The 144,179-nt window shown below is 44.1% G+C and overlaps 1 protein-coding gene across 3 annotated transcripts; it reads left to right on the top strand.

The window, feature by feature from the left end:
• The first annotated feature begins 34,256 nt into the window (after positions 1-34,256).
• Positions 34,257-112,865, top strand: LOC309519491 (claudin-34-like). 3 transcript variants are annotated; one of them, XM_082200553.1, is made up of 8 exons: positions 34,257-34,975; positions 36,766-36,879; positions 77,784-77,837; positions 81,302-81,427; positions 109,718-109,773; positions 110,785-110,873; positions 111,520-112,774; positions 112,811-112,865. In XM_082200553.1, the coding sequence occupies exons 1-7, from the start codon at positions 34,919-34,921 to the stop codon at positions 111,660-111,662; spliced, it is 639 nt and encodes a 212-aa protein (XP_082056679.1). In that variant the 5' UTR covers positions 34,257-34,918; the 3' UTR covers positions 111,663-112,774; positions 112,811-112,865. The 3 variants fall into 3 exon arrangements, with proteins under 3 accessions (XP_082056679.1, XP_082056678.1, XP_082056677.1); XM_082200552.1 differs by lacking the exons at positions 34,257-34,975; positions 36,766-36,879; positions 77,784-77,837; positions 81,302-81,427 and having other exon boundaries at positions 109,495-109,773; positions 112,811-112,855; XM_082200551.1 differs by lacking the exons at positions 34,257-34,975; positions 36,766-36,879; positions 77,784-77,837; positions 81,302-81,427; positions 109,718-109,773 and having other exon boundaries at positions 110,003-110,873; positions 112,811-112,855.
• The last annotated feature ends 31,314 nt before the right edge of the window (positions 112,866-144,179 follow it).

Genomic DNA, 144,179 nt, shown 5'->3' with positions numbered 1-144,179 from the left:
GCAAAAGACAGTTGTTCCTGCAAAGTACATGAGAAATTGCGATAACGGGATTGTGTGTGTTCAAATAAAATCCTCTAGAGACAGTTATGAAGTTTTGCAATATTTCTGGATCCATTTGCTTGTATATTCCTAGTATTTAAATGCTGGCAAAAAACCCTGCCAAAGCAGCTCACATAAGCATTTATAATCATAAAATACAACTAAAACAATCTCATAACTACAAGACTAAAAACAGCAGTGTGCTCTTGTTTGTGTGTTTGTATAACCTTGTATAGGAATTCTGATCAAACAGATTAAAACACCCACTTCAAACAATTAAATATCCAGCTCAGCAACTTCTTGAAATGGAAAAATCTTTACAGTCCTGTTTTAAAAGCTAATAAAGATGTGTATGCCTTGGGAGAGAATTCCACAAATGTGGGGCCACCACTGAACTGGTTATGTCTTTACTGTCCATCAGTCTAAAATATCTTAATGGTGGACACATGAGCAAGGCATCTGCAGCCAGGTGGGTTTGTATGGGTGCAAGTAGTAACTATGATATAATAAAGCAGTAACATGGGGAATTAGAGCAGTGATGGTTTTCTTCCTCCTATGTTGAGGGAATGATGATGCCATGTGCTGGAGTGGCATTTACTATTTGCTAGTGTTCTCGAAGCTACCAATATGAGTTTGAGCAAACTGCGGGAGGCAGTGGAAGACAGGAGTGCCTGGCGTGCTCTGGTCCATGGGGTCACGAAGAGTCGGACACGACTAAACAACTAAACAACAACAAAAGTGATGTAAACCTGGGTGGAGGAGGGCTGGCCATATTCTTCCTCATTTTGGTGATATGTATAGCATTTCTGTTAAAAGTATAGCTGTAATTCCTAAATTTGCATCTATCTTTATAAATACAAACCTTTATAAAGCTGGCATTCACAAATTTTATGCACATTTCTTTTTTTCATGTGGTTAAGAGCGGTGGACTCGTAATCTGGAGAACTGGGTTCGCTTCCCCGCTCCTCCACATGCAGCTGCTGGGTGACCTTGGGCCAGTCATACTTCTTTGAAGTCTCTCAGCCCCACTCACCTCACAGAGTATTTGTTGTGGGGGAGGAAGGGAAAGGAGAATGTTAGCCGCTTTGAGGCTCCTTAGGGTAGTGATAAAGCGGGATATCAAATCCAAACTCTTCTCTTCTTCTTATCAAAATTTTAAAATTATAAGAGAAGAAAAAAAATTAATTAAAAAAAATTAATCCATTAATTTAAATGGATCTACTCTAAGTAGAAACCCATTCTGCTCTTTTTTGTGATGCAGTTTCTCTACTTTAGTGATGCAGTTCATTCATTTGCAGTTGTCAGAACATAGACCTGTGCTCTACAAACCGCTCATTCCCTTTGCATGATGTTCACGCTCCTGTATAAAAATTAAAGGTGGCTTTCAAAATGTACCATGCAGAAAACAGCTTTGCAAAGCATAAGAAATACATGCTGAGCAGGCAATTATAAGCTTTCTCCCAGAAATGAGAATTTTAACTGCAAGTAAATGGCTTGAAAGATAACAGGCTCAGTGAGCATAATGGCTTTTAGGCAGATGGGGGATAATGCTTCCCTTAAAAAAGAAGCTTGTACAATAACTATAATATTTTACTCTTCTATGACACTTTCATCTTTATTTCGCAAACAACGTTTATTGGTAAGCCAGTATTTCTTTCTAATCAGATCTTTTGGCAACTGCGTATGCTCTGTGTTTTGTGAAAAGCAGCTGCATTTTGGAGCAAATGAATTTTGATAGCTTAGAATATGATGGTGCATCCTCGAACAGTTATATGAATGCAATTAATTTGCGTTTTTCTCTTTTGTGGTCCCCCCCCACCCCCACCCCTTCAGCATCTCCTATAAGCAGCAACGGAATGCTGGTCATGCTCAGCCTTACAGTGGCTGGTCCATTACAATTTGCTGACCTGTTTCCACTAGTCTTTTGTTAGTGTTAGAACTGTTTGTCTCCTGAGTGGAAGATCCTGAGACAAAGGGGTAGAAACAGAGGGTGATACCTGGCGCATTGCCAGGACAGGTTCAGCTGCAGGTCAGCACAGAGACTCAGAGACAAGTAATACATTTAATTCTTTATTCAAGAAAACAGCATGCAAGCAGAGACTGCCCCACCCCCAGGTGTCAGGACTGACAATCTGCGTCTGCTACTTCCTCCTAAGTCTCCTCCCTAGCTGGGTGTCTCCCAGGCATAGCTTAAGGCCATAAGGGGCCACCTGTGCCTTTTGTTCTGCTACACACAAGGCTCTCCATGACCTTGAAGACAAAGGGGGAGGGGAACTTACTACAGTAGGAAAGGCAAGCTCCGTGGATGCTTCTGACACCCTGGCCCCTCCTTCACGGCTTCATATGCAGAGTCTGAATTGCTTCCTGAATCTGGCTCTTCTCTCTCACTCAAGCCTGTTGCTTCTTCAGCATCCAATCATTCTGTCCCCCATCTTCATCCTCAGATCTGTTCTCAGTGTTCCACCACCACTCCCCTAGCTCTAAGCCTTCCTCTTCTGGGGAACCTCCCACCACTCCTTGTCATCCAGCCAGTCCCTGACACACATCAGGGAACAGAGCCTGGTAGGATAGGAAAAGAACATATAAGGCTGGTTAGCCAACATGGTGCCCACCAAATGTTGATGGACCACAATTCCCATCCTCCCTGAGTCTTAGCCATGCCAGCTGGGGCTGATGGGAGTTGGAGTCCAGCAACAGCTGGAGGGTACCATGTTGGCTATCCCTGTTATAAGGTGTCCACTTACACCTTGCCAAAAGAGAGGAATCATTACCAAAACAGAGGATACAGATTTGCATAAAGCTTATGTATGCTTTTTATGCAAATATTTGTGATGCTCAGTCTGCTATATAGTTGCAAAGTCTATATGAATTTCTCCTAACATACACATTTTTGTATGCTATGCCAGTACACTCTTAACCCTCGTGTATGCACTTTTGTAAATGTTGCTTAACTGGAGAGATGCACAATGAGGTATAGATTTGAAAGGATGCCCGTGTTTTGGTTTGTGTATTGTTTCAGAAAGTGTGAGTTAGGTAGGTTTGCTTTTAAATGCAAATTGAAACGAGTTTCTCTTCATTCCTAATCTTGGCTGCTGATTTGTTATATTTTGTAGCTAAAATTAATGTTTTCGATGAGTTTGTAGTCTGAAAAGAGCAACAACAAGTTGGACTTCCTGTGGGCAGTGATAAGGCTACGTTGGCCTGTATAGCCAGCATGGTACAATGGTTACAACCACAGATTTGGGCTGCAGATATAGACACACTTAACTGAGATTGTCATTTAATTCAGTGGTGTTTACTGCTGAGTAGACCTTTTTAGGATTGAAGTCTTAGAGCAGTAGCGCTTGCATTAAGCTGACAATAGAGGGGGTGTTAGGACCTCTGCCTTGAACACCCTGAGCTACCAATGCTGCCGTTCTGTTCACACAACAGCACTTCTCCTCCTTCTCTGCATTCCCCTCTACACCCTCAAAATCTGCACCAGAGAATTGGAGAACCTCCAGAGCAGTTTTCTGGGGACATAGAAAGGCACCATTTTACGTTCCAGCCTGTATTTGTCACATACAGCACCGTTTCTGTTCACCTGCAGTTCATCATCTTCCAAAAACTACATCATTCATTGTTCACCACGGCAAAATAACTTTCACAATTTATGTGATTAATTGCATATATTATGTACGTTATATTGTCATTATATTATCCCACCCCATTCATTTCAATGCAAAGGAAACATAATGCTAAAGGGGGGGGGCAATCAATTGTGTGTCATTTGCAGACTAAAAACAACAACTGTATTTGCAGGATTGGTTTCCTTTCCAAACACGGGACAAATACGTGAACATTGGCAATTTCTGTGCATGTTTATTTTCATCAGGATTCTCCAACATCCCTATTTTGTTTACTTTATCTACTATAGAAGAATGTGGGGAGAGGACAATTTGTTTCAATGATGAGATCTGTGGCATTTTTAAATGGTAATTTCTATTTTGGTACATATTGCTTAATACATTATCTTGAAAAATAAAATATACAAACCCCCACTAGCCCACTTAGCAAATTAAAAACAGGACTCATCATCCTAATTAGATCTGTTTTGATGTTTTAGCATTTTTTCCCATGGAACATTTCCCTCTTCCTCTCCTTCCCAAGTCACATTGCTCCCATGGATTCTCATTATTCACAATTAGATATTGGAATATGTGTGTTTCATAAAGAGGAGCAAGCAAAGCCCTTGCAAAACACGAAGCACATTTGGAAAAATGGGGACTTGATTGGTTATTTAGTTCCTATACTGCCTAATACATTAAAAAGTATCTCTGCTCAATGTATAGAAAACTGAAGCAACAACAGACAACTTAAAATACCACGAAACACAGCTATAGATAAAAAAATGCTACATTAGTATAGATTTACTAATATATATAAATCAATATCAATTCATCAATATCAATCAAATCAATATCAATTCTGACACACCCTCCCTCTCAGCCTCTAGGTTCTCACACCTGGTGCAAACTCTCAGCTCCCTCAACAAAGTCTCACCATGATAAGAGTTCCTGGAAACATCATCCTTGTCTCTCACCCTGGACTTGCTATTTTATGGGCAGGTCCAAGGGGGGTGGCACTTCCTCAGGCTGCCCACAGGTATGTCTCATTCCACACAGGTATGCCCCATTCCAGGTACAGTAGGTTGGCTGAGTTTCCCAGGCTGTTCAAGGAACGCAAAGAACCCTCTGTCCTGTCCTGGCTGGTGTGGTGATAGGACAGGGATGGGAGCATCTGATCCACCTTAGCAATAACTGGAGGGCCAAAGGCTCCACACACCTGACTAAAGCAGAGTTTTAATGTCCTTAAATTAGTTTCTGGTAGCTGTGGAAAGGGTAGGAATTTCCCAGTGTAGGAATTTGTGGAGGGTTGTGAAGAAACAGCTCAGTTGGTTAGAGGCTGGTGCTGATAATGCAAAAGTTGCAGGTTTGGTCCCCGTATGGGACAGCTGCATATTCCTGCATTTCAGGAATGACAAGTTGATCCCGAGGGTCCCTTGCAATGCTACAGTTGTATGATTCTATGGTACCTCTCTCTAAGATAAAACTGCATTGGAAGAAGAAATCACAATACTTTTGAAAGGTGCTGGCTTGGATCCAATGGTGGTGTTGTGCAAGGTGAAAGAAAGAGAAGTGAGCGTGCCCAGTTTAACTAGTTTCCCCTTCTCCCTACATACAAACTATGCAATTCTGCAGAGTCCCCACCCCTGGGGCAGTAGCTGTTGGAAGAGGGTGGAGCAGGGTCCTGTAGCAGGATGCGAATAGTAAGAAACCCCTGCTATGAACCAAGCTGTGTGTTAGAGAGGGAGAGGGAGCGAACAAACAATTACCAGGCTGGTCTATGCTTCACACTTGAAACACAGTGCTTATTCTCAGTACATTGAAATACATTATGACTTGACAGAAAAGAGAAGCAAATTACTTTGCCTTTTAAATCAGGAGAAGAGGAAGCTTTGGAATGGTTGAATACTTGGCAAACCACTGGCAGTGCAAACTTCAAGACACTTAAGGACTTGGGCTGAAGCTGATTTATGACTATGAGTCGCAGTATTTCAGTAAACCATTGTCCAGGACAGAGTGCAAGTACTGTACCATCCCTGGCTATGATTTATGGCATTATGCTAGTATCATTGGTCTAGGATAATTGCACCAGTGCATTCCTACCTAATCAAAACTTTGGTCACTCAGCATTTTTCATATTGACTGGCTAGCAGCAACTATATATGATCTTAGCCCTACACAGACCTGTAGCGTGCAAAACATGTGCCCTATTGTTCAACTGCAGCCTTTTCCTCATAGGGTGATGCTACCGTACTAAATGTATTAAACTGTACTACTGTATTAAATGCAGCCCTCATTACTGGATGCAGCATGGTGGATGTGCCTATTTAAATGCCTGGCTTGCATCTAAACCCATTGACAGAAGGCTTAGCAGTAACTGCTAGCTGCAACAGTTCGATAGAGTTCCCATGTTCATGGGCAACATACATCCAAATAGTGGTGGAATCAAAGAATTATCAGGTTGGGGACAATTGACCATGAACCACTCTTGAACTTTACAGAGCAAAAGACAAGAAGGGTGAGGTACCTGCAAAATTATCTTTGTAAGAAATAATATATCATGTTTTAATGCCCCAAGCATTTTTTAAAAAATGATTTTTATCTTCCACTATAAAGTTTTCAAACCAGACACCATCTTGAAAAGATCTGTAGTCATGGTCCATGAAGTCTTTGTGCATGAGGTGAAGTGCTGCTGCTACACTGCCCTCTTGGTTGCCATGATGCTGCCACCGTCTAGGACTGGTATAGGCAAGAGCACGTTGGTTTGGCTTGGGCATGGACATACATTGCCTGCCCCCAACCCGGTGCTTCTGCCCCCTTGACATCACACTGCCCCACCCCACCCTGGCCCCAACAAGTGGCAGCACTGCCACACCAGGAGGGTGACACCGCAGCACCTTACCCCAAGCATTGCAACTGTTCCTTTGTTGGAAGCATAAAACTGGCCAAGGTAGACAAGCCTCCTTCATCTTGGTGTCATCCAGATGTTTTGGACTACAACCCTCATCATCCCTTACCATTGGGAATGTTGGCTATGACTGATGAAATGCAGTCCAATAAAAACTGGAGGGCACCAGCTTGGGGAAGGCTGAGGTAGATCTTGATCTTATGTTCTTTTGAGTGTACTGAGTAAACACACTTTATGTCAAGAAATACTTCTATGTGGCAATGACCACAAAGAACATTTCCAATTTGCTTTGCTCCATTACACAGGGAGAAGACTCTGTGGACGTCAACAGTGGCTGGAATTTTCCAGCATCTTCATAAATAACTGCAGAGCCTCCATTTTTGGATATATCAACAGAGATCTTTCTATTTGTCAATCCAAATGTAGTCCAGTGACAAGTTAAACCATCGGATGATGTACAGCCTGGGGGGGGGGACTCTCATCTGGAAAATGTAAGCTTCTCAAAGTGATTTTTATGTGTGTGTGCCAAGATGATTTACTTAAAATTTCTTGTCATCTGAATTGGTCATGCCACTTAGCAAATCCTCTCCACATCCAAGTAATGCATAAAAGGCCTCTCATGTTTCATTTTGCTGAATCAATACTTATTGCCATTGTTTCAATTAAGGAGGTTGATTGCAGCAAGCTCACGGCAGTCAACAAGATGCCATTGTGATCCATCAAAGGAAGTGATTCACTAACCTTGAGGGAAGGAGGAACTAAAAATAGCATTGCCTACAATCCTTTTCTTCTACACACAGCTTCCTTGCAACTTCCAGTAATCAGGATCCTGTCAAAAATAAATTTTATCTGACCACTCTTCAGTGGCTCACAGAGCAAACAGCCATAGATGTTTCCAGTTATTTACATCACTGAGCCAGCATTGCCATTGGAGGCTAAGGATGGAAGTAGAATCCATTGAACTGGGGTTCTGAAGTAGAATCTCTCAAGCTTTATTGCCCAGACCATGGTATGGCTTGCGCTGGGCTGAACCTTCAGTGATAATTTTGGACCATTCAGGAGCAAATGGCAAGGGGTTAGCAAGCTTTTTCAGGCAGGGGCCGGTCCATTGTCCCTCAAACCTTGTGGGGGGCCGGACTATATTTTTTTGGGGGAAATGAACGAATTCCTATGCCCCACAAATAACCTAGAGATGCATTTTAAATAAAAGCACACATTCTACTCATGTAAAAACATGCTGACTCCTGGACCATTCGCGGGCTGGATTTAGAAGGTGGTTGGGCCAGATCCGGCCCCAGGGCCTTAGTTTGCTGTCAGGGAACTGACATCAGAGCTAGAGGCGGAGGGAAGGCTCTCAAATGATGCTGGAGAAGGGCCCAGCAGGGAGAGAGGCAGCTCCGCAGATGGGGAAGCAAATCAGCGCAACACCAGGGATATAGAGGGGCCGATGGGGGAATTGGTGAGAGGGCTCCAGGACTCCTTGCCGGACACCAGCGGGGAGAGCACGGGTCCTCCGCTACCCACACCCTCCCTGCGCAGAAGACTTCCGTGCAGGGAGAGTAGGAGGAGACTTGGCGTCAAACAGCTTTTATGCTGAAAAAGGTTTAAGAAACACCCACTGACGGATTCTGCTAGTGACTGAGGCAGCCACGAAGTGAAGGGCTGTCCAGACAGAAAAGGTTTAACTAGGCAACATAGCCAGGAGTGGCGGCAACTTACGCACAAGCAACCCCTATATTCATTACATTTGCCTACCCGTGGGTTGAACTATACAGTAGATGACCATAGGGATCACTTCTAACTCTGCAGTTCTATGAGTCAGCTCAATCCAGTGTACAGCCTGTCACCACTTCCTGGAACTCTGAAAACAACTACCAGAAAGGCAGATGAGAAACCTGGACATACCGCTAACAGCTATGCTTGAAGATGATGCTTAGTAACAGGTCTTCATTGTGTGGGGAAAATCAGTTGTCCTGTGCAGACAAGATGAAATGGGTGGGTCAGCTCACGGCTGAGGGAATGAGATTTGGCCTCATGGCCCCCCTTTGTGTCCTAATCAGGGGTGAACTTTCATATGCCTAGGATTGCTCTACATGGGGATACCTGCAGGTTACAACAGTTACTATCCACATATTTCATGTGGTCTACACAGGGCAATTTGTTCTGTAAGTTTTCAGATGTTTTATGATAGCCATAGGTATATTAGGAATGAGAATTTCTATCCTGACTTAGGGGTCATGAGAGAGGTTGAATAAGTTGGCTGAGGCTACCTCTGGTTTGCTTTCCCTGTACATAAAACTCAAATAACAATTCTTCTGTATACGTGATCTTTGACTAACGGAACCTTAAGACATAAATCATTTTAATGGGATTTCCTATGTTAAACCAAACTGGAATTCTCTAGTGCAAAATGCTCTCTCTCGGATTAGTCAGTTACAACTGGCTCAACAAAGATGTTCAAACCCTTCAAGAGACAGTAATGTGTGGTGGGGAAGATATGCTCCAGCTACTTTTCAGAGCTTGTGTAGAGCTCATCATAGTCTGGATATAAAGGACCACTTTTGCCACCAGTTGACTGGGTTTATGCCAAAGGTAGGGATTCTCAGGTCAGGTGGGTCAAATGCACCTCCAAACCTTTGTCCCCCAGGACTCTCCTCAGCCACACCTCTCACCACACCTCTCCCTGGCTGGAATGTATTCTTGAACTCTGATGATGCTTTTTACTTGCCTGGATGGAGAACAGAGAGGGGTATAATCAGGGCCAGCCCAAGACATTTTGGCACCTGAGGTGGACCCCATAATGGTACCCCCTCCCTACCAGGGAAGAAGGGATGACGGAAGCTCTTCATCAGAAACAAGGTGGAAATTAGGATCTGCTGCCCCTGTGGATCCTGCTGCCTGAGGCAGTTGCCTCACCTTGCCTCATGGGTGGGCCAGACCTGGGCATATGAAAATGCGTGCAGAAACCTGCTTACTGTAAAATTTACACACACACACACTTTTGCATCTAGCCCAGCGCACTACTGACATGTGGCCCTCAGAAGAGAATGTGGCTCTCAGGCTAAAAATTGTCCCCCATCTTTAGTTTGGACATTCCAATAAGATATTGAGCTCCTCCTCATTTCATTTCTTGATGTCTCTGGCCTGCCTTCAGCCCCCTTCCTATAAGTAAACTTGCATAACATGATATCTTCCAATTCATTTGTAAATCTAAAACAGCTGCAGATGAAATCTGAGATGCAGTGTTAATTGATCTTGAAATGATCAATATTCCCATTTGAATGGAAGCATTCCTTCTAAGTTATGGTTAAAATTAAATCTATTGATTTAAATTTTTTATAGTTAGCTTTTCAAATTATTTTCCCCTACAGCAGCTTACATTAAAAAGGCCACACTCAGTGTGGTCTTTCAGTGGACAGGCAATTGTATCCCACCACCCTGCTGAGAGCCTGAGGGCACTGGGTCCAGGGAGGGGCCTGACAGGCTTCACAAAGACTGCTGCTGCTGCTCAGCAGAGTGCTTCCTCTTCTTTTAAATTGTTTTTATTTATTTTTTTAAAAAAATGTCTTTCTTTTTTTTAGTGTTTTAACAGTTTTTAACCTACATCCTGTGCCCTTTTAAAATGTGGTGGGGGGTTATTGGGCTGTTTTCGATTTTGTTTTGATTCTGTGTTTTGTGGGTTTGTGTTCTGATTTTATCATCTGAACTTCCCTGAAACCTGTGGTATAGGGCAGTATATAAATTCTATTATTATTATTATTATTATTATTATTATTATTATTATTATTATTATTATTATTATTTATAAAAAACTATTTTCTAGATGGTGATGAGCCATAGACATTATGTAACACTACAAGATGCAAAGACTTTGCAAGACAAAAATGGGAATAGCCGGATATCATCAAATTTTTTTCTAAAATTTAACTTTTCAACAAATGTTGCCAGCTAATTCCAGAGAATGGTCAATGAGCTCCCTCTAGTGCAAGATGAATGGCTAGCACCCAGATTTCCTCACTGTCATTTTAAACAGTTCATAGAATCATAGACTCATAGAATTGTAGCGTTGGAAGGGACCCTGAGGGTCATCTAGTCCAACCCCCTGCAGTGCAGGAATCCTGCCCACAGTCATGCCTGGGTGAGCTTGAACTACCAACCATGATTAACAGCTAGACCCACTGATCCATTTTGTGTTCTGCATTATAACTTTATTGCATGCTTATTTTTATCATTGCTCTCCTTCAATAAAGGTTTTTTTTTCTCCTCCTCCTCCTGATTTCTAATTTCTGGAACACTGATGTTTTTAGTGCAAATTAGTATAAATCAATGGGAAGTCATAGGTCCTACCCTGAAGGCTTAGAATAAAAAAATGTGGTGGGGAACCTCCAGTCTGCAGGCCTAATTAGACATGACAACCCTCCGCATTGGATCCGCTGCAAGGTTTTGCCCAAGCCATGCCCACCTGTCAATCATGAAATCATAGATGACATTGGGGTGGGGCAAGGAAAAATATGAGTCCCTGACCAAAAGAAAAAAGAAAAGAACACAAGAAGTACCAACAGTGGAAGATTGGCAGATGAAGATGATGGATTTTAGGAGGAGGAGTACCAGGAAGAATGGATGAAATTTAAAGACTATTTAGTTAAATATGTTAAGATAACTTAATTGGCAGGACGCGGGTGGCGCTGTGGGTAAAACCTCAGCGCCTAGGACTTGCCGATCGCAACATGGTCGGCGGTTCGAATCCCCGCGGCGGGGTGCGCTCCCGTCGTTCGGTCCCAGCTCCTGCCCACCTAGCAGTTCGAAAGCACCCCCGGGTGCAAGTAGATAAATAGGGACGGCTTACTAGCGGGAAGGTAAACGGCGTTCCGTGTGCTGTGCTGGCTCTCCAGATGCAGCTTGTCACGCTGGCCACGTGACCCGGAAGTGTCTGCGGACAGCGCTGGCTCCCGGCCTATAGAGTGAGATGAGCGCACAACCCTAGAGTCGGACACAACTGGCCCGTACGGGCAAGGGTCCCTTTACCTTTTTAACTTAATTGGAAAAGCTTGCAAATATTAGATAGGGTTAGGATTTAAATATGTAAGGATAGGATTTAAGATGTTTAAAGATAAATTAGAAAGAATGAAAGATGTTAACTGACCAAGTTAATTTTTTGAGAAATTTGATTTTGGAAAACCGTTAAAATGATATATAATGAAATTCAACCAAGGGGATTTGAGGAAGTCACTTAATAATGTTACCAAGATTCAAACAGGATGTATGCATGTTTGTTTGCTTGTTTTAAAATTGTTTAGAAAATTAATTTTAAAAAAAGAAAAAAAGAAAAAAAGAAAAGAAAAGGCAATCTGCTGGTAGTTGGTGCCTGCAAAATTCTGCAGCTTTGCCCATGCAGCTTGATTTCGAACTGTGCAGGCTACATCAAAATAACTATATCAAAATGCCCAGCGGGTGTTGGGAGACTCTTAGCGTTTAGAAATGGTCCCCCAGTCCTAAATCAACCTGAGGGAAGTCAAGTGGAGCTAGATGTAGGACCAGTGGATGGGAACATCATTTCTGGAGCACTGAAGGGGAGGGCTAGTGCATGCATGTCATTTCTCCCATATGCACTTTGCCCCCGTTTTGAATGGACACAGAAGGCTGTTCTGGGGGAGAAATCAGTACTGTATGTTTGAAAGCTACCATATTTTTCGCCCTATAGGACACACTTTTCCCCCTCCAAAAATGAAGGGGAAATCTGGGTGCATCCTATGGGGCGAATGCAGGCTTTCGCTGAAGCTTGGAGAGCGAGAGGGGTCGGTGCGCACTGACCCCTCTTGCTCTCCAGGCTTCAGGAAGACATCCGCAACCTAGGCAGCCCTGCGGGAGTTCCCGCAGGGCTGTCTAGGCTGCGGATAGCAGCTTGCTTCCGGAGCGCCGGGCGCGCTGAAAGCAGGGCGCCCGGCGCTTCGGGAACACATCCGCAGCCTAGGCAGCCCTGCGGGAGGTCCTGCAGGGCTGTCTAGGCTGCGGGTAGCAGGCTGCTTCCCGGAGCGCAGGGCGCGCTGAAAGCAGAGTGCCCGGCGCTTCGGGAACACATCTGCAACCTAGGCAACTCTGTGGGAGTTCCCGCAGGGCTGTCTAGGCTGCGAATAGCAGCCTACTGCCCGGCGCGAGGGGCGCCCTGAAGCAGAGCGCCCCGCGCGCCGGACAGACATCCGCAGCGTGGGGAGCCCTGCAGGAGTTCCCCGCAGGGCTCCCCACGGTGCGGATAGCAGCCTGCCGCCCGGCGTGCAGAGCACCCTGAAGCAGAGCGCCCCGCACGCCGGGCAGACATCGGCCAGCCCCACAAGCTCGGGGAACAGCAGGGAGGTGCAGCGCCACCATCCCGCTGTTCCTCGACCTGGTTCGGTTTCCCTGACCTGGTTTTTTTGGGGAAAAAACTAGGTGCGTTCTATGGGACGGAGCGTCCTATGGGACAAAAAATATGGTACTTTATTAGTGGAGCTGGCCTTGTTGAAAACTTTTGCACTCATACTCAGGGAAGGTGGGAGGGGGCGTGAAAGTTGTGCATCAGAGGCACTGAGTCTTGCAGGGGTGCCAACATGAATAAATATTGTGGGGGGCCCAGGTAAGCCCTGCCTTGCATAATCTATCACATGACGCAGTGCACACACACCATTTGAATGGAAATGCCCATCAACTTTGTGGGGGGTCAGCCTCCTCAAATATTTTATTGTGGGGGCTGAAGCTCCCACAGCTTGTAGGAGTTGGCTCCTATGGGGTCTTGGTAGTGCACCCAGAGATTATGTGTCTCCATAAACCTGCATATATTAGTGGGGGAAAATGTGTTTTGTTAGGGAAAACTGCTTTGCAAAACTGAATACTAATAATGTGTATATTTGGAGATAAATATTAAAATGATGAAATCTCACGGGGCATAAAATAGCAAACTCATATAGAAATAGGGAGGACTGAAGTTAAGATTAGAAAAAAGAGAGAAAGAAACTGTAATTGACATGCTCACGCATCCCTAGCTATATCAGAACCAAACTAGATGTGACATTAATTGTTTGAAGGCAATTAATATGTGCTGTTTTAGAAGAAAAAATATAAAAGGAAGGTAATGGAGATTGCCCTCTGAATGCAAATAGCAGAATTGTGGAGAGCAGTTTTCATGGGGATCATGGGGCTTGTGTTTGTGCAAATTCCTTCCCTCCACCTCTCATGGTCCCTGCCATATCCTACCTGCAGATCCTTCACATTACCCTACTCACCCTAGTTGCACATTGACTGCATTCAGAGAATGAATGTTGCAGCTACGTTGCTTCCTTATGTGTGACTGGGGACAGACGCTTACTTGCTTTGCCTCTTCAGTCACAGAGCAAAGGATCTTTTGCAGAAAGAGTTGGTCCTGAAAAGGACCCAAGATCCGAGCAGCTGTTCCTCTGTTACCTTCTGCCTGCCTTTCTCCAAAATGGATTCAGAAAGATCAGCAAACGTTTTTGGCAAATGTTAATCAGATCTCCAACTTTTAGCACAACATAAGCAACACTCCCAGTTTTATTTTAACATTGCTTCAAATGTCAACATTGTGCGGAGGATACTGCCTGCAATGGGACCTGCTTCTAGATAATCCCTTTGTGTTTACTGAGACAAATGTCTCAATAAACTACTTGCATGCTGATTGCAAACATAAAGGTTGCTTCGTTTTGAAAACTGTGATCTCTCTCTCCCTTTCTTTCTCTGTGTGTGGGGCGGGGGGGGGAGTGCTGAAGTGGCATATGTTTTACTATCCTGGGGCTTTATTAATGAGCAACATTTCGTTATAAGCTAATTGAAACCTCTAGGCAGCTATTATTACTTTGAAATTGAGATGCCAGATAGGAAGACAGGGAGCAGGTGAGCAGAAAGCATAATAACAGTAATTCTTTCATTGGGAAGTGGAAAGAAAAGCACTGGAGGAAGCGGCGGAGGGGAAGCCACACATTTTGCTAGCTTCAAGATATATAAATGGGAAGCACTTAACTCGGGAAGGTGGCTGAAAGTTTTGACCAGTCTGCCTTAGAAGGTACATAATTTACGTCTTCTTTGCTTGGTCGCTATGACTGGAAGGAGATTATGGAGATTGTGTGAAGCCTAAGGGGAGGCAGGACTGCTGTGGCAGGCACCCAAGATCTTGAAAATATGTCTCTTCCTTATTTATATTGCTTTCTATTTAGTCTAGTTTTTAACGTGTGATATTTTATTGTATTTTTGGTTTTTATGGAAGCCGCCCAGAGTGGCTGGGGAGGCCCAGCCAGATGGGCGGGGTATAAATAATAAATTATTATTATTATTATTATCTAGTAGAAAAAGTAGCGGGGGGGGGGTGGATGGGCAGAAAAGAGCCAAATGGAGGAAAGATGGGGAAAGCCTCCAGGTATGTGGAGTAAGACCAGCATGTTTCAAATACTAACCACCTTCAGGACTCCCCTTCATAATATTTCATTTTTGTTATGTACTGAATTGAATAGGATCCAAATTGCAGCAGTCTGATTGGTCCTAGAACAATAGGATTCAGAATGCAGCAGTCTGATTGGCCCTAGAACAATGCAGCAGTATGATTGGTTGGCAGGAACCACCCAATCATGCTCCAGATATAAGTGAATCCACAACCTGATTGGCTTACAGTAGAATTCCAGAATTAGCCAATCATGCGCAGCCCATTGTGTAAATAATGTATATAAAGCAGATACTTTGAGGGGACTTTCATTCATTCCTCCTCACCACTATGAGCTGAATAAAGAGCATGAAATCACTTTGCGACTCTGAGTATATTTCAATTTTAAAAATTGAAAAAAAAATTGTGTAAATCATTTCTATGGAGTCGAAGTTTGATAACAGGCAGTAAAAGAACAGCAACCGTGGTCTGTAGATGAAATTTTAATCAAACCTGACCATGAAATGTATATAACAAGGGACAATTTTGATATTTAAAAACATTAATAATAAAAAACACTGTTGCAAAGGCAGAAAACTCTAAACCACCTACTTATTTGGTTGCCATGGCTTCAATGGAAACCTGTTTACCAACCAGTTATTGAGTGTTATAGAAGGATAGTCATGTACATAACAGGCCTATTGAAAACAAGTGAACTTAAGTAACATGTCTGTGCCTTACTTAATTGGGAATAAGCTTCACAGAATTCAATAGGACTTAATTTTTGGTAGAGAGGGGATGCGTCCAATGCTGGCCTACTCAGAGTAGAGTCACTGGAACTAATGGGCATGAGAATCTTGTGTCCATTCATTTCAATGGGTCTACTCTGAGTAGGACTTAGTTGAGTGCAACCTGTGGTAAAGATGGCACTGAAAGTTGGATATCGTTCATTACTTATATGACTCAAAACAAATGTAGGCAATTATTGTATTCAGCTTAGTCAAGCACCATACGATCCAGGAAGAAATAAATTTAAGAAGTCAATTAAGAAGATGCTGGAAGATATCTCCTTGTTCATGCTAGACACCTAGTAAAATTGGACTGGGGGAGGCAGGGATTATCAAACAGCACCAAGGCAACTTCGTGTTTCCTTCTTCTAAAAAGGAGGAACAAGTTATTACTTGTACAATAAAATAAAAAAATCAGTAATAAAATGCTTATTCTATGGATTTGGCTTGCTGTTCTTTTTTGTGCTGTTACTTAAAAATCTTCACAATAGATTTTGGGTTTCTCTCCTAGAATAACCAAAGAGAAAAATCTGTTTTATCAAAGGAGTGGTTGCTACAATGGCTACACCAGTTCGTATAAAATAAAAGCACCAGGGATCTAATTGAAAGGAAGGGCTTTTTTAAAAAATAAGAAAAGGTTGTAAAACTGGCAAGGCATGAAATCTAAGAGCCTGCAAAGCCAAGTGGGTAAGAAAAATGTTTCTGGCATGTTGAAATTTGATTCCTCCCACTCTGATGCATTCTCATACTGAATGTAGATGAAATATGACTGTAGCCTCTGTGGCCTTGCAGGAGGAAATGGATAGTTGGTTCTAAGGCCCGTGTGAGGGTTTCTTCATTCATTATTATCAGCTCACATTAACAGCAGTAATTAGTCAATGCCAAACCAACCGATGTCACTGAATTGTCTGAGACTAATTAAGCACAAATATTTCTTGCTTTCGCTTTTTTTAAAAGAACCAATCTCTTAGCATGAAACTTTACACGGTTCTTCTGAAATACTAAGAGCAAGGCTGGCTGTTGCATTTTGAATGGTATCCAAATAAATTCCACCCCCGTTAAAAGCAATGGGCATGATGAACTTAGCTCCATTCATTTCAGTAGGTCTACAGATGAGAGGCCTGGAGGGAGAAAGAAGGGAGACTTCATCCTGTGTTCTGAGCTTGTGTTTGTTCCTCCAACACCTCAGCTATTTCTAGGAGACACTAAACAGTTCTTGATCATGGCTTTCAGCCATGAATCAGCCATCAGCTGAGCAACCCCTGTTGGCCCCAAACTGCGAAGAGTTCTGGTTCCAGTTGGCTATGGCAGTTTTAGTACACCTGATATAATCGTGCTGTTTAAACTATTGATTTGTATTGTATAGTTCATCAGGATGGACTTTTTAATATTTATTTGTACAGCACCATGTACATTGATTGTGCTATATAAATAAATAAATAACAACAACTTTGGGTGCATTCAGATCCTGGCATTGCTGCATTGGTTTTTCTAGTTCTAGTTCTAGTTCCCCACTGTTAGCTAGGGAAAACTCACCAGAAAACAATGCAGGTAACCTAATTTGATGAAGTTTCAAGTAGAACCTCCTGGACCTTCAGTGGGACAGTGCCTCTCAGGTTCAGGATGGTTAACTGATAGATACATTTCCTTGCCTATTTGCTTAAAATGTGAGCTGAAGGCGGCATTCAAGTGGTGCATCACCTGTTCATCACTGTCCTGCATTAGGAGAGATACCTCTACCAGGACCCTAAATCTATTTCTCCATCTCCCTCATTTTAAGCTGGTTAATAACATTTCTGCTGGATCAGGTCAGTGGGCCATCTAGTCCAGCATTTGTTCTCCTAGTGGAAAGCCAGATGCCCATGGGAAGCAGGACCTGGGAGCAACAGCACTCTCCCATTCTATGGTTTCCAGCAACTGTGTGGTTTCTAGAAGCAAACCACCTGGTAGACAATAGGAACAGAGGGCATGTACATTCATTCATTCATTGAATTGGTGGCCTTGTGTTCTGACCAAGGATGCCCCTCCTTGCCTTCACCATCTGCATACTGTGACAAAAGTAACACAAGCCAATTAGGAGAAGGCAATAAAAGCATGGAATAGGCCCGAAACAAGAAAGGTGCTCATTGCAGCCAATCAGAGAACCCTTCCCTAAAACTATGTTTGTTATTGTGCTGTGTATTCCCTACATCTTGTGTAAATTGGAAATACCAATAAAAACATTTAGGAAACTGCAACTGGCTGATCCTATACTATCTTAAGGGGTGATGAACTATCCAGAAAAGATGAAAATCTGACTTATAAAGCCAGCTATGCAACTCCACACAATGTGCTCACATCATCACATGGGAGCAGGAGGTCTCACAATAGGGGTGTCCAAGCATGACATTCAGTTAGTGTTACCTATGGCACAAGTAGTTGAGCTGTACACTCATATAGTTATTTAAGCTATGTTTAACTAGTGTATAATCCAATAGTGGAGCTGTTCAACTAAACAAATCACTTCCATGATTGGAAGTGAAGCAACTGGAATAAATATCCAACTCCACCTCCAGTGCCCCAGCCAAATTAAAATTGTCTTAATGAAGCTTGGGGGCTGAGGAAGGGGAGATGCCCATTTCTCTAGGACATTATTTGAGTTCCAGAAGTCAAAGCAAAATTTCTATTCTACCAGCACTCTGAGGAAATTCTAGAGACCTATAGACCGTTTTGCCCAAGTCTGCATTGAGTTTGGCCTCATCATTAGCCTGACGAAGACCAGTATCCTGGGTCAGGATATCATCAGCACTCCATGCACACACTGGAAGTGGTAGACAATTTTGTCTGCCCAGGTGTCACCATAACCAACAACCTTTCCATTGATATTAAGCTGGACATGAGTATTGGCAAGGTAGCTTTAGCAATGGCTCATCTCTACAAAAGGGTATTGGAGAATAAGGGCGCTGGCTCCTTGGGGCCTAAGCAGTTGGGGCCCCTCAATGTTCAGAGGGCCATGTGCATGATGTCAGGATGTCGCCTTGGCCACCTCAATCAGCCAGGGAAGGTGGGAGAATGTGATGCTAATGACCAACACCAAGTTGAAGGTCTACCAGGCTTGCATGTTAAGCATGCTGCTTTATGGAAGGGAGTCATGGGAAACTTATACCCGCCAGGAGAAATGCCTCAATGCCTTTCATATGGACTATGTTAGGGAGATTTTGGGCATCACATAGAAGGACAGTCTCAAAAAAGGATGTGCTTCCCCAACGGTGGAGCACCTGCATGCACTGTGACCAGGGGTGGTGCCAGCCACTCACTGGGACAGAGCCAGTCGCCTGCAGGTGGGGCAAGTTGGGGCAGGACGCTCCACGGGGCCTCCGAGGAGTCTGCCTACCTCCTACTCAGCCACCCTGCAGCTGAGGGAGAGGTGGCGGGCAGACCGTTTGGGGCAGCGTGGAGCCTGTGGGCACCCAAGTCACCGCGTCTCTGGATAGATAACAATTTTGCCGTGTAGTACCGGGAAATCTGTTCCTAAATACCTGTGGTCTTTTGTTTGCAGAGATTTCATCATATTTAATTACAACTCACTTCTTTGGTGTGTGGTGCTATTTTGTTTTGTGTTCCATCATTTTTATTTTTATTTTTTCTGCCTAAAGCTGTAAGTGGCCTAGGTCTCTCTGGACCACTGAAACCGGGTGTCCCTGATCATTGTTCTTGCTGGCCAGGGCTGGGAGCAGCACACAGGCACTCAAAGGCTTGGCCAGTATTCTCTGTAAAACGGACTGCAAACACACACACACACACACACACACACACACACACACGAAGCATGCCCCAGAACCTTTTGCGATTTGCAGTGTTTCTGAAATGCAGAAAATTCGAAAAGCACCATAGACAGTAGAGTCTGCAGCGAAATAAGCACTCCAGCATAGGTTTGCGATGAGATAACATTCTTTTTATTGCTAAAAGAGATATAGCATAACATAAATAACATAAATAACATAAATATATAAATATAAGTTTTATACTTTCCATTTATTCCCTCTATTTATAGTTAACTCTATGTTGTAAGCATCCCAGAAGCATTCAGTTAAAAAAACCCAAACAGAATATGCATAAGAAAATAAATTGCACAACCGCACAACCCCTTTTGTTCTAGGGACCCCCTCCATGCAGATAATTGGGCTCTTGTCTAGTCCACTCCTCCTCTCGATTCCTATGCTCCCCTCCCTTCCCTCTCCATTGGTAAAATGTCAGGCATGATCCCACCAAAGTTATGCATTCTACCCTTGAAAGAAAGTTGGTGCAACAGACCAATACAGCTACTGTTCAGGAAAGAATCCCTTCTGGCTTTAGTCCTCCTTCTCTCTCTCTCTCTCTCTCTCTCTCTCTCTCTCTCTCTCTCTCACACACACACACACACACGCACACACACACACACACACACACACACACACACAATGTGAAAAGCCTACCAAGTGGCTCTCAGACAGGACAAAAAGAAATAAAAGTCAATTTGTTCCTATCTGAGAAAACTCTGCTATGTTGGTGGGGAACTGAGGAGCGCTGCATATATGCACCTGCGTGAATCAGTTCTTCAACCGGTCTTTTTCCAGAGCAAGGGCTTTTTCCAGGTCTTTCTCTTCCAGCGTCTGATCTAGGAGACGACCTGGAAAGAGTGAAGCTGGTCGGAGCACCGTAGCAACTGCTTCTTGGAGTTCTGAGGCAGTTAGAATGCAGCTTCCTTTGAACGCTCAGAAGAACACAAATCATAACTCCAGGGTACTGGTCGTTTGGAACTGTTGGCAACTGCTTGGAGGCAGTTTGCATTTGAATACCAGTGTGATTCTGCAACTTTTAAAAGACACTTTTTTGTTAGATGTAAGCTTATGCAAAGATTGAATGCAAAAGGTGGAAATAAACACCCCAGCTGCCAGTTCCAAAGGAATGAGCAAGCAAGATTTGAAATAAACAAATACACAAATAACATTGGGTTTGAACACCACTTTGAATTACAGCAACTTTATTCAATAGTACTGGTGGATCTGACTAGTCCAGTATCCCTTTTCTAAAAATGAAAAGTTTTATAAAAACTCTATGGGGACAGACAAGTATTATCTCCATATTCGTCTGGCAGAGGTGTGGAGATGTCTGGTACTGTGAAATAATTCTTTGCTTAAGTTTGGGCCACTTTGTAAATTCATGATGAGGGGAATCTTCCCAGCTCATTGGTTGCTTTCCTGGTCACTCGAATATCCATTCTCCCTACAGTCACTGTGTTGCTCTCCAGGTAGATGACTCCTTTGAGATTCGGTGATGTTCATGTGCAATGGACTCAAAATATTTCTTTGTAGATTTACAGGTCTTCTACAGAGACTTTTTCTGAACATGCTCGTGGGGATTCCTTCCCTTATAAAACATGGGACTGAAAATATCCAGCAATCCCAATCTGAACCCCTGAATGGGAGACCGCCCTCAGTAGCGGAGCAAGCCAATCGGGCGCCTGGGGCGGTGTGCGTGCTCTGCGCCCAGGGGCAGGCACAGCCACCCGCAGGGATGGGGCCAGCTGCCTGCGGGGCGGGGGGCAGGACGCTCCATGGGGCCTCTGGGGAGTCTGTTTGCCTCCCCCACTCAGCCACCCTACAGCTGAGGGAGAGGCAGCGGGTAGACTGTTTGGGGCCTGTGGGTGCCCAAGCCACAGCATCTCTGTATAGATGACAATTTTGCCGTGTTGTAGCGGGAAATCTGCTCCTAAATACCTGTGGTCTTCTGTCAAAGTCATTCCTAGCTGTAAATCACTGTGGGAAAGCTGTAAGGGGCACAATTGTATTTACGGCAGCAATAAAAACTGGAACTCAGTTCCGGCTCCTCTCAGGTTGGCACTGTTGCCATTACGAGAGAACAAGGAAGACATTTGTGGTGAGTTCCAGCACCTCTTTTTCTAGAAAAATAGCACAGAGTTTCTACCTTGGGGCCCGCTCCACTGTCATGTTTGGTGTTCAGCAGCAGGAGTTTTTGAAGGAATCCTGTAAGCAGGGCCAGTTGGGGGGAGGGGTTGCAGGGGGCATTTGGCCTGGGGCAAAACCTCAAAGGGGGCCTCAGATTTAGTCACTTCTTAATATTTTTCGTATTTGATTCTTTTTTCAACTTGTTTCTACCTGCAGCAGACCAAAATGTGACACCCACTCCCAGCTTAGAGCTGCAAACTTAAGCAAATGAGAGATGTGATTTGGTAAAAGACATGGTTCTTTTTTTGTTCACAGATATTTCATCAGATTTAATTACATCTCACTTCTTTGGTGTGTGGCACTATTTTGTTTTGTGTTCCATCATTTTAAATTTTTTATTCTGCCTAAAGTTGTAAGTGGCCTAGGTCTCTCTGGACCACTGAAACCGGGTGTCCCTGATCATTGTTCTTGCTGGCCAGGGCTGGGAGCAGCACACAGGCACTCAAAGGCTTGGCCAGTATTCTCTGTAAAACAGACTGCAAACACACAGACACACACACACACACACACACACACATATGAAGCATGCCCCAGAACAATTTGCAGTGTTTCTGTAATGCAGAAAATTCGAAAAGTACCATAAACAGTAGAGTCTGCAGCAAAATAAGCACTTCAGCATAAGTTTGCGATGAGATAACATTTTTTTTATTGCTAAAAGCGATATAGCATAAAATAAATATCTACAGGTAAATATAACAGTTTTATACTTTTCATTTATTCCCCCTATTTATAGTTAACCCTATGTTGTAAGCATCCCAGGGTGGGATACAGAAACATTCAGTTAAAAGCAACAACAACAGAATATGCATAAGAAAACAAATATACACAATGTCCCCTGCTACAATTTTTAAAAAGCCAGTCACAGGACGGGAACCATTCCTTAGCCATATTGCTAGTGAGCCTGGCATGGTTTCCATTTTAATATGACTATGACATCTCCACTAGATTGTGGGTTTTTCTCCTTCACATTCAAGTGTCACAGAAGAGAAGCACTGTCTGTATTTCATGCTTAGCTTTGGGTTTTCAGTGTCTGTAACACTTTCTGGATCATTTACAAATTTTTGCTTGGAAGTGTTTATTTCACTCATTTTCCAAAAATATTTTTCACTCAGAACCAGAGTTCCGCTTAAAAGCTGCGAAGCTGCAGCAAGAAACCCAATATAGACGGCCATTCCAGCACGTTGTTCTGTGGGAATTGGAGGCACTCCCAAAACCTCCGGAAGCGGAATTCCTTCGTTTGTTAATACAGAATGAAGATTCCGTGCAATGGGAATCAGTACACAAGTACCCGCTGCCAACTCTATCCTTGCTCCGATTGGAAAGAAGGTATCAATGAAATTCTCAGCTTTTCCCGGCTCAAAGATGTTGCATAGAGCAAAGGCCATCCAAAGAACGGTCACCGCAGTGGCCACTGAGGCCATTGGCATCAAGTCCTGGGCCACGATGATTTCAAGTGGTAGGGACTCCTCCTCATTGAATGGTATGCATATCATGTTGGTTTTCTTCATAGTAACTCTTCTGACAGAGCAGGCACCCCAGATGCCAATGCCCACAATGCCCTGCTGGTTGCTGCCCATGATTTTGTCCACTTGCCACACTCTCCAGTCAAGGTTGGCAGATGTGGAGCAGATGCTCATTAGGCAGCCCAGGACAGCCAGGAGAAAGGCAGCCAGTTGCACGCAGGACACCCTGCACAGCAGGCGGACTGGGAAGGACCCATCATGCGCCTGGGGTGGAAGTTCCGCTTTAGTGCTGGGAAGGCTGGCGATAGAAGGCATGCTGGAGAAAAAGACAGACAAAAGATAACCGTTAGATACTTAGGCACAGTATCATATGGACACCTCCTAAAGTTTCAGTGATGTTTATGTGCTATGGACTCAAAATATTTCTTTGTAGATTTACAAGTCATCTACAGAGACTTTTTCTGAACATGCTTTTTTTTTAAAAAAAAAAATATTAACCGACCAATCACATCAAATCAAATCACATAACTTCCAAATTACAAAGCCGAATTTTAAATTTTTGTTGGGGGTACCCATATTTCAAGTTCCGAAGGGGATCCAATCATCTTCTTGCTGCTGCTTTAATATCCACAAATCTGTCCATATGATGCTCACAGTGCTATCCAGTCCTTTTTTTGTTGTTTTCCACATCTCTTCTCATTATTTTCATATCTTTTTCCTTTCTCTTTGTGACCTCTGATGGTCTCCACAAGCGGGTTTAGGCAAATTGTAATCCTGTGTGGATATTTTTTCATCCAAAAGCCATATCCTCCGTGTAGCATCGCTTCCATAAATAAAAACAGTCTTACCATCATTAATCTCTACAGATCTGTCGTCTCTCCAACCTCCGAGGAGGTTCCAAGAATGCAGTCTGATAACACATCTATTCCTCCTCCCGGTTGTAAATCCTTCGACAAAAAATCTGCCAAGATGGCGACGCTGTTTTTATTGCTCTGTTTTTGTTACTACACCATTCCAAAAGCCCTTGATCTTTACTCGATCTCCATAAAACATACTTTTGGTTAAAGTTCATATCAACACAGTCCTTAAACATCCTGCTTGGGTGAGTTAGCCGACGTTTCTTGACATGAGGAGGGATTCTTGGTTAATCACATAGAAGAAAAGAAAAAAAAAGTTTTTCCTCTCCATCCAGTCCCGCTGCCGACATACCCAGCCATTGATATATCTTCTTCGTAAAATATTCCTGTTGACCCAGCCCGTCGCTCTTCTTTCACAGAGGTCCCTTTAATTAGCAGTCTCCACTCCACTTCTTCACTTGAAATATGTGCATTTGCTTCTTTTCCAATTGTTTATTTCAATTTGCTGCAGCTAATTGCGCGATCAGAGACAGCGTCCAGGAGATCTGGGATCCACACGAGGGCATTCTGCCTAGTGCCCTCACCCCATTCTTTCGAATCCAGGGGTGATTGATGGGCACAGCAGGCAAGGGCAGTGTTCCCCATTCCCTTGGGCCAACAAGGGAGGCTGCATACTCCCATAACAGCCTCTTAATTACCTCGTGTGGCCCGGAGAGATGCTATTGTTGGTCATCTTACAATGCGCCCCTAGTGGCCCCCTGACTTTTTCTGAACATGCTTGTGTGGATTCCTTCCCTTCTAAAATGTGGGACTGAAAATATCCAGCAATCCCAATCTAAACCCTGAATGGGAGACCGCCTCAGCGGCGGAGCAAGCTGATTGGGCGCCTGGGGTGGCATGCATACCCTGCGCCCAGGGGTGGGCCAGCCGCCTGCAGGGGCGGGGTCACCTGCCTGTGGGGTTGGGTTGAGCCGGGGCAGGACGCTCCGCGGGACCTCTAAGGAATCTGCCTACCTCCTTCCACTCAGGCACCCTACAGTTGAGGGGGAGGCGGCAGGCGGATTGTTCGGGGCAGCGCAGAGTCTGCGGGCGCCCATGCCACTGAATCACTCCCAGAAAAGACGTGTGTTTCAGGTGCGCTGCAGAACCCTTGGTGAGTGCCACCCAACAATTTGTCACCCTCCTCAGTGGTGACACCCGTGGCGAACTGCCCCCCTTCTTTTGCCCCTGGCTCCCCCAATCCTACATCCCCAGCATGTTTGCACAGTGGTTTGGTCCTGTCCACAGAACGGAAGATGGCAGGATCTCCAAGGATTTGCTCTATTGGGTTCAGGGACCAGGCCTGTTGGCAGACCAAACTCTGCATTACAAATATGTTGGCAAACATGAGAAGAAGGCTGGCAACATTAACCCTGTCATGTGGGAATCCTTTGCAGATTCCTGGAGACAGACAAACAGATGGGCACAGCAGTTACCAGAGGAGGGGAGACTGCTGGAAGAAGTACAGAGAGAAGAAATGTCATGGTGTGCCTGTAGCGACAAACCCAGATGCCTTCGCCTGCCCTCTTTACAATAAAACATGTCTCTCCCATAACAGTCTCTAGAATCACAGCAGGCGCTGTAACTCTCCAATGGTTTGAATTTACCCCGGGAGGTGCATTCTTCCATTGTCTCCTGAGACAGTTGGGTGTCGACAACAAAGCAACTGAAAACAGAACAGCAGTTTTTGGAACCACTGGTAGACTAAAGGAGTCAGAATTATCAGTTAGCATACTTCCTAGTAGCTTGAAGCTGAAGACCAGCCCCCAAATACTTAAAAAAAACAGGGTGCAGCCCGCATCCTTGTGAATGTCTCCTGTGTGCTGTGCAAACTGTATAAACTGGTGAAATATTAATACATGACATGACTGAATGGCATACACAGAAAAAGCAGGAGAGGGGGCACCCCCCCCCACGTATAGTTAATGAACTCTGAATAAAAAAGGTTATTCCTGCTCTTAAGTCTCCACACAGGAAGTCAGCGGCACAAGCAGGGTCTGCTTCTAAAGTTGCTGCCATCTGTTATGATACAGTTCAACCCCCACCCCACCCCCACTTAAAATCTGGGGGGGGGGGAGTTCGGAAGAATCAATAGCACACAGCAGTTAGCTGATGGTGCGCTAGACACCATCTCCTTCCCTGTTTAATACCTGTAACTTCTTCAATGAGAGCCAGAACCTCCTTCCCGCTTTCCAAGATCTGTTTTGTCACATATAACCACAATTGGCCATCATTTTTTCTGGCTTGGGTGTCACGGTTCTTGGCTAACTTGATTGTAATGAATTTGCAGTCACATCTCTCTTCAATGGGTTCATTTCTTAGAAATTCATCTTTCTAATTTCCTCCATTCTGAAGCACCGCTGAGTTATGAAGAGTTTAAGTGTCCATCAATTAATGTCAAAACACAATGAAATACCCACCAAACTACATTTGACATCCACTAGAATACCAAATGAATTTACTAATGGCCTGCTCCTCTGCTATGAGAATCTTAGGAATTTGTGGAGATGGGGAAAGAGGCTCTTTTTACAAAATGTGAATTGGCCATTTATTAGGGCTCTTCAGTCCTTCTGAGAACTAGCATAATGATTTGTTTGGTCCATAGGACCAAAAGGGATTTTTGTTCTGGATTTCCTGGTGAGGTCTGTTGTGTTCTTAAGGAGCTAACCTAAGTAACCATCAAGTGTTTCTTATTTGGTGGTTAGTTTTTAACCTCTCATTGCTCCCAGAGCCTTGCTTGTGTGGTGGGCTTATTCTGTTTAATTGTTTTAAAATTTATATCCAAACTTTCTGGCATCCATGGAGTTGTATCGTGTTAAGTTCCACTCAGAATAGTCCCAATGAAATCAACTGAGATGGAACTACACTGAGTAGGATTTGCATTTAATACAAACCAAAGTCTTCAAGGCAGTTTACAAGCCAATCAGTAGTGAAATCCACATAAGTTTAAATTTAACAGTTTAAGAAAACAAACAGTCTGAAAGCAGACCACTTCATTAGCAAGAGCATTAAATAGGAACAAATATTGCATTGTCATTTGCCAAAAGTATAAAAAGGGATGAAGAATCATTTTCAGCCTGAAGGTCATAGTCTATTCTAGGCAGCCTTCAGAGACCATATTCCAGTAGCTGGAACTTCTGCCTTTGTAGGGTAGGCTAGATTCTCCGCAAACACACACACTCCATCTAGGGAAGCAAGAGGCATTATCAGAGTTCAAGGACACAGTCTGGTCCACTCAAGCACAGCTGAGAAAATGTGGTCTGAGAAGAATATGGAGGGTCACTTGAAGACACTTGAAGATAGAGCCTGTATGCAAGTATTTATATGCTAATGCAAGAAGCCTTTGAGCCAAGATGGGTGAACAGGAGTGCTTGGTTTTTAGAAAATAGCCTTTATATAGTGGGCATAACAGAAACCTGGTGGAACAGAGAACCAATAAAAGGTAAAAAGGTAAAGGACCCCTGGATGGTTAAGTCCAGTCGAGTACAACTATGGGGTGTGGTGCTCATCACCACTTTCAGGCCAAGAGAGCCAGCTTTCTTGGTCCTGTGGCCAGCAGGACTAAACCACTTCTGGTGCAGCCGAACACTGTGATGGAAACCAGAGCGCATAGAAAAGCCTCTTACCTTCCTGCCACAGCTGTACCTATTTATCTTCTTGTGCTGCTGTTCTCATTGGGGGGCAGTATTTCAATTTGAGCAGGAAAATGAGAGTACCCCTAAACATTTTTAAAAGAAAAAAGCACTGCCTGGTTGTAATAACAGGTGACTTCAGCTACACTCAACATAGTGTGCATAAACACACTAGGGGAAAGGGTACATATACATATAAATAGATGCATTAATAAAAACAGCATTCAAAAATGCATTATATTAAGGAATTTTTTTGCAAAAATTGTGTATGTATGACAAAAAATTGTGCATTAGGACAGTAAAATGCTGAAGGATTTTTTAAACAAAAAACATAAATTGCTACAAAAATGTGGAGAATTTAAGATTTGGAAAAAAATTAAAAACAGAGGAACTGAAATTAATAATAATAATAATAATAAATTTTATTTATATCCCGCCCTCCCCAGCCGAAGCCGGGCTCAGGGCGGCTAACAACAATAAAAATAGTTCAACATTCTAAAACATTCATTATAACATTAATTAAATCAAATTAAAATCAAATTAATGGCAACCATCAAGCAAATTTTTGTGCAGATTGCCAGAGGAGGGGGTCAGGCTGCGCCCTGACAAAAGGCCTGGTGGAACAGCTCTGTCTTGCAGGCCCTGCGGAAGGATGCCAGGTCCTGCAGGGCTCTAGTCTCTTGTGACAGAGCGTTCCACCAGATTGGAGCCGCGGCCGAGAAGGCCCTGGCTCTAGTTGAGGCCAGCCTAACCTAGATATCTACTCAGAAATAAATCTTATGGGATTCAATAAGACTTACTCCCAGGCAAGTGGTGTTAAAACTGCAATATTCACCCAAGCCTTGGTAATTGTTGTCATTCATGTATAAATCATTCACCTGGAATGGTCAGGTGAATGACTACATTTTCTTTGTGAGTATAAGAAATACTGTATATTCTACTAGCTAGAGAGCTAAAAATAAAAATGACAATTTAAATAACCCAAATATTTTCTGGAACATAAAGAAACATTTTCAATAATGCCATACTTCCCTTTGTTACGCAAGTATCCATATTTCATTTCTTGTTTGTCCCCGCTAGATGGCACTTACATACCACAACAGCCCAAATGGGTGATGTGAGCGGTCAGCAGGGGACAGCAGCAGGACATAAATCTAAGTGAAATGCTGGGAAAATGTTCTGACTAACTTTATGAAGGAAGGAGAATGGAAGCTTGCCATTATTACAGTGCCTCTGGAACAGAAAGATGGTTTTAAGGCAAGGCGGGGGGGGGGGGGGAACGACGGACCCTGCTCTTATATATGTCACAAAATGAGCATCTTTCTCTTCACCTCAAATAATTGTTTCATGATGTCTCTCAGAACCTGCATTGGTAAAATAGGGGACAATTCAGGACAAAATGCACCGAGGAATAAGGGGCCCAAAATGGGCCATAAACTTAACTATAAAAAAGTAAATGAAGCTGTGCTTTATGAGAGCAGTGAGTCATATGTGGACCTTGGGAAAGATGGAGCTTTCATCAGAGTTGTCTGTTCAGTACAGCTTGGTAGAGATTGGGTTGGCTTTCCGAAGGAGCAGGCATGATCTGAAAGCAAATCTGAAATGGAAATTCAAATGAGCCTAAAACCTGGATAGCATAGAATGAGGGCTCCCTGTGGATATTCCTACAATTTGTATCTAAATCTGAGTGCACCTAAATCTGAGTTATGGGGGACCACCACTGCTAACATCTCAGCAAAGGAACATTGATATAAGGAATCAGGCAGTCTTTCATTTCATTGACGAGGATGGAGGCTAGTGAGGGGGCTAGCTCCAACTGGAGCACAGGGGGACAGGATCAGTCTATTTCCAGTCTGTCTCACTTTCACATGTGTTCAACCATCAGTCCATTCTGCCCTGTTTTTGTGTATGAATTTTTCAAAATGCCTTCTGTTGTTTTTGTACTGTTTTAAAAACTGTTTTATCATATACATTGAAATACATAAGAATATCAAAACAGAGAGAAGGTTGCATTTCAGCTGCGTGCATTTTCTACTAGTTGTTTTTAAGTACTGCTTTTAACTATTTTGTAGCTGCTTTTAACAATGAAAATTCTGAGGTTTTCTGTCTCTGTCTCACACACAACTGTTGCAGCCTTTATCTTTCAAAGGCAGCACGATCTAAATTAAATAACATCTAAGGCAATAGAAAACACTCAGGTGTAATAGTCAATTTTGATTACTTTGGGCTCTGACTCAAAAGCATAGCGCCTTTCATACTTGTTTCTCCACACACATTCACTCTATATATGGAGGAGGGAGTAGAGATGAGTCATTGGCCCCACCAACCATCCTCTAGTGTGGAGAAAGAAGTCTGAAAAGAGGCACTCATATGCTTATGCTGTCGGCATGCGCGTGTCTGATGTGACTGGGAAGCTCTGCTGGGCAGGGCTGTCAACTGGGCAGAGCATGTCTATGCTCACATGACTCTGTGTGCATGTGCCCTCATGCAGACTTTCCTCTCTGCTTCAAAAGGCCTACTCATTCCCACCACATATGATAAAAAGTGCCTTCTTTTTCCTTGCATTTTCAACATATATTTGAACTGGTCTTATACATTCTTGTTATCTGTGCTGGTGTTATGTACCATCTATGCATCATTTTCATATAGTTCTCTTTCAGTAAAGAACATTTTAAATTTTAAATTAAATTAAATTTTAAATTAAAATGTAAATTTTAAATTAGTTTTCCACAATCTTTCCCAAACTTCAAACATTACATTGTGACCTGTGTCTTGTGCCCATTTAATCATGACTGATTTCACCTCTTCAACTTTTGTTTCCCATTCTAGCAGAATACTTCAGCAACTTTACCTTCCCTTCCGCTTTCTTTTGAAACCTAGATGTCGTGTAACTGAACCCTTTCTTATTGTCTTCTTTGTATATCTCATGTAATTGCCAATAGTGTAACCAACTCTGAAAGTGGTCTTTTATTTCCTCATAATCTCTTAATTTCCATTTTCCTTCATAGTCTTTTAACAAATCCACATATGTAAGCCATTTTACTTTTTTACCAAGTGGGAGAAAATACGATTGTTGAAATAATTTGTTATGTTAAAATTGTTAATAAAAATTATTATATATAAAAAAGGCCTACTCATTAAGCATCCATTTCGTTGCTATCATGCCGTCTCAGGAAGGAGATGCTGTGGGGCAGATCGTAATGGGTAGCTGGATGTGTATGACGCATGCCTTGTCCGGCACCTGCTAAGGTAGCCTTCTGGTTCCATATATTATAGAGGAGGATGCTCGGATGCCAGTGCTGAAGCAAGATTCAGCTGCCAGCATGCCTGGTTTCCGTGTTCAGAACTTGGTTGGGATTCCCATCTTGTCCTTTGCCACAGGCAGCAAAATGGCTTGGGCCCACCCTGAATGTCAGGTGCTGCAGCCAATGGTGTGTTTGGAGTGTGGGTGGGCACAACCCTGCTCCATGGTTCGAGTGAATCCATGGATGAGGGATATTTGAAAGGGGTTTATGATAAATCCTAAGGCTCAGCAGGGAGGTGGAACCAATCTGTTTGTTTGTTTATCCTATTTATGTACCAAATAAATATAAGTTCTCTGGGGGGCTTCCAATAAAAACTTAAACAACTAAATACAATACAAATCCATTGAAACTGATACAGCACAAAGTCTAATCCAGCAGAAAGCAGGCATCAGAAAATGAAGACAGGAGAGCGGAATTAAATGCAGCACCAACAGGAAGAATATAAGTGAAATCAAGGAAAGGCTTGAAGACTGAAAATGAAATTCTGCCGTTCGCAGCAGTGGGGTATGGAAGGAGCAGGCCCCCAAAAGAAGTGCCCCCCCCAGGTAGCAAAACATTTGGGACATAGTGCTGTCAAGGCCTGGTGCCGAAAGGGCTAAGGAGGTTGGAGATGACTGCGCCTTGCAATTTCCCCCCTCCTTATCTTGCATAAAGTTTTTCCTAGTTCCTGCCCACTTTTTTTTAAAGCGTGTAACTAGACCCATGATCACCAGGGATGCACTGGCGGAGGAGGGCGGGTGCAGGGGGTGCGGTGCGCACCGGGTGTCAGCTGTGAGGCCAGGTGACATCGCTGCGTCGCCACCACCCTGCTTGCTGAGTGGGCAGTGGGCCGCTAGGGACGATGCTGCTGCGGGCAGCTAGCAGTGCCCCCCCCCATGCTCGCCACACAGATGGCAAGAAGCTAAGGACACTCGCTGCACGGGCAGCTAGCCCTGCTCCTGTGGGATGGCTAGCCCTGCCCCCACACCACTCTGGGTGCCCGGGCAGGTAACTCTACCCCTGCAGGGATGTAGCAGCAGTGATTGATTATAAAAACTTCACCTCTGTCCCTCAACCCCTCTTTTCCTACTTTCTCTTTGAGACTGTGTAAAATGCCAGTTGGGGTGAGCACTTGTGGGGGGGGGGCAGGCAGGTGTCAGTTGATTTATGACTGTTTAGTTACTTAATAGGTTTTTTTTAAAGAAGTCTGTGGGGGTTCTGACTTGCTCCAGTAACCCTTATCCTAGTAGTTCTTTGATTTTGTTTCATGTTTGTCTGGGGACTCAGCTGTACAGCTCAAAATAAAACGTTTTGAGTCTGTTGTAAGGTGCAGTATACAAATGTGACACTAGATGGCGACAGTGAGCTATGGCAATTTCAACGTTTGTTTGTTTGTTTGTTTTTTATGTGTGTGTAGATTCCACCTGAGTCATGGGACCCTTTATAGTAAATGTGACTTTGTTGTTGTTTAGTCGTTTAGTCACGTCCGACTCTTCCTGACCCCCTGGACCAGAGCACGCCAGGCACTCCTGTCTTCCACTGCCTCGCGCAGTGTGGTCAGACTCATGTCTGTAGCTTCGAAAACACTGTCCAACCATCTCGTCCTCTGTCGTCCCCTTCTTCTTGTGCCCTCCATTTCCCCCAACATCAGGGTCTTTTCCAGGTAGTCTTCTCTTCTCATGAGGTGGCCAAAGTCTTGGAGCCTCAACTTCACGATCTGTCCTTCCAGTGAGCACTCAGGGCTGATTTCCTTAAGAATGGATAGGTTTGATCTTCTTGTAGTCCATGGGACTCTCAAGAGTCTCCTCCAGCACCAGAATTCAAAAGCATCAATTCTTTGGCGATCAGCCTTCTTTATGGTCCAGCTCTCATGCCATACATCACTACTGGGAAAACCATAGCATTAACTATACGGACCTTTGCTGGCAAGGTGATGTCTCTGCTTGTGACTAGTCCAAATAAAGTTCTATGTGTTTTTTAGTTTCTTGTATGGTTTCTTGAGTGCAAGTCCAGCTTCTAAATCCTTGTGCCCAGACCAGTGGCCAGTTGGTAGATCTGTTTGGACTGGGCTAGTCGATAAGAAAGCTTGTTTAATTGACTTACCTTTTATACCCTTATCTTGACAAGTTCTACTTGAGAAATTGACACATAACTTTAAGGTGAAAGGGGGCCAGAGTAGAATGATTTGTGTTTTGCAGTATAGAATGGCTTTACTGTTTTTACAAACCTGATATTTCTTCACCTGTGTGTTTTATACACAGGGAAAGAAAAATATTAAAGTTGAATATGATGCTCTTAGTATGCATAGTCCACAGCAGTTCACCTGTAACATCTTCTTTAATTTTGTAACCATTTATGTTCTTTATAATTTATATTTTCCTGTATGCTTGTCTTATTTCTAGTGTTTCTGCAAATAGATTTTTGTTATATGTGTGAAACTCAATCAAATGTATTTTAAAAATGAGGGGCCTGCTGGGACGGGTAGAACCTCCATGTTAGCAGGCAGGTCATAGTTTCTTACTGTTACGTACTGAGTTGAATAGGATCCAAACTGAAGCAGTCTGATTGGTCCTAGAACAATAGGATCCAAATTGCAGCAGTCTGATTGGTCCTAGAACAATTCAGCAGTATGATTGGTTGGCAGGAACCACCCAATCATGCTCCAGATATAAGTGAATCCACAACCTGATTGGCTTACAGTAGAATTCCAGAATTAGCCAATCATGTGCAGCCCATTGTGTAAATAATGTATATAAAGCAGATACTTTGAGGGGACTTTCATTCCTCCTCACCACTATGAGTTGAATAAAGAGCATGAAATCCACTCTCGACTCTGAGTATATATCACTTACTGAGAGGTAGTGTGGGAGAAGCAAGCAGGGAGAGACAGCAGGGGGAAGGCACAGTGCAAATATACCAACAGGAGCACCGGAATGGTTCTGCCAATGTGTTTGCACTGCACCAACCTCCTCTCCCTTTCTCCTCTCCCTCCCTGCAAGCAGCAGTGGCCCACTTACCAGAAAGATAACATAGCAGTCAGAGGCAGTAATGGTTCTGAATACCAGTTGCTAGAAACCACAGGATGGGAGAGCGTTTTTGAGCTTGGTTCATGTTTGAGGGTTTCCACAATGTGGCATCAGGTTGTCCAATGTGAGAACAGGATGCTGGGCGAGGTGGGACCCTGGCGTGATCTTGAAGACTCTTCTGATGTTTTGGTTCTGCCTTCAACAATTTTTGAATAATGTTAAAGAGCATTAAATCTGGATCCACAGCTGCACCCAAAATTCTCCTTCATATTTGCAAATGAAATTGGGAAAGGGGGAAATTCCATTTGATATTCTCCAGGTGGGTTGCTAAAATTCTCCCATAGTTCAGTAGGAACTCAAAAATGAAAAATTGGCATTCCTATGTAAGGGGGAGTGGCTGCATCCATTCTGGTCTCTTTGCCTATGGATATACACACTGGGTTTAAAAAATCCCATGGAAATAAGCCCCTGCCAGGCAGCTTTGAAATAGTGATCAAATAGATGATCAAAGGTTGGAATGGTCTCTTCTTAAAAGCAGTCAAGCAGCCCTTTGAAATGTATGTAAAATGTTGTACTACAGTAGGGGTTCCACCACCCTTATTCCTAGGAAGAGGCCTCTAAAAGTTCATTTGAAGTAGCTAATTCAAACAGTCCATAGAATAATTTATCAAAGAATACCTGGATATCATAAAAATAAGAAATCATTTCACTGTCAGTTTTAAGAAGGCAGTAGAAACATAGGAATCTGCACTAAACTAGAACCCTATTGCCCAAACTCTGCAGCAGCACTTTCAAGGGCTTCAGACAGGATATTCCAGCCCTGACTGGACATGTTGAGGATTGAACCTTGGGCATTCCGCTTGCAAATCAGAAGCTCTGCAATCAAACAATGTGGCACTTCTGCACTGGGAATGTTTTGGAACAATGCTGCACAACAGAGAACGTGGTGTCCTTGTGATATATGATTCTATTTACTATCCTCTGTGTCTCTCTGTTCTAGCCTGGTATCCCCAGCTCACATGGAGTTCTGCCCCTCCTTCTCCTTCTTGGTGCCAACCGACTCCAAGGACATCCCCCTAGTCTACGTCATTCAGACTTGAAATCCTAAACCTGGCCTTTGCCTTTGCCCACTGGTGCCCCACAAAGAAGAAGCCCCACTCCACCTTGCCTGGCAGTCTTGTCGTCTGATGGTTTCCATCACTGCCCTTTGTCCCCTGCAAATGGCCCATTCAGCTAGCTCTGTTGAGCTGGCTTGGCTCATTAGCATAACTGAACGGAGGGTAGGGATGGAGGTTCTGTGCTTGGTAAAGTTTAGGGAAACCTTGATTAATTCAAACTTTTACTAAATCATAATACATTAATGGGGAATCTAGACACCCACCCAACTCATAGGTAAAGGGATCCTTCACCATTAGGTCCAGTCGCGAACGACTCTGGGGTTCATCTCGCTTTACTGGCCGAGGGAGCTGGCGTACAGCTTCCGGGTCATGTGGCCAGCATGACTAAGCTGCTTCTGGCGAACCAGAGCAACTCACGGAGTAGTACCTATTTATCTACTTGCACTTTGACTGCTAGGTTGGCAGGAGCAGGGACCGAGCAACGGGAACTCACCCCGTCATGGGGATTCAAACCGCGACCTTCTGATCGGCAAGTCCTAGGCTCTCTGGTTTAACCCACAACGCCACCTGCCCACCCAAGTCATAGCAACGTGTTAATCAGTCAGTGCATTTCTCAAGAAACTCTCCTGACTTTAGCATGGCACTTTATAAATATAGTACTGCTACTGTGCATTCCACAGGGAATTAAAGAAGAGAGCATCAATGCTGTATCAAATGAAGGGTCTAACCTAGAGATATGCTACCAGTGGCCTTTCAGATATTGTTGTCTGACAACTCCCACCATCTCTGATTTTTGGCAATGCCATCTGGAGCTACTGGGAGCTCTGAAAGGCCACTGGTTAAATCTAACTCATTATTAGCAACTGCTCAAACAGAGGTTGCCCAACACAGGAATAACCAATCTGGAGTCACAATTCAGGACTGGATGATCACCAATATGGCACACTGCACTTGGGGGGGGGGGGACCCCTCAATGTCAGATTTGTAAGAGGACTGGTGAGCCACAATTATTTTATATACACCTTAAATCTGGTAAGAACATGCTCTCATGTGGCTAGTGTATCATCTCAGGCAGAATGCATTTAGTGCAAATGTATCTTGATTTCTGACTGTTGCCACATTCCAGAAACTCCACGATTGATCTTTCAATTTTTAAACAACTGTTTCGTCAAAAGGATGAGAGAGATTATCCTTAGTACTGACATCAGGTTTCTAGTGTCCCAGGGTTTATTTAAGAAAGATATTTATAAACACCTGAATGGCTCCAATTTTATGATCACAGAATAAAACCAAATGTAACTGTGTAATGCAATGCTTTTCATTCTCCTGCCCAACTACCCTTTAATGTGAATTTGTTAGGCTACGACAGCAAAATACACCTATTGAAAAGTGCTCACTTGGGGGGGGGACACATTGGGAGCTAGAACCATGAAAAAATAGAGAAATAAAAGCTGCCATCACAAAGGGCCCATCCACGCTTTCCTTCACTTTGGTCTGGGTGTTCCCACTTGTGATTTTTGCCTTGGATTTTGCTTAGGGAAAGACCTCTGAAGCCCTGTTTTCCCATTCATTCTTCCTCTAATCAATAGTCTGCTTTTTGTGTTGTCTCTACCTTCAGCTCCACTCTCTCATTGCAGAGAGTCAGAGAATCAGAAAACCAGAGAATCAGGCAATCATTCGGCATATACAGAAGGATCCAGGACCCTTGCAATACACACATTTTGACCACACAGTATATCTTTTGATCACAATTTTTACATGACTGACAGCTAAACCAGGAAAAGTAAACTGAAAGTAAAACTGGAAGTGTGCTGCCCTACCTCTCCCACTGCTCTCCAAGTTCCGTGCAAAATATCCCTGCATGTGGGAGCACACGTAAGGCCAATGTGCTTTGCTCCCTGTTTTTGGGGTGCCTTCTTTTGTTTGCATGTGTCACCATTTTTATGTGGCTGCATTTATTATCACTGTGGGGTTCAAAATCCAGAAGTGGCTCATGCCTCCAAAGGTCCTGAAAGTGTCTGGAATGGAGATGCCAGACTGAATGGAGAAGACTCACACCAACTGCACTTCTTCAAGCCAAGAGTTGAACAGTTGACTTGGAGCTCATCATGTAACTCATCATAACAACATGGACCAGATGAAGACAACTTCATCTATGCCTGGTGTTATGAGTTTTGGGAACATAGACTGTATGCCAAGACCCTTCTAATCCCTGGATGAAGCAGCTGTTAAAATATAGCTTCCTGATGAGGTGACTGCCTGGATGATGGGCCATTGAAGGGAACAAAGGAAGTGGATCTGTGTGAGGTGGCAAATGTGTGCTCCTCCCCCTCAACTGGCTGGTATATAAGACAAAGGTGAGAGTTGAGAGTTCAGTGATGTGAGCCAGAGGAAAAAGCAGCAAAAGGGGGGCGGAGAGAGAGAGAGAGAGAAAGAAAGCACCATGCCTAAGGCTATGGCTATAGGAGAAACAAGACCTTATTGGGGTGTTAATGCTTTGAACCCCTCCATCGTAGGCTCAGGTTGTATGTATAGTGGTACCTCAGGTTAAGAACTTAATTCGTTCCGGAGGTCCGTTCTTAACCTGAAGCTGTTCTTAACCTGAAGCACCACTTTAGCTAATGGGGCCTCCGGAGCACAATTTCTGTTCTCATCCTGAAGCAAAGTTCTTAACCCAAGGTACTATTTCTGGGTTAGCGGAGTCTGTAACCTGAAGCGTCTGTTACCTGAAGGGTATGTAACCCGAGGTACCACTGTAAGTGTAAATAAACCATATATCATAAAGACAGCACAGTCTCTGCTGTGCCTCATTCCTAAAGGAAACATGAATCCTGAGTAAGCCCCTGGAGCTCCTGGAATCTCACCCTGCTCAGAGATTGAGGTGGCGCGAGACACTATTTAACACAAAAACATATGAACAGTCTGCTGAATAAAGCCCATGGCTCATCTCAGTCCAGCTCCCTGCTCTCAGAGTGGCTGGCCAGATGCCTTTGGGACCTGAACACAACAGCACTCTACCATCTATTCTAGCTCCAGCTTCCACATTTCATTCATTAATTGTGCATCAACTAGAATTCAGGGCAGCATCCATGGGGTTCACAGGCGGTTTCTCATCCAGGCATTGATCAGATTTCCTTAGGTTCATCAAGGCTGTGGCACCATGTACTGCCAAGCCTTGCTCTGTGGCAATTGCTTTTGCACCATGTATTATGAGAAGGAAGTTGCAGAATCTGGGTCTTCTTTTCTTTTTTTATTATCTTTTAAAATATTATGTAGCCTTGTCTTGCCAAGAATCATAGAACTGTAGAGTTGGAAGGGACCGGGTCATATAGTCCAGTCCCCTGCAATTTCGGAATCTCAGCTAAAGCATACATATAAACTCTTCTTAAATCAGTTCATAACAAATTGATGCAAGAAGACAGAGTGATCTCCTTATTTGGAACAAAGATTAGTATTCCTTTTATTGCACACATCATATCGTTGTTAGCAATGAGGGCTTTTATGCTCATGGTTAGACCAGTCAGGTCATAATGGGTTATAAATTGTAGGTGAATCAAGTGTTCCTTCTGCAGACTATGGTACATGTTCAGTCCCATTAAGAATAATGACGCGAATAACCATAAGCTATTAATTTTGATGAGCTCTCTCTCTCTCTCTTACACACACACACACACACACACACACACACACACACACATTTTATTGCCTCACCTTAAGAACAGCAAATGCAGGCACCATATTAGAAGCAACGTGAAGCTTTTATCATTCACTCCCTAGCTATGAAAAGCTGGAGTGTGAAGTTAGAGTTTGCTTAACAGGCTGATCTTCAAAACCCTCCAAAGAAATTTATTTTGTTAATCGGTGCTAGAGAAAAGCATACATTGCCTGGTCTGAGAACACGCAATGCAGACAGTTTGTTGAACTTAGGCAGGTCTGGGTTTGGCTGGTGTCTACATGGGAGACAAACTTGGACTGCATGATGGAAGAAAGGTTGGATGTAAATTTACTAAATAAATCAATATAGTCTGCTAGAGTATGGTTGTATTAAAAGTGTTCTGAAGAACTTCATGGGGAGAGAAGGGGCTGCTAGAAGGATCTTTAATTACCGTATTTTCCGCTCTATAACACGCAGATTTTTTCTCCTAAAAAGGAAGGGGAAATGTCTGTGCGTGTCATGCAGCGAATGTGTGGTCCCTGGAGCCGAAAAATCAGGCAAAAATCAAACCGCGCTTCAGGGAGAAGGGAAGCCTGAAGAGAGGAAGTGGTTGCTTTCCTGCATTCTGCCTCAGGGTCTTACTGCCCACCCTCTTCTGTTTCGTTGCTGTGTTTGCTCAAATGGAACAAAGAGCAGGCAAAGCCCCTCCCCTCCAGGCAAGAAGAGGGGAAAGCAGAGCGTCCTTCCTTCTATCCTCTCCCTGCTCCGGAGGGAACAATGTTTGTGAAGGGAAGAGAGATTACAGGTTCGGCTTAAAATTCTGATTTGACTTCCTGCTTTTTGTTTTTGGAGACACACAGCATTCAAATATGCTTTCTTCCATTTAAAAGGATGAAATCCTTAAACAGTGTTTTGCCTGTAAATTCATGCGATCTGGAAGATTACAGTGTCTGTACCTCTTAAGGGATGGCAAAGCTTAGGTTTCGCTGCTAAATAGTTCTTAATGCAGTTAAAATGCTTTCTTCTGTCAAGGCAGTTAAAAAAAATACGTATATATCAGGCAGCCGGAAAACATGCAGATGGGAGGGAGAGGGAGAGGGAGAGAGAGAGAGAGAGAGAGAGAGAGCGTGCAAGCGCTGGCTGGCTTGTGTGGGTGGGTGGGGGGAAACTTTTGCCTTCCTTTCCTCATGTTATAGCCCTCTCCTGCATTCTTAGCCTTCTGTGTTTTTCCTTCCCTCCCCACTTAAAATGTGGTTACAAAGCATGGATCCACATGGATCCTCAGGATCTTTGCATTGGGTCACCCCAAATTCACCATCAGAGCACACAGCATGTCCATGGCTACAGCCTGCCCCCCAAAAATCACGCACCCACTGTTGCCTGGGGCTGCAATGGTGCAAAAACGTGGTTACAAAGCATGGGTCCACATGGATCCTCAGGATCTTTGCATTGGGTCACCCCAAATTCACCATCAGAACACATAGCATGTCCATGGCTACAGCCTGCCCCCCAAAAATCACGCACCCACTGTTGCCTGGGGCTGCAATGGTGCAAAAACGTGGTTAAAAAGTATGGGTCCACATGGATCCTGAGGATCTTTGCATTGGGTCAGCCAAAATTCACCATCGGAGCACATAGCATGTCCATGGCTACAGCCTGCCCCCCAAAAATCACGCACCCACTGTTGCCTGGGGCTGCAATGGTGCAAAAACGTGGTTACAAAGCATGGATCCACAGGGATTCTCAGGATTTTTGCATTGGGTCACCCCAAATTCACCATCAGATCACATGTCTGTGGCCACAGCATGAAGCACAAAAATGATACGTCCACTGTTTCATTCAGAATATTTTTTCCCTTGTTTTCCTCCTCTAAAAACGATGTGCGTGTTATGTTATGGTCAGGTGCGTGTTATAGAGCGAAAAATACGGTATTTACATTGTAACAATACAGCACAATGCCATTCTATCTATCTATCTATCTATCTATCTATCTATCTATCTATCTATCTATCTATTTCTCTATCTATATCTATCTATATCTATCTATCTATCATCTATCTATCTATCTATCTATCATCTATCTATCTATCAATCAATCTATATCTATCATCTAACTCTTATCATCTATAATTTACAAACAATCATCAAACAAATATTCCCCCCCCCCAACATAAATTCCCATGGACTTTCCTCCTCCCCTTTGTGGGTCCTTATGTTAACACCCCACCTCCCACATCTTCTCTGTTAATCCAATTCTATTAAATCTCCATTACAACAATAGTCCAACATTTAAATACAAGTGTCATTCCAATCCTACTAATAATTGTAATTGTTTACAGTGATTTTAAGGTAAATCATATATTTTCCCCATTATTAATCCCCCCCCCCCGATTCCCAATTCTTCCAATCAGTTTTGCCATTTCTGCTTAATCCATCAATTAAATCTGGCATTCTTCACTGGTAGAGACTGTGCCTTCTTTCCATCTCTGGGCTAATAGTATTCAGGTACCTACAATTCCTAGAAGAAAAGTTTCCTTTTTTTAGAAAAAGGTTATTTTAATCATTATTTTCACTTCATTATATATCATCTCCCAAAATTCTTTTACTGCTTTACAGTTCCACCACATGTGGTAGAAGGTGCCCTCCTTTTCCTTACATTTCCAGCATGTATTTGACCTTGCTTTATTCATTTTAGCTAATTTGCTAGGGTTAAATACCAGTGATACACCATTTTCATATAATTTTCTTTCAAAGCATAACATGCCGTAAACTTTAAATCCCAGTTCCATAACCTCTTCCATGCTGCTAGTTGTATATTATATCCAAAATCCCTTGCCCCATGTATCATAACTGATTTGACCTGTTCGTCTTTCGTATGCCATTCTAATAATGAAAGTAATTTAGTCTTATTTTCTAATAGTTCTTTCCCCAATTTAGAGGTTTTTGTCCATCTTAAATATATCATTATGTTGATGGTGTTGTAACCAATCAGTTAGTAATCCTCTTATATCTTCAAACCTCTTTAATTTCAATTCATGATCTACTCCCATTAATAGTTCTTTATACGATGCCAGTCATTTCTCTTTTTGTTGTCAGGTTTTTGTGTTGTTGTTTTTTAGAGATATCACCTCCAATGGGGAAAGCCACCATGGTGTTTTTTGTTCTAATGGATTCTTATATTTTTCCTGTACTTCGTAGATCGTTTTCCTTATTACCTGGTTTAGGAAAGCTCTATGTAATTTAATGTTCTGGTAACACAAATATGCATGCCAGCCATATCGAAGCACAATGCCACTCTAAATGAAGGCAGAGAACTCACAAAGGAGACAGAATTTGCAGTGGCATAATTCTATCATAATGTGTTTGCCCTCCATCTCTCCCAAGTAAAGTGTGATATAAACCTTGTCCATCAGCATATGACTCCTTTAGGATTTATGTGCCTAAGCCTGAGTGGGTATGGAATTTCCTGAAAATCTTCATTGAGCTTATTCACATGAAACTTTCCCAATTTCTGACATGTGCCTTGATCTTGATGAGTTATTTCCCCCCACACTTTGCTATAAGTAAGAACACTTTCCACTTTCGCCGCATCAAGCAGTTGGTCCCTTACCTTTCTCACCCTGATCTGGCCACAGTGATCCATGCGACGCTCACCTCCAGGCTTGACTACTGTAATTCGCTCTACGCGGGGCTGCCCTTGAAGCTGTCCCAGAAACTCCAGCGGGTGCAGAATGCTGCAGCGAGGCTCCTCACGGGGTCTCTGCCATGGGAGCATATTCACCCAGTGCTTTTCCAGCTGCACTGGCTTCCGGTGGAGTACAGGGTCAGGTTTAAGGTGCTGCTTTTGACCTTTCAAGCCCTTCACGGCCTAGGACCCTCATACATACGGGACCGCCTCTCCCGGTCTGCCCCACGGAGAGCCTCAAGGTCCATAAATAACAACACCCTAGTGGTCCCAGGCCCTAAGGAAGTTAGATTGGCTTCAACCAGAGCCAGGGCCTTTTCAGCACTGGCTCCAACTTGGTGGAACGCTCTGTCTCATGAGACCAGGGCCCTGCAGGATCTGATTTCTTTCCGCAGGGCCTGTAAGACAGAGTTGTTCCGCCTGGCCTTTGGCTTAGAGTCAATTTGATTCCCTCCTTCCCTCTCTTTCTTTTTTCTTTTCCTTCTCCTGCAATGAGGCTTCATTTTAATGTTTCATTATTTTAATGTTGTATTTCAATTTTGTTTTTAAGTTGTAATGATTCAACTTGTTTTTATTATTGCTTGTAAGCCGCTCTGAGCCCGGCCTTGGCTGGGGAGGGCGGGGTATAAATAAAAATTATTATTATTATTACTTTATATCATGTTCTGCATACATAAAAACTATACTGCGATGACCAATATTAATAAGCAAAAAAGGGTTACTGTACTGTGAAAGTACAACAACCTGCACGTTGGGCCACATTGTCTTCCCTTGTTGCGTGAGAGGAGGCAACCATTTTTAACTGTTCTAAGCCATATTCCCTCATGGGTGCTCTGTTTGGGGATGCATGCTGAGTGTGGACAGGACCGAAGGCAGCTGTGGTCAGTGCCAGAAGCAGGACACACATTCCTCTCTCCCTTTTCCTCCCCATCTGGTGTGAAAATGTGGGGTGGACAGATCAGTCATGCTGGAGGTCTGAACTATAGTATTTTAATGCAGAGTGCTTTTGAAACTAGGCCAAGGGCTAGACGTGGTGGGGTGGATGGGTAGATGGGGAACTTCCAGCCTGTGAGCCAGACTTGTCCCACCAAGCATTTCCTATTTGGTCTGCAAGGTTGCTTTCCTGAACACACATCCACCTGCCCCACATCTGAGTTGTGGGGCAAGTAGATCTACAGCTTCACAAGGAAGGATTGAACTTCCTGCACATTCTTTGGTGTGCACGGAATTCAATCGCACTTGGACAGCATCTCTTTCCCACCTCCGAGGGCCAACTTTAACAGGTGGATGTGAGAACCCACCAGCCGGTCACCTGATGTCAAAATGACATTGGATGAAATGGCAATGACACCAGTTTCTGGTGAGATCTTACAATATCTTGCCGAAATCTCACAATATCTTTCTGGAAGCCATCACACAGACCTGGCCTGCTGTCCTAGCTCTGAATGTTCTGCTTCAAACAAGATGCCTTTCCATCGCTATAACCCTATGAAATTATGAGGAATTAGGCCTTTTTGTTCTTTCTTTTATGGAGAGATCCAGAATGGCTTCTTACACAATCGTGTAAGAACAGAAAGGGAAGGAATACTTCGGCAATCACTACAGTGTCAAAAAACATCACATGGGAATGATTGATTTGCATACATTGCCTGGAGAAAGAAGCATAGAGACTTGGGAATCAGCTTTGTAACACTTGTGGTGGGAGAGCTGTCTAGTTTGTTATGTTTATTAATCATGCTCTTATGCAAATTGTGAGTAAATGGCACTTAAGTAACATTAAACTGGGATCTGACATCATGTGAATTTTACACAAACCTGTTATAACACTTACAGGTTCTAAATCAGATCAGCCTTATCTTGTTATAAGTAGCCACACCCCTAGCTGTGGCTCCAGCAATGTGGATCAGGATGTTCAGATAATTGTGGCATATGATGAAGCCAATCAATGCATTAAAGGTAAAGGTAAAGGTACCCCTGCCCGAACGGGCAGTCTTGACAGACTCTGGGGTTTGTGCGCCCATCTCACATCTATTGGCCGGGGGCCAGCGCTGTCCGGAGACAGTTCCGGGTCACGTGGCCAGCGTGACAACGCTGCTCTGGCGAGCCAGAGCCGCACACGGAACGCCGTTTACCTTCCCGCTGGTAAGCGGTACCTATTTATCTACTTGCCCCCGGGGGTGCTTTCGAACTGCTAGGTGGGCAGGCGCTGGGACCGAGCAGCGGGAGCGCACCCCGCCGCGGGGATTCGAGCCGCCGGCCTTTCGATCGGCAAGCCCTAGGTGTTGAGGCTTTAGCCCACAGCGCCACCCGCGTCCCAAAATCAATGCATTACAATATTGTAAACATGACAGTGAGATGGTGGGAGGTGGAGAAGTCTCCATGGGAATGGCTGCCCCACCCAGCAATGTTAGGTCACATGCAGCAGCTGTCAAACACCAAGAATATCAAGTTAAGGTCTAGCTGCTTTGGAAGGGAAGTAGAAACCTCTACATTAGACTTTCAGAAGAAGCAGAACCATTCTGTGCTTTTCCCACATGGAATAAACGTTCCACTTCATTACCATCTTCTTTGTGTTAGATGAGTCAGCAGAGGTTGGAAAGTGGAAGAGTTAATTTTCTGTGAAACATGTGCTCCAATTCAACTATTATTGATGATTGCAGTTGTGGAAGAGAGTGGAAATGTCTCATTCAAAGTGAGGGCAATTCTTCTTCACACTGATTGGCTATAGTGCATACCTAAGAAAAAAAGGACCATTCAACATTTTTTTAGAAGGCTTGTTCTATGCCCAATAATCAGGGGACGCTTTTGCCTGGCGACACAAAATATTGGGAAAAAGCTGTGCCATCAGCCCTGCAAAGGGGATGAGAAAGCCTATGTGAGGCTACTTTCCCTGGAACTCAGAACAATTTTGTTTTGAGTGCCCCCACCTGCTCACACACAGCAGAGCTTGCCAAACTTGGACCTCCAGTTGTTGTTGGACTATAAGTCCCACCATCCCTAGCTAGCAGGACCAGTGGTCAGAGATAATGGGAATTGTAGCCCCCCCCCCCAAATCACTGGGGACCCAAGTTTGGGAAACCCTGGGTTAGAGCCTTCACAGAGCAATTTTGGGTTGTGAGTTGATTTGTTGGGTTGTCTTGTTAATTTGGTTGAATTATTCTGATTGCAGTTTCCTTTTTAGTTATATTTTAATAAATATAACCAGTTACCCATCTTTCTGGTCTCAAGTCCTCTTGGGTGTGTTGGCAAAGAGATATTGTGGCTGAACTCCCTGTTTGATTTACAAAGGAGGTTACGCCAGTCCAAAATTTGTTTTTTAAAAAAGTAAGTCTATACTTTTAGTACCAGGAGATGGTGCATCACTTTCCACATCAACAACAAAGTTTCTTATAATAGCTCCCCATATTCACATCTTTCCAGCAGATAGCTACTGCAAGCTGTGAAACACGCACAGAGACACACATGCAAACACAAACCTGTGAGCTAGAGAAGGGAGGAGGGGAAAGAGCATGCTTTCATACCCACCAGGAAATGAGACTTCATTTTCACATTGACAAGGGGAAAGACTGCTTTAATTTTGCTTCCTCCCACCTTCCTTCCTTCCTTCCTTCCTTCCTTCCTTCCTTCCTTCCTTCCTTCCTCCCTCCCTCCCTCCCTTCCTTCCTTCCTTTCTTTTTCTTTCTCCCTCTCTCTTCCCTGCCCCATTTCCCCCATTTTGATTTTGCTTCCTTTCTTTCTGACACAGCTTGTTTCCTCATTATTTGAAATGTAAGTCCTCTTCATTCCACAGTTTGTGCACTCCAGACCCAACAAATCAGAAATCAAAGCACAAAGTTGCTACCTAAAGGTAATGCCAGGAAATTATGAAGCAACCTTAAAATGGGAGTGGGTGTAGGCTGCATGTATACACAGACACAATCATACACACATTCTCTGCCTAGAGTCATCTAGTTCCTATCTCTAGATGAAGGATTATTATTGTGAAGAGAGTTTGAATCTTTAACGTCAAGGGCGGGGAAACATTTTTCAGCCATTTGGAAAACCTTCCAGGGGTCACATACCAACTCTGGTTGTCTGGCTGGAGGCAAGCATGACAGACCAATGGGGACAACTCTGAACTTGGTACGGCAGGCTATACTGTATTCCAGCTACAGAAAAGTCTGAGGTTTCAACCCTCTTCCACTCAGGCCAGCAATGCAAGACGAAAGCAGTGAGCAGGGTGTGGGGCAGGTCAAGTGAAGAGTGCTGTCTGGGGAGGGGACATGGCTCAGGGGGATTCCTGAGGAACAGATACAGAGGCCTGTAGGGCTGCATTCTGTTCCTGAGCCTGTGGTTTCCCACCCCAGATTTACATTCATAGTTAAGGTAAAGGTAAAGGGGCCCCTGACCATTAGGTCCAGTCGTGACCGACTCTGGGGTTGTGGCGCTCATCTCGCTTTATTGGCCGAGGGAGCTGGCATACAGTTAGTCATGTGGCCAGCAGGACTAAGCCGCTTCTGCCAAACCAGAGCAGCGCACGGAAACGCCGTTTACCTTCCCACCAGAGTGGTACCTATTTATCTACTTGCACTGACGTGCTTTCAAACTGCTAGGTTGGCAGGAGCTGGGATCGAGCAACGGGAGCTCACCCCGTTGCGGGGATTCGAACCGCCAACCTTCTGATCGGCAAGTCCTAGGCTCTGTGGTTTAACCCACAGCGCCACCCGTGTCCCACATTCATAGTTATGTGTATGCTAAAAATCAGCGAAAAGGTAATCAAGTCTTTACATCAGGGTCAGGCATTATACCGCTTTAAAGCAAGCAGAGTTGCAGCCTCCTCTGATTTTGGTGCTCTTTTACTAGTGGTAAGGCAGTCATTCCATATCATCTGGGTCATCTCACCCTACAATACATTTTCCCTCAGAGTGAGGCATGGTGGTTGAGGAGGCCTCTGAGAGTGCCCGCACTTGCTTTGCAGTGGTGACAAATACCGTTAGGAATTTCAGTTTACCATTGTGAAACTTTGAACAGTATTTGCTGCAGCAACAGCAAATACACCCTATGAAGTTTCACAGCAGAAAAATCTGAAGCTTTTAGACAGGCAGCCTATGGGCCACCTTATTCACAATGTTTCCTCAGACTGAGGCACAGCTGAGCAGGTAGACAAGCAAGCTGGCTGGGGCTGATGGGAGCAGGACTCCAACAACATCTGGAGGGACTAAGGTTCCCCCTGCTTGAAACACTTCTGATCTTTCCGTTCATGAGAAGTTCTGACAATTGCCTTGGGAGCATGGGAGCTCTGACCAGCAATGTACCAGTGGTTGCCAGTGCCTGGGGCATGTATGCTGGGCAGGGTGTGTGTGTGTGCCAGCCCAGCCCTCACAACCAATGCCACCAGAGCAACCCGAACCTCACCAGAGCAAAGTGGAGCAGCACTAAGCTGTCTGCCTGCCTGTGCAGGGGGGAGCCCAGCTGGCCAGTGGACGTGGCCCTTGGCAGGCAGAGAGGAGAACCAGGCTGCGCTGGGTGTGCCTGGGTGTGTGTGCCTGGTTTGCACCCCCTCAAAAACCATGCACCCAGAGCCATCACTCACCAGACACTCCCCACACTATGCCCCTGGCTGGTTACAGAACATTCCAACAATTTAGATGTAATAGCAGAAGGGGACTATACAAGGTGCAAACTTAAACATGGCCAGGAGAAAGAATAAGCCTATTGTTTTCTAGATTCGGTGACATAATAGTCCTGTGATTGGGCAAGTGAAACGATGGTCAATGGAGAGTATATTCTTATTCTTAATGTGCCACCTAGTGCCAAGGTAGGCTCCCAAGTGGTTTACGTGTATAAAATCCAGTGACACAAGCACTGAAATATAAAATCCATAGTTAAAATACAAAACAAAAGAAATCCCATTATAAACATACATAATTAAATTACACAAAAAAATAACCTCCTTGCAACACACAGTTTTAGTAAAACAGGTTAAGAGATCAAAGGCATACTGCTGTAAACAAGTGTTTTTTTCAAGAAAATCTTTAAAAAACACACAATTTTTAAAAAGCTGGTGGAATGCCAATGTAGATTGGGCCTTTTGCACTTCAGCAGGGCATGCAATCTGTAATGCTGGTGTCACCAGTGAAAAAGCCCACCTCCATGTGATAAACACTGATAAACACCAGGCTAATGTGAGACAAATTAGATTCCATGTGTTAATACCAGGAAATGGTGAGGATGTTGGTCTTTCGGGTAACCTGGTCCAGTGTTGCTTAGGGCTATCTATGCAAATGCAGATTCCTTAGTACTGCAGTGGCAAGATATGTGCCCAATAAGGGGCACTACTAGGTTGCAGCATTGTGCATCAGCTGCAGCCTCTGGACCAGCTGGAATTACAACCCCTTGGGAAGAGCAGCAGCATCCCATTGTTAGGGGGTAGCTGTCAGAGTTACATATATTCTTCTATGAGCTTGCTTGTGGTGTGCTTGGTCCTGTGTTTTGGGAATAGGAATGAATGAAGAATAGAATAGAATAGAATAGAATAGAATAGAATAGAATAGAATAGAATAGAATAGAATAGAATAGAATAGAATAATACATAGCTAAGAAGGATTCCCTGTGGCCATAAGCTAATAATAGAAGATTTGGAAAATAATTTTAATTTGAAAAGAAGAGAGGAAGAGGAACAAAGGCTTCACCCTTGGAGTCTTCCAGATAATTAGAGCAACAGAGAAGTGTGCCTGCATGGGTTCCTCCTTTAAAGCATAGTAATTGATACAGCTGTGGGTGGAATATTCACGTCCACAAAACTCTCTGAAGTAGCCCAGGCCTTAAAAGGCTTGCATGCAAAGAAATCTCAAGAAGTAAGACAGGACTTTGTTTAGAGCTGCATCTTAAAAGTCCAGTCCTAGGAAGCCATGATGAATTTCAATTCATAGACTTCGATTGGGAATTTAAAGACAGGGTCTATTCAGCTGTGCTGGGTACAAGTGTGTGGGGTGGAGGGAGACAGCACTTCCACTCTGCAGGCTTGCATGGTGAAGCAAATTAGCCCTGGGAACTATAAGGAGCTTTAAAAATCCACTTTGCTCTTTGCCAGTCACTTCATTCTCATTTCCTGCTGTTTGGCCATTGCTAGCAGATTGTTGTTTGGTTTGTTTTTACCTACACTACTCATGGAGGACTGAGAAATTGTCCCCCATCAGGTCCAGGTGTCCTTTGTCAACAACAAATTCTCGCTGTCTTTTGTGTCAAATATATGCTCTATGGTAATTTATGGACCTTATAGGTATCTAAAGCCATTTACACATAACAAAATATGTATTTTATCAAAGTAATTGTTGAACTGAAATACAATTAAGAAGCAGTTTATCTTATATTTTGGAAATGTACATCCACTTGTTTTTTTCCTTTAATTTTTTTTGGGGGCCCCCAAGAGAGTGGGGCCCTAAGCTATAGCCTTTTTAGCTTATAGGTAAGTCCAGCACTGACAGCGCTGCATGGGCCTCACTCGGCTTACCTGGCAGCGGGGGAGGGGATAGGGTGTGCATCCTGCCCCTGCCTGACTGCCGAGTGTTCACCCAGCAGCGGGGGAGGGGGGACTGGCGCACAGAAGGTGATGTTCACCCTCCGCATGCCCCACTCCCACCTGGCATGCAAGCGCTTACGCAGCGGTGGGAGGTGGTGACCCCACCAATATTGGGGGGGGGAGTGTCTTCAGCCCCCTGCACCAAAATTTTGAGGGGGCTAAAGCCCCTTCTTCCCCCTATAACCAGCACCCCTGCTTCTGAGTAAACACGAATAAACATTGATAGGATCAAGCCATACGTCTTTGTACGTACATGTGGCAAGCTCATTGTTGTCCTGTGCTGAGCTCAGTGGAGGGAGAAGTCAGGCAACCAGGGGCGTACTTGCCTGGAGGCAGAGTCCATATGCAAAGTTCAGTCCAGTTCTAAGGTCAGGAGTATCTCAGTTACAGGTAGGTAGCTGTGTTGGTCTGCCGTAGTCGAAACAAAATAAAAAATTTCCTTCCGGTAGCACCTTGTTGTTGTTGTTGTTTAGTCGTTTAGTCGTGTCTGACTCTTTGTGACCCCCTGGACCAGAGCACGCCAGGCACTCCTGTCTTCCACTGCCTCCTGCAGTTTGGTCAGTTTGATCCTTCATGGATCACTGCCTTGCCGTGGCGAAGGGGCTTGAATAACTCAGAGAAGCTATGAGCTATGCCGTGCAGGGCAGGGCACCCAAGATGAACAGGTCATAGTGGAGAGTTTTGACCAAACGTGATCCACCTGGAGCAGGAACCAGCAAGCCACTCCAGTATCCCTGCCAAGAAAACTCCATGGACAAAGACAACAGGCATATAAAAGTAGCACCTTAGAGACCAACTAAGTTTGTTATTGATATGAGCTTTTGTGTGCATGCACACTTCAGATTCTATGTGAACTGAGAGACTCCTGACCTTAGAACTGTGGGTCAAGAAAGCTGAGGGTCCAAGTTCATGAGAAGCAAGAAGCAGGAACAACAAATGTTGTTTCCAGCAGCTGGCTGAGGCTGGAAACCCCGCTTAAGAAAGCTGGAGCCAGCTGGTTCACGTCAGAAGCAAGAAGGCCAATCAGCAGCCGATGGAGTCACTCTGCCTTCTGCTCCTTCAGGCTGCTGCTCAGCAGGTGAAGCCATTCCTGGCCCATGGCACTCATATCTCCTGGAAGCTTAAGAAAAAGTATTTAAAATTTTCTGGATCCCACCCTTTTGGGCTTCACAATGGGAATGTAGTCCATTCTGCAGTATAGCAGAGGGAAAAGGTGACGATGGAAGAAGTTTTCCATCAGCCTGCATTGTCCATGGACCACCTGACACCATCCCTCCGATTCCAGCCGTAGCCAGCCACTCTGCATGGGATGGAGCAGGGGAAAGTGACATTTCCTTTAACCTGTTTAGGGATGCCTGAGGAATTCAATATTTACAAAACTCAGATGTGAGATGACCTGATTCACACCTCTCAGCTTCATGTGCAGACTGGAAGTTAACTGTCCTTCAGATTTCACACTTCTCTCAATATTGTGATGCATTTCTTGTCTGTTAAAGCATATCAAAATATGCACTTAAAACATGTCTTGAAAGGAAAAACATTTGCACATATATTTAGATAAGTTTTTTTAAAATGCAAATCAATGAGAAATGGAATGGGATTGTGTATAACAAGAGACAAAAATTATAAATTTATTTAAAATCTTTGTAATTTCAGCCACTGGCTTGGCTTTACTTTTACTATCAGATGTGTTCACCAAGCAATGGCATATTTATCATTGATCCATAATTTGCTTCTTTTACAACAGAAGGAGGAAGAATCTCTGCCCTGTGAGCCTAATTATGGCCTGGGCCTCCCTATTTGTTCCATCAGGCTGCTTTTGCTAAGCCATGTACCCCAGCCCTAGACCTGACGTCATATATGATGCCATGCTAGGTGGAAGGGGCCTTTCAGGCACCCATGCATGGTGCTTTGCAAGTTCTGGCAATCAGCTGATCACCGTGGCTTGCATAGTGTCTGTCTTTCCTCATAATGTTTTAATTAAAACTATGAAAATGGGCCACCTGATGTCATTATGACATCAGGTGATTGACGAGTGAACACCCACATCCACCTGTCAAACAGGGGAAGGGGGTGGCGGAGATCCAGTCTGCCAGTCGCATCCAGTTCCCCACTGGATACTTATTTTTTTGTCCTTGCTGAAGATGTTACTTTCAGCTCTTGATGTATGCAGTCTATTTTTAAAAAATGTAAATGTACACATTTATGCTGTTACTTTTTGGGTTTTTTTTTAAAGTTAGAAATTTCTTATAAGAATTTTGTTCTTATAAGAAAACAATTAGAAAAACAACAAATAAAATGAATGCATGATGACACAGATTGGGAATAGAAATATTAGCCCAGCCTCACTGCATTGTACCTTAATTTTGTTAGCAATACCTTGAGATTCTACGCTGGAAAAGAGAAAGTGGAAAATTGCAAAGGACTGAAGAAATGTGGTCACTTCTGGGCACCATATTTAAAGCAGGACATAGAAAAACTGTGCACATCTGGATGAGGGGAACCAGAGATGATGAGGAGTTTATGCACAGGCCTTATTAAAGCAATAGCACTGACATGGAGAACTCAAAATCAAATGTCAAAGCACAGTCATAGGAAACACCACATTACTAATATAGACTCACCCACCCCTGCATGTCCCTGGAACAAAACCACCACCTCTTCCTTTAGCCCCCTTCCTGCTTCTGAGTTACACAGGCTTTCCCACTCTCTGCCCAAAGGTGGGTTTTGGTAAAGGGTTTTGCATATGCTTTGCATAGCAAAGCTCTGTAGCTCTGTTAGCAGTGGTGAACTTAGGTCCGCCACACCTCTGCCAGCCCTTGAGCTGCCTTCCCAATGCCTTCCTTTAATGTAAGGAGGTGCCCAGCTTCAGGAAGGAGGCGTCAGGATTCTGGCAGGGCCCTAGAGCCCTTCCACCTCCTTCCCAAAGCTGGAAAAGTGCAAACTAAGCTTGGGGAAGGAGGTGGGACAATTCTGGGACCCTGTCAGAGCCCCATGCCTCATTCCCAAAGCCCAGCGCCTCGCTTACTGGCCTTTGAGGGAGCATCCCCTCGGTTCAGCACCCACTGCTTAAGCACTGGTTGCACAGCTCTAAATCTGTCCCTGCTCTTAGGGGCAAACTACAGTCCTCAGGATTATTTGTGGGAAGTCATGTGCTTTAAATGCAAGGAGTGGATGTGACCTATGGCTCCATGATCTTGTGGTTCTAAGAGCAACCTGAAACCTGCTGGAGTTTTCAAATAAAAACAAGTTGCTTTAATGCAAGGTGACTGCTCTGTAAACAGTTGAGAAACATATTGTAAACAGAATCTTAGCATAAGGTACATTTGTTGCAGTTGAGTTGTTGTTTTTTACTTTAAAATGATTAAATTAAATATGCAGATTAAGTAAACAGGGGCTCATTTCTAGTGTATATCTACCAATATGGTAACTTTTATTAACACTCAAAGAAAAAAATCATCTCCGGGTTGCACCTCAGGGGGTGGAGTTGACATTCATATGTAGAATGTAAGGGTGTTAATTGGTTTGACTTGGTTTTTTCAGTGAGAGGTGTGTGTGTGTGTATCACTCCATATGCTAATTAAAAACACGTCTTTGCCTATTAGTCTCTGGAGAATAGATTGTTTTTCTTTTCCCTCTCCCCACCCTACTCCTCTTTCAACTGAAAGAATAGCTTTTCAGTGGCATGAAATGTTTCCAAAGGAAATCTCCTAGGAAACATTTTCCCCCTCTGAAAGAAAAGGAGTGATTTGTTGTTGTTGATAAAAGAAATGCATTACTTATTATTTGTAAAAAGGTAAGCATACTATTTTTTCTTGACTATAAACTGAGCCTCATAAAATCAAATTAATATAGCTGCTATTATTACTATTAAATGTGAATAATTAAATAGAAAAAAGTAAAGGTAAAGGAGCCCTGACAGTTAAGTCCGGTCATGGACGACTCTGGGGTTGCAGCGCTCATCTTGCTTTATAGGGCGAGGAAACCGGCATTTGTCTGCAGACAGTTTTCTGGGTCATGTGGCCAGCATGACTAAGCTGCTTCTGGTGAAATCAGAGCAGCACCGCCGGAGCGGTACCTATTTATCTACTTTGATGTGCTTTCGAACTGCTAGGTTGGCAGGAGCGGGGACCGAGCAATAGGAGCTCACTCTGTCACCGGGATTCGAACTGCCGACCTTCTGATCAGCAAGCCCAAGAGGCTCAGTGGTTTAGACCACAGCACTACCCGCGCCCCTAATTAAATAGAAACATAATGACATTCCTGTTATTTATTTAAAGAATAAGAAAGAGCATGGAAGGAAGGAATCCTTGGAAGTTTTTGATGGCCATGAATATTTGGCACCCCAGCTGATGCTACATTGCAGATGCAATATATCTGACAAAAAAAATGGATAGAAAATGATCAGAACTCTCACAACTATAGGGCAAATTATAGGGGAGAGTGCTGTTGTTCTCAGGTCTCCTGCTTGTGGGGTTCCCATGGGCACCTGGTTGGCCACTGTGAAAGCATGATGCTAGACAGTGTCCTAGTTCCTTTGACTAGAAGGGCTACTGGCCTGATCCAGTGAGCTGTGCTTCTGTTCTTAAATGTCCCCATAGCTTTATGGTTTGCCTGACAGCTTAATGGTATGTATGAAAAACCATGGGATTGAATTAATGTGGACTAGGTTCCTTCTGATTCAGATGTACACATAACTATGGGAGAACCTGATATAATTTGAACACTTGTCTTGATTCACTGTTCTTTACAGAGAACTATGGCATTCTTGTATGCGGTGGCTCGTTTGCTTTATCTGTTCATTTGAAGTATCCTCCCATTCACAGTATTAGAAAAGCAGATGTCCGACAGATGAGCAACCCAAGGCACTACTTAGTATGGGAGGGGTTTCCCCACACTTGTCACTAAGCCTTGCAGGGTTGCCATATTTTGAAAAGCAAAAAAGAGGACACATTTGCTGACTTCTGCTTTTAACTATGGATCTCTATGACAACTCTCATTTCACATACCCATGAAAAAGAGGGCATGTCCTGGAAAAAGAGGACACATGGCAACCCTACAGGAAAGGCTTTGGCTGAGGAAAGAAGAAGAGGAGTTTGGATTTGATAACCCACCTTTCACTCCCTTTAAGGAGGCTAACATTCTCCTTTCCCTTCCTCCCCCACAACAAACACTCTGTGAGGTGAGTGGGGCTGAGAGACTTCAGAGAAGTGTGACTAGCCCAGGGTCACCCAGCGGCTGCAGGTGGAGGAGCGGAGACGCGAACCCGGTTCACCAGATTACGAGTCTACCACTCTTAACCACTACACCACACTGGCTCACAGAAGCTCCTTTGGGGTTTTACTGGATTCCACCCTGTGTGTGTGTGTGTGTGTGTGTGTGGTGATTCAAGTGAGCTTTCCTCAATACCAAAAGGTGTGGCCAGTTGGGACAGAGGCAGTTAGCTTCTGCCTTGAGATGTGCCAAGCTCATCCTTACCAAGGCAGTTGGAGGCGGTTGTGATATAGTACTTGCCTTTGTGCGGCAAATTTCCTTCCTTAATGTTAATCAAGCTTTGGCCCTATTTTACTCCATATGTTTTATCCCATATTGTTAACTCATACTAGACATTTTGAACTCATTATGCTGGTCCTTCCCAGTCTGGCTTCCAATTCTTATTCAGGCTGAGTTCAAAGTTCTATTTGTAACATGTAAGGCTTTTCATGGGCTGGGAATAAATATATTGTATATTGTATATATCCCTGTATCTACCTGGGCTTTATGACAGGAGTGGGGAACAGGATCTGACAGGTAGTCCAGATCTTGAGTTGCCCAGGCTTCGCAAGCCACTTGGACAGATGCCACAATGACATCAGGTCACTCGGTGTCAGACTGCACTTCCAATCCTTTCTTTCTTTTCAGGTGTGGCTTAAATTTTTCATGCCTGAAAAGAAACTTTTGTTTCCTTTGCAGCCGGCCTCATGTGCTTTTTAAAAAGTTTCTTTGCACCCCTGGCTGGTATTGAAGCAGGGCATGCAAAGGAAGCCACCCCACGCCTCACATCCTGAGTTCAAGTTGGGGTGGAAATGAAGGTTGGTACTTTTTAAATTTTGGCCACCCCTTTCCTGGTGCTGTGCAGGGTGACAGACAAAGGCACCAAATTCAATAAAGCACTGACTTTCTTTGATGCAGAGGGAAAATCCAGAGCACATACAGAGTGCACCCTAATTCATTTTCAGTTTGTTTTTTTGTGGCTTGAAATTCCACATCCCAACATTCCTGCAGCTGATATCAGGCCCTTTACAGATGGATGTGGTTTGCCCAAAATGGCAACATTTGAGTCTGCCAGCTGGAAAATCACCACCACTACCTTAAGGTCATCTACAGCAGGCTACCTCAACCTCAGCCCTCCAGATGTTTTTGGCCTACAACTCCCATGATCCCTAGCTAGCAGGACCAGTGGTGAGGGATGATGGGAGTTGTAGTCTCAAAACATCTGGAGGGCCGAGGTTGAGGAAGCCTGATCTACAGTGACACTTCTCTGAGTTCCACCTTATTCTGAAGCACAGATGGTGGCAATGAGAGAGACAACCTTTTTGTGGATTATTTTCCTTAAGGAGAATCACCTGGTACCTACTTTAATGTGTTCTAGTGCCACAGCATAGGGCCACATAAAGATGCTTGGAGGGCTACATTCCCCCCCCCCCCAGGCCTGAGGTTTCTACCCCTGACCTTAATAAAAATAACTAAAATTTAAAAGCAACTCATAAATATAATAAACAAGTAAATAAATGTGCTTTACCTCTTTCTTCTGGGTGTGGGTGGAAAAAGGATATCAGAACTGTGACCTAGCTAGACAGGCGTCTTTGCTCTTTCTATGTAAGCCCTCCCCTCCCCATTTTCAGTGGAAGGAAACCAGCCAGTAGACGTAAACATTAGATGACAGGCAAAACTAAGACCTCTGTGGCTCTTTTCCCGCAGATAGCCAATGTGACTTGTCACTTCCTATTACAATGGAAGGGTCTTGAATCAAACTCAACGTGAGACTGCCATCTAACTTTCATAGATACAGTGTGTGTTTTGATTAGACTGTCCATATGTTCAGTTGGAACACAAAATGGCACGCTAACATATCTGGCTAATGGCAGAGTTGATGCCATGTTGGGCCAGAGGGAGCTGTCTTGTAATTTCAGCAGCTTCTGACCCTTCCCCTCAGGAACAAGACAGATGCCCATATCCTGCTCATCGTTCATGTAATGTAGGAGATAACCCAGAAAGGCATGGCGTCTGCGGATATGGTGTCTGCCCAAGCTTTGTCTCATTAATAAACATGACCATTTGCATTGGAGGGGGAAAGAGGGAGTGAAGTCAGGCCAAGGCAACATCTTGTGTCTGTGGAAGCCAGCACTTCATGGGGGACAATATAAACAAAACACTAGCCAAGGTAGCAAATTGGACACACACAAACACATAATATAAATACACTGAAATAAGAATATTGGGGGGGGGGGTCTAGAGCTACAGATTCTCTCCCCCTCCGCTTTCTTACTATACAGCCATACATATAAGGCTGTTTGAGAATGTAAAGGCAATTTTTGACAAACAGCATAGGCAGCCATTGACCTTCTTTCCCTCAAATAATTCTGGGAACTGTAGTTTGTTGAGGGTGGGGAGTCCCTCTTGACAGGTGGGCAGGGACTTAGAGGTGACCAGTTTTTGTTTACACGGATAATGACAGTGTATACACCACAGAGTAGCGTACACACCACAGAGTGCTGACTTTGACCTTTAAAACCTTTTATGGCTCAGGACCCCAGTAACGTCTGTAACATAGGGATCTATCCAGACCCTTAGACCTTCATCTGGGATCCTTTTCCAGGTCCTTCCTTTGAGAGATGTTCAGATGTTCTACTGACAGTGGGTCATCAAAGCTGCTTATGTTGTCATTTGGGAGCGGGGTTCTTGTTTTTATGTGTTGTATGAAAATGTCAGTGTTTTATATGATTTCTCTCTCTCTCTCTTTTGGCTAATAAGTTTATGTTTTAAAATGTAAGCCACTTTGAGACCCTTTAGGTACCAAGTGAGTACATGTAAAGCACATTTTAAAGCACTTGGCTTCCTCCAAAGAATCCTGCCCTTCCCAGAGCTACAACTCACAGCACCCTTATCAAATTAGAGTTCCCAGGATTCCTGGGGGGAGGCCATGTGCTTGAAATGTATGGTGCGTATGCAGCCTCATTATCTTGCTCTCTTTTTCAGCCTAATTATATTGTAATCCTTTCCATCCTATTTGCTTGGCTGTGACAAAATAACCTGTTTCAGGGACATCCAACTCCCAATAATCTGCGATCTACTCACAGGATTAAAAAAACGGTAGTGATCTACTCATTGTCGTAAAAAGACTGGCAGTGATCTACCCAAAGTTGTAGAGCTTTTTTTAGGAAGCCAAAGTTGGGTGTGTGTGTTTCTTTTTTGCTTTTTTTTTGGTAAGGAGATCGCTGAGGGGCCAGAGATCAACCAGGATCTACCAGAAACACCCTGTGATCTACCAGTAGATTGCATACTGCAATGCCTGTTGAAGCTGCCTGACCTGTCTGTTAGGTTGTTCTGGAATAACCACAAAGCTAGGCATGTGACAGGAGAGCCATGCCAAATTTGGGACCCTAAAATAGCACCATCCCCCTTCTATTGTGGAGGGACTAGCTGCTCAGTTTCAGGTGCATGCCATTGACAGGCCCTTCAGATCTCACTCTGATTGTAAAACAGAATAAAATGTAGAACCATGAAACTCTTGAGTGTCTCTAAAGGTATATTCACTTGCAATCAAAGTATCTCTCTCACAAACCCCCTGCATTCTTTAGATCAAGGTGGATTAAGCAGCAAGTGTTGTCTCTGTTCTTCCTTTCCGACCCTCTTTTGATTTACATCTGAAGAATGAAGTGCTCCGTTCATAACAATAAAACCAGAAAGTAAAGTTTCTGTCTCACTTCCCACATTTTCTACCAGGCACACTTATTTCCTTGCCAGATATATCAAAGGGAGAGGATGGTGAAGAAAAAGAGGGGAGAGAAACATGGAAATGTTCCCTGAGTGAGTTCCAGCTTTGAGAAGAGTGATTTAATTAATCTCTCTTCACCACCAGTAAAATAATTCAGAAGCATCCATTGTCCGAGTGATCAGGCTGTCCTTGGAGGTAAAAAAAAAGGGGGGGCGAGAAAACAAGGCATTGAAGTATGTGGCTTTATTAGGAGCTCTGCCTTATTGTCTGCTGTTTGAAGTGGTGGAAAATTGACTATGAAGCCATAAACAGAAAATTAAGACACATAACAACTTTGTTAAGCTTGCATGTAAAGGCCTGTGTTAAACACACTTATGCAAACAGATGGAGAATTAGGATAGTGAAAACCACATGCAAATACACACCAATAATACAGCCTTGTAACTAGGATGGAAAAGAAAATGCTACCAGCTCTTTCCAAGGCCTTAGTCCTAGCTCACACGACCCAGGTGTCATTGCAATCCATATAAAAATGCCCATCTTATCCCATTTACATAGTGTTCTCATTTATTGTACCTGGGAGGAGTGATGTCAGAATTCCATTGAAAGTGGAAATGTGAGCAGAAATGGCCATGTTTGCTTATTAATCTCATGCCCCAAGTAGAAATCAGTCCAGCAAATCCATAGTCACTGTTCTTGTTGCTCTTGGTTTGCATACAATAAGTAATCGGATATCTTCCCCTCCCCTGTATTTGCATTGTCTTTCCTTTGCAATGAGATGAATGGAAAAGAATAACATTACAGCAATGCAATTTATGTAATTAGGATGCGGGTGGCACTGTGGGTTAAACCACAGAGCCTAGGGCTTGCTGATCAGAAGGTTGGCAGTTCGAATCCCTGCGACACGGTGATCTCCTCTTGTTTGGTCCCTGCTCCTGCCAACCTAGCAGTTTGAAACTACACAGTTCAAGTAGATAAATAGGTACCGCTCCTGCGGGAAGGTAAACGGCATTTCCGTGCGCTGCTCTGGTTCACCAGAAGTGGCTTAGTCCTGCTGGCCACATGACCCAGAAGCTGTATGCCCACTCCCTCGGCCAATAAAGCGAGATGAGCACCGCAACCCCAGAGTCATCCACAACTGGACCTAATGGTCAGGGGTCCCTTTACCTTTAATTTATGTAATTAATTATGTAAACTACGTAAGTTATGCAGTTTTGCCACAACAGACAGTGTGACAAATAACATGGCAGAATATGAACTCCAGTGGAATGGAAGCAATGCTGCATGTATTGAATACAGGGCAGAATGGAAATCAGTGCCTTGTGACATCCTTACCTGCAGCTAATTGCAAGGCAGTCCTGGGTAGAGATGGACTCCTTCAATCTCACCTTGGATCATCTCAGAAACCATCAGAGTTCTTCTGGAAAAAGAGTATGTGAAATAACTTGAATCAGTTCTGTGAGTCAATCTGCGAATCGATCACCGCCCCACATCATCATCATCCTTGACAGACAACTAATTTTAGCTCTGTCCCCAGCCTCCTCCCTGCTAAGACCTACAAGAGCAAAACTGAAACTAAGGAGGAGGAAGCTGCTCTTTCTACTTCAAGGGCTGCTTCATACCACGAACCCCAAACCTCAAAACTGTGAGCTGCCAATGCCCTAGGTTTCTGTCTCTCGGGTTAAGTCCCCCTGCCCCTCTTTCCTAGAGTGACACCGGTCCATTATTATGCATTAGAGTAACACGACGGTATTCTGCTTTGACATAAATTTACTGAGGACAAACAAAAGATGAGCTCCCTGGAGCAGGCCAGTGACCCACCTAATCCAGCGTGCTGTTCACACTGTGGCCATTCAGATGCCTGTGGGGAAATCTTGAGCAGGAGCATTCTCCCCTCCTGTGGTTTACAGCAACTGGTAATGTAGTGTTCCTGGGGTAACTCAAAAGTCAATAAAATCACTGCCAGGGGTTGAAACCAGTGCTTTTTTCTAAAAAAAATGTTTTTACTCAAGAAAACCACAATTTTATAGGTCAAATCGGGAAAAATAAATACAGTAAATGAACAAAAATACAAAGATTCACAAAAGGGTACCCAGCATTCCCCCAGAAAAAAGCACTGGTTGAAACATAGGAAAAAACTTCATTTTAAGCTTAAGCAAAAAAGAGACACAGAGAGTTTACACTCCAAGATTCTGTGCACCATGCAAAGATATGAAGCTCACATGAACACTGCATAAGCTACTTGGGGCATGATCAGCGCATGTGGACATTTCGTTGTTTACAGAAACATGCTCCCATCTTCATTAAACAATGACATGGCAACAGGGAACTTTAAGCACAGTTGCAATTTTAACTTGGTCTGCTGTCCATATCAACTAGATGTGACCTTCCATTCTTAATTTACCACTGTCTCTGAGTTCCATTGAAGTTCCCTTGTATTCTTTGGAATACAAGCTGATTCTCACTGCAACGCACCAAATGATAAGGAAGTGAGGGGCCCAAAAATGGGTGCTATACATAGAAAATACAATTTCCGTGCCCAGATTGCAGAGAGAAATGAAAAAACGCCGTTTGAGCAACGAGGGAAGAAAGCAACCTATTTACCTTGCCCCTATTCACCTCATTATTCAGATGGCCCTCTTAGCAGCTGCTGGAGGGAAGTGGTGATTGTGGTCTGGGGCAGCTGCAAAGGTGCAGGGCGGACTTTCGGTATCAGCGCAGGCCACGGGAAGACATCACCTCTACCAGTACACTAGGCTTCTAGGGCTCACCCATGATTGCAGCCAAATCAAAACATATTTAACTACACACTGATGGATACAATCCTAGTCACAGAAAACCCAACATTTCATGAATAGGGAAACATTTCCTCTCATAGAAATCTCTGAAAATCAGCAAAATGGCAAGGAGGACGTCTCCTTGATGCTGATGAAATGTTGGCAAAATGACACACAAACAACCTTTGAACTAAGGTCAACTCTGCCAAGGTCCCAAGCAGTGACCATATTCTCTTTCAAGCCACCTGTTGCGGGACAATCTGATAAAGAACTTGGCCATAATGATAGAGCTAGAAATAAAAAACAACAACGAAGGAAAACATTTGAAGTAGGGATGAAGAAAACAGTCAGTTTCTGTTACTCTCTTGTTCCCCTTTTTTCAAGTCTTGAATTCAACTCATTGACACATCACTGTGCGATTGTTACTTTTTAAAATAAATAAATGGCTGCACAAAAATTCAAAATGCATATTTCAGTTTATTTACACATTTTATGTGCATTCCTGCTTAATATCTTCTGCTGAAGAGTGGTATGTAAAATAAATAAATAAATGAATGAATAAACAAACAAATAAAACAAACAAATAAATAAAACAAACAAATAAATGTTATAATGCAAATTATGTAAGTCCTCATTAAAATGTGACCCAAACACATTTCTCCCCCATTCCTACCCAATCGGTGCTGTGAAAATTCTGTTTGTGCTGTTAAGGCTATGATGATCCACTAATCCAAGCATGCTATTGTTTGATGTTGCATCCATCAGTTGATGGATGCCCTTTTGTGACCTGGCCCATCACGTCCTCCTCATGAAGTGTTTAATAACCCTGGATGCAATAGCAAAATAATGAGGAGGGTATCTGAGAAATAAATAAATAAATTACTTCCCCCTCCCAAGTGAGCAGAATGAAGAGAGGATTATCAATAAATGATGCGAACACAGAGAAAAATCTGATTTTAATGAGGTACTTTGTTTTCTGAAAGTACCTTGTTTTCTTCTCATTTCTTTGATTACAGTCACTTCTCTGTTCTTTGCCACTGCCCGCTTCAAGAACTACTTGAAACAGGTCACCGTGTGCAGCAATTGATTTCTGCTTTCAGTTCAGCCTAATTTTGCAGATGTTAAAGTCAATGTATAATGAAGTTGTGGTGATGACTACAATAAAGAATGATCCCTTCAGAAAGGGAAAACAAATTAGCTACCCATCAAAACAACAGTGTCCTATAAAAACTAAAAGAACAAAACCAAAACACATAGCTTCCCCATGAACCATGGGGTAACTGGCAGCAAGTCAGTTGTGTGGTGCACACAAGCCTATGGCAGATGCTAGCACATAGTTTGGCAGGCCAACAAGTCCAAAGTCCAGCCAGGTTCCTGCCTCTGCACCCAACCCAGGGATCAGGACATCTGGAGGTCAATCCTGCACAATCACCGTCCCAAAGAGCTTGCTGGAACATCCAAGCTGTGATCCAACCAGCACTGGAAGTTCAGTAGGCACAGCATCTCAGGTCTGCTTCCCTTTTATGCCTTACATGCTGATTGCAGCATCTGAGCTTGATGAGGCATGTGATCCTCACCTGTTCTGAGCCTACTCCAGCAGAGGAATCATGAACCACCTCCCAGAACTAGCAAAAGCCCCACCTGGCCAGCTAGTGGGCTGGGTTGTGGGTCCTTGCTTGACTTAGCCTCCTAGAATGTCCAACTGCTCCTTAAGCCTCAGAGCTCTGCTGTGTTTGGGGAGAAAGGGACCCCTCTGGCTCTGCCTATGGGTTCTGCTGCTCTGGTTCCCACCCCCTTGCTATCCTCCATCATCCTGTGAGCATTGTCTCCATCAACCTCTCCTTCTCCATCCCCAGCTTGCCCCAGTGTGCCCCAGTCCCAGTTACACTCCTTGCTGCAATCCCTTTTCTCCTCCTCACAGTCCTGCCAGTTCACGGCACAGAAGAATAATGGCAACCATGGTTTGTTCAAGGTGCTGGGAACTGTAGCTCTGTGTGTACCTTATAATTGTAGTTTCTTCTTATAGGAGCCCAACTGAGTTATTTGAGAATGTGTCATCTGAGGAGACAGGAGGTCCTTGGGCAAAGGCAGATGGATATGCACGAAACCTGTTGAGGTTTGCTTCTTACTTCATGCTTCAGTTATTACTGCTTATATTTGGGCAACTGGACATATTAAATATAGCTTGTTCAGACTGTGGCAGAATCCACCCAGCTGCGCTGCTCTGGGGGTCGCCTGCAGGGGGTCACCTGGCTCACCTGTTCAAAAATTGTGCACCTGGGGCCATGCCCCTCCCGTCCCCCATGCTACACCCCTTGTCCTCACCGGTTTGAGTCTCCTAAAGCTTTCGACAGGAAAAATCTTCTATGAAATCACTGATAATATCGGCATCAGTTTATACAGTTGCTTCTCCCACGAGCAAAACAGAAAAGTTTGCTGTAGGAGAGGATGACAGCACGTATATTCTAAGTTTTCACAAAACTGACTTGGAAACTATTTGAGTACAATTTCATCATGACATGTTGTTGGATATTGCAAGGGAGTGGAAAGAACTTGCAGCTCTTGAATCAGGATGTGGTTGATCTTCCAAGCGCTGAGCAAGGAAAGAAACATCTGTGTGAGCTGCTACCAGAATTGACAAAGTTTATCTGGCCAGGCCTGTTTCCTTTTGTACATCAGAAAGGTCATTCTCATGCCTTTGCAGAATAAATACATCTGTAGGGTTAAGCGTGGGACAAGCATGCCTCAAACACAGAAATGGAAATCTCAGGAAATTGATCTTAATGTTGTAGCTAATGAGTTCGTTCAGAGTGTACTAATTACAAGAAACACTTTCAGTGTGGAAAGAAGTCATAGAATCATAGAATCATAGAGTTGGAAGAGACCACAAGGGCCATCGAGTCCAACCCCCTGCCAAGCAGGAAACACCATCAGAGCACTCCTGACATATGGTTGTCAAGCCTCTGCTTAAAGACCTCCAAAGGAGGAGACTCCACCACACTCCTTGGCAGCAAATTCCACTGTCAAACAGCTCTTACTGTCAGGAAGTTTTCCTAATGTTTAGGTGGAATCTTCTTTCTTGTAGTTTGGATCCATTGCTCCGTATCCGCTTCTCTGGAGCAGCAGAAAACAACCTTTCTCCCTCCTCTATGTGACATCCTTTTATATATTTGAACATGGCTATCATATCACCCCTTAACCTTAACTTAATAAGTGTAAGTGCAGGGTTCTTTGTGCTGTTAACATCATAAGCCATGGGTCATACATAGATGAATAGAATCAGAGAACTGCAGAGTTGGAAGGGACCCTGGGGATCATTTAGTCCAACCCCCTGCAATGCAAGATACGCAGCTGGCCCATACAGGGATTGAATCAGCAACCTTGGCGTTATCAGCACCACGTTCTAACCAACAGAGCTTTCCAGGCCGATGCACAAAGGCAATCAGTAGTGAAAGTAAAGGTTTTCCAATTATAATAGAAATGAATGCCTTCTATGGAGGGGGAGGGGTTACTTTGCATGGGCCCATAAAATCAATATTTAATCCACACTACAGACAGGTGAATCTGTCAGTTTCACTTTCTCCCAGTTTACCATTTTCCCAATTTTAAGCTCAGCTCTCCACATGTCCATATTTTAAGAGTCCTCAGTGTGAATTTTTAGTATAGCAATGTCCCCTAACATAATGCATTTTATACATTCTTTACCAAATATATGCATTTGCATGCACATGTATTGTGTGTACACTTTACTTACCCTACCCAGAGAACTGCACTGCAAACATCAGAGAAGCATGAAAGGATGGCTGTGTTTTAATTTGTGCATTGTTTTGGAAAGTAAGTTAGGTAGATTTACCTTTAAATTCAAGCTGGATCATATTTCTTTTCCACCCTTAGTCTACACACAAAGGTCTTGTGTGACAGCGTTGCTTAACATAAATTTGGGCACTCACGAATCACTTTGTGGTACAGGAAAGAGATTAATAAACGTTTAAAAATTATTGCAACCCTTCCAGTTAATCTGTATTATATTTAGCAATTGTTATCTAAGATACACCATGATCATATATTCTGCACAAGATGATTTAGCTTAGCTTTATCTGATGCTACTCTAACGTCATCAGACATTTTGTTGGGAGTGTTACTAACTTTGATCACAGATCTGCAGTTTTAACCATTCTCGGTCATGTTCTAATTAGAAGTTATGTTTAGAAGTGTGTGTGCATGTACATGTAAAAAGGAGATCTGGCAATGGTGGGAACTCAGGCCAGTATCAAATTGTCATTCCTGTTTTTCTTTTTCCTTTTTAAAATTTCAACCATTCCATAAAATGTTAAAATTTAAAATGTCCAAGGCATCTAACAATTTACAAGTTAATACATATTGTTAACAAACATAAAATATGAACTAAGATACAAAAGACCAAGTCGGAAGCAAGTCTACAAATATTATGAGGCAACAAGCTTGTTTTCTCCTGCTCCAGAGAAAAGGAGATTCCAACTAAACATCAGGAAGAACTTTCTGACAGTAAGAGCTGTTTGCCAGTGGAACAGACTCCCACAAGATATGGTGGGTTCTTGTTCCTTGGAAGTTTTAAAGCCGAGGTTGGATGGCCATCTGTCATGTATGAGAGATACATTTTGTCCATAACAAAAGAAAACGGAGAAATGGTTACTGCAGACAGATATAAACAATGCACAACGGAGCAGTCAATAATATGTCCTGGAATACAGTCAAGTCCAGATAAAATCATACTTTGCATGAACCTGACAGCCATATGCTGTCTTTTGATGTAAGTCTTCAGCGAACACCATTCAGCTGCATATTCTGTGTTTTGTTTAAATAAATATAACATTTTCTCCCAACTGCTGGAGTGTTGAGTCTTCTTTGCGATAGCAAATTAGGGATCACTGCAGGTCAGAGTCGGCCACATTGCACTTCCTTCCTTCTCTCCTTCAACCACTGGGTGTGCGTCTGTGTTTTGAAACAGTCTTATACACAGAAAAATACGGTAGATTGTCCTAAAGCGTGTTCTCCCTAGCAGAGAACACGTGTTGCGGTTGGGGTAACAAGCCACCATGCCATGACCAGGCAGATTTGGAAAGACCCAAGCCTCCTAAGGGGTTAAGATTGGGTTGCTGGGGCAGTTTTGTTGTTGCCAAATTTGGAGGAGGGGTTAGAGTTTATAAATACAGGGGCCAGACGTTAGACGTCCTCTTGGCCGTTTTGCATCGGATCAGGAGCTGCGTGGAGACGGTTGTACTTTGCCTTTACTTTCGGTTTTAGTAGGGCCTATCCTAAATTTCTGTTCCACTCGCCCTTTCCCTTTGCTTAATTGATTCCCTCATTTCCCTTCCCGCATTCCCTCCCCACCCTCTTACTAAAATATATTCCTATTCCCTAATTTAGACTTTTCCTTCTATTTTGGGGAAGCGGTTTTCATCAAGTTAAGAGGGTGGGTTCCCCCCCCTGCCTACCGGGCCCTGCCTTCGGGCTAGGCATCGAGTTCTAACAGACTTTGGAGCCCGCTGCTGGCGGCCCGCTTCTGTCGGGGTCCCGATTTTAAGGAATCCTCCCCTCTCTTCCCCCCTCTCCCCTTTCCTGCTCGGCTGGGGCCTGGAGCGCGTGGGACGACGTTTGGGGTTGGGGTGAGCTGCTCCGGCCTGGCTTCGTGCCGCTGAGCTTGGGGCCCTTCCCCCTTCGTTTGCTGAGATCGCCCCCCCTTACCTTCGCGGCTTCTGCTGCGGCGAGTCTGTTATTTCCACAGCCTTTACAGGGCCGTGGCAGCGCTCATTTGGTGGAGGGGGTGCCCCTTTTCGGCCCTACTTTCCCGCGGGCCGCTCGGCGTCGGGAGCGCGGGCGGCCTGTTTGCGGGTGGGCCTGTGGTTCCGGCAGCAGCAGCGCCACTAGGCCGGCGCGGCGGCGCTAAGTGCCCAGGCCTCCTGGTTGGCCCGGTTCCTTCCCTGTTTGCCGGCTGGGTCTGGCGGGGCCGCTTCCCGGGATCGGGAGCGGCGGATCGCACTTGCGCCCGCCATTTTGGTTCCCCCAGAGGCGCACCACTGCGAGAGAAAATCCCTCGTGGTTGCGGCCTGTCCTTTTGTCTGCCTCCCCCTGGTGGTTAAGTTGGGTTATTGCAGCTGGTTCCCGGCTTCAGGCTCCCCCTGGTGGCTCAGGGCAGCGCTGCACCTGTTCGTGTGTGAGTCTGGGGCTGTAGGGTGCCCCTGCTGGCAGAACAGGGAAGTGCATTCATCTAATTGTTTCTTTTCCAGCATTGTTGGTACTGAGCAAATAGAAATAAATAGCAATGAGCAATAAATAAATAATTTAAAATAAATTAATAATAAATAGATAGTCAGACAAATAGATAGTTAGATAGACAGATAGATAGCAGAGGCTGCCTTGAAGGATATCTGTTGCTTTTGTATTATTTTGCTTATTTCTAGCATTTGGGAGTAATTTGACTCCTGTAATTTCTTATTCCGTGTCCGGCAGTGACGCCGGGCGGCGGCAATTCTTAATTCTCATTTGATTCTATATAGCAGGTATGGCTCCTAAGAAAGTTGTGGCTCGTCCTGGCTCGGCCTCGGGTGCAAAGCGGCCTATTAGAGGTCCTTCGCAGGCGCTTCGTTCTCCCACCCCAAGGCAACCGGTGGGACGGGTGCAAACCCTGGTGGAAAGCATGGCCGGCGATCCAGTGGCCTTGTCTCGCTTCGCTGCCCAAATGGATGGTCTCCTTCAACACTGCTCTGCTCAGCCTTCTACGTCTGGAAGGCGTCCTCGTCCAGTGGTGGCATCGTCTCCAGCGTCACCGTCATCTAGTGAAGATGGAAGAGAAGGATCAGCGAGGGGTTTGATGACTGATTCCCAGCTAGCCCTGCCCTGCGACTTACCTGCTTCTCGCGGCCGTTCACGGAGGCCACGTCGTTCCTCCGGGAGGGCCACGGGAAGTCAAAACCCTTTGGCAACTTCCACCCGCCGAGGCGTGTGCATCCAGCCTTCGGATGAGGTGGCGTCGGGTTCCGGCCTCTCACTTGTTGTTTCTCCTCAATCAGCTACAGGTGCATCACAGCTGAGCCCTGATGCTGAGTCCTCCATGGAGGACACTTTGCCAGTCCCTGCCAGGAAGTCATCGGGCGGAAAACGTCGCCGCAGGAGGTCTTCCCGGAAGCGCGCCAAGCGAAGGAAGGGTGAATCGTCTTCCTCTTCTTCTGGTACGTCCTCTTCCAGTTCTGATGATGAGGCGGGCGCTGCCAAGGAACTCTATTGGGGTTTTGGCGAATCGGCATCAGGGCTGCCTAGGTGGGCTTGGGAGCGGAGGGCCAACACGCACCGAGCAAGGTATGGGGCTGTTCAAGAGTGCAGGGATGGCGTGTTGGTACCCGAGGTAAAAGTCTCTACCAATTCTGCCAGAGACATCATCCCAGGTGCGCACTTGTCGACTAGACTGCGGTCTAGGGTACTGAATGGCCGTTACGTGGACATTTTCAAACTGGCCCCTCCTTCGGAGGACCAGGAGAAGTGGAATTTGCCAAAGCCACGTAGGGGTGCCCCTGTTTCTGACAGGACTTTCGAGCACTGGCTCGATTGTTTCCAGGTATTTGCTGGCGTGGTGGTAGCGGCTTACCCGCGGAGATCTCTTCACTTGATAGTGTACTTATCTATTGTTCGCTCTGCTTTCACCAAAGCTGGTGAAAAAGCCGCGATAAAGTATGATGAGAACTTCAGGCGCCGCGCCGCTAGGATTCCCACAGCTAGATGGGATCGTAAGGATCTCGATGTGTGGACCACCCATGTAGCTCCACTCATCGATAAGAAGGCGCCTGAGCAACAGAAGCCGAAGGCTCTGGCGTTTAGGTCCAGCCGCCGGTTACCATGCTGGGACTTTAATAAGGGTTCTTGTCAACGTCAAGGGTGTAAGTACGCACACATTTGTGAGAAATGCAATGGTTCACATCCTGCCTCCTCTTGTTTTGGGAACCGGCGGCCCTTTCGCGGGGGAAAGGGGGGCACTCAGCAACCCCCCAAGCAAAACGCCTCTCTCCCTCCTGCATCAGGCACAGGGAAATGAAGTTTTGACGTCCTTGGCGCGTACCCCTGTTCAATTGCCGGCTCTGCAACTTTGGTTGCAGTCCTATCCTAATAGGGACGCTGCAGTTTATTTGAGTGATGGTTTTTCAGTTGGTTTTCGGATTCCAGTAGCCATGCCCCCCGTGGCTCGGAATCCTTCTAACCAAAAATCAGTGCGTGAGTTACCTGAGGTCGCCCGTAAGAAGATTGCAAAAGAACTGGCCATGCATCGGATGGCTGGTCCTTTTGATGACCCCCCCTTTCATAATCTGCACGTATCCCCATTGGGTATCGTGCCAAAGAAGGCCCCAGGTGAATTTCGTTTAATTCATAATTTGTCACATCCCAGAGGTACCTCAGTTAATGATGTTATCCCACCGGAGCTCTGCTCCGTAAGATACGCATCTCTTGATCAGGCGATCAAGATGATTCGGAAGTTCGGCCGCGCTGCCCTATTGGCGAAATGTGATATTGAATCGGCATTCCGCCTTCTCCCGATTCATCCGGATGATTTTTGGCTTCTGGGTTTCAAATTCGAGGGTAAGTTCTATTTTGACAAGGCCATGCCGATGGGCTGTTCGGTAGCGTGCGCTGCTTTCGAATCATTTAGCACATTTTTGGAGTGGGCCCTCAAATCCAAAACAGGGCTGGGCGGGGTCACGCATTATCTCGATGATTTTTTATTGGCCTCGGCTCATGACACTGGCGACTGCTCGGTGTTGCTACAAGCTTTTGCTGACCTTACTCAGGAGCTAGGGGTTCCGCTCGCAGCGGGAAAGACGGAGGGCCCATCCACTCAACTTACTTACCTGGGTATCCTATTGGATACGGTTTCCCAGACTTCTAGCTTGCCAGGAGATAAGCTAGTAGCCTTGAAGAAGGTCATAGAGGAACTGCTCCCTTTACGGAGAGTATCCCTGAGGCAAATGCAGTCTCTGTTAGGACACCTGAACTTCGCGTGTAGGGTGGTGGCACCGGGACGCCCTTTCTGTTCACGCCTGGCTCGTCTCACGGTGGGGCTGAGGGCCCCTCATCATCGAGTGCGTCTTTCTAGTGAGGTGAGGGCTGACCTTTCCATGTGGTTGGGATTCCTGGAGGAATTCAACGGGGTGTCATTATGGCAAGACACGTTGAACTTGCAGAATGACTTTCAGGTTCAATCGGATGCTGCAGGTTCCCTGGGTTTTGGACTTTATTGGAAGGGGCGATGGTGCGCCAAGCAGTGGCCGCCTGCGTGGCAGGGAGGAGAGATTACGCGGGACCTAACATTTCTCGAGTTTTTTCCCATTGCAGTGGCTGTGCATTTGTGGGTCGAGGAATTCAGGAACCGTCGTGTCTGCTTCTGGACTGATAACCAGGCAGTGGTGTCCGTACTGGCAAAGCTATCGTCACGTTCACCCAGGGTGTCAGCCTTATTGCGGGCCTTTGTGTTGCATTGTTTGCGTTATAATATCGTGTTTTCTGCACGTTTTATTCCCGGGGTGTCTAACGAAATTGCTGATGCTCTGTCCCGTTTTCAGATGGAGCGGTTCAGACTTCTGGTTCCAGAGGCACGGATACGTCCGGAATATTTCCCGGATCATCTCTGGAACCTTGGCAGCAATTAGTTTTGCAGGGAGTAGCGGCATCTGTTTCCCCTTCTACCCTTAGTTCTTACACAAAAGCTTGGTCTGATTTTTTGGTATTTATGCGCCAGGCAGCTTGCGAACTAGTAGGTGTCCCACCCACCTCTTCACAGGTGTTAAGTTACTTGGCGCATTTATTTCAGTTGGGGCGTGCAGCTAAGACCATTAGGATTCAAGCTGCTGCTATAGCTTTTTTCAGTAAAACATTTTATGATAAAGACCCTTGTGGGAAGTTTATCGTGCGCAAGGCCCTCGAAGGCTGGGGCAGACTGCGTCCTCCTCAGCCGGTGTCACGGCGCCCAATTTCCTTCGAATTGTTGAGCAGGATGCGCAAAAGATTACGGGTGGTGTGCTGGTCAGGGTATGAGGCTCGCCTTTTTTCGGCTGCCTTTTCTATCGCCTTCTTCGGAGCATTGAGAGTGGGTGAGCTAGTGCTGGAAGAGCGCAGTGATGGTCGTTCTAGGGGCCTTTTGCTCCGGGATGTGCAGTTAGCCCCTGCAGAGCTAAGGATCTCAGTCAGGAATTCGAAGACAGATCAGAGGGGTAGGGGTGCCGTCATTCGTCTCCCTGCTACTGGGGAAGCGGGCCCTTGTCCTGTAAAGGATATCAGCAAGTATTTAGCAGTACGCCCCTCAGGCGATGGGCCTCTACTCAAGCATGAGAACGGGTTGCCCCTGACACGACACCAGTTTGCACAGGTGATGCGAAAGGCGATTATGGCTTGTGATGGCACGGCCGATGGTTTTGCCCCTCATTCCTTCAGGATTGGGGCTGCTACGACGGCTGCTCACTGGGGCTTGTCGGCCGATAGAATAAAGGATTTGGGCCGCTGGAAGTCGGATGCGTTTCGAGGTTACGTTCGCTAACAATCTTGGTTTCTTACGTTGTTTTGCTTTGTTTATCTTAGGTCTAGCGGCTGTCCGTATCTGGTTGGTGGGGCACAGTATCGTCCATTGGGCTGGCGTCGCAGCAAGGCAGTCCGGTCTGGGTCCAGGCCTCGGCTTCCCTCCACATGTGCAGCTGTCATGGCTGTCCAGACGGGGAATGCGCTGGGCGGAGTTCCTGCCGCGGATCCGGAGGCAGTTGCTCTTGGATGGGCCGCCTGCGGCTATAGTGGTGCAGCTGGGCGAGAACGACCTGGTGTCTATGGACTGCCTTTCGCTTCGTATGGCAATATTGGGCGATTTGGAGATGCTGCAGACATGGGTGCCTACAGCAAAAATATTTTGGTCCAAGCTACTGCACAGACGCATTTGGTGGGGCAGTCGTTGCCCGGTAGCCATTGAAAGGGCCAGAAAACGTATTAATGTGGCGGTGGCTGCAAAGATTTTTGAGTTGGGGGGAGACGTAATTCCCCATCCTATGATTCGTTTTCAGGCTATATCCCTTTTTAGGGATGATGGTGTGCATCTTTCTGCCTCAGGGAATGAGGCCTGGCTGGGTGCAGTGGTGGCCAAGCTGAGAGCTTGGTTGGGGTTGTGAGTGGTTTGGCGGGGAGCTGTGGGCTCCATGGCGGTTAGGCATTGGTTAAATTGGTGCTTGGAGGGGTAAGTGCCTACCCCTCCAAATGATGCAATGGGAATTCCGTTAAAGGAATCCAGGGGCTTGCCATTCTTTCGTCCTTGTTCATGGAGATGAACCTGGGCCGTGCAAGCCCCACAGGAACATGAGGGTGAGTAGTGGGAGATTGGTACCCAGCTTCACTTTCTCACCCAATACTTGTTTCCCACTCTGGCTTCCGTTGGTGTCCGGAATGCCAGCCCTGTCCCTGAGGGCATGGACAGATAGTCATAACCAATGCCTAAGCAACCACTCACATTTTGTGTATTTGAATAAAGTTGTGGCCAAAATTATGCCAAAAACCTAAACAAAAATTGATGTGTGAAGTGTGAATTTTTTGGGGGTGGCAATTGTGGGACTCAACACGCAAAGCGTGTTCTCCCTAGCAGAGAACACGTGTTGCGGTTGGGGTAACAAGCCACCATGCCATGACCAGGCAGATTTGGAAAGACCCAAGCCTCCTAAGGGGTTAAGATTGGGTTGCTGGGGCAGTTTTGTTGTTGCCAAATTTGGAGGAGGGGTTAGAGTTTATAAATACAGGGGCCAGACGTTAGACGTCCTCTTGGCCGTTTTGCATCGGATCACCCGCCCTCCCTCCCTTTAACAGGGTGGTTCTACGGTTCGCTTGACCTTGCTATGCCTGTCATGGTGTCGTCTGCCTTGGTGCGGGGGCATGGTAGGAATTTTGCCATCTGGCTGATTGGCTGGTGCCATTTGGTTTTCGCCTACTGCGTAGCAAATCGTCACAACTTGTAAGGTTGGCGGTTAGGCATTGGTTAAATTGGTGCTTGGAGGGGTAAGTGCCTACCCCTCCAAATGATGCGATGGGAATTCCGTTAAAGGAATCCAGGGGCTTGCCATTCTTTCGTCCTTGTTCATGGAGATGAACCTGGGCCGTGCAAGCCCCACAGGAACATGAGGGTGAGTAGTGGGAGATTGGTACCCAGCTTCACTTTCTCACCCAATACTTGTTTCCCACTCTGGCTTCCGTTGGTGTCCGGAATGCCAGCCCTGTCCCTGAGGGCATGGACAGATAGTCATAACCAATGCCTAAGCAACCACTCACATTTTGTGTATTTGAATAAAGTTGTGGCCAAAATTATGCCAAAAACCTAAACAAAAATTGATGTGTGAAGTGTGAATTTTTGGGTGGTGGCAATTGTGGGACTCAACACGCAAATAGGTTTACATAATTCGTAAGAACAGCACATGCTCCATACACTGCCTGATTCCTATCACTCACTCATTTTCTCATGAAGCTTGCTGTCTAAAGCTGCAACCGGTAGCAGATAGCTAAATTTTTATGACGATGAAAATTCAGGCAGTATGATTTTCCAAGTTGTAAACTCCACAACTTCCATTTATTTATTTCATTTCGTAAAATTTAAACACTACTTGATTGTAAAAAAAAACAACAACCCTCAAAACAATTTACAAAAGAGAAAACAGGAAAAATGGGGGGGGAGGGAATACAACCCCACTTTAAAACAAACAGAAGTTAAAATACCATCATAGCTTTTCCAAAGAAATCTGGGACCTGCAGCTGCTTAGGGAACTGTTGGTTAAGCTTATAGTGGCTACGGTGGTATCTCTGTGCTATATATGCATGATTACAAATGGCCATTACAAGACCAAGCACCATGAGCATGTTTCATATCCCCAGTACACAAATCTATGAGACAAATGCACTGCCAAATGCATTCCAAGGTTCTGGTATTAATTTACAAGGCACTTAACTGCTTGAGTCCAGGATAGCTCAAGTACTGCCTGATCTCTGAAGTCTCTGCCAGATCACTGAGATCTTTGTGGGACTCACTGTTAGGCAACACCCAGGGCTTGGATGCATGACTTGGCTTCCACAGGAGCCATGCATTCAAAATTGTGTTTGTGTGTGTCCAATTTTATGGAAATCCCTTCCATTTGCCATCCGACAAGCCCCCTCCCTGCCCTATCGTACCTCTGGCATCTACTGAAGACTTACATATTATTCTTTATTGCAGCATGCTTTTAACTGAATTCTGATTTTATAGTCTTAATTCATTTTATTTTCATTGCTTTGAGTTTCTACACGCAGCTGAGATACATCTGTAATTGAGCAGTATATAAACTAACTAAATGAAATTTAATAAAAATTGATGCAAAGCCCTTTTTAAGAGGTAGCAGCAGCCCTCAACCCTTAGGGATCTAATGTAAACTGTCATTGACACTGAGCCCATGCTTTCAGATATCACATTTAAGCTCCTCCCCTAATTAATTAATTAATTAGGTTATTTAAGGACATGATTAAACAAAAAGTACCTTTCTGTCTCATTAGCTAAGGATATGATTCTAAAACAGGTACTTTCTAGTTTCAAAGATTCAGTCTCAATATTTGGATGATGGTGGGCTTTATGCGTGTGCTTATTTTGGTAGAAAGTGTGCCCATATCTGTATATATATTCAATGATTAAGATGGCTCTTATTTCAAAGCTGCATGCACCTCAACATCAGATAAACAGTGAAAAGTCTGCACTCTTCAAGGTAATTTCCAGCAGTCCCAACCTTGGTTTGGTCTACCCGATATTGTGGTAGATATTAATCATTTCCTTTAGCATCCTTTGTATATAAAAAGGGTGAGCATCAAAAGTTTTGCTAGATTCAGCAGAAGAAAACCGAAGCACGCTACTCTCACCACAATGCACTCCAGCTGTTTGATTTTGCTTTGCTTTGGAGTGTATGCCAGTTGCCGGCCAACGGGAAAATTATTAGCTGCCCTTATTGAAACTCAGAAATACTTGCATCACGCAATGGATCAAGTGGTATGTTATAACTATATACAGAACCTGGTTGACTTTGTCTGACTTGAGGCTGCAATCCTATGTATACTTTCCTGGGAGTAAGGCCTACTGAACACAGTGAGACTTACTTCTGAGTGATAGGACTGCAGTGCAAATTTATATGTATATGTAATACTGAACCACATTTTGTATTTTGTTTCTTACAGCATATGGGGAAACTCCAAATTTTAGACAAGATGTGTGTGTGTGTGTGTGTGTGTGTGTGTGTGTAGGGTTCTATCCAATGCTAGTTCTATTCAGAGTATATCCAATGAAATTAATAGACATGGCTTATTAGGTTCATTCCTTGGGTTGAATAGGGCCCATTATCCTTGACTTATACATCGACTGCAATTCAAGGGTGAGGGAATGATAAAGAAAACAATCATAGTATCATAGAATTGTAGAGTTGGAAGGGACCCAAAGGGTTATCTAGTCCAACCCCCTGTAATGCAGGAATCTCAGCTCAAGCATCCATGACAGATGGCCATCCAACATCTGCTTAAAAACCTCCAAGGAAGGAGAGTCCACCACCTCTTGTGGGAATCTGTACGGCTGTCAAACAGCTCTTACAGTCAGAAAGTTTTTCCAGCTGTTTAGTTGGAATCTCATTTCTTGTAACTTGAAGCCATTGGTTCAAGTCCTACCCTCCAGAGCAGGAGAAAACAAGCATGTTCCCTCTTCCATGTGACAGCCCTTAAGATATTTGAAGATGGCTATCACATGTGGTCTCAGTCTCCTCTTTTCCAGACTAAACATACCCAGTTCCTTCAACGGCTCCTCATAAGGCTTGGTTTCCAGACCCTTGATCATCTTGGTTGCCCTCCTCTACACACGTTCCACCTTGTCAACATCCTTCTTAAATTGTGGTGGCCAGAATTGGACACAGGATTCCAGGTGTGGTCTGGCCAAGGCAGAATAGAGTGGGAATATTGGTAGTGTTACTTCCCTTGATCGGGACACTATATTCCTGTTGATGCAGCCAATCTAAGACAGCAATAGTGAATCTATGGCCCTCTTCTTGTGGCTGTTGGGAGTTGGTGTCCAGCAACACTGGAAGGGTCACAGGTTTCTGAACCCTAATCTAAGATTTATGTACAATGGAACCTCTACTCATGACCACAATCCGTTCCGGAGGCCCATCCTTATGGCGAAATGGGTCGCTGGGAGAGGCGCCGTGGTGCACAGGCGGGGCCAGCGATTGCCCACTTCTGTGCATGCGCGAACGGCGATCGCCACTCCTGTGCGTGCGTGAATGGCGATTGTCACTCCTGCGCATGCGTGAACAGCGGCACACCCGCCGGTTACTTCCGGGTTTGCCACGGTCGCAACTTGGAACACCCACGAGTGGAGGCAGTTGTAAGTAAAGGTTCTACTGTATAGAATTAAATTAGTGGAAATTTACATTTCCTTCTGATGAGCATTCAAAAACCTAATGGGATACTGTGAAGTTGCAGCCACTAGAGTTCCCTTTTTAAAAAGCCATGGGATAATAAGAACAATTAATGCATGCACTTACAGAGATAAATGCATGAACAACTATATCAGACTATCTTAATGCATCACAAACTAGTAGCCAGAACTTCTGTAGTCAAGGGGACTAAGGTAGGAGATCATTGCAGAATAGTTGGAACATAGCATATAGGTCACCTAATGTGTTTAAAGTTACCTGAAGGGCAATACTGTGCATAACTACCAAGAAGTGAGTGAAGTCACAAGCAAGAGGTTTCCAGATTTATGTTTTGTAATGAAAGCTGAACATTCAGTGAGAGGAGATACTGCTTTCCTGAAAGAGTCACCCCCTACAGCTGTTATGGAAAAATACCCTTGAAGAAAAAAGCTGGAAGGATCCAGTTATGTCTAATATTTACTCTAACTTTTGTTACCTAACTATGTTTTGTCATTTTTATTTTCAGAAGAATAAAGACCTCTCAACACCACTGGTAGATATTCCAGAAAAACAAAACCCGGTAAGAAAGTAAAAATGTTCTTGATTTTTTTTTGAAAAAAATTCTTTGAAAAATTTGCGGGGGGAAATTCAAACTAAGTATTAGCATGCCAGATAAAATCACAGAATGGTAGAGTTGGAAGAGACCACAAGGGTCATCTAGTCCAACCCCCTGCAAGGCAGGAGTCCTTTGCCCAACGCAGGGCTCAAACCCACAACCCTGAGATAAAGAGCCTTGTGCTCTTCCGATTGAGCTATCCTCTGATATAGTGGTATTTCTGGGAGAAGTACTTGTATGTGGCGTGCAGGGCCTGCCCACCCAAGAGGCCAGGTGAGACAGCCAGGTGAGACAGCAGCAGGATCCACAGAAGCAGTAGGTCTGGATGGAGATCTTTCTTCCTCTCTTGTTCCCGACATAGATCTTCACTCACCCCTTCTTCGCTGGTGAGGAGGGTGACACCATTTTGCACTTTGCCTTAGGTGCCAAAATGTCTTGGGCCAGCCCTTGTTGAATGTACTAGTGCTATTTTTCTATTTTTTTAAAAAAAGAGGTTCTGGAACTCCTCACCATGAATGTCTCCCTCGTTCTCTTAGAATGGCAATGGCACCCACCTGAGAGGCGCCAGAACTGAGTTCCAGCTGGAAAAAAAGCCCTGCATAAAAAGGAGACTGTTAGCCGCTTTGAGACGCCTTAGGGTAGTGATAAAGCGGGATATCAAATCCAAACTCCTACTGCGGCATTTGGATGCCCTGAAATAACAGTAATTCATTATTTTTGAAATAGGGTTGTTCTGAGATAGTAAACTGTCTCTGAAAATAATTGATGTTGAGCTGAGACACGTTCCAGCTAAAGTTAAGTCATACTAATATCATTGTAAATTAGTTAAAATAAAAAATTCCTTCCAGTAGCACCTTAAAGACCAACTAAGTTAGTTCTTGGTATGAGCTTTCGTGTGCATGCACACTTCTTCACGAAAGCTCATACCAAGAACTAACTTAGTTGGTCTTTAAGGTGCTACTGGAAGGAATTTTTTTATTTTGACTATGGCAGACCAACACGGCTACCTATCTGTAATTGTAAATTAGTTGTGTGTTGAGGTCCCCAAGCCACCCCACAAAAAACACACAATTGACACATAATTTTTGTTTAAGGTTTTTGGCATAATTTTGGCCACAACTTTATTAAAATACAAGAAACGTGTGTGGTTGCTTAGGCATTGGTTGTGACTATCTGACCCTGCATGGGGACAGACTGACATTTGCACACACGCAAAGTCAGAAAGGGAAAACATTTTGGGGAGAAAGATGGAGTTGGGTACCATGCCCTCACCTCTCCCTAAATGCTCCCAGGGGCTCATGTGTGGTCCTAACCCCTTGACAGGGGTTCGGACAAAAGCATGGCGAGCCCCTGGATTTCTTTAATGGAATAACCTTGCAGCAGCAGCCTTGGAGGGGCAGGCACAGCCAGCCCTTACCCATCCACCAACCAATTCATAAAACCAATGCCTAACCGCAACCTTACAAGTTGTGACAATTTGCTACACAGTAGGCCAAAACCAAATGGCAACAGCCAATCAGCCAAATGGACAAAATTCCTACCGGGCCCCTGCCCCAAAGCAGACGACCCCATGACAGGTATAGCAAGGTCAAGCGAACAACCCTAAAATTAGGGAGGGTGGACGGGTATCCAGTGCGCGTAGTGAAACGGAAGCTCAGCACTGCACACAGGGCATATAAAGGCTATGGCTGTCAATCGCAAAATGGCAACATATAAATCTCCCCAGCAACAAGCAGAACTCAATCATAATGGTGGCCAACCCTCTTTCCCCACCCAGCAACAGTGGGTGTCTTGTTAGCCCCCACCACAACACGTGCTCTCCATGAAGGAGAACACGCTATATGCATAGCTTTGACTTGACTGACTTTCTGGTTTCAAACCACATGTTATAAGTTGTCCAGAGACAATTTCTCCCACTGGTATGTGCTGTAACATGGGGATGGGGAACCTTTGGCTCTCAATATGTTGTTGGAGTCTCCCTACCATCAGCCTAACCAGAAGGACAAAATAGACAGGGAGATGAAAGCAACACAAGCTCCACATCTCAATTAAAATAGTCACCTGAAATCTACAATGTGTGGATCACTTTACAGGAAGTATGTGCGAAGAATTGGACTTACATCTTTTTTTAAATATTAAAAAAACCTACAATGCAACAGTGGGGATATCATTGATGTATTAACATTGATAAGTGAAGCAGATTGCTGGTATCAGGATTTAATTGGGGATCATGAATGTTACTGTGCTTGAGAATGTCACATTGTTAATAAGTGTCTGATCTAATTATTGGGATTTTATAAGTCCAGAGCATGTTGATCTCTCAGAATTAGCATCTAGCATTTTGATATCTAAGGGAGTGCACACTGTTTTAAGTGTTGTGCTGTATTTGCAGTTATATTCAAGAATGAACACGTAGATAAGCTCTAGGTAGTCTTTCTGCTAGTATCTTAGAATCTTATGCTTATGACTACATTGAAAACACAGGACAGAGTCGTTCCATTTTGTTATCATGGTGAGGGTTACTTAGCTGTGTAGGTCAGGATGAATTCCCTCCTGTGGTCAGTGTTTGTTCAGGATCTGCATCTCTAGTCAGATAAAATTGGGGTTCGAGCAGTTTCCCCATGCTCTTTGTGGGTGGCAAAATTGGGCGTGAGTGGAAGTGCTGCCTTCCCTCCATGTTGTTAAGGTGCAAAAGATTGGCAGCACAGGAGCCATAGTACTGCCTGGATTAGGAGCACTGGGGAGAGCTTAAAGAATCCACCAGTGCTCCCAGTTCATCCCAAACTGATGTACCTAATAAGCTCCTTAGCAGCAAAGGAACACCAATATTTCCTGCATTCCCCAGCCGGTGGCTGATCAGCTGAGCAAGAAAGGTGAGTGAGTCCCGCCCCTCTGGCTTGGCGGACTGCATTTAACATGTGACATGTGGTCTGGTCACCTTTGGAGTAGAAAGAGAGGCCCATTATTTAACGTTGAACATTCTGGAAGCCTTTTAAATCTGGATCACCGGGGGGGGGGGGGAGAGAGAGAGAGATGACTGTGAGAGGAAATACTAGTTGTGAAAATGGAAGACATGACTCATCTGCAGTGGTGGCGCCAGAAAAAAAGTAGTCTTTGTTGGCACAGAACAGGTAAAGTATATTTCTCTGTGGGAGAGAAGGAAAAATAATAGCATAAGCTGATGACAGGAGTTCAGAAATGGGAGGGGATGGGGGGCAAGCTCCTTGTTTGGGGGGCACTGCCCTACCTGCCTCTCGTCCACTGCTACCTATGATCATTTGGAGTTTCTCAGGTAAAAGCCCTACGGGAATGAATGGGATTTGAACCATAAAAGGCCCTGAATTCCACAGCTATGCTGTAGTGCTGCCATATTTAACAATGGTGTGTTTAATCTGACAGATGACCTTAAAACAATCCTCTCATTTCAGAAACAGTGTGAAAAGAAAGATTTGAAGACATTTAATAATTCCATGGATTCTGTGCCACAGTTCCACGAATATCATAATCTTAGAAGCAGCCTTCATGAACTTGCCAAGAGGTGGCATTCACAGAATGTAAGTAGATCTGTTTCATTTTTCTCTTAAATACTCACATTAGGCATAACTCAGTGGTTATATGGTTGGACCATCAGCCCCAGCCAGCATGTCCAATGGTCAGAGATGATGGGAAATGGAGTCCAGAAACAACAGGAGGGCACTATACTGGCTGCATCTGATGTATAGAGTTGTTACTAGTTTGGGGCTTAGTGGCAGAAATTGGTGACCCTTAGGCTGGATCTAGACACATCAAAGAAGCGTTTCAGTTTAAAGCACTGTAAATTCAAATAGGGAAAACAGGTAGAGAAAAATTGGTCTCCATGTCGCCATCTGGTGGCACAGTATATATCACACATACAACGCCTATAAATCACTTTTTCTTTACCAGCTTAGCTGAGTCCCCAGTGGATTATTGCTATTTTAGCATGACAAATCCAGAGCCATAGCTATGATCATCCACACACATTATAGATAGGTAGCCGTGTTGGTCTGCCATAGTCAAAATAAAAAAATTCCTTCCAGTAGCACCTTAAAGACCAACTAAGTTAGTTCCTGGTGTGAGCTTTCGTGTGCATGCACACTTCTTCAGATACACAGAATTGCACACACATTATGTTGCTGCAATTCTGAGTTATGAAGCATAGATAGCTTGCTCACAAAGAGCTGTCTTATCTGCAGTGATGCAAAGCAGGTGTTTGCACAGAGCTGGTTAATCCTGAGCATAGTAAATGGATCAAAGCTAACTGAGTGGCTCCATTCTATTTAGGAGCAGTGATGGGGCCAAATTCAAAACTTGAAGAGTTTGAAATCTGAGCTCCCACAGTTCCAAAAATGTTCAACCCAATATGAGCTTATACCCAGCTCATAATGGGATTCATCCCTGCCATTAGACAACCCCCTCCTCACAAACAAAAACTCTGACACTTGGAAAGGGGGGGGGAGGGAACCAGTATCAGGGAGAGTTCACTGGCTGTTTATCTGGACTGGACTGGGGAAGCTTGACCACAGTAGTTCAGGCACCGGTGATTTCAGAACTGGGTTTTTGTAATGTGCTTTTGCTCTGGATCTGAAAACTGCAGTTCCTGCTGAATGCTTTATAGCAGCTGAGCAGGAGTGAAACCTTGCCATCGTAGAAGACTTCTGCTCAGAGATCTACTCTGGTTGTTGATTTGTTACCGGGCCAAGTTCAAGACGTTACTATTATTACATAAAGGTCTTGGCACCTTAGGGCCAGCTTACTTGAGGATTCACCTTACCCCATACATACCAATGCGATTGCTTTGCTCTGTGGAACTGTTCATTTCATGCTGGGATGCATGAGATATATGGTGTTGCTTTCATTGTATGGTGTGGATGTGACTTAGGCCTAAATGAGCATCACAATGCAGTAAGACACTTGGGCATTAAGAAACAGAATTAGCACCTGCATGCAAAAAGGTGAAAGGTTGAGAGACAGTGGCTTTCCCAGTCAAGTAAATACTCGCAGTATATTTATTTCAATTTCCATCTTGGAAAATAAGCCATGCTGAAGTTAATTTCTACTAGTTGTAATTAAATTTTGATGCTCATTCACTGACCCATCTTCTGAGCGTGTGATTGCCTTATCACTGTACCCCATCTAAATGAACTTCTGGTTGTGGAGACCACACTCACTAAAGACTATTATTACTTGATGATAAAAATCAATTAACAGTGATTTTTTGATTACAAAACAAGCAATTATTTAATGTCTCTGTGTGCATGCATAATAGCTATGTTAATCACACTCATCAAATGAAAAATTTGTTGTAAGAGCAGATAGGTAGTTGATATTACGGACTCCAATTCACACCTGATCTACAACTTTGGAACACCACATCTTTCAACACCAGTTTTCTTTTATTTTTTTTAATAAAAGGAAAGTGACCTGAATTGTAAAACTTCAAAAGGAAGCCCCAAGCAACTATTGGAAAATCTAAAAATATTTCTGAAGAGACTGCATGACGGCAAGTGGTTGAAAACAGAAGCAAAGCAATGAGACAAAGAAAGTTTTTCAAATGCTTTGTTATACATTTTCACTGAGTTTCGTGAAGAAGACCAAATGTTCAGTGCATCTTCTCCAAAGAATATGGAATTGTATTTTGGCTTTATTTACTTATTTGATCACCCTACACCTACAGAGGTTTTAGGGCAATGTGACCGGTTCCCCCATGCAGGGAGCAAGGGCACCTTCCTACGTCCTTCCCAAAGCCTAGTTAGTGCTTGGCCAGCTTGGAGAAGGAGAAGGAGAACGGGAAGAAGGAGAAGGAGAAGAGGGCTCTAGGACCCTGACAGAGTTTCACGCCTGCTTCCCAAAGCTTAACTCCTCCCTTGCCCAGGTTTGGGAAGGTGGCTTTGCGCTGGGCCCCCCACTTCAAATTTTGGCCTCACACAGGATACCATATTACCAAGGTCCATCCAGGATACCTAGCACTTTTAATTGTTGCTTAAATTTTATTTATTTATTATTTGTTTGCTTGTTTGTTCAGTTGCTGTTTCTGTAAACAGGAAGTAGCATTTCTTTCAGTGGGTGAATTTTGGCAATCGTGCTTTAAGCCATTTCGAGTTTGTTTGTAGTTTGTGTGTGTGTGTGTGTGTGCATACACAGTGGAACTTTGGTTTTCGAGCGTCTCGGAAGCCAAATGATTAGGAGCCCGAATGCCGAAAACCCAGAAGTGAATGCTTCCAATTTGGAATGCGCCTTGGAAGTCTAATGGCTTTCAATAATAATAATAATAATAATAATAATAATAATAATAATAATAATAATAATAATATATTATTTATACCCCAGCCACTCTGGGCGGCTTCCAACAAAACACTAAAATACAATAATCAAGGTGTGCTTCTCCATTTTCTCAATGGAATTTGCTGACCGCCCATCACACCTCAGTTGTCAAACATTTTGGAAGTTGAACGGTTTTCCAGAATGGATTACATTCGACAACCAAGGTTCCACTGTATAATATCTATGAAATACAAGGTTGATCTTAATCACAGATTGCGGCCAATGGCATAGAGGAGAACATGGTCATATAACATACTGTGTGAGCTTCATTCATTCTTATGGATAGCTCATTTGTTTTGCATGCAGATGGCTTCAAGTTCAATCCCTAGCATCTCCAGGAGAGCCACTACCAGTCAGTGTAGACAAATACTGAGCTAGATGATGGTTTAACTCGGTATAAGGCAGCTTTCTATGTTCCTATGGATAACAGATACTTCAGGCATATTTGTATATTCAAACATACCCTCATGTTGTAGGTTAAAAATAAGTCTATTGAAAGATTTATATGTGAATGGAAAAAGTGATGTGCACTATTATTATTTATACAATGGATTTTATTTATGCTATGCAATTATTTATTTTGTATGCAATCACTCCTTTATGCTTAAGAAAACCAAAATAAAACTGGTATACAGATACAGCAAACCATGCATTTCTGAAGGGTTTGTAAATGGCTAGTGGCGTGCGTGTGACCTTCGAATAAATAATTTTGCCTAAATACTGTTTTGTTTTTATTGTGAGAAAATATTGTTGTTGGCATCCATGGAAAAAGAGGAGAGGTGGGAGGCACTGGCCAAGGGAAACCCCAGAGGAGGAAGGCTCAGAGTCAGAGGATTGGTGGTGGGACACTGGGAGGAGGTCAGAGGGAGGAGACTGGGAAGAGGGGCTAGATGCTGAAGGGGCAACAGGGTTTAGTGAGCAGGAAGAACCTGGAACACTTCAGGGAGCAGTTCAGACTCTGAGCCTGAAGCAGAGCAGGAGGGTCAAGAGGCTTCTGAAGATACCTGGGGGCCTCTCTCTCCTGCTGTGACAAGCCCCACCCCCCTTCTCCAAGAACGTGCAGACTAATGAGGAGAACAGAGCAGAGCAGAGGTCAGAAATGGGCAGACACAGTTTGAGACTGTTTGGGAAACATCTGGAAGAGGGGTGGAAGGCAGGGATCTCCAGCCCTGCCAACTGCTCCATAGGTGCAAGACCTACTGGGAAGTGTTCCCAAGTTGTATGTCATTTCCTTGAATAAAGAGTTAACTTCACTGACAATGGAGCCCTGCGTCTTTTGTGCTGACCTGCATCTGACATCCATCTCTCTTGAGCGACAATGGAGTGCGGCTTCTGGCGAAGTCAAACCTCTGGGTTAGCAGGACTGAAGCGACCTCCCTGGGCAGTGTCCTAGGCTGACCAGAGACAAGACCCCTTGGCCTCACTGATGTGCTCCAAAGGAAAGCAGAGCAATACACTTGGCATAATACTGGCTGCAGGAGTTGCCTGAAGGAGGCATACAAGGCACCATCCCACCATCTTAGGGACTCAGGACTTGTGTAGGGTTTACTCCTTAGCCTTTTTTCTCCTGAAGATATTCTGCAAGGGCAGTGGAGGTTTAGGATCAGAGTTTCCCTTCTCCTAGATGGGCTACATTCCCAGGTTGATGGTCCCCATCTGCCCCTCACTTCCCTCTACAGCACGTGCAGAAATGCAGAAACCACCTTCTTGACCATTGGACCCATTATTGGTCTCATCTCCTCAACCTGCTGGAGCCTGTCTTCACATGCATGGGAAGTCCCTAACTCACATAGAGTTTGAGACCCTTTGGCTACCCTCACCTGGTTTAACCGGCCAGTCAAAGCCATTCCCAGAGTGTGGCTGCTGTCACATGCTGACAGTTTTTAGGAGCCACAGGTGGAAGCTGAGTGCAGGGTGGGAACCTAAGTTGGACAAACTATCCCAGAAGGAGCACAACGTGTCTCACACCAGAGGAACTATCCCTCCCCTAACACCCCATGCACCCCTATAAAAATATATACTATGATAAATATACAATATTTGTAGCAGGGCTTTTGCTGGATAGCACTTATTGACCTTTGCCTTCTCAAACATGATTTTCTTCTCTAACCACATTTCATGAATTTCATATTGTAGAGATAGGATGAAGATAATCAAAATTATTATTCTGGGAAATCCAGAATTCATTAGCATTTTAATGCACATTTCCCACAATATTCACATTTCTGCAAACAATTTCCCCTAATACCATGAATTTAGGTATGCCATTTGCAGTGACTTATTCATGTTAATGCACTTTCCTCACTATTATATATGGATTTTTGTATACACTTTTTTTTTTTAAGGGGAACTGCATCACAATGTTTTGAAGAAATGTGAATTTCAAAGGATAGCAGCATTATGGTTTGCATATTGTTCGGGGAAGGGTAGATTTCTAAATTTCTCCCCAGCCATAGATCCAACCATCGTGACAACTCTTAAATCACTAATATAACTGTTCTTTCATTCATTTCCCACACATTTATCAGCAGCATCAGCCCTGGTCTTGTGTGCCCTGGGGTCAATGACAGCATCAGGGCCTAAGTGGGAGCATCTCTCCCCCAGGTCCCTCCAAGATGAAACACCACCCCAGTGCTCCAGGGGGCTCACCAGTGTGGGTCGTGCTTCTGCTTCACTTGACTCCTTGCTTGAGCCTGCTAGTGAGGATATATGGTGAAACCACAGACCCAGATGGAACCAGTTATTTCTCCTGATCCCATGATAACACAGAGCACTAAAAACAATGCTTCCTTCCACAGATGGATTTAGGAATGAGAACCAAACATTCACCCTCAGCCCTGCATGACTAGGCATTCAGTGAATGGGGAGGCTGTAGCTGCAGCTAACAGCAACGGCTGAGGGACGCTTGGCAGCCTTAAACAGGTCCAGCCATGCTTCCACATGATTATTTGGATGGCACAAGGCAATCAACAAGTGGATAGGAATAAGTTTTTCTCCTTCTGTCCCAATATTAGAACTCAGGGGCATCCGATGAAGATGAATGTTGGAAGAGTCAGGAAAGACAAGAGAGAGCCCTTCTTGACAGAGTACATAGGTAAAAGGTGGAATTTACTTCCACAAGGTATGGACCAACTTAGATGGCTTTCACAAAAGATTAGAAAGAATCATAGTGGATAAGGCTATCAATGTTTACTGGCCATGATGACCATGTTTTACCTCCACTGTTGGAGAGTATACACCTCTGAATATCAGTTCCTGTGAAAGTAAGAGAGAAGAGTGCTATTGCACTCAGGTCCGGCTTCCGTGCTTCACATAGGCATCCGGTTCTTAAGTTCTTAAAATAAATGTGGGCAATCATGCAAGAGCAGACTTGAAGTTTTTGTATTTTAGATCTTACATTTTTCCAGGAAACTTTTTCAGGAGGATCTCTGAGGGAGACAATCCATGTCAGTTGCTGGGAAGTGGAGAGAGTGGCTGTTGCACTAGAGTTCTGCGTGCTGGCCCTCAGAGGCATCCAGATGCAGGATTTTGGCTTGATATAGCAGGGCTCGTCTTATATTCCTAACCAGTTAACGCTTTTAAAGCAGAGGCAGGGAACCTGTGATGTTTCAGATGTTGCTGGACTGCAACTCCAATCATCCCTGACCAGTGGTCAGGCTGACAGGGGCTGAAGTTGTAACCCACCCACCCACTTCTGGGGGGCCACTAATTCCCCACCCCCTTTCTATTGGGTGTAATCAAAACACACAACACAATGGAAACCAACATTTTGCTTGCTTCCCCCCCCCAAAAAAAAATCTCTTTAAGGCAATGATCATTATTGAGTCTCATCAAACATCTATTGGTCATGCTATGCAGATTTTTATTGTTTTTTGTTTTGTTTTTTAAAATCCTACTGGGCACAATCTAAAGAATCATCACACCCCCAGAAAACCCTGCAAAACAAACAAACAAATAAAATCATCATCATCATTATTTATTAAATTTATATACCGCCCTATACCCGCAGGTCTCAGGGGGGTTCACAAGATAAAATTACAATATAAAGCACAAAATACATAATCAAAATATAAACAGAAACAGCCAAATAACACCCCCCCAAAACCCCCCACATTAAAACAGTTCAAAAATTCATAACAACAACAACACGCACAATTAAAAAGCAGTTTAAAAGAATAAATGCCTAATTCTTGTTCGGGAATCAGAAACATCAGAAAACATTTCCTGTGCTGCACTGAGTGGGGACATTTTCTGCACTTCCTGATTAGTATTTTCACTGATTAGGTTGCAGATAATCCACTGATTAAAGTGCTCTTGGCTATTTCGGAGTGTCACATAAATATACATGAATGCAATAGGAGGGGAAAAGAGTAAACAGACAACAAAAACCAGATCTATTAACATGCTCTATTTTAAAGAAGGTTTATATAAAACAGCTGGCTGCATTCAACGGTGGCTGCTCAGTTCTGGCTGGTACCCATTTGGACTGGTATGGTATAAGGCAGGCATGTCCAAAGTCTGTTTTGGGGGTCTAATCTGGCCTGCCGGTCAGTTTAATCCAGCTCCTGTGGCAGGTAAAATCCCTGAAAAAGCTCAACAACTTAAATCCTAAAAAAACCCTTCAATCTTATAAAAAAAGCTCAACAACTTTGGTCAGCCCTCATGCATGTTCACTTCGCCAAATCTGGCCCTGGCCCTCTTTGAAAAAACTTTGGGTACCCCTGGCGTAAGGCCAGGAGTTGAACAGTAGGTGGAGCGAGAACCAATGACAGCCAGAGCCAATTATTTCTAGTTTTGTTCCTATTGTCTTCCTTTCAAAGTTCTACAAAGGCAATAGTGAGACTGAGGAGGACAGTGACAGGTAGGACCACAGCCCTCTGAACCACCTGTAAGCAAGAACACAGGCAGGTGGAGGCTGAGGACAGAATGTGTTTGGTGGGGCGATGCCCTATTTGCCCTGAAGGACCAGTCTCCTTAGTGACAGTCTGCTGAATCGATTAGCAGAACAGAGAGGAGGCAAATTGTAGGTGATTACCCTCCCCCCAGGAAAAAAAACTTATTCTGAAGATTTTCCCTTGGAACATATTTTGGGGCGTGGGATGAGGCCCTACAGGCAGGAGGAGAGGACCCACCAGTAGCTTCCTCTCCCTGTTCTACTGCATGATTCTTTCCATCAGCAGTCAGTGCTGGACGGTACCCACAATCCTTACTCCCGTGGAAAATGTAGAACAATGTCTGCAACGACATTTCACAAAATGCCAAATGACAGAAGATTTTCAAATTTGGATTTGCGGTCAACATTTGCTCACAAAATTTGACACCAGAATGTCAGGATTGAAAGCTGAGAATTTTACCCCCCCCCCTTTGGCCAATCTAAGTTTATTTTTCCTAGTTGGCTAAGTCAATGAATAAGGTTAATATAAAACTGAATTAATTAGCTTGCATACACTCTAAGAGATGCTGTCACATACTAATTGCTCCCCTATAGCGCCCAATCTCTCCTGCTACATGCCATATGTTTTCAAATGCTAACTGCAACCGCACAATAACATTCACATTCATACATTATGTGAATTTCAGTCAAATTTTCATTTGAAAATTGCATACTAGGGGAAATTCACATTTAAATGCTGGTGAGTTTTTAATGACATTTAAAATAATTATTCACAAACCAATGTCAAAATATGGAGAACTGAATTTAAGACTAGAAATATGAGAAACCGAGAGAAACAGAAATCAACCAGTTTGTCAGTCCCTGCCCTCAGATTCTATTTGCAGGCTTCCTATAGTTTGGCCACTGTGAGAAAGAGCATACTGTAGTAAATGTGCCCTCTGTCTGATCCAGCAGGACTTTTCTTACATTTTCATAGGAATGAATAGAAATAGTAGCAAACTTTACAGCATATACAACAGTTCATTCATATTAATCACTGAGCTTAGTGTTGTAGTATAACATTCTGGGAGTTCCATCATTGCTCCATCCCTGCATTCATTCTCCCATGTTTTCATAAGTAAACTCCGGGGTGTAAAGGTCAGATGCATGTAACAGCAAGACAATGCACATCACAGATGTCTCTAGTTGGCACTCTCCTCTATTAAATGATGGGAATGTACACAAGCTGTGTGTGTATGTGTCTTTATAAACACTTATGCATGACTCTGCAGCTCCCCTGATCTGAAAAAGTCTGTATTATGAACTACACAGAAAGTCTTGTGCTTATTGTTTTAGCAAACACATGGGCTAGAACATACAGTAGGAAGGGATGAAATAGCCTCCAATTCATAAAAGACCCAGCAGGTAATGTTATCCTCCTTGACCCTTTCAGTTCTCTACTGTCCACTTTCATTTCCTCACCTTTTCACACCTTGCAGCATCCACAATGTGTCTCTTTGTTGTTCACTCTCAATAGCAGAGATCTGAGCCTTGGACTTGGAATGTCAACATACAAAGGATAACAAGAGCTCTGCTGGATCAGACCAAGGTCTATTTGTCTAGCATTCTATTTCCATCAGTGGTCAGGCGGATGCCTCTAGAAAACCCAGGAATAGAGCATGAAGGCATTTCATTAGACAATGTGATTTTGCCGTGTGCTTTTATTGAATGTGTTCTGTGCTCAAGTGTTCCCTGAGAAAATGCACTGGTTTTGATGCTGTAGTAAATTTCACCCAACACGTCCGTGCTATAAGGCACACTATCGTTACTGGTGGGCAGGACCCAAAGGCAAAAGTGCATAGAGCAACAAACGTAAATTTCACCATTCTCTCCCGGAAAGCAAGAGCTTTATCAGAGGACACATTCCAGCCAGGCAAGAAACATTCCAGGAGGGTGCAAAGCAGTGTATGGGAGGGTATGGCCTGGATGTGTGACCCAGGAAGGGTGGGGCCGAGGGAGAGTGCTAAGGGCCATTTAGAGAGGCGTGGAGATTTGCTTTGTCCCCTGAGACCTCCCTCCTTATTTTGATGCTGAAGAACTGGCCACAAAAGTCATGACACTTTAGTATTTGGTGAGTCAAATTTCCCTCTTTATTGTTGTGGGACCATCACACCCCCTTTAAACCTGGAGAGGGAAATTCAGCAGATTATTATCACAATCACCATCAACGTCATTGTCTTCTAAGAATTTGAGGGGGAGGGGAGTTGAATCAACTTTCTAAATCTACTTTCTGGTCAAACATAGGGCCTCTATTTTTTTTACACTTTAAAAAAAAAACACTTTACTGGTTGTGAATCACAGCCAACAAGACTGAGTTTCTTCTGGCTATACTCCTTTTCCTGTGCCAGTCAAATTCCCATGGAAATGATGGTCGGCAGCGTGGTTTCCATGGTGATCTGGCTCAGGAAGTAGAGCACAGCCGGAAGGAAATCAGAATGTTGTGCGCTTGTGGAAATGAGGTATAAAGAATAAATATATAAAAATGCTCAGAAACTATCTCTGTTTCTTGCACGGTAGCAAAGTTAGATGGTGTGATTTGTTTCTTCAATGCATTTTTATAATTTGTTTATATGTTAGAAGACCTCTAGGGGTTAAAGTCAAAGAGTTCAAGAGAAGCAGAGAAGGGGGTGCTGGATACTGACACCCCCATGCCGCTTCCATTGGAAAAGGGGTGTGGTTTAAGCAGCCCGGTCACCTCGCCACTTCCCATTGTGCCCCACCTCTTTCCCTGCAAGGGTTCAGGTGAGTGCAAAACGCCTTGGGGCGCAGCAAGCTTGGGGGGGGGGCTGGGGGGAGGGTGCAATGTCAGTGGGATGATGGAGGGGGAGATAGCAGGCAGGGAAGGTGCTGGGCAGGTGGGGGAGGGAGAGAGACCCCCCCAAATGAAGGGAGGTGGGTGTGCAGCTGAGGTCCCCCCCCATTTCGAGTATTCTGAAAAGCAATATGGATACTATAAACACATGCAGAAATACAAACGTTTCCTAAATTTCAGCTGGGTTTCCTGCATCCCAGGGGGTTGGACAACCTATTTCTTAATAGGTTCAATTGGGTTGGATGCTTTCTCTCGGCATGTCATTCCTTGAGCAGCTTCCTGTGCAAAGACAAGGCTTGCTTTCATTGCTCTGTTCATTTGTACATGTGACTAGTGTTGTGTGGAGGGAAATGCAGCCCCTGGGCTGAAAAATGTCCCCCTCCTGCCCTCCTGTGTTTGAAATTCTAGAATAAGAAACTGCCTCTTTCCCCTCAGCTGCTATGTCTGTTTGTGACATCACAGGAGACCATACATAGACAGGGCTGGAAAAACAAGGCCTCAAGGGGGGGGGGCATTTATTCATAAAGAAATGATAACTGAGGAGCCCCCCCCCTTGTGACACGTGTCACCCTCAGAAACCCTCCTTGGCACCCACCAAGGCCCCCTGACCCTCCCATTTTAAAAAAGTTCCCCCCAAATCTGTTAATTTTTACAGTGCTGCAAGACTGTTTGTTTGGGCAGTTGGGCAGATTTATTTATTTTGGCCTTTGTGAGAGATAAATAAACTGGTTCCTTTGACTTAAGGTCTCTGAATCCTTTTAAATAAAGTGATCTGGACAAAATGGGTGAATTAGGAAACCTTTTTATTATACACACTTGCAAGTGGGGTAACCCAAGATCAGGCACATCTTCATCAGGAAAAACACAGCTTATAAAGTCACCTGTCCGGCCGCAAGTCCCTCCTTCCACGCCCACAAGAAGGGGCGTGCCAGTTTACAGAAGTATTGCGTCCGCCTCATTAACATTTTACCATCCCACTTCCCATGTTAATCACAATACAATACAATACAATACAATACAATACAATACAATACAATACAATACAATACAATACAATACAATACAAATACCTTTGTTGGCATTTCAAGTTAAGACATTTCAAAGTGGCATGAGATACAAAGTCTTTTTTCTTCCTGTCTCTTGTTTCCGAGAGATTTGAATGGGGAAATCCTTTCGATTCCTCAAGAATAAGGGGCAGTGGGGTGAGGGAGGCCAGGGCCACATCCACACCATTTAAAGCGCTATGAAGCCGCTTTAAACACTCATGGCTTCTTCCCCCAAAGAATCTGGGAGCTATAGGTTGAAAAGGGTGCCGAGAGTTGCTAGGAGACCCCCTTGTTCCCCCCAGAGCTACAATTCCCAGGGTTCTCTGCCAAGAAGGGAACCCTACCCCTACCCCTGATGCTAACCCTTAACTAGAGCTACAATTCCCAGAGTTCCCTGACAAGAAGGGAACCCTAACCCTACCCCAACTCAACCCTACCCCTACCCCTACCCTACTCCCAACCCTAACCCTAACCCTAACCCGCCTTACAACTCTTTGTCCCCTTAACCACCTACAGTTCCCAGAATCCTTGAGGGGAAGCCATTCCTGTTCAAAGTGTCTTCATAGCACTTCCAATGGACGGTGCGCCTAATGTGGCTTAATGTTCCCTCCCTCTTTTTCTTCTCTCTCCCCACTGCCCCATCACTTGCAATGCAGCAGATGTCCGCCTGCAGTCTCCCTTCAAACCTCCTTCTCTCAGGTCTGGCCAGGGCCTTATCCATTGCTCACTGCCAGTATTTCGCGTTCATTTCTCCGATGTAAATAGGGATGTCCTGCGGTTCTCTTCATGACTTTGAAGGCTGGATTTGGGGAAAACCTCACCGGCTCTGGACATCCCTGTAAGGCAAAGGCAAACAGGTGAGTGGGATGGCCACCATCCCACAGCGTCCTCCCAGACTCCTCTCTGTTTGTTTTTCTTTATTTATTTATTTACGGCTATTAGCCCATAAATCCTCTCTGTTTGGCTGCCTGTTAACAAACAAGGCTTTCAAACCAGTTTGCATCTATCTCAGCCAGCGTAGCCTCACGGCATCAACTAGCCTGAATGCAAACTCTTCTGACAGCCACCCACCAGCTGTAGCCTCGCCAGGTTGCAAAATGTAGTGTGTGCACCATTTCATGTTTTACTGGAAAATCTTAGGTCACTGTTAACTGATAGGCAGGGCCTTGGGGGGGGGGAAATTCCCCCTTGAATCTGACTTATGACTTCAGCACTGCCACTACAGAGTGACAGTGTCATCATAATTTCACCATGGCAACTAGCTGCTTCATTTCCACTTATTTGAAAGGCAGGTCAGTGAGTATTTATTTTATTTTATTTTATTTATTTTTGTATATAATATTTATTAAGTTTTCCATTTTTGTCCCAGGCAGGCAGAGAAACGTTACAAGAGGCAGACAGCAAGGAGTACATCTTTGTAAGAAGAAAAACATACACTAGAGAGAATAGATAGATAGATAGATAGATAGATAGATAGATAATGTTACATTTTCATTCCAGGGTTGGAGAAATAAAGCCCAACTTGCAATAAATTTGTCTGCTTGACTACTACTTGCTATCAGATTTTTGCTATCAGATTTTTCTCAACCAGTCTGTTATGGCTGGAGGATTTTTATTCTCCATTGTTGTTGTTTCGTTAATTCTCTTTCATTAATTTTCCTTCACAGTTTAACTCTTTGGTTCATGAGTGAGGGGCACTTTCCGTCAGTTCCCCCCTCTCTTAACAATCCCACTCCTGAGCTATCCCAATTGGGGGATCACCTCACCCCTTGTTACTGGTTTGGGAGTCGTCTTCTCTTGGAAGAACTCTCCCCTCCTGGCTAGTACGAGATCCAGGGAGTCTGTCTTCCCACAGCTCCTACCTCTCCCGGCTCAGACTCAGCCCTCCAGGAAAGTCCTGTCTGTATACCTTCCCCAGACCCTCAACCCTCAAGTCTTAATACCTAAGCTACGAGGCTCCTTCCTATAGCTATATTCTCCTCAGAACAGATGTTCCACTCAAATTCTAAACAACTCTCTCAGACAAACACTGAGGTCCAATGCTGAGGGCCTTCTGGCAGTTCCCTTCCTGCGAGGTTACAAGGGACCAGGCAGAGGGCCTTCTTGGTAGTGGCACCCGCCCAGTGGAACGCCCTCCATTCAGATGTCAAAGGAAAAAACAATTACAGTCGTACCTCGGGTTACAGGCGCTTCAGGTTGCGTTTTTTCAGGTTACGGACTGCCAAAACCTGGAAGTATCGGAATGGGTTAATTCCGGGTTTCGGTGGTCGCGCATGCGCAGAAGCGCTAAGTCGCATCCGGCACAGATCATGTTCGTAACCCGAGCGTCCACTGTACCAGACTTTTAGGAGACATCTGAAGGCAGCCCTGTTTAGGGAAGCTTTTAATATCTGAAGGACTATTGTGTTTTAATATCTTGTTGGAAGCCGCCCAGAGTGGCTGGGGAAACCCAGCCAGATGGGCAGGGTATAAATAAATAAATTATTATTATTATTATTATTATTATTATTATTATTATTATCCTACTTCCTGTCTCCTATCTCAAATCAAGCCCTATCCCTTAACCTGAACCCTGTCTAACATCTCAAAGCAAGCCCTTTTATTCTCCCTCCCAAATTGCTGCTCCTCCTTCCTCCATAGCTAGCTGACTTTGTAGCCACTCTGCTGGAATTTTTGCTGGACTGCCTCACTCTATTCTGGCTCTGCTATCCATCACAGCAGCAAATCACAGCCTTGAGGGCTCACTACTTTTTGGGCTGGACACATAGCTGTCAACTTTTTCCTTTTTTTTGCGAGGAATCCCATTCGGAATAAGGGAATTTCCCTTAAAAAAAGGGAAACGTTGACAGCTATGGCTGGATAACTTTCAACAGGAAAGTGGACTAGCAAAAAGAGTTTTAAACCCCCCCCCCCAGCCCTGCGGGCCCAATCAAAATTGGGGAAAGAGTACATGAGGCTGCTGTGAGATTTTAAAGCCAGAGGAGAATAATAAAAAATGATAAGGGAAAAAAATTCAATACTCCCAAACACAATTTCAAAGATATGGATAACATTACATCTAGTTTGAGACTTGTTTTTGTTGCTCTAGAGGGTGTTAGTCAGATCAGCTACTAATTGAGATGCATTAGATGCTCTTTTAATATTACCCTGCTGTGTTGGAAGCACTGATCCACAAGTAGTTTCTATGGGGTTAGGAAGTTGTACCTAAAACGACCCATGTAAGTTGGGCTAAATGTGAATTTTCCCTTCACAGAACAGGAACTTTGCTGTGAGCAGCAGTGGGGTGCTGATTGTGTGGGAAGGATGCATGCAATGAAATGTTCTCCCAGCTGGTGGGATTTCCTTACAGATCATCAATTCCCGTGCAGTTAGAAGGGCAACTTCTGTTAGATGGGCTGAATGCAATCTCCATCGGGTTTGTCAGAAGCAGGGCCTTGGGGGGGGGGCAAGGAGGGTCATTTGTCCCCCGACCTCAACTTTAGACACTTTGGGAAAAGAGGTGTTTGAGAAGTTTCACAATGTTTTTCCTCCTAACATATTGGACTAAACTATGACAATCTCACAGCACAGAACTGCAAATTTAAGCAAGTGAAAATTGTGATTTGGTAAAGGCAGTGCAGTGAGTGACTACTATAGCCTCAGCACACAATCAGCAATGAGGGAATTATGATAAACCTAGGTAAGTAGAAAGGCAGCAATGAAAGGATGATAATACCCCAGGTGCTGAAGTATAAATGAAAAGGATTGATTGAGAGAGGATACAGTTGTAGATAAAACGTAAAACCTAACACTATGTCCACAATTGGGAAGAGGTGACACTACCTAAGTAACTATTCTAACTGCAGACTAATAGTATAAGTAATTAAGACAAAGACAAGTGACTTCAAACTTTCTTTGCTGTTAACAAAAATAATCTAGGGACTTAAAACTCGGGGGGACGGGGGACGGGACGGGACAACAACCTAATCAATCTTTCTAGCTTTAACTGTATGATGTCTGATGGTGAGGAATTATTATTTCATTCTCAGCTGACAAGCAAACTGCTACAGATGAGACATGTTTCACAGGCTCTTCACAATACTTCAAGATGACACTATTCTCCTTGGAATCAGTTACACAAAATAAATGGATTTACAGCACTGTTTGAAATGAAAGGAATTGCTGGGGACTTTACTTACATGTAGTTCAAGCAGTGCTATTTTTTCTAGAAAAAGGGGTGCCAGAACTCACCACGAACGCCTCCCACATTCTGTTAGAATGGCAATGGCACCCACCTGAGAGGTGTGGGAATCCACCTGACAGGTGCCGGAACTGAGTTCTGGCAAGTTCTGGCTGGGAAAAAAGCCCTGTGTTCAAGCATCCAAATTCACAACAACTTCACCAAGAATGCAATGAACTCACATGCTATTTTGGGGGTTTTTATTTTTTTAAAAAAATCATATATTATGCTTCCAGTTGGCAAATGATAATCAGAATTCACCAGTTATTTCGTATTTTCACAAGTTGGCCACCAACTTGAACACCTTTAAAAGGGGATTAGACTAATTCATGAAGGATGAGGCTATCAATGATCATGATGGCTGTAGTACATCCAAGCTATACTACCTGCAAGCAGGAAGGCACTTCAGTGGATGCTCGGGTTGTGAACATGATCCGTGCAGGAGACACACTCGCAACCCGCAGCATTCGCAACCTGCAGCGCCGCATCTGTACATGCACGGGTTGCGATTCAGTGCTTCTGAGCATGCACAAAGTGTGATTTAGTGCTTTTGCGCATGCGCGAGCGCTGAAACCCAGAAGTAACCCATTCCGTTACTTCCGAGTTTGGCACGGTGCGCAACCCGAAAACATGCAACCTGAAGCATCTGTAACCCGAGGCATGACTATATTGCACGCAGGTTGTGCTTGTGTGCTTCCCATATGCAGCTGAGTTGGCAATTGTGAGAACACGGTGCTAGACTAGACAGGTTTTTGGTCAGACCTAGCTAGGCTGTTCTTGTGCTCTTATACTCATCCCTCTCCGTGATAACGAGAAACTTCTTTCTGGAAAAGAAAAGAGGAGAGGAGAGAAGCAGCTTATCAGATACATTTGCCTGAGCACTAAAATCTCTGTCCTCATGGGAGCTGATCTAGTTCAGTGTTGGTACCTATAGAGAGCCAAATTCTCAGCGACTCAGACATTATGGAAATTATCTGAGACCTTTCATACATAGAGCTGACAGTAGGGCTGTGCACACAGACACCCAACTTAATGCTTTGGATCAAGACTGACATGACCTCAGATGATTAGCACCAGACCTGACACAATCTGGGCCAGATCCAGGTTTCAAACTGAATTAGAGGACTTGCACAGCCCTATGTGTTCAATCTCTTCTCATCACCAACTAGTTGCTTCTAGTTCTCACCCCTCATATGCTTCTGTGACCACCTCCCTTTTTTGTAACTCTTGATTGCTGTGGGTAAACTGCCACGAGGCAAACTGGGTCTGCCACAGCCCACTCTGGGTAAATTCTGGACTGACCTGAATGAGTTTGGTATCTGGGATTTGCCTAAAGCTGGTGCACAGTACTACTGAATAGTATGTGTTAAAAGTCTGCTTATGGCTCCATTTCACATTTCATATCTTGTGTGGGTGTGTCTGATGGTCTCATTGAATACCTATATGGCTGAGCCAGGAACTAGGAGCTGAGTCATGAAACACAGAAACACACTAGAACAGGAGTGGATGGAATGCATCTTGAAGCTCTGGAATGCCTCTTGCTTGCCTGGATATAAGACAGAGAAGGACGTGAGTGTGTGTGTGAAAACTTGTTGTTGTTTAGTCATTTAGTCATGTCCAACTCTTCGTGACCCCATGGACCAGAGCACGCCAGGCACTTCCACTGCCTCCCACAGTTTGGTCAAACTCATGCTGGTAGCTTCGCGAACACTATCCAACCATCTCGTCCTCTGTCATCCCCTTCTCCTTGTGCCCTCCATCTTTCCCAGCATCAGGGTCTTTTCCAGGGAGTCTTCTCTTCTCAGGAGGTGGCCAAAGTATTGGAGCCTCAGCTTCAGAAACTGCCCTTCCAGTGAGCACTCAGGGCTGATTTCCTTAAGAATGGATAGGTTGGATCTTCTTGCAGTCCATGGGACTCTCAAGAGTCTCCTCCAGCACCATAATTCAAAAGCATCCATTCTTCGGCGATCAGCCTTCTTTATGGTCCAGCTTTCACTTCCATACATCACTACTGGGAAAACCATAGCTTTTACTATACAGAATTAGAGGACTTGATATATGTGAAAACTAGCCAACTGCAAAAAGCTAACATGTGCATCTATTGATCTGCCCATCACTTGCATGTAGTCCCTGGAAGGATGTCCACAAGGGAACGGGGTCTTCAGTCTGAAAAAGGTTCCAGTTCCTACATTAGAACAAGGAAGACAGGCATGCTTTGAACACATGAGGAATACAGTACATGGCTTCCTCAGACAGGCTGTTTGCATACTGAAACTTCAACAGACAAGATAAAAAACTGCATAATTCCTTTGTTTCCAAGGCTTGAGTGTTTTCCTGACCTGTGTCCCGACCTGTATTGCAATTTGGTTGAGTCTTAAAAAACAGCATTTGGGAACTTTTGCATTTCTTTATCAGAGCTGTCATTAATGCCCAAAACATGGAGTGTGTGTTTGTGTGTTTGGTGTGTGTGTGTGTGTGTGATGTTTTGCACAATAGAATGTGCAAATGTCAAGCTAAGAACTGAACTCCACAAAAATATGGCCCAGATCTACTTGGAAGTGTTAACGACTTGTTTTAGGACTCCAGAAACGGCTCTGAACCTCCCCTGTCTGAATCTGTATGTCTCCCACACAGGCATGAGTGTAGCCAAGGGCTGAGTTGGAGCTGCCCCCCAGATCAAGTAAAACAATAGAAATACTTAAGGAACTGACCAATCACTTCAATTCTGCCCCCCTAACAAAAGTCCTGCCCCCCAAGTCCTGACCCCCTAACAAAAATCCTGGTTACGCCCATGCACACAGGGAATATATCCAGGGACTATGATAAGGCTCTTTTTCTTAAGGCATAAGAAATGCTTCCAGATCTATGGCTGAAAGGCACTTGAGAAATGCAAAGCAGGGACATTTAGCATTTCTTTTCCTGTATTCTTTGCATGAGAGTGACAAGAAAAATGGTAACATCAAGGATGTAAAATGTGAAATGGCTGAAAGGCATGAGTCATACTGCAGTTACATCTTGCTTTGTGTTTGATAAACCTCTGTGTTTATCAAAAGCAAAAAGGGCACCATTTGCAGCCATTCCACTTGCACTGAATAAACAAAGCTTTCACTTTGAAACAATTCTCTCTCTTGCTCCTTAAAAAAAGAAAGAAAGAAAGAAAAAGGAAAAAAAGCCAGTACTGTAGAGAGAATAAGCAAACCCTTGTGGGCATTTGAAGTCAAACCATGGTTTTCTGAACAAAAAAAAGTAACCCTCAGATACCAAAGTTCAATGATACTGGAGTAGATCCTAATGCAATAGCAGTCAAATAGTATTGGGAGAAAGATAAGAAAGGGGACCAGTAAGCAGAAGAGAAGAAATAGAATAATTCCATGGATGGATACTAGGATGCAGGGCCATTCCCACTATTAGGCAGAATGAGACAGCCTTCTCAAGAGTAAATGACTGGTGGGCGCAGGAGCAAGGGATGGTGGCAAGGCATTGGCGAGCAGAGCTGTGTTTATACCTAGAGAATTTGCTTTTTAAGGTGTCTAGCAATATAAACAGCAGAGAAATAAATGAAAGGGGGTGTCATCTTGTCCTTTGCCTCAGCCCGTGAAATGTCTTGATGGATGTCAGTCTCATGCATTTCAGCTGGACTTAGTCCAAGGTTAATAAATTAGCTGGCTGAAATTGCAATCCTATCCACAATTACCTGGGAATAGGATTACATCTGAGCAAAAATGCATAGCATTGCACATGTCAGGGAAATACGTACTCCATGAGGAAACCAGCACTACACAAGAACATCAGAAGTGCCCTGCTGGATCAAAACAAGGGGCTATCTAATACTGCATCCTGTTTGAAACATAGGCCAGCTGGGAAGATCATGGCATTGGATTAAAACAACCACCTTCCCTCTGACTACCATAGCAACTGGTGATCAGAGGAGTGATGCTTTTGAAACTTGAGATTAGATGCCAAGGCTCCAGACCATGAATTCTTGGAGGCAGATTATTCCAAAGATGGCATCCCTGAGGAGGAGATGTATCCACCCCATTATGACTTTATGTAGAGCTGTAGGCACAGGAGCCCACATCTTCTCCCCTGAGCACAAAGGAAACACCTTTGCTGCCAGACTTTGATTACTGGTCTACAAAGGACCAGAAGCCCCCTCAGCTTGAAACACTGAGGCCCAGAAGAAGCCAGTGACTGCAGAAGAAGTCCTTTAACTCCCCAGATGCAGCATTCAGGAGATGAAGCTTCCAGTCAATGAATGCCTAGCCCAGGCTATAAAGATCTTCCAGTTGCTCTGGGGTGCCACTGAAACCCTATATTCTGCCTCAACTGCAGGATCATGAATTGTGGTACTGAAATCCATACCTAGGTCCCTATCTAATTAGCTGCTTCTGCCTGCTTTTCTTTTCTGACTGCCAGGAACTATTGACCTCCCCTGTGCGTCGCTATCACCTGCCCGTGATGGATCAGGATACTATAATGTCCAGTGTTGCTCTGATCCAAGTACAAGAGAATTCTCTTCCAAGAAGCATTTTAACCCTCAGAAAACTTTTTTTTTTTTAAAAAAGAAAATTATTATTATTGCTTGCAGAGGAGCAACCATCTTAGTGTACAATTTGCTGACATGTCTTTGACAGGCTACAGAGCCTTGCAAGTACTCTTCACCAAGTGAAGCAAACATTTCTATTGAGATCAAAGGTCAGCTCATATCCCCCCCAACAAATGGCTGGGGAAAACAAAGGAACTGTCAGAAAGCAGAAGCGTGACCACCTGAAATAAACTGGTAAAGTCTTGCATGTATAGCTAGAGAGACTAGGATTGTAGGGGGGGTGGGGGGGTGGGGGGTTATGCATTGGAACTCCCCACCCCACCCCCCATGCATCGCAAAGCTGCTGTAGTTCAAGGGTGAAAAGATCGCTTGTTCAGGTGGGAACATTGCAATTCTCTTCCCAGTGTTAGAACAGAGCAACTAGAAATCCTCTCCCAATGTTCCTTTAAATGGAAAGGAAGGCAGAGGTAAAGGGGATGCTAGCTCCCTTGCCCCATTCTTGTTCTCATCAGCCCCGACAAGGCTCCTCACTTCGCACAGCAACCTTCCAATTTCGGGAGGGTGATGAGGCATCAGTGCTAGTGTGTTTTCTCCCCTCCTACAGAATTATAGCACATCCTAGACTGCCTGTTTGCAGTGCCCATTCTGAATGATGGCACCTAATTTGCCTTAGAGACAGTAGCAGGTTCCACTTCAAATGGACTCTCCCACAGAATTTGAAGTTCCTTTGCTGAATCCTGTGGAGCTTTCTCCCCACACCACTCTGCACTTCCATGAACAAAAGTAATGTGTGTCAAGCAGAATTAACTAGACCTGTGCACAAACGGCCTCTCAAATTTGCACACCCTACTTGTTAGCAGAGAAATTGCTGTGTCCCATTTCACCAAATATGTCCAGGAGAACAGAAATTCTCCAATTGTTTCTCAGGATTTTGGCTCACCATAACAAAATGTCCAATCTCAACCATCACATTATACCCCTGATCCAGAAGGACAGACAAGGCAAGACAGAAATCTGCCTAGTTCTCAAATAATTGCAAGGACTAGTGGGAGAGAAAAACACACGCAGTGAGATTGAAATTGGAGGCTTAAATTATTAGGCTGTACACAGATCTCATTCATTTGCAATTTGATATTTTTGTTACTGACAAGGTAGTTAAGACACACACACACACAAAAGAGCAGTGCTGTATGCAGCATAATATTAATAGAGACTAATTAGGAAAAGATTAGCATTGGAGAAAGAAAAGCATTTTGATTCATCTTGTATGTGCCTGCCAATGAATCTTTTGATGCTGATTATTATTTTCAAGGGGTTGATGTTTACAGAGGTTTGATTAAAATGAGAAATGCATATTAAGATGGAGCACACAGGTGCCAATTCTCAAATGATAATGCCTAAACACCCCCTTCTCCCAGAGCACAATGAACTTTCAAAGGGTAGGGGGAAATGGGAATACTTCTAAGATCTTTACTGTATATTTTGTGCATGAATGTTCTTGACAATCTGAATGGCATACATGAAAGAAATGCCACTTGTTACTTAAAGCACACTGACTATTCCCCGTCTCAAAAGATGTGCAAGAGCTTCCTGGTGGTCCATCCTTTTGCCACAAAGACGTGGGAAGAAAACACCAAGGAAAAGAAATTGAGATGTGGTGTTTCTCTTTTCAAAAGCACACGAGCGATGTAGCTCAGTAGTAGTGTGAATGTGTAGCATACAAATAGTCCCTGATCAATCTCTGTTCTCTCCATGTAGGGCTGGAAAACCCTGTGGAATTACTGCCGCCCCAGTGTAGACAGAACTGAGCTACATGGACCAATGCTTAGTCATTGTGTGTTCCAGTGCCTACCTAGCTATTGCCTTCACATCTGCCACTTGGATGAGTGCAGAATGTGCTTTGGCATCATGTGGCTTGCAGCTATTTTTTAAAAAAGAAAGATTTTGTTAACACTTTTCATAGTACAGTACTTTACAATAGAAAGCAAACTAAACAAAAATAAAAACAAGAAAGAGAGAAAGAAGGCAAAGTCACCGTAGTAGCACCCACTAATCAGGAACAAAAAGTTAACCTGCAACAAGAAACATTAAACAAAGGGAGGGTAGGGAGGGTGAATCTCCAGAGCTGACTGTCTGGCTATTGTCCCCTTATTATAAATGGGGCTGGCCCCACCTCCCAGCAAGAAACTTGATTACTGAGGCTGGGTGTGAACCTCCAAAAATTAACACTGAGAAAGAAGCCAGCCCCCTTCTACTATTAAGTTCCCTGGGAACTGTAGCCCCGCGCGCAATCCTGCAAAGGGTGCCCACATATAAAGTGTGAGTGCTCGTTAACCCAGAGTAGAGGACAAGAAAAAAGCAAAACAAAGCAGAAGGAAGGGCAAAGCAATGAAAGGAACAGAAAGCTAAAAGTAATAAAGGAATGAGAAAGTAATAAAGGAAACTAAACCCGAGCTCTATGCTGAAGTCTCTAACCGCTTGGAGTTTGGGGTAAATGTAATAATATTAATGACCTTTCTATTCATGAAGGCCTTTTAAATAACTTTTACTGCAAGGGCCTCTCAGTTTTATACTGGGATGGGCTTTTTGTCATTTAATAATGTTTCAGTTTCTTGTTTTAAGAATACATTTGTTGTTGTGTTTTGATGTGGGATAAATATATTTTTATTTCTCTTATGACCTACCCAAAGAACTCGTGTTATGGGGTGGCTTCATAAATGCAGTCCTCTCACAAATTCTGCAAAAAACAAATTATAGAGATGAGCATGCCGTATCTCCAAATCTGGGAGAGTTGTGTGCAGCTATTGACCAAGTGAAAAACAACAAAGTCTTCAAAGTGGGCGGAACTGAACTTACACAACAACGTCACAAGCTCATCTGAAAAATCTGGGAGAGAAAGGAGATCCCAGCAGACTTGAGGGGTGCCAAAATTATTAATCTCTTTTAAAAATGGTGATAGAACGGATTGTGGACTTTCCTGCAGTGGAAGCCGGCTTCCCCAGGTCTCCCCATGATGGTGGTGGGCCTCCCTAGGCCTTGCAGCCTCCTCCCAATGCATGCGATATCACATGTGTGCATCACACGCATGTCACATGCTTGTGCAACGCCCCCCCCACACACACATTGGGTGGAACTTGGTGCGCCTGTGCCAAAATATTTCAGAAGCACATACTTTTACAACAAACAACAACAACAACAACATTTAATTTATACCCCGCCCTCCCCGGCTCAGGGCGGCTAACACTAATAAAATCACAGTAAAAACATAATGGGGGGAAAGGGGAGGGGAGAGAAAAAAATTAAAATACAGGTTAAAATGCAATTTAAAATGCAGCCTCGTTTTAGAATAGCTGATAAATCAAGATCATAAGGGGAGGGAAACATAAGGGTCAGACCAGGTCCAAACCAAAGGCCGGGCGGAACAGCTCTGTCTTGCAGGCCCTGTGGAAAGATGTCCTGCAGGGCCCTAGTCTCTTGTGACAGAGCGTTCCACCACATCGGGGCCAGTGCTGAAAAGGCCCTGGCCCTAGTTGAGACCAATCTAACCTCCTTGAGGAACATGCAAGAACAGAACCCTTTTGTCATTACGTCCTAACCCGTCAGCCAAGGAGCGGACAGCAGCAAATGTGAGCCTTCCTATTACTATGTAGACTAAGACTGAGAGGGGGTGACTGGCTCAGAAATTAAGGCGAGCTACTTTCCCCCAACGCTTGGGGCTTGCATTCAAAACATATGCTGACCAATCATACCTGTAGTTTTGAAGACATACTGTCCAGAATTCTACTATCTCAGCTTTGCCACCTTTCCACCCCTAATATGTACAATGGCTTTCAACCATAGGTAATAATTAAAACAGCCTATGCCAGGGGTCAGCAACCTTTTTCAGCCGGGGGCCGGTCCACTGTCCCTCAGACCTTGGGGGGGGGGGGGCAGACTATATTTTTTTTGGGGAAAGGAACAAATTCCTATGCACCACAAATAACCCAGAGATGCATTTTAAATAAAAGGACACATTGTACTCATGTAAAAACATGCTGATTCCCGGACCGTCCGCTGGCCAGATTGAGAAGGCGATTGGGCCGGATCCGGCCCCCGGGCCTTTGTTTGCCTGCCCCGGTTTAAAAGCACAATACACATATCACCCTTGGTAATTCTTCTTTTTGCAGTATTGCATTCCTATGTACAGTGGTACCCTGGGTTACAGACCCTTCAGGTTACATACGCTTCAGGTTACAGACTCCGCTAGCCCAGAAATAGTACCTCAGGTTGCAAACTTTGCCCCAGGATGGGAACGGAAATCGCAGTAGCAGCAAGAGGCCCCATTAGCAAAAGCATACCTCAGGTTAAGAACAGTTTTGGGTTAAGAACGGACCTCCGGAATGAATTAAGTTCTCTTGGGAGAAGCCAAAGGGGAAGCCAAAAAATAAATAGTTTTATTCTATAGAATCACACATGACAAGAAGGGACGGTAGTGCTTTGGACTTCCACACAACGGCAGCAGTTGAGAGCCACCTCCCAGGCCTGATGCTGTAGAAGGGATTTTCTAGAAGGCCAGTTGGTCCCTTTTATATTTTTAGTATTCTTACTCTTATCCCCTCCCTCCCTCTCCTGTTTGACACCCAGTTCTTTATCCTCTGATGGATTCCAGGGAAAAAAGAGAGAAAACCCTTCAAGGGTACAAAAGGAAGACAAAAAGGACATTTTTCTTCAGAGGCAATTCTTCTTCCTTTGTTAGATCATAAAAGCACATTATCTGTAAAAAATCATTTACTCTCTATCCAGCTGAGCTTACGTGTTCAAGACCAGCACACCGATAGCTTCGTGAGAAGAGATACTTTGACATTTTATTCACATGGCAGTTGGGTTTTTTCCTCTTTTCTCTGCCCTGCTCCTGAATTATATAAAGCCTCTTTGAGCCTCACTACTGGATACAATCAGAACCCGCCAAGCTGCAAAGTGAGGACTTCTTAAGCCTTCTGAAATACAGTCAGCAGCAAACATAAAACAATAGGAGCAAAATATTTGCTCACCTTAAGCTTGCATTGTACTGGTTACTTGAACACACACACACACACACACACACACACACACACACACACACACACACACCTTGAACATCTAAACCCCCAAACATATTTACATTTCAAATGTCACACATTTTCTTTCTTTCTTTTTTAACTCTCTTAAATGAAGAAAATAAACAGTTCAAAAAGAAAACCCCTCAGTTTTATTTCAACCACATATTACTGCCGTGGCTTGATATTCTTGTGGACAATGGCTCTGCTTCTCTCTTCTCAACAAAAATAGAGACTTTTGAATCTTTTCATTTCAAAAGTAATGCTTCTGCTCTTTTTAACCCTTCAGGTTAAACTATTATGCTGCGACGTGTCCTTGCATGCTAGATACCATCAGAAACCTGCCCAGCATCCTGTATCTAATCAACAATTCACAGGCATACAGGGAAAGCATTTGCACATAGAGATTTACATGCAATGGCTTCCACACAATTGTTCAGGATTCATTATTGTGTTTTTTTGGGTGTCTCAGCAGAGAGAAGACTCCAAGGGTTGTATTCAATGCTAATCCTACTCAGAGCAGACTCACTGAAGTTAATGGATATGGCTATCTTAGATTCCTTCATTTTAATAAGTGTACTCTGAGTATAGCTTAATTGGATACAGCCCCAGGCTTCCAATAATTGCTGAACTGGCCTCTGCAGCACAAGGATTCTAAGCATGCTCTCTCGCACATTTTTACTAATATGGGCTGTTTTCATTCTGATCTTTTCTCATACATCACCATTTTGAAGTAGCTTTTGAAAAATTAAGTAATGAGACTTCAGACATGGCTGATGAGGTCTCTGACAGTGCTCAACAAGCTGAAAATCAACTTCAAAAAACAAATGAATTGGAAGCTGCCACATAACAAACGAGGCCATTGGTATATATAGCTTAATGTTGTCTGCATCACCAGTGGTTACAATTTTGGGCCACGTTCACAGTCCACCAACTCTCTCAGGGCCACACACCAGCTACGGCCAAAGCACACATATACACTCGCCAGGGACACAGCATACAAAGCTACATACAGACCACACATATGGACCACGCAGCACACTCACCATGCATTCACACATATAGACCACACACAGATATGCATCACACATACATATTTGCCATACAGTACACACAACCCACAAACTGAAGGTTTTTAAACTTCCATCTGGCCATCTGTCAGGGATTCTTTAGATGTGATTCCTGCCCTGCAGACATTTGAACTAGATGACCTTTGAGGTCTCTTCCAACTCTACAATTCTGTTATTCTACATACAGCACACACACACACACACACACACACACACACACACACAGATACACACACAATTCATATTCTCTATCAACTACAGAAACAGTGGTCTCCTTCCTTCCCATTGTGATTTGGAGGAGAGGAAATGTTGTTTGTTGCTCCTTAGAAAGACAGCATTTCCTCTCCTGTTGCGGTGTTGTGGTGCTGTCTCTGTTCTTCGGGCAACAATCTCTGAAGAACAAGAGACACCACTCATCACAACACAATGCTGCAATGGGGAAGAAATGCACCAACTTATTAACAAAGGCAATTCTTCTCCCTCTAGCATGGCACCATTGCTAGATGGTCTTGATGCTCAGGAAAGAGGAAGAAGCACTAAGATATTCTAGGAAGAGTACTGTGCCAAGGAGACAAGAAGCACTTTTGCAAGTAAGTCAGGAGCAAGAGGAAGAAGCAAGTAAGTCAGCAGCAATGGGATCACAGGAAGAGATTTTGCTTCCTGTCTATACCATGGAAGAAAAACAGTGGCCCTTACAATAATCTTGAACTCCAGCCAGCATCGCCAATGGTCAAGAATGGCGGGAGTTGTAGCCCAACAACATACGGAGGACTACAAGCTCTGCATCCCTGACATGCATGGATTGTTGGTGACTTTCCATGGTTTCAGCAGAAGTCTTTCCTAGCTCTACCTAGAGATGCCAAGGTCTGGACCATTTCCTTTTGCATGCAAGCTATGTGTTCTAACACTGAGCTTCCCCTGAAGCTCATTTTTGCTTTTGTTTTTCCTAGAGCAAACCAACTGGCAATGATGCACCCATTCAGCGCAATATATGAAGCGCCTCCAAAAACAACATTATGAATCCTTGGCATTACCCAGCAAAAACTGTTTGATATTACCTCGAGCCCTGGAGGTAATAAAACATAGCGCCTGTGTCATCCACATGTGATTTGATAAATGAGCTCACCTTTCCATGAGCTTTGTTTCCAGTTGCTCTATTTAATGAGAAATATGCTTCACTACACTTGACTCATTTGCTTGTACTCCCAGCTCTGCCATCATATATAAAGGCATGGGCCTCACTAACTCACATTCTGGCTCCTGGGGATATCATTAGGGTACTTGTTCAACAGGTAGAAAGCCACATATCACGTACGGGAGCAGTGTGAGGCTTCCCACTTTACACATTTTACCAGTCCTCGGAAAGGGGTTGGAAGAATATGGAGAATGCAAGCTAAGTTTATTACCAAAGTTTATTGTATCACCGCCTGGAAGCACTTGCAATTAATAGTGGAATTAAATTTTTTTCTAATAAATTAATGCAAATAAAAACTAAGGGAGCATTCCAAACCCAAGAACTGCCAAGATGAGCAGTTTGGAAAAGGTGCATCTGTGGTTGAGCAACAGAGGTCCCTCATCTCTGCTCAGCTGGAGAGACACTGGTGTCAGTCCTCTGTCCTGGCTCAGCCAAGGCTTGGGTAAGTCCCCCAAAAGAGGTGCTCTGGGAAAGTGAAGATGGAAATGGGGAGGGGGGAACTTGCCCCTATTCCAAACTCTGCTCAGCTCAGGCACATGACCCGGTAACCCAGTGGAAGATACACTCACAAAATGAGTGGTATAATAGTTGTTTTCTCTCCGTCAGGCTCAAGTTGGCCCGGCCAGCAGTAGCCCCATTCCTCAATGGAGTTTGAAACAGAGGTAAGTTACAGCAGCATCATTTACCCCGTCATAAATTACAGCAGCTTCCTATAGTTTGGATTGCTCTTAGCCATTATGTTCCCCATTCAAACACACATTTGGTTTTGCTAGACTGACTATTGACCCATCTACCTATAAGATTTCTTGCTCGGTCTTCATTATAAGGTCCCACCATAAGTGTTACAGCAATAAAACACGTAATTATTAAAAAAAAACAAAACCATTAAAATTGCATCACAAGGAAAACCCTCCCAAATGGAGCATGGTAATATCAATTCAATAGAAAATGTGGGTCCAACAAAACAAAAAACCCTGTCAACTCTCCAACTGATAATATGATCGCCATCTTTGAATGCCTGAAGGGATTCAATATGACCTTAACCGGGGGTAGGAAACCTAAGGCCCGGGAGCCAGATGCGGCCCAATCGCCTTCTCAATCCAGACTGCGGACAGTCTGGGAATCAGCGTGTTTTTACATGAGTAGAATGTGTCCTTTTATTTAAAATGCATCTCTGGGTTATTTGTGGGGTCTGCCTGGTGTTTTTACATGAGTCGAATGTGTGCTTCTATTTAAAATGCATCTCTGGGTTATTTCTGGGGCATAGGAATTCGTTCATTTTTTTTTCCTTTTCAAAATATACTCTGGCCCACCACATGGTCTGAGCGACGGTGGACCGGCCCACGGCTAAAAAAGGTTGCTGACCCCTGGTTTATTTCAAATCTTGCTCTCTCATTCCTTTGGAACTGGCAGCTGGGGTGTTTATTTCCACATTTTGTATCCAATCTTTGCATTAGCTTACATCTAACAAAAAGTGTCTTTTAAAAGTTGCAGAATCACACTGGTATTCAAATGCATACTGCCTCCAAGCAGTTGCCAAATGTTCCAAATGACCAGTACCCTGGAGTTATGATTTGTGTTCTTCTGAGCGTTCAAAGCAAGCTGCATTCTAACTGCCTCAGAACTCCAAGGAGCAGTTGCTACGGTGCTCAGACCAGCTTCACTCTTTTCAGGTCCTCTCCTAGATCAGACGCTGGAAGAGAAAGACCTGGAAAAAGCCCTCGCTCTGGAAAAAGACTGGTTGAAGAACTGATTCACGCAGGTGCATATATGCAGCGCTCCTCAGTTCCCCACCAACAGAGCAGAGTTTTCTCAGATAGGAACAAATTGACTTTTATTTCCTTTTGCCCTGTCTGAGAGCCACTTGGTAGGCTTTTCACAGTGTGTGTGTGTGTGTGTGTGTGTGTGTGAGAGAGAGAGAGAGAGAGAGAGAGAGAGAGAGAGAGAGAGAGAGAATGAGGACTAAAGCCAGAAAGGATTCTTTCCTGAACAGGAGCTGTATTGGTCTGTTGCACCAACTTTCTTTCAAGGGTAGAATGCATAACTTTGGTGGGATCATGCCTGACATTTTACCAATGGAGAGGGAAGGGAGGGGAGCATAGGAATGCAGAGGAGGAGTGGACTAGACAAGAGCCCAATTATCTGCATGGAGGGGGTCCCTAGAACAAAAGGGGTTGTGCGGTTGTGCAATTTCTTCACCCCTGGGGAAGTCTGATTCCTGGCACTTATGATTGCAGGTACAGCAGACTTTTCCATTCCTATGTCTCAAGGTGGGAAATGCAGAATTTGCCCTAGAATGGTGGCATTGTTTTAGCTGCACATCACTATTTGCTCGAACTTTAGGAGGTGTCCATATGATACTGTGCCGAAGTATCTAACGGTTATCTTTTGTCTGTCTTTTTCTCCAGCATGCCTTCTATCGCCAGCCTTCCCAGCATTAAAGCGGAACTTCCACCCCAGGCGCATGATGGGTCCTTCCCAGTCCGCCTGCTGTGCAGGGTGTCCTGCGTGCAACTCGCTGCCTTTCTCCTGGCTGTCCTGGGCTGCCTAATGAGCATCTGCTCCACATCTGCCAACCTTGACTGGAGAGTGTGGCAAGTGGACAAAATCATGGGCAGCAACCAGCAGGGCATTGTGGGCATTGGCATCTGGGGTGCCTGCTCTGTAAGAAGAGTTACTATGAAGAAAACCAACATGATATGCATACCATTCAATGAGGAGGAGTCCCTACCACCTGAAATCATTGTGGCCCAGGACTTGATGCCAATGGCCTCAGTGGCCAATGTGGTGACCGTTCTTTGGATGGCCTTTGCTCTATGCAACATCTTTGAGCCGGGAAAAGCTGAGAATTTCATCGATACCTTCTTTTCAATCGGAGCAAGGATAGAGTTGGCAGCAGGTACTTGTGTACTGATTCCCATTGCATGGAATCTTCACTCTGTATTAAGAAACGAAGGAATTCCGCTTTCGGAGGTTTTGGGAGTGCCTCCGATTCCCACAGAACAACGTGCTGGAATGGCCATCTATATTGGGTTTCTTGCTGCAGCTTCGCAGCTTTTAAGCGGAACTCTGGTTCTGAGTGAAAAATATTTTTGGAAAATGAGTGAAATAAACACTTCCAAACCAAAATTTGTAAATGACCCAGAAAGTGTTACAGACACCGAAAACCCAAAGCTGAAATACAGACAGTACTTCTCTTCTGTGACACTGGAATGTGAAGAAGAAAAAACCCTTATCTGGCGGAGATGTCAAAGTCATATTAAAACGGAAACCATGCCAAGCTCACTAGCAATATGGCTAACAAATGGTTCCCGTCCTGTGACTGGCTTTTTTTAAATTGAAGCAGTGGACGTTGTCTATATTTTCTTATGCATATTCTGTTGTTGTTTTTAAACTGAATGCTTCTGGGATGCTTACAACATAGTGTTAACTATAAATGGGGGAATAAATGAAAAGTATAAACTGTTATATTTACATATTAATTTATGCTATATCTCTTTTAGCAATAAAAAGAATGTTATCTCATCGCAAACTTATGCTGGAGTGCTTATTTCACTGCAGATTCTACTGTCTATGGTGCTTTCCGGATTCTCTGCATTTCAGAAACACTGCAAATCGCAAAAGGTTCTGGGGCATGCTTCGTGTGTGTGTGTGTGTGTGTGTGTGTGTCTGTGTGTGTGTGTGTCTGTGTGTTTGCAGTCTGTTTTACAGAGAATACTGGCCAAGGCTTTGAGTGCCTGTGTGCTGCTCCCAGCCCTGGCCAGCAAGAACAATGATCAGGGACACCAGTTTCAGGGGTCCAGAGAGACCTAGGCCACTTCCAGCTTTAGGCAGAATAAAAAATTAAAAATAATGGAACACAAAACAAAATAACGCCACACACCAAAGAAGTGAGATGTAATCAATATGATGAAATATCTGCGAACAAAAAAGAACCATGTCTTTTACCAAATCACATCTCTCATTTGCTTAAGTTTGCAGCTCTAAGCTGGGAGTGGGAGTCACATTTTGGTCTGCTGCAGGTAGAAACAAGTTGAGAGAAGAATCAAATACCAAAAATATTAAGAATTGACTAAATCTGAGGCCCCCTTTGAGGTTTTGCCCCAGGCCAAATGCCCCCCTGCAACCCCTCCCCACAATTGGCAATGCTTACAGGATTCCTTCAAAAACTCCTGCTGCTGAACACCAAACATGACAGTGGAGCAGGCCCCAAGGTAGAAACTCTGTGCTATTTTTCTAGAAAAAGAGGTGCTGGAACTCACCACAAATGTCTTCCTTGTTCTCTCGTAATGGCAACAGTGCCAACCTGAGAGGAGCCGGAACTGAGTTCCAGTTTTTATTGTTGCCGTAAATAAAATTCTGCCCCTTACAGCTTTTCCACAGTGATTTACAGCTAGGAATGACTTTGACAGAAGACCACAGGTATTTAGGAGCAGACTTCCCGCTACAACACGGCAAAATTGTTATCTATACAGAGATGTTGTGGCTTGGGAGCCCACAGGCTCCGTGCTGCCCCAAACGGTCTACCCACTGCCTCTCCCTCAGATGTAGGGAGGAGGCAGGCAGACTCCCCAGAGGCCCCACGAAGTGTCCTGTCCCCCGCCCCACAGGCAGCTGGCCCCATCCCCACGGGTGGCTGGGCCCGCCCCTGGGCGCAGAGCACGCACACCGCCCCAGGCGCCAGATTGGCTTGCTCTGCCGCTGAGGCGGTCTCCCATTCAGGGGTTCAGATTGGGATTGCTGGATATTTTCAGTCCCATGTTTTATAAGGGAAGGAATCCCCACGAGCATTTTCAGAAAAAGTCTCTGTAGAAGACCTGTAAATCTACAAAGAAATATTTTGAGTCCATAGCACATGGACATCACCGAATCTGAAAGGAGTCATCTACCTGGAGAGCAACACAGTGACTGTAGGGAGAATGGATATTCAAGTGACCAGGAAAGCAACCAATGAGCTGGGAAACTCAAAGACCCCCCTCATCATGAATTTAAAAAGTGGCCCTAACTTAAGCAAGAAATTATTTCACAGTACCAGACGTCTCCAAACTCTGCCAGACTAATAGGGATATAATACTTGTCTGTCCCTGTCAGGGAACTGACATCGGAGCCTGAGGCGGAGGGAAGGCTCTCAAATGATGCTGGAGAAGGGCCAAGCAGGGAGAGAGGCAGTTCAGCAGAGGGGGAAGCAAATCAACGTTACACCAGGGATAATGTGGGGCAGATGGGGGAATCGGTGAGGGGGCTCCAGGACTCTTCACTGGACACCAGCGGGGAGAGCATGGGTCCTCTGCTACCCACGCCCTCCCTGCGCAGAAGACTTCCACGCAGAGAGAGTAGGAGGAGACTGGGAGTCAAACAACTTTTATGTTGGAAGAGGTTTAAGAAACGCCCACTGATGGATTCTGCTAGCGACTGAGGCAGCCACGAATTGAAGGGCTGTCCAGACAGAAAGGTTTGACAAGGCACATAGCCAGGAGAGGTGGCAACTTACGCACGAGCAACCCCATACCCATTACAGTCCCCATAGAGTTTTTATAAAACTTTTCATTTTTAGAAAAGGGATATTGGACTAGTCAGATCCACCTTTACTATTGAATAAAGTTGCTGTAATTCAAAGTGGTGTTCAAACCCAATGGAAACAACTAAATATTTGTTTATTTGTGTATTTGTTTAACAGATTGGCGGAATGGGACAAAACTAACAAAATGAATTTCAGGAGGGATGAATGTAAGGTTCTGCACAAATATATGATGATGGGAGACATCTGGATTGCCAGTAGTACAAGCAAAAATAATCTAGGGGTGTTAGTAGACCACAAGCTTAATATGAGTCAACAGTGTGATGCAGCAGCAAAAAAGCTAATGCTATTCTAGGCTGCATCAACAGAAGGTGAGTGTCTCAATCAAAGCAAGTAATAGTCCTGCTTTTTCTGCCTTGGTCAGAGCATACCTGGAGTACTGTGTCCAGTTCTGGGTGCCACCATTTAAGAATTATATTGACAAGCTGGAACGTGTGCAGAGGGGGCAACCAAGAAGATCAAGGGGCTGCAACCAAGCTATATGAGGAATGATTGAGGGAGTTAGGGATGTTTGACTTGGAAAAGAGGAGACTGGGAGATGATATGGTATCCATCTTCAAATATCTGAAGATAGAGTAAGCTTGTTTTCTGCTGCTCCAGAGGGTGGAACCCAAACCAATGGATTCAAATTACAAGAAAGGAGATTCCAACTAAACATTAAGAATAACTTTCTGATGGTAAGAGCCATTTGACAGTGGAATAGACTCCGTTGGAAGGTGCTGGATTCTCCTTCACTGGAAGTTTTCCAACAGAGGCTGGATGGTCATCTATCAGGGATTCTTGGGCTGTGATTCCTGCGCTGGACTCTTGAGGTATTTTCCAACTCATTCTATGAGTCATGTAAATCTTTTTATAATGGAAACAAATAATTTCAGGGTTGTGGGTTCAAGCCTCATGTTGGGCAAAATATTCCTGTTCCCTTCCTACTCTAGAATTCTACGAAATGTGCCAGTGGTTTTCCACCAGTGTGCCATGGCACCCTGTGGTGCCTTGAAGGATGGTCAGGGGTGCCTCAAGCAACACAGGCCTCTGTCCCTCTTTCCTTCCCTCCCTCCTCTGATGCCCTCTCATGTCTCTGCCTCCCAAAGGCTTGTGTGTCTGTTCGTTGTAACAGGCCTGGCACCCACTGCTGCCTCCCAAGGTCAGGTGCTGGCCTCATGTTCACTTTTGGCCAGTCTCCGTTGGGCCACTAAGGCTGTGGGCACCCTGCTCCCATGCCCCTGTGGGACGGCCTGAGGAGGCACCTCGCTTTGAGGTGGGGTGGGGTGGGGGAAGCTCAGAGACCAGGGACAGCTGCCTGAAGAGCTCCCAAGGAAAGGGGAGAGGAGAGGAGGCTGAGGGAACACTCCACAAGGGAGGGGGTTTGAAAAGGGGTGAGAGGCTCCCGGATCTGCAGGCAAGGGGGGACAGAGCTGAGGCTTGGAGCCATTTTCCCACAAGGGAGCCACAGAAGCATGTAGCTGGTCAAGGGAGCCGTGGACTCAAAACAGACCATCTTCTTCCTATGAACTGTCCAAGACCCTGAAGAACCTAACTCTGATCACTCTGGTTATCTGACTCAGGAATCTTTACTTTTGCTTGGTTATGCAGTCCCTGCCTTTGGTTCCCACATTTCTCTCCCTGCCCCCATACTTCTGCGGGAGCTGCTTTCTCCTTGTCTTCACCCTTGCCAGACTCAGTAGCTGTACTGAATCAAGTAGAATTCTGCTGGCCCTTTGAATGCCCTGGTTCTAAGCTGAGTTGGTGCCTGAACTGCCCCATCTGGCCATCCATAGGGGAGCAACTAAAACTCAGCATTCTTCTATAGAGAAAATTGCCAGATTCCCCAACTTGAGATGTCTGAGATCAGATGACAAGATGGAAGGCAAGGAAACAAAACTGTCCAGGAGAGCTGCTTGCTATCTTCTTCCTGAAGCTTCTCTGACAACTTATTGAATGGCTGCCAATTGAGGTTGCACTGTAGCCTCCCAAGTTTCTCTAATTTCTTACTCTACAGAAAGCAATTTATGAGAGCTTACAGCACTTTCTGCAAGAAAAATAAACACACTTTTAACAATGACCTGACTGCTAGATTTTTTTTTCCCAGTGAGAAGAATAGCTACTGATTTTTCTTTTATTGGTAAAGAAAGCTCGGTGTGTGAGCAGGTGAGTGTGCATATTGGGCCCCATTTATCTTGGCAGGTCTGCAGTTTTGAAATATTCATCATCTTAATGCAGAAAAATATGAATCTCTTAAAGTTTTGACTTCACATATTTGGCAGCACTAAATCCACATTCAGGATGGGCTGCCTGCTGGAGCTCTTGGAAGTCCCAATGGAAAGAGAAGGGGGGAAAGAAATCCATTATAAAGTCCCAATTAATCTCAACAATCTCAAGTATTGATTTTCCTTTGCCTTTTATCAATTTGAACTCCTTGTTTGAGAATAACTCATTGCAGGTAATAGACTGAAATAACGAAGTCCTACAAGGTTATAATTGACATTATTTCCTAAAAGGCGTCCATCAGAAGTTATTGGCCTAAAAATGATTTCCCAGATACCATAGATAATCTGATAGTACTCAACATGGCCCATAAGGGGGCAGGAGAGGAAGCCAGATATCAGGGGCTAAGATACTGAGCTTTGAATAAGAAAATGCACAGTTCAAAACTCATTGCTGCCATTAAATCGTTAGGTGGCCTTAGGCAAGATCCCTGCCTCTCTCCACCTTAGCTTTCCTCCAACAATGCCAGCATAATGTTACTGAGATTTCTTCTTTGTTTAAATCAGGCACAGTTAATACCCTGGACACAGCCTTCTTAAACCAGGGCTTTTTGTTTAACTGAAGGGCCACATTCCCTTCTGGGCAACCTTCCAAGGGCCACAAGCCAGTGGTGGACAGGGCTACAGGCAAAAGTGGGCATAGAAACTAATGTGCACAGCCCCACCTCCCAATTCACACTGTGGCCTCAGTCTGAGGTTTGGACGGACCCCCCCCCCCCCCCGAGCCAACCTGGGCACCATTCACCCTGCCCCAGATCAATGTGAGGGCAGGGCTAGTGAATGGACTAGTCATATGATGCTAGCAAATCAGGAATGTGAGGGCAAATGAAGCCTATTCAGAGAAGCACGTCCTGAAAAAGTAAACTCTTTCTTTTGTCATGATCGAAATAGTTGTGAGGGTAGGTAGTCCATTCCTAATAGTGCTGGACCTAAACTTGCCCTCTAATTTATTGAAAGCTATTGAAATGTTCTTCCCCTGTGAAATAAGGGGCTTCAATTTTTCTGCTTTTTTTCTACCCCAAAGGCACTAAAATAGCTCTATAACTTTGATCTATGCAGTGTAGAGATTATGAATTCGGCTCCATTGGTGAAGAAAAATGTTTTCATAGAATCATAGAATCATAGAATCATAGAGTTGGAAGAGACCACAAGGGCCATCGAGTCCAACCCCCTGCCAAGCAGGAAACACCATCAGAGCACTCCTGACATATGGTTGTCAAGCCTCTGCTTAAAGACCTCCAAAGAAGGAGACTCCACCACACTCCTTGGCAGCAAATTCCATATGTGCATTATAACACTGTGACTCCAGATGGCGCTGTGGAGTTTTGAATTGCCAACCCGATTTCTCATACAAAGTTTACAACGCGTTTAACTGAAATGTTGATTTGATCTGTCTGGATCCAGCTTATTATCTTTCCATTAACAATTTCTCCAGTGCTCTACAACCTTCCCAGCTGCCTGTGGTTCCTCATCTGAACTCACTCCCGCACAGTAAGAGACATCAGAGAAGTGAACCTGGCTAAAATCAGTGCAGTTGCTGATTTAGTGTTGTAGTCAGTAGAAGTACTACTACAAGGTGTATGTTTGAACCCACATACATGTCCACCACATATCCAACATACACTAGTGAGAGGAATGGGACCTTTTGCATGGAGTCAAGATGTGTATTCAGAAACCATGTGTGTATACGTACCTTTGCAATTATGCATATTAAAGAACGTATCACACCAGGAAGTAGACAAAGATTGGTTTATTACGCAAAAATGACAAAGGGTTCTGCTTTAGGCAGTGAGGTTACATATGCAGCAAACAATCATTAACTATATTTGCACTATATTTATTCTAAAAAGTATAAGAGTCCCTAATTATCCCCAAATCTTGAGAGGGAACACAGGATTAAAAAGAAAGAAAACCAGGGGAGGGATATACCTGATCTTAGAGCAAGGAGAGCACAAGTCAGGGGTTTGAGATCTGTGCCTTCTGCAAGTGTTAAGCTCTCCCCTCCAGAATCCTATGCCAGCAAGCCATCATGTGTAGGAGTGATCCTTGAGATTCTTGAGGAGTAATGGCATATCTTCTGTAAATTCACTCAGTGATGCACAAGCCTTGATGGAGCTTAAGTAGGAGAAGAGCTGAATGGATCTATCTATCATCTATCTATCATCTATCTATCTATCTATCTATCTATCTATCTATCTATCCATCTATCTATCATCTATCAATTTATTTAATATACCACCCTATACATAGAAGTCTCAGGGCGGTTCACAGAACAAAATCAAAATAAAAAAACACAATATATATAATCAAAATAAAAACAACTACCCAATAACCCCCCCCAAAAGCCAACCACATTTTAGAAGGGCATAGGATGTCAATCAAATCAACGAAAGGCCTAGTTAAAAAGGAACATTTTTGCCTGGTGCCTAAAGGTGTAATAATGAAGGTGCCAGGTGAACTTCCCTGGTGAGATCATTTTACAGATCAGGAGCCACTGCAGAGAAGGCCCCGTTCTCGTGCTGCCACCCTCTGGACCTCTTGAGGAGGAAGCACACGAAGGAAGGCCTCAGAAGGTGATCTCAGGGTCTGGGTAGGTTCATATGGAAAGAGATGGTCCTTGAGGTATTGAGGTCCTGAGCTGTTTATAACCAGCACTTTGAATTGGGGCCGGAAGCTAATTGGTAGCTAGTGCAGTCAGACCAGGATCGGTGTAATATGCTCAAACCATCTTGCTCTGGTGAGCAACCTGGCTGCTGAATTCTTCACCAGCTGAAGTTTCCGAACCATCTTCAGAGGCAGCCCGATGTATAACACATTGCAGTAATCTAACCTTGAGGTTACCAAAGCATAGACAACAGTAGTTAGGCTATCCCTGTCCAGATAGGGGCGTAGCTGGGCCACCAGCCAAAGCTGATGGAAGGCACTCTGGGCCACTGAGGCCACCTGAGCCTCGAGTGACAGCACAGGATCCAGGAGTACCCCAAAGCTATGAACCTGCTCCTTCAGAGGAAGTGTAACCCCATCAAGAGCAGGCGATCTCCCACCCATCTGGTCTAGGGAACCACCCACTAACACTGCCTCAGTCTTATCTGGATTGAGTTTCAGTTTGTTGGCTCTGATCCAGTCCATTGACCAGAGGCAAGACACTGGTCCAGCACTTCCGCTGCCTCACCTGCAGATGCAAAGGAGAAATAGAGCTGAGTGCCATCAGCATATTGCTGAAAATATACTCCAAACCTCCGGATAACCCCACCCAGCAGTTTCATGTACAGTAGATGTTAAACAACATGGGGGGTAGGATTGAGCCCTGCGGAAGCCCACACTGAAGGTTCCACAGGGCTGAAAAGCATTCCCCAAGTAGCACCCTCTAGGAATGACCATCCAAGTAGGACTGGAACCACCGCAAAGCGGTGCCACCTATCCCTAGTTCAGAGAGTCGCTCTAGAAGGATACCATGGTTAATGGTATCGAAAGCAGCTGAGAGATTGAGAAGAATTAGCAGGGACATGTTTCCTTGTCTCTCTCTCTCTCAACAGAGGTCATCATACAGGGCAACCAAAGCTGTTTCTGTGCCAAAACCGGGCTTAAAACCTGATTGAAATGGTTCCAAAAGCAACTGGATCTGGTCTGCGACCACTTGCTCCAGAACCTTGCTCAGGAAATGGAGATTAGCAACTGGTCAATAGTTAGTCAGATTTTCCAGATCCAGGGAATGTTTCTTAAGGAGTGGTTTTAGCACTGCCTCCTTCAAACAGGCAGGGACCACCCCTTCTCGTAAAGAGGCACTGATCCCCTCCCTGGCCCAGCCAGCTGCTCTCTCCCTGCTGGTTTTCATCAGCCAAGAGGGGCAAGGGTCTAGAGCGCAAGTAGTCGCCTTGACTGATCCAAGCACCTTGTCCACATCCTCAAGCCTTAGCAACTGAAACTCATTCAACAGAACTAGACGTTCAGAACTTTTATCCTCAAAATGCTTTGCAAACAAGTCACAGCGAGCTACCATTGTTCTATCACCTCTTTTGGGCCACCCTGTAAAAGGCCCTGTACAACATGGAAAAGCTCTGCTGGACAACATAATGAGGATGGAATGGAAGCAGCAAAGTATGCCTTCTTTGGTGCCTTTGCTGCCACTAGGTAGGCTCAATAATGAGCCCTTCGGTTGCATTCATTTGGATCTTTCCCCCATTTGCATTCAAGCCGCCTTCCAGCTTCATCAGTTACTCTCAATGGATTGAATCCAAGAAAGTATGTGAAACAACTTACACTCATTTAACAGAACCTCCCTTCCCTCTCGTCCTGACATTTGGCCCTGCACCACTATCCCAATCTACCATGAAGAGTTGGGGAAGCCCCCAAAGCAGATTTTGGGAGTTACAGGGGACACACAGAGGAAGGAGAATGAAGAAAAGTTCTGCTGTTTGAGTGAAAATTGTTCCACTCACACAATAACCTCATAGGATACAGGCCAATTTGAACAGCACAGCTAATGCAAATCATAGGTGCACTTCCTACCATACCAGTGGATATTCTTAAGAAAAACAAAAATGATAAAAAACAGCCTAATTATCATAACTTTACTGACAACTGAAAATGTGGAGAGTTGATGTCATGTGGAAAGCTTCTTAGAGAACTGGGAAATTAACTTGGAACTCATCAGTCCCAGTCAAGTAACTGCAACAAGCAAAAATGACTTGCATGCAACAGTAATGCCCTCAAAACGCATATTTTCCAGTTCTGAAATCTTTATGGTCAGCTTTTAACATCTCCTTCATAAAACACTATGGCCCAAGGGAAGGGACTGTTTGGTAACCCTGAATGGCATTTAATCACTTTTCCTCTTTCCATTCCAGAGGTGTACATGGGTTTAATGAATAAAATCTCATTTTCAGCTTCCAATCTATTTTGCAGAATATTGAACAGAGCGCTCTGAATTTATTACATGGGTTTAAAACAGTGTTCTACAAACCCAGCCCCATTTCCATATTCACGGGAACTGAGACTGCCAATTTCAAATTAGCTCAAAATTCAGAGCGCTAAAGTTGGGTGAAGCAGGTGGTTAGGCCTATAATTAATCCATACACTTTTTCTCCAGCTGGAGATGCGCCAACCATTTTGAAACTTAGAATGGAGTCACACTGAAAACGGCCAAACAGCAGCCCTGGGAAATAGGTCCAATGGATTTAGTACTGGTCTGCCCATAGGATTTCAATGTTATCTGACCAAAGGTGCAAATCAATTGCTACAGAATAGAACTGAATGTTGGAAGGGGTGTAGCTGGTAGAGGTTAAGCACCCAGCATCTCCAGGTAGGGCTGGGAGTGGCCCCTGCCTGGAATCACGGAGAGCCACTGCCGGTCTGTGTGGGCTATGCAGACAACACTGAGCTAGATGGACCAATGGTCCAACTCAGTATAAGGCAGCTGCCTATCACCCCACATTGTAGAATTACAGCAAAACTTAAGAGTGCTGGTGGCGGGAGTGTGTGTGTATCAGCCCTTCACACCAAAGGTTCCTGGGTGGGGAATACATAAACATTCAAAATTAAGCATCAAAATGTATGCAAACTAAAGCAAAACGCAACTTGATTTTCTATGTGAGCTCTTTATAGAAGGGGAGTGTTTTTCAAACTTGCTTTGGGAATTTTCATTACTGCCACCATTGTCAATTGCAATGCTGCCAGGAAGCATGGCTAGAAGCACCACCCTCCAGCCATAGCAGCAGTGCTGCTCTTGCCGCCACTTCATCAGATGAGCTGCTCCTCCATCTAGTATATTGCATTAAGCACTTGGTGGCTCATCATTGGTATTGTTGAATATGCCACGCACAATTTACACTTAAAGCTTTTTCATACTCTGAACTACTTTGAGCTTGACCATCACCCTATGTCATATCGCATGATCTCTGAACATCTACTGCCATGGAGAACAGTGGCATTTGCTTCATGCTTTGGATCTGTACAAAAGACTTTCCATATCCACCAGTTCCCCACAGACCCCATGAGCATTTACACAACCCCCAATGCACTGCAGACAGTTCTGGAGCATGTTCCAAGGCCCACACTCAGAACACGTAGAACACCATTGGGCTTCCTTTTATGCTCCAAATGTGCGCCTATTATACACTCAATACATACCCATGAGACTTCACACTGTTGGGGAAGTTGGTAATCATTCAGGGAAACATGTCCACAACTGTTCTCCTCTCACTGAGAAGCACTGACAAATGTCCAAGGAACCCCCAGGGTTCAAAGCCACTGATCTACAGCTGTATTAAGACCATTATTTTTGTAGAGCAATGGGACTGACCTTCTACTTACTGCTGTTATGGAACCTGCCATGATCTAGGGCTTCAGAAAAGTGCTACTTTGTCTTTGCATAATATTAAACTCATTGATCTAATCGTACTGCTATTTGCACAGTCAGATTTTAAATGGAGAAATCCAAGTCAGAGTTGAGCTGCATACAAATGTTCTTTGTGGTGAAAATTTGAGTATTCATCAAACATAAAAAACCACACTAAAATGCAAATTTGAAAAGCCTTATTAATTTTGGCTTCAGAATGAAGCTACTATCATTAACTCCCTCTCTGAAAACCTATGAAGTGAAAAGTCTTTCTTGTTAGCTTGATACTAAACACAGAGATAATGAACTGGGGTGGGGGTTGGGGAGAGAGACAAAGACAAGAACCGCGTACCAATTCATTTCAAATTTGGATACTTCATTTCTTTTCTTTTTCTGAGATGTTTGCCATTGTAACTAATTTAGATCTTTAGTATTATATTGTCATTTTCTCACTTATCCACAGACTGTGAACAAAGGGCAAAACAGAAGAGGTGATCTATTAATGATGGATGGGCATGTACCACTGATTACCCTGGCAATATGAAATGCTATTGTTAAAATACTGTGCATTATCAATCAAAAGGTAACCAGGTATGTATTGACAGCCCCCCTGACATTGATTTGAAGGCCAGTTAGAGAATGACAAGGCATCAGTGCATAATTGTATATTCCATCTTTCTCTGATAGTGTAAAATTGTACTGTTTTGGAAACCTGGATATTGTGTGTGTGTGTGCGCGCGCATGCACACACACACACACACACACACACACAGATGTTCAAGAGTTTGAAGTTGGTGCTACTCTGTGGCTCATGAGTGCAGTGGAAATGACTTAAACTGGACATCATTGTTGGATGAAAGCCTACAATTTGCCACAGCAGGTAAGTTGGCTGGCATGGCAGTGGGGGGAAGATTAATTCCTTAATCTGTTCAATCTTTGCTGATGGAATAGCACTCCACTCAGGGTTGGAAAACATCCTACACACTGGAGAGCCAGTGTGGTGTAGTGGTTAAGAGCGGTAGTCACGTAATCTGGGGAACCGGGTTCGCGTCTCCGCTCCTCCACATGCAGCTGCTGGGTGACCTTGGGCTAGTTGCACTTCTGTGAAGTCTCTCAGCCCCACTCACCTCACAGAGTGTTTGTTGGGGGGGAGGAAGGGAAAGGAGATTGTTAGCCGCTTTGAGACTCCTGAAGGGGAGTGAAAGGCGGGATATCAAATCCAAACTCCTCCTCCTCCTCTTCTTCTTCTTCTTCCTCACTGCTCTCTGAGCCTCTGCACTGCCTGGCAAATTTGCTCCACACAGAGAACATGCTCAGACCAGGACTTAGGATGGGGTAAAGTATTTTTCATTAGACCGAATTGACTGGAGCAGCATTCTTCAGCCTTTGGACTTGTCTTTAACTTTCAACATGGACTCCACTTTTAATTTGCTGGTATGTTTACAACCTGTAAACAAACCTTGTTTTCTGTCTCTCTTCTTGCTAAGGACTAAAAGATACCATTGTTCCCTTACATTATTATTGAGTTGATCAGGAATGGCTTCAAAGAGCAGCAGAAAGAAAAAGCCACAATGTTTTGCTCTTTGATGTGAAGGACAGAAGAGAGTCACTGTTGTTTATTGGGAGTGGCGATGTTGCAGGGAGATTGGTGTGGTGCAAACATTTTAACGAAGCCAGCCGTGGGCTGCTACCAATAATTTCCACCATACCAACCTCCCTGATACCTCTTCCCTCCCTGGGAAGCAACAGTGATCCACCTGCCAGGATATTAACCTAGCAGCTCCATCCCACTTGGAATGCCACTTCTGAGCACTGTATAGCAGCTCCCCATCCCCTGGTAGTTCCTCTTATTCCATTCAGTTGCCCAGTTTTATTTCATAGGACCTACCCTTTTCTTATGATTTCTTCTGATTTCTTTCTGTATTATTCTAAACTGCCTGGGACCTTACAGTGAAACAATGATAATGATAAATGAAAGTTCTTTCTCAAGAATTAAAGTTTGCCCTCTTGTTGTTTCTGTTACTGTTGTAAGCTTTCTCCTGTGAAGTCCCCTCAGATATAGGTTTCTGCTTCCTTTGCACTCTCCTTCTTTTGAATCAAGGTTTGCCTAGGAGAATTATAAAGATAATTCCATAATTGGAGCATGTGAGTTTTATATAGCTTCAGACAATTTGCAACCCCCCCCATCTTACTCATGAACATGTAGGCACTGATAAACCACTTCATCAAATCAATATAATTTTTCTCATATGTATTACTGAATGGTGATTCTTTCTGTGCAACATTCTACATTTGCTCCTGTGCATTAGTGAAAGCACAACACACAAAATGTCCTGATACAACTGCATGTACATTCAGTCAAATTATTTTCTGCCAGGAATAATATCTCAATACATGATCATAGCAGAGAGACTCTTATAAGAGCAAAGAGGGAAGGATTAATTATTATTTAATATGGAAGCATGGTTGTTGAAATTATTTGAAATGTATGAATAGAGAAAAATAATTTCTGACATTTATTATTATTAATAATTAGAGAACCCCCTTTGGACTTTTGAAGCGAAAAGGAAAATGAACAAAATTCAGACATTTGGGTCTGAAGATTGGGGGGGGGGATATTACTTAACAGAAAGTAGAATAGAGAAAAGGTTTTGAATTATTTCTTTTATGTAACTGACTGACGGAAAATAAGAAGTCATTTTAATTTCTCCTTCTTTCTCTTTTCTTTTCTTTTCTTTTCTTTTCTTTTCTTTTCTTCTTTCCTTTCCTTCTTTCCTTTCCTCCCCCCCTCCCCCAGTTTTCTTATTTGGTATCCTCTTGATTATTATAGGGGTCCAAGCATTACACACATGGAGGTGGTAGATGGTTGGTGGAAAGGCCCTGTGTGAGAGGTAGGGAAGTGAAGATCTCCCAGGGTGAGAGTTGGGGAGTAGAAAGGAAAGGTCCGAGCTGAGAGCTGGGAGGGTCCACTACTCTCTTGGGTGACAAGTCTTAAGAGCTACTTTTGAGACAGGACTCTGCATTTACTTTCTCTGTCTTTGTTTTCATTTAGAGTAGTTTCTTTTGTCTTATTTTATTATGAAAAACATTTTAATAAAATCTTTAAATTTATAAAAAAATCACATTCTGCCAGGAATCAAGGGAGTTTTTCTCTGCGTGAGACAACTTTGTTAGCACTTCTGCAATGCTTCAGTCAACATTCTCCACCCAGCCTCAAAGTTTCCTGAGTGTTTGGAGGTATTCAAGCAGAACACTCAAAAGGTTCAATTCAAAGGAAAGTACAAAGTCGGTCCTCCATCTCTATTCATGGATAGGCAGAAACCAAACAATGACTGATATCTACAAGAAAAAGAAAAGAAGGTAGACAATGATATATGCCTATATTTCATGACCAGAGGTCACTTCCATATTGTTGAAATTTTCAGGTGGGCTTAAATCATGTACTGGCAAATATGAATTATTATTTATTAAATGTGTTAGTCACGTTATCTTGCCCAGGGCAACTCAAAGCAACTTAAAACAAACCAATGGTTGAATGTCAGTTTTGATTGCTCTCAGTTCCTCATTTTTCCAGTTTTAAGTTCGTTTTGTCACATTTCCATAGTCTGCGTTTTAAAAAATGTTGTCTTGAATATTCATCTTATTTTAGTGCAAATTTTCCCTAATATACTGGTACATGTTGCTATGCAATTATGGCTAATATACACATTTTCGTAAAACACTTTCCTCCAGTACAGTGCATTTTTGTGCACTCACTTCACCAATATATGCATTTATATGCACATTTTTTTTCCTCTAGTATATGCGTTTTTGTGCACATTACTTGGCTAGAGGATTGCACTGCAAAAATTGGAGTCGTGCGGATTTCAAATGAAGACTCTGTTTTGTGTCTCAAATTGTTTCTGAAAGTGCAGATTAGGTAGCTTCATCTTTAATTGCAAACTGAATCAAATTTCTCCCCCACCTCTATGGGAAAATCGAGGTCACAATTAAAGTTGATTTTGAGCTCTTGCACCTGCTTTCCCCCAAAAGGTGCTTTTTACTCAAAAGGGAAGTGAAGAAAAAATGCACTGAAAAGTGTGAAATAACATTTGCTTGATGCAACATCAACTAACTTATTTCCAAACAAATCAGGATAAATGATCAATAAACGTATCACCTGGAAGCGACAACATTGGGAAGGAATGACTTTTAGCTGCACTTTGCTGAGATATTAGTGATTGCCAGTGATTCAGGAGACCCTGGAACCCTGAGGGCAGAGGTTGAAAAGAGGTGGTTTCTTGCCAACCACAGAGAAGCCCTTTGTTCAGTCATGCAGGGTGGTAATGATCAGAAAATTGCAAGATGGTGGTGGTGGGGAAATAAAAGGATAGCATTTAAATTTGCAGAGTATAACTGGACTCACAGTCAAGAAAGCCACAAACCTTTAATCTTATTCCTTTCCTTTTGATACATTTTTTTAAAAAGTAAGGGCGGAACCATATGTGACATTATTAATGCTTTTCAAACACTGTACTTAAACTGGCTCCTTTATTTTGAGAAGGAGGAAAACATTCACTGACTCTGATCAGGAAGTGCTCTCAAACTAGACCAAGGGCTCTGCACCTTCCTGCTCATGCCTATCTGCCCACTGGAGATTGTGCAGCCAAGGAGGAGGCAATTTTAAATTATTTTATTTAATTGATTCATATGTTGTTTCCCATTTCAACAGAAATGTCTCAGCAGTTTACACATCCTGACAAAAAGTCATCCAGCATAAGAAGTGCAGTGTAAATTTCATATTCAAACAATGTTGCTACTCTACAAGCATGTGTGTATGTGTGATTTTCAGCAGAAAAGAACTACAAGGACCACTCCAGTCTGGGAACACATTCATTTGTTTATTTATTTGAATTCATTTATATACCACATTTTCCTCAAGGTGATGTACATGATTCTCCCCTTGAGGAACAGTGATTGTCAGCTGATCTCACAAGCCGATGAGGACAAGCTGGGCCCTGTAAATTTGATTTGAGATGATTAATAAGACCTTCTCCCTTTGAGTATTCTGTTACTGGGTGAAACTTTTGACAGTCTTGTCTTACCCAACCTCCTTGTCTGCCTGCACTGGAATTGGATCCCCAGCTGTGACCTCTCTCTGAACTTGACCAAGGCGTGTCACCATTGGCAGGGTCAACCTCCAGGATAAAATATCACGTTTGATGGTTGGCCAAGTCATTGTTGTAATAATCACCACCACCACCACTACCACCACCATCATCATTAAATATAGGAAGAAATGTACAGTCCATTACAGTTCCTCTCTGCCCCCTCCAGAACAACCCCAATTGCATCCAGTTGTATTAGTAATAATAAAACAAAACATCAATTCAATAACTGCCAATTTTAAAAGTGCCATTGCACAGGTTGTTATGTTTCTTGGGTGGTTTATACACATGTTCTTTCTTGGTTGCAAATTTAATAAAAGTGCGCCATATTTTGTAAAAGTTTTGTAGACTTTGTTGTTTTCTTTCTCATACCCTTTCTTCCAACTTTTCTGCCAAGTCTCAAACATAAGCACACCAAACTGCATATGACTTTGCATTCAATGCCTTCCAGTGCCTAGCAACAGCAAGATGTGCTGCAGTTATAAGATGCATAATTAAGTCCCTGTCCCTAAGATCTTGTGCTTCATCTGCAAATAGGTACTTTTAAACATACATAAGCTCAGATGCCAAGTTTGCACCAATATTTCAGATTGACTCCATCTAATCTTCCATTCTGGGGAATAGGATGCTATCATCAGATAGACAATAACCCACTCACTTAATGGCATATTGCATTTTTAAATTAACCAGAAAAGGAGAAAAATATTTCTTTTGTTTCATTTTTCAAAAGTGACAGTACCTAATGAAGTGACTAAGTGATTAATTAGGAAACAATATTTTTATGGAAACTAATCATGGTGGCAGGGGAGGGGGGTGTTAAATCCCTGGATGTCATAATTCAGTGGACTGAAATACTTTCTTTTATACATGCTGGAAAAAACAGAAAAGCTCTAAAGACCTGATCCAACAGAACCTTATGAGACACTTGGTGGTATGCAAATGGTTTCTCTCCATTGATGGAAGGCATCCATCAGTGTGGCAGGGAGGGAGGAAATTCCTACCATAACATTGGGCCAGTGACACAGAGGGTTGTATCCAATGTTAGTCATACTCAGAGTAGGCCCACTGACATTAACGGGCATGCCTAACTTAGGTTTGTTAATGTCAAGGGGTGTACTCTTAATAGAACTTGCTTGGAAACAATCCTAAATGCCCGACTTCTAGTTGAAATTGGTTGGGCCAACTAAAAAATCCATCCAGATGCTAGTCCCATACCTGAAAGGAAGTACTGACAGCAGGTATTGGTGAAAAGGTTATATTTATTCAAATATAACAAAGAACTTACACCAAACCATAAAACATAACTGTGGACAGGTATAACTTGTACTGGCAAGGAAAAAATCTCCTGCCTGCTGCTAAGGATCAAACATAAGAGCCAACTCCTAGGGGCCAATAGGTCTTTACCCCCCACCCTCAAAGTTGATGGGTATTGCCATTCAAATGGTGTCATGTGACTGATTATGTGGGGCAAGGCTTACATCCCCCCAATATTTTATTCAAGATGGCACCCCTGAAGCCAAAGGACCCTCAGCAACTTTCTCACCCAAGGAGGCATGTAGAGTGGCAAAAGTAATCTACCCATAGACGTGTGATCTGTCTGATGCCAGCCACCTCCACTGTTCAGCACACAGCATGTGACACTTGCCAGGCCCCAAGAGCACCAGACCAAACAGCCCTTCAAGTCTGTTAACAATAGGAGGTGGTTAGTGGCCTCAGGTTGTAGGCCATTATCTAAGCCTATTTCTGGACATATGTCATATGAAGAAAACAGTCAAATCAAGCCCCCCGATCCACTGTAATAATAATAATAATAATAATAATAATAATAATAATAATAATAATAATTTATTATTTATACCCCGCCCATCTGGCTGAGTTTCCCCAGACACTCTGGGCAGCTCCCAATAAGCCAATCTGTAACCCAATCAAAGTAAGAACAGGGTGAAGTAGGTGAAAAAAGGTGCACTCAAAGGCCAATCAAGATGCACCCCCAAAATTCCTGCTTGGTCCCAAATTGGCAACTTGCAAAGCCCACACAGCTCAAAGCCACAACAAAGAAGAAGGTCTTTAGGCAGGGGCAATATTCTATAGGCCACCATTTGCCCCAAGCCCATTGGCCGATGCAGGTCACATGAAAGAAATTGCTAGCCCTGCTAGGCAACCCAGTAGTGGACCTTTGCTGATCACCATCTATGTCGACAGGTGATCAAGCCCCATCATCTCAGCGTCATTTGGAAAAAAAGGAATCCATCAATGCTTTGCTGTCACCCACTGAATGCTGGCCCATTAGGGCCAATGCCTGCCTGCTTGCGTACCCACAGGCAGTGGTTCTGCTTGCAATTAGCTCTGGTGTCATCTAGCATTGGTCTTCCTGCTTTCCACCCCATCAGCCTCAGTGGATGCCAGTCACCACTGTACTGTTTTCCTACTGCAAAATGTGGTAATAGTAGTAGTAGTCAGTAATAGTTTTATTTTGCTTTCAGAAATTTGTAATTATTAAATACATATATATATATACATTCATTAGGAATATACAAAATATGTAGGTCACCTTTTTAAAATGCATGTGGTTTGTTTTGCTAACAATAATTATGCTGAGACTCAGTTCATTTTATTATACTTTGGACTACTTCGTTCCATTTTAATTTAATTGGTTAGCTTTTCCACAATAACATAATCTATTTTTTTCCCTTTCAGCTGTTGTACATAAAGTCAACAGCTTTCAATGTTTTGCTGAATTATGCCGGCCAAGGTTATCATATATGAAAGGTTATCATATAGGGTTGGTTGTTTGGGGGAGAGGGGAGACATAGTGAAACTTTTGTAGTTTAGAAAGCTGAGGAAGAAAGAACACACTGGCATTGTGGAGGGAAACAGAAGCATGGAAAGGAAAGTTGTGGTAATGGTGAGGGAAACTCTGGGTGAGGGAAATTGAGGCAGGAAGAAGGGAGATGTTGTGGTCTGAGGGACAACTGAGGCATGAAGGGTGGAGATATTGTCTTGGAGAGAGAAAGGCAAGGAGCAGGGTGAGCAGTGGGAAAAAAAGTCTGTGTGTGTGTGTGTGTGTGTTTGTATGTGTGTGTGTGTGTGTGTATGAAAGAGATTAGATTAGCCCTGTTGTGAGAGATTATTTCACATGTAGTATGTAATCACTAAGGAGTAGAAACATGAAACACATCTCTTATTCTTTCTTTCTTTCTTTCTTTCTTTCTTTCTTTCTTTCTTTCTTTCTTTCTTTCTTTCTTTCCAACCATTTGAGGGAGAATTTGTGGGAAATGTTGTAGTTTGAATAGTACTGTATTTTGGATGGGCATTGGTCAGAAAATCTGCCTATTTAAAAAATAATATAAATCATGTCTAGGATTGCACTGCTAATTGACTTGGACTTTACCAAAGCTCATTTCTAAACATGTTCCAGGATTCTTAATGAGAAGTATCTGGGTGCTTCAGACACCCCTCAAATGAAATACGATAAAGAACAAATTCATACCCCATGTGTGCTCCCTTTTTGTCTTCAACTCATGAGGCTTTCACTGCAAATGTTCTTTTTTTATCATTAAGGACTCTAATGATCCATAACTTCCATTTCTTTTTCAAGTCATATTTGATTCATTCCCTAGCTGGAGATTAGCCTCAGACTTTATCAAACTTCATAATATCCAATATGGTTTTGCTTCCTTGCTCTTACATACTTCCTCAGTTACTGAATGATTAATAATCAAATGTGAAACAAAAAAACAAATAGTTCACAAAAGGCATCCATTATTGATTTCTTAAAAGTCAATCTAGATTTCTTCAAAGGATCTGTGAGTCTAATGTAACATCAACAGTCCATGACTACACTCCTTGCCCGTGTTTCTTATTTGGCATTTTTTGGAGGATTCGGGTAGACTGAGGTGCCGAAGACAATTTTGAGTCAGGTAGTTTCATGGGAAAAACATGGAAGACAATTTCACACCAGGTTATCTCTCTGAAGTCTTATGCAGACCGTGTGTATTAAGATAAAACTACTGAGTGTTGCGGGACGCGGGTGGCGCTGTGGGTAAAATCTCAGTGCCTAGGGCTTGCCGATCGCATGGTCGGCGGTTCGAATCCCCACGGCGGGGTGAGCTCCCGTCTTTCAGCTGATTCCCTGGTGGCCCGCTGGAATGTGGAGTTAACCAGGGCTATTGACTGTTTGGCTCCGAAGCGCCCTCTCCAATTGCATGGAGCCCGGACAGCCCCGTGGTTTTCCATGGATCTGAGGGCAATGAAACAATCGTTGAGACGGCTAGAGCGCCGGTGGCGGATAACTCATTCCGAATCTGACCGGACACAGGTTAGAGCTCAACGTCGAGCCTACCAAGTGGTGATAGCGACGGCGACGGCGAAGAAGAATTTCTTCACCGCCTCTATTGCATCTGCAGAAAACAGCAGCAGGAGACTTTTTCAGGTGGTTCACAATTTAGCGGAACCACCTGCAACATCGGGGCCCAGTACGGGCCACATGTTCTCCTGCAATGATTTTGCAAAGTTTTTTGCAGATAAAATCGCTCAGATTCGGGAAGAAGTAGACTCCACCGTGGGAGCAGGACCGGGGCGGGAGAGTGCTAGAGTTCTGTCTAGTCAAGTTGAGTGGGATCAATTCCAATCTGTTACCTCCGAGGATGTGGACAGGCTGCTTGGACGAGTGAAACCAACCACCTGTCTCCTGGATCCTTGCCCATCCTGGCTTATAAAAGCTAGCCGGGAAGGACTGGGCGATGGGCTTCGTGGGGTGGTGAATGCTTCCCTCTGTGAGGGAGCCTTCCCAGACCCGCTGAAAGAGGCGGTTATCAAACCGCTTCTTAAAAAAAAATCTTTAGATGCGGCCACGATGGCCAACTATCGCCCAGTCTCAAATCTTCCATTCCTGGGCAAGGTGATTGAGCGAGCGGTTGCCGAACAACTCCAGGCACGCCTGGAAGAAGTGGACCATTTGGATCCCTTCCAGTCGGGATTCAGGCCTCATCATGGGACTGAAACTGCCTTGGTCACACTGGTTGATGATCTCCGGCGGGCTAGGGACAAATGTGAGAGTTGTTTCCTAGTTCTGCTGGATCTCTCAGCGGCGTTTGATACCATTGACCATAACATCCTTCTGGACCGTCTTGAGGGGCTGGGAGCTGGGGGCACTGTCATACAGTGGTTCCGCTCCTTCCTCCTGGGCCGTGTCCAGAAAGTGGTGGTGGGGGATGAGTGTTCAGACCCCTGGGCTCTCACTTGTGGGGTGCCTCAGGGTTCTGTCCTCTCCCCCATGCTTTTGAACATTTACATGCAGCCGCTGGGAGAGATCATCAGGAGGTTTGGGCTGGGTGTTCATCAGTATGCGGGTGATACCCAGCTCTACCTCTCTTTTAAATCAGAACCAGTGAAGGCGGTGAAGGTCCTGCGTGAGTGTCTGGAGGCGGTTGGAAGATGGATGGTGGCTAACAGATTGAGGTTGAATCCTGACAAGACAGAAGTACTGTTTTGGGGGGACAGGAGGCGGGCAGGTGTGGAGGATTCCCTGGTCCTGAATGGGGTAACTGTGCCCCTGAAGGACCAGGTGCGCAGCCTGGGAGTCATTTTGGACTCACAGCTGTCCATGGAGGCACAGGTCAAATCTGTGTCCAGGGCAGCTGTTTACCAGCTCCATCTGGTACGTAGGCTGAGACCCTATCTGCCTGCGGACTGTCTCGCCAGAGTGGTGCATGCTCTGGTTATCTCCCGCTTGGACTACTGCAATGCGCTCTACGTGGGGCTACCTTTGAAGGTGACTCGGAAACTACAACTAATCCAGAATGCGGCAGCTAGACTGGTGACTGGGGGCGGCCGCCGGGACCATATAACACCGGTCTTGAAAGACCTACATTGGCTCCCAGTACGTTTCCGAGCACAATTCAAAGTGTTGGTGCTGACCTTTAAAGCCCTAAACGGCCTCGGTCCAGTATACCTGAAGGAGCGTCTCCACCCCCATCATTCTGCCCGGATGCTGAGGTCCAGCGCAGAGGGCCTTCTGGCGGTTCCCTCATTGCGAGAAGCAAAGCTACAGGGAACCAGGCAGAGGGCCTTCTCGGTAGTGGCGCCCGCCCTGTGGAACGCCCTTCCAGCAGATGTCAAAGCGATAAACAACTACCTGACATTCAGAAGACATCTTAAGGCAGCCCTGTTCAGGGAAGTTTTTAACGTGTGATAGTTTACTGTATTTTCGGTTTTTATGGAAGCCGCCCAGAGTGGCCGGGGAGGCCCAGCCAGATGGGCGGGGTATAAATAATAAATTATTATTATTATTATTATTATTATTATTATTATTATTATTATTATTATTCCGGTCTCAGCTCCTGCCCACCTAGCAGTTCAAAGGACCCTTAAGTGCAAGTAGATAAATAGGGACCGCTTACCAGCGGGAAGGTAAATGGCGTTTCCGTGTGCTGCGCTGGCTCGCTAGATGCAGCTTGTCATGCTGGCCACATGACCTGGAAGTGTCTGCGGACAGCGCTGGCCCCCGGCCTCTAGAGTGAGCTGAGCGCACAACCCTAGAGTCTGTCAAGACTGGCCCGTACGGGCAGGGGTACCTTTACCTTTACCTTCACTGAGTGTTGATTGATATGACATTTTTAGTAATTTTTAGTTCTAATGGTAGACCTAAAACCATAGTGTGCGAAGAGGCCCCAATTCATGAAAAAATAGGGACATTCCAGAATCAGATCAGAAACAGGGATGGCTTTTGTAATTCCGGGACTGTTCCTGGAAAATAGAGACACTTTGGAGTGTATGTTGCCTGATCAATTGTCGGGAGGGAGGAGTTCAGTCCCTGGGTTCTGGTTGGTAGATACCATCACTGGTGTGAGAAAAAAGGTATAAAACTACACCTATCTTATGCTTTCCCCACCCCCTTTTCTTTTGTGTTAACCTCTTATTTTACTTTGGCCTATTTTCAAACGAAGGTGTGGAAACCAGGTTTTGCCTGGAGTGGGGGTCCAGGCTGGTGTTCAGGTACCTGGGAAAGAGGACTAACATAGATTAATTTTAAAAAAAATGTGTGCCTGCGTTATTTTCTATATTCCAAATGTTCTCAAGTGGTTGATTTATTTGTCTGCTTACATTCTATTGGATCTTAGAATCCTGTTTGTGCTCTTATTCAAAATTATTATTATTGTTGTTGTTGTTGCTTTAAGGCAATGGGAAGGAAGTCCAGTTTCTGAGTCTGGAGCCCAGACTGCTGGTCACTGAGAAGGTTGGGGGAGATGTTTGTTCCATTTTGTGCTATCCAAGGAAGCTTCAGGAAGAGATCCTTGCTTAGGCATGTGTTTCTCGTTAGTACTTTCTTCCTTTCTCAATACTACCTTGTAAAAGATTCAGGAGGTGGTGCTTTAATTGACTTAGACATCCTCATTCCTGACATGAAAGGCCACCAGTTACGTCATAATTAAACAAAAGAGTTATTCAATATCTTGTTTCATAATGAACAACAATCCTCAGGGATAGAATCTCATCCCCCTGCACCCAAGATAACATCTGATAAGTCAGTGTCAGACACCTGCCCCCTCCACCACCTAAAGTCCCCTGCAAACAAGAAAAAAAGCAGTGTATGGTGATGTCTTGGATACCATCTTCAAAACTCAGACTTCCATCTCTGTTGGCTATGGGGCAATTCATACTGGGCCAGGTGGGTTACACTAGTAGCTAGTTGCCACCAGACATCACTGCTGATTCAAGCAAATTTCTTCTTCCACATTAAATAAAATGATTAGCTGCAAATTATGCTAGAGACAAGAGCTGGTGTTGAGAACCCTTTTCAGCCTGAGGGCTCTAGTCCATTCTGGGCAATTTATGGGGTAGGGTGGGGGCAGGGGCAGAGGCAAAAGCAGAAAAGCAATGACTGCAGATTTTATCCACTTTATCTAAAATGAGCAGAGCCGGCTGTTTCAGTAGTGCGCCTGGTCTTCTGTTCCACACAGTTTTAATCTAGTCCACCATGAGTTCTGAGTCCATCCAACCCTTTGCTTGCCCTCATACATGAATTCTGGGGGGGGGGGAATTGTATTCCCTTGGGCATTGTTTTCCTCTTGAAAATCATGTAAGCTAGTAACTTCCTTCCATCAGCTGAAACGGCAAGCGTTACCTTGCACTGTAATTTCTCAATACCACTGGTTCTCATAGATACATCTGATGATCCTTCTAGCTCAATAGTGCTGTTGTGAGGTATATTGGAAAACACTGGAGTCTGATCAGCATTACCAATTTGAGAAAGTGAGTATGAAGTATCCTGGTGCATGTGTAAGACAAAGCGATGAAAGCTTTCAACCTGGTCAGTGAAATCAGGTGCCGATATTGGGCACATTGTGGTTCTCATTTGCACATACAGATTGCGTCGTCGCTGGAACCTCATCACCCAGCCATGAATGAGTTGTGTGAATGTTGTGTTTGCATGCTACCTCCCGTGCCTTCATTTGCAACATCTCATACAGTACACTGCAGTCATTGTTATGCATTTCGTTGATGTACACAAACACTTCATCGATTTGCAGAAACTTGGCAGTTTTAGGACCTATAAATGGGCATCTAGAAATGTTTGTGTTTTTTAGCTTGTCTTTTAGTTTCCACCAGTCTTGCACCAACTTTTCACTCACTGAAAACTGCCTTTCCGCAGCTCTCTTTCCATGCTATCCACAAAATGGTTTTTATATTTACCCATAATCATAAATATACTGTATGCTAGCAGATGAACTGTACAGTTTAGCTATTGCGGGAAGATGCAAGTCTCATGCACCTTGCTCATGAGATGCAAGCCACATGTGTCTCACTCATTCCAGCTTCGCATGCCTGCCTGCCTGCTCCCCTATGGAAATATACTGAGAATACATGCACTGAGAATTATACCATGCAAAGATTACGCAATGAAAGGTTAGAAACCAATTTTTGGCTGAAAAAATGGGATGTGACGATTATGTGGTGAATTACAGTATCTTCTTTCAGCTGGACAAGAGCACCTTGCTAATAGATTATGAGTGATCCAGGCAAGAAGGTTATCTTTTGCATCAGGACCGAGAATGTAACTTTCATTCTTTCTGGTCCCCTTCCTCTCCATAGATCAGGAATAGGGAATGTCAGAACTAGAGGCTGAATGCAGACTATCCTCAGCCCACAGCCCACACCCTTACCCACCACATCCCCTCAGCCCTGCTTTGCATCCTCTTCAAATATATTTGCCTGACTGGAATGCATCCTTAAACTTTGATAATACTTCTTGGTTGCCTGGCTGAAGCATAGAGAGAAGGATATGTGAGAGTGTATAGCAACAAGTACTTTATAAAGGTAAAATTAATCTTAGTTGCTCATTTTCTTCTGGCGGCCCCTGGAATGTTGCCTTGAGAGGAATGTGACCAATGAGATGAAAACCATTCCCCCCTGCAATAGATTGACGTCTCCTTGAAATTCCCTATCAAGAAACACTCCACCCCTTGCTCATGTTCTATATATCTGTGACCATAAACAAGCACCTGTTTCAGGTGGATGTGATAGCCTGTGTAAAGCCAGAGGACTGAGCATGTTCAGCTAGCACACAGTGCTGACTGACTGTTGTATTGTTGTGCATGAGGAAGGAAAACTGGGGTGGCATTGAGGGGGGGTGTTATGTTGTGCACACATACCAGAAGGAGGAGGATGGGGGGACCACAAAGGCACCAGAGAAATCAATTGGTAATATAGTTTCACTTGATTTGTTTAACTTTGGGGCAAATTGAAGCTGCATCTGCACACAATGGAATGAGGCAGAAATTTAAAAAGTAGGGTCAGAGCTATGGAATGGTGAATGTCAGTTTTGGTTTTTCTTAGTTTATATTCTCCCCCCCCCCCTTCTAAATTGTCCATATTTCCACATCAGATTTCTGATGCAAATTTCTCATTTGTATGCAATTTTGTCTAACATGTAGATGTTTGTAAAGCAGCTTTTACTAATACAATGCATTCTTGTATGTTATTTTCTCAAATATACACATGCTGATGCACACTTTCTGTGAGTATATGCATTTTTTGTACATATTATGGGGCTGCAGAAATGCACTGAAAAATTTGGAGGTGCGAGTTTCAAAGGATTACTGTGCTTTGGTCCACATAATGTTTCAGAAAGAATGACTTAGATATGTTCACCTTATATGAACCATATTGAACTTCTCCCCCACCCCTAGTCTAAGCTCACACAGGAAGATTAAAGCATTTTTTGATGGTTCTTTGACATTTAAAACTTTTTGCAAGTAGAAGATTAGCATAGCACACCAGGAAGGAGATTGACACTCTGAATTCTACTACAGTGGTACCTCTGGTTGCGAACAGGATCCATTCTGGAGGCCCATTTGCAACATGAAAAGAACGCAACCCGCAGCGGCGCGTCTGCGCACACGCGGGTTGTGATTCACCGCTTCTGCGCATGCATGTGACATCATTTTGCACGTCTGCGCATGCGCGAGCGGCGAAACCCGGAAGTAACCCTTTCTGGTACTTCCGGGTTGCCGCGGGACGTAACCTGAAAGAAGCTAACATGAGGTATGACTGTAGTATAGAATGTATCTTTAATTTTTTTATGCAGGTGAGGATTTTAAAAGTGTTACTATCCCCCATTCAGTAAACTCCCCCACCTTATAGTCCTGCATGTCTAGATCAGTCCTCAAGCCATCTGACAAGGATGGTTTCACAACAAAAGCTTATGTGCAAAATATTGCCAGTGCATTCCTCAGAGATTCCTTTGTTTCCCCCAATCTCTCCATTGGAGATATTGGAATGTGGGTGCGGAGAGAGGAAAATATGATTTGTTGCCGATGATCATTTTGATGTCTGTGTTATGAAAGCATTAAAAAAAAAACTATTGGAAGGAGCTATTGATACCTCCCTTGGTAGACTCTGGAAGTACACAGATTTATTCAGATGGAGAGAACTTTGACAGATGAGGGACTGGCAGGACTGGCAAGACTTGTCAAGGCTTGGATATGTGATTTTAGTCAGGATGAAATGTGGTTATTTTTGACAAAGATCAGAGGATTCACATCAGAACAAATGTTATTCAGCTATCTAGGGATATGTCTGTATTAAGACAAGAAAAAAAAGGCCCTGGACTAGGCAAGATCCATTACTGACAGCAAAGCACCCACACAATCATGCAAAAGCCAAGAGATGCAAATGAATTTGTTTGGCATGGCTGGATCCTGTGCATGTTTACTCAGAAGTAAATCAATGAGACTTACCCTCAAGTAAATGTCCATGGCTGCAGTGTTACGGAGCAATCCTAACCCCAGATAATCCTCACCACAACATCCACAGCCCTGCCACATTCATGCCAGATAGAACAGAAGGCAACAAACAGGCAAATCCATGATCCATGATATGCCAGCCTGAATTTGCCATAGTGATCCAGTCCATATCAGGCCTGATGTTGTCAAGTGGTGGTACCAGAGCCTGTTGTGTATTGAGTCAAAGGATTTTATATCTGTATTATTATTGTCTGTATTTGCATTAGGGTAAAGTAACTGCCTTTTGGTTCCAGAGGGTACAGCTACTATTGGTTCATTTAAGCTGCTGTATTTGGATCCTCTGTCTTATTGGTTCCCTCCAAAAGGCAGGACTGTGATTTCCTGATATTGTTCCCTCCAAAATGTATCCTTTCTTGCTAGTTCCCTGTCCCTATAAATGTAGCTTTCCTCTCCCCAGTCTTTAGTCTTGTTGCTTTAATAAAGAAGTGTTACTAGAGAACTGTCTCCAGCATGTTATATCAAGAGAGCTGAAATCACAAACCCCACGTCACAACAGAGCCAGCTTGGGAGCCAGCGAATCTGGGCAGGCTCTGCCCCGCCCCCTGCTCTTGGAGTGCATCAGTTTGGGGGCTTTCTGCTAGCTACAGCCAGTGGGAATCCAGCCAGGATCACTCCTGCCCACCTGCAATTTCAGCAGGCAGAACAGTCTCCAGTCTGGTAGTCACATTCTGGATTAATTGTAGTTTCCAAGTCAGCTTCAAAGACAGCCCCATGCAAAGAGGAATCCTGTTCTGCCCCTATTACCCAACTTCCACAATCCAGAAAGTTGGATTTTTCCTGGTGCAAACTAAGAACTTCTTAACAATCACTGCAACTTCACCTCCCCACCCACATGACCTAAGTTGCTGTGCATGGCAGAAAGCTGGTGGACAAGCAGCGGTGAGAACAGCTGCTGTGTCCAGCCACTTCTGTTACACTTGCCAGCCAGGCCAATTCTATCTATGATCAAGTCTTGGATGACACACTTGTCTTATTGGTCATTGACTTGGCATTGCACAGCACCACTTTACGGTCATGTGGGACACCCTGGTTGAAACCTGAACCTGCCTCCTTTTTGATACAATTGGCTGAAATTTGCAAGCATAGAAACCACTCCTTGGTGTATAACACCTGCCAAATTATAGACAACCAGGTCCAGGACTTTTCCTGCAAATCACCCTTAATTTCTTTTTGAAGGAACTGTCAAACCTTTTGATTTTTTGGCAGATTGGATGAAATATGAATGTATAGTATCCCCTTCTGAGGGGGTAATATTTCAAATTTCATAAGGATAGCTACAGTGGCTGTCCTAAAAGTTGAACATTTATTTTTGGAGTACTTTACAATATTCCCTATATTTTTGTGGGCAATTTGAATGAAAGTAGGATACACGTGAGACCTGCTTTGCTTATCTTTATAAAGGTTTTTTGAGGGCAATGTTTTAGTATGAAGTTGTAGAGGTGGCCTAAGGAAAGTTATCTGTAGAATATCAGAAGTATATGTGCAGAGATTAAGCAGAATGTGTTTTTTTTAAAAAAAGAAAACATCAGGTTTGTGCTCTGCTCAGTTGGCACCAAAATTCACAGAAGCTAAGTGTAAAGTTGATTTGACAGGAGTGTGAGAATGTGGCACAGAGGCAGAATGGCTTAAACATCCAGATTTTTCTGAGCAAACCCCACTAGCAGAACTAGCAAAAAGCATGGAAAATGAAACATGACTTTTAACATCTCTCCCTCAAATCACTGGGAATATTATCCCTTCCGATTAGAAGCTGGATTTTTAGACATAGCTCTCTCCTCTACCCACCCTGGCATTTTCCTTAATGCAAACTTGGGGAGAAAGATATCACTTTATCCAACACACTTTCTGCAGCATTTTTTAACAGTCACATCTGTGAAGCACCCTGAATTGGTTCAGAGGTTTGGCCTGGGGTGCTTTGGAAAGATCCCAGTTCAGTATAGACAAGCCCACAGTGACCCATTTCAGCATATTTCAGTTTCACTTTTAAAAAAATATTACATACACTGTTTCCACATTTTTTTGGGTGATTTAAAACAAGAAAACAAAACTCCAGAATTTTTTGTATGCAATTTCACTTAAAGCATTTTTTTGCATGCTACATTTCTAAGCATGATGCCATTTTGTATGCTATTTCCACTAATATAGCATTTTTGTTCACATTTTGGAGTTGGAGAACCGTGTCTAAAAATTCAGTGAAGTGCAAACTTTGTAGGATAGTAGTGTTGCAGTTTGTATACTCATACAGGAAGTATGAATTAGGCAGGGTCCAGTGCACACACAGGAGTGGTTGCTCCAGACACAAAATTGTTAGGGGCATAAAATTTCATTACCCGGTGCCACCTCAATACAGCTGTGCACTTCTGTCCTTGGGCTCCATTGAAAATGGCTTCTCCATTTGAACCTGGAAGTGACTTCTCCAGACAACGGAACAACTCTTCTTTTCTTATCTCTGCGATTGTAATCTCCTGGGTGATGTGGGCAGCATTAGGCGGTTGAATGTCCATGTGAACTCTGTCCATTTCCCTCCCCCCCCACATGCAGCCCCAGGTGCTGGCAACCCACACAATGCCATTTCCAGGGTCATATTAAAATGTGAATCAAATGAATTTGGCCTGGTTCCTTAATTCTAAATTACTCAAATTACCTCGAGCAAACCACTCACCTTAAAATAATCATTTCCCCATTTGAACCCATTTCAGAAAATTTTGCATGAGCTTGGGGCTGTGGTGTCTGCCAGCACAGAGTCTTGATAGGAATAATATCTACAATTTATGAAAGTGTTTCTCAGCAAATAGAAAGTAAGCCGCATATTCGTGAGAGCAAGAGATAATGGGCTTGTGTATCAAATTTGCATACTGTTCACAGAACATAAAGAGATATATTTAGACACAGGACAGATGTCTCTTCAGTTCCATGATCTCATGCTTTTATGGTTTACCAATGGTGCTCTAAATGACTTGGATATTCCTGCATATCCAAATTATTCTATCACTTCAGTGGATGATAGAGGACATTAATTTTTATTTCAGAGATTAAGGCTTTAGTTTTGAGCAGAACCAAATTGCAGACTGCAATTATCTCCCCTTGAACCTGACTTAACCAGCTTATGTAGGCAAAGTAATGTTCTCAGACAGAACTTGGGCTGGAAGTATCTGTCATTTTCGCATCTCTCGGTTTCTCAATTTTCTAATCTCAATTTTAGTTCTCCGGGGTTCCGAAGCAATTTGCAATTTTTCTTTTTTTAAAAAAACCTGCCTAAAATTATTAATGGTTTACTGTAAATTTTTCAGGGAGCAGTGCTTCCCTATCCCCAAGTTAGAGCAGGGCTCCCACCCCCCACAGCTGGAACACACTGGAAATGAGTTCCGGCACCAGTGTGGTGTAGTGGTTAAGAGCGGTAGACTCGTAATCTGGTGAACCAGGTTTGCGTCTCCACTCCTCCACATGCAGCTGCTGGGTGACCTTGGGCTCTGAAGCCTCTCAGCCCCACTCACCTCACAGAGTGTTTGTTGTGGGGGAGGAGGGGAAAGGAGAATGTTAGCCACTCTGAGACTCCTTAGGTTAGTGATAATGTGGGATATCAAATACAAACTCCTCCTCCTCCTCCTCCTCCTCCTCCTCCTCCTCCTCCTCCTCCTCCTCCTCCTTCTTCTTCTTCTGGGCATCATTGCCATTATAAGAGAACAAGGGAGACATTCATGGTAGGGTTGCCAGAGCAAACTATGGATCACTATGGTAACTCTCATTTTAAATACCCCAACTATATGTAGGCTATAGAAGCTGTGATAAATTGCTAGGAGCAATATTCTTAACTTTCAACAGAAAAATAATGTCACCCAATCTAGGTGAAACAATGAAATTGGCAGTCAACTGAAACCATATGTCTGTCTGTTGGTCACATGGGCAAGGGGGAAAGGGTTAGGCTGGGCAGAGGGTGGGAAGGCATTTTCCCCTTCCAAAGACTGTGGTAACAGTATTTGTATATGAAGGGAGGGGAGGGGGGAGACTGGGGTGGGGGTCTCTCAGCTCCCCCTTCCCCTCCAAGCACTTTGTCTGGAGAGCAGGGGGTGGGAGAAGGAATCTCTGTGGGAAAGTTCAGGGAGACAGGAGAGGATATATTGTTTATTAATATCCTTCCTAACTTGTGCTAGTATGTTCTTTTACTTAGCAGAGTTTCACATTCCCCTTTGAAATGCACAGTGCATAGCTGGTTGCAGGCTTGTGTAAGCCTCTCACTATTAGGTTCCTGGCAAGTTCCCTTATATCCCTCTTAAAAGAATAAACATGCCACAATCTTGTGTAAAGTATATAAAAGTATTTTACTCACTCATTCAGTTCACAGTTGGATCCCTGAAGGCAGACTTAGTTACAAAGTATATACATGTGGAGCTATTCCATATGGAGATAATCCCAGTGTCCTCTGTTGGCTGGAAGCTAAA

This window comes from Podarcis vaucheri (genome assembly GCF_965113315.1).
Source record: "Podarcis vaucheri genome assembly, chromosome: 15".
NCBI classification, from domain to species: Eukaryota; Metazoa; Chordata; class Lepidosauria; order Squamata; family Lacertidae; genus Podarcis; species Podarcis vaucheri.
The sequence above is the reverse complement of the archived record's forward strand: the minus strand, read 5'-3'. Positions and strand labels throughout refer to the sequence as shown.

Coding starts and splice junctions, on each gene's coding strand:
- LOC309519491 (XM_082200552.1), top strand. CDS start 111,521: ATGCCTTCTATCGCCAGCCTTCCCAGCATTAAAGCGGAACTTCCACCC.